Source organism: Chanodichthys erythropterus, chromosome 12 (assembly GCF_024489055.1).
Source record: "Chanodichthys erythropterus isolate Z2021 chromosome 12, ASM2448905v1, whole genome shotgun sequence".
NCBI lineage: Eukaryota > Metazoa > Chordata > Actinopteri > Cypriniformes > Xenocyprididae > Chanodichthys > Chanodichthys erythropterus.
This window is the reverse complement of record NC_090232.1, coordinates 52313346-52457524: the sequence shown is the minus strand read 5'-3', so window position 1 is coordinate 52457524 and position 144179 is coordinate 52313346. Positions and strand designations below refer to the sequence as shown.

General features: G+C 37.3%; 7 protein-coding genes and 1 long non-coding RNA gene across 12 annotated transcripts; 2 read left to right on the top strand and 6 right to left on the bottom strand.

The window, feature by feature from the left end:
* Positions 1-927: 927 nt before the first annotated feature.
* LOC137031778 (NLR family CARD domain-containing protein 3-like) lies at positions 928-11485 on the bottom strand. Of its 2 annotated transcripts, none has more exons than XM_067403045.1 (7): positions 11318-11485; positions 6970-7170; positions 4432-6294; positions 4124-4297; positions 3446-3619; positions 2122-2168; positions 928-2043 (listed from the first exon to the last, which is right to left on the bottom strand). In XM_067403045.1, the coding sequence occupies exons 2-7, from the start codon at positions 7110-7112 to the stop codon at positions 1514-1516; spliced, it is 2931 nt and encodes a 976-aa protein (XP_067259146.1). In that variant the 5' UTR covers positions 7113-7170; positions 11318-11485; the 3' UTR covers positions 928-1513. The 2 variants fall into 2 exon arrangements, with proteins under 2 accessions (XP_067259146.1, XP_067259147.1); XM_067403046.1 differs by having other exon boundaries at positions 4432-6252.
* A 4005-nt stretch (positions 11486-15490) lies between these two features.
* LOC137031775 (NLR family CARD domain-containing protein 3-like) lies at positions 15491-25765 on the bottom strand. Its single transcript, XM_067403039.1, has 8 exons — positions 25688-25765; positions 23609-23808; positions 22932-23054; positions 20988-22814; positions 20600-20785; positions 18446-18619; positions 16716-16762; positions 15491-16552 (listed from the first exon to the last, which is right to left on the bottom strand). The coding sequence occupies exons 2-8, from the start codon at positions 23758-23760 to the stop codon at positions 15984-15986; spliced, it is 3078 nt and encodes a 1025-aa protein (XP_067259140.1). The 5' UTR covers positions 23761-23808; positions 25688-25765; the 3' UTR covers positions 15491-15983.
* Positions 25766-27862: 2097 nt separating this feature from the next.
* On the bottom strand, positions 27863-31153 carry LOC137031788 (guanylate-binding protein 4-like). Of its 2 annotated transcripts, none has more exons than XM_067403059.1 (2): positions 31041-31153; positions 27863-28786 (listed from the first exon to the last, which is right to left on the bottom strand). In XM_067403059.1, the coding sequence occupies exon 2, from the start codon at positions 28761-28763 to the stop codon at positions 28206-28208; it is 558 nt and encodes a 185-aa protein (XP_067259160.1). In that variant the 5' UTR covers positions 28764-28786; positions 31041-31153; the 3' UTR covers positions 27863-28205. The 2 variants fall into 2 exon arrangements, with proteins under 2 accessions (XP_067259160.1, XP_067259161.1); XM_067403060.1 differs by having other exon boundaries at positions 27863-28781.
* Positions 31154-31851: 698 nt separating this feature from the next.
* trim35-1 (tripartite motif containing 35-1) lies at positions 31852-36371 on the bottom strand. The gene is made up of 6 exons (XM_067403052.1): positions 35846-36371; positions 34871-34966; positions 34031-34252; positions 33905-33927; positions 33697-33815; positions 31852-33148 (listed from the first exon to the last, which is right to left on the bottom strand). Exons 1-6 carry the CDS (start codon positions 36227-36229, stop codon positions 32451-32453), a joined length of 1542 nt encoding a protein of 513 aa, XP_067259153.1. The 5' UTR covers positions 36230-36371; the 3' UTR covers positions 31852-32450.
* An 887-nt stretch (positions 36372-37258) lies between these two features.
* LOC137031772 (NLR family CARD domain-containing protein 3-like) lies at positions 37259-62069 on the bottom strand. Of its 2 annotated transcripts, none has more exons than XM_067403033.1 (10): positions 61954-62069; positions 59996-60118; positions 59627-59743; positions 54383-54499; positions 54014-54130; positions 49820-51694; positions 43802-43975; positions 43534-43707; positions 39379-39425; positions 37259-39196 (listed from the first exon to the last, which is right to left on the bottom strand). In XM_067403033.1, exons 2-10 carry the CDS (start codon positions 60043-60045, stop codon positions 38667-38669), a joined length of 3201 nt encoding a protein of 1066 aa, XP_067259134.1. In that variant the 5' UTR covers positions 60046-60118; positions 61954-62069; the 3' UTR covers positions 37259-38666. The 2 variants fall into 2 exon arrangements, with proteins under 2 accessions (XP_067259134.1, XP_067259135.1); XM_067403034.1 differs by lacking the exon at positions 61954-62069 and adding an exon at positions 60312-60315.
* Positions 62070-66503: 4434 nt separating this feature from the next.
* Positions 66504-77760, bottom strand: LOC137031774 (NLR family CARD domain-containing protein 3-like). The gene is made up of 9 exons (XM_067403038.1): positions 77642-77760; positions 77223-77345; positions 76857-76973; positions 75206-75322; positions 72939-74813; positions 72591-72764; positions 72325-72498; positions 68186-68226; positions 66504-67998 (listed from the first exon to the last, which is right to left on the bottom strand). Exons 2-9 carry the CDS (start codon positions 77270-77272, stop codon positions 67469-67471), a joined length of 3078 nt encoding a protein of 1025 aa, XP_067259139.1. The 5' UTR covers positions 77273-77345; positions 77642-77760; the 3' UTR covers positions 66504-67468.
* A 13818-nt stretch (positions 77761-91578) lies between these two features.
* Positions 91579-114540, top strand: LOC137031771 (NLR family CARD domain-containing protein 3-like). 2 transcript variants are annotated; one of them, XM_067403031.1, is made up of 11 exons: positions 91579-91678; positions 98116-98293; positions 99977-100093; positions 100265-100387; positions 100637-100753; positions 100997-102859; positions 103079-103252; positions 103345-103518; positions 106319-106408; positions 111254-111300; positions 111537-114540. In XM_067403031.1, exons 2-11 carry the CDS (start codon positions 98142-98144, stop codon positions 112064-112066), a joined length of 3387 nt encoding a protein of 1128 aa, XP_067259132.1. In that variant the 5' UTR covers positions 91579-91678; positions 98116-98141; the 3' UTR covers positions 112067-114540. The 2 variants fall into 2 exon arrangements, with proteins under 2 accessions (XP_067259132.1, XP_067259133.1); XM_067403032.1 differs by lacking the exon at positions 106319-106408 and having other exon boundaries at positions 111537-114537.
* A 7657-nt stretch (positions 114541-122197) lies between these two features.
* Positions 122198-132582, top strand: LOC137031791 (uncharacterized). Its single transcript, XR_010896611.1, has 3 exons — positions 122198-122473; positions 131883-131916; positions 132101-132582. It is a non-coding gene; the product is annotated as an uncharacterized lncRNA (long non-coding RNA).
* The last annotated feature ends 11597 nt before the right edge of the window (positions 132583-144179 follow it).

Below are 144179 nucleotides of genomic sequence, written 5' to 3'. Positions count from 1 at the left end.
GGTAACAGCAAACACAAGTAACATATAACAGTACCGGACACTAGACTGAAGACAGGGAGGAACTTAAATACACAATACTAATGACGAACAGCTGTGAGTGTAATCAGTGTCTATGGTGAATGATAGCTCCCCCCTCCGGGGCTCTGGAGGTGGACGGAGTGAAGGTGATGGAGCGATGAAGGGAGGACGACGATCCCCTGGCGGCAAAGATGGTGGAAAACCGCTGCCAGACCCAGAGCTCCCCAGATCCGACAGTCCACAGCCGAGTAGATGAAGGGCAGAGTCCAGATGATGCAGATTGGACTGATGGCATCTGGGGGACGACCGATGGAGACTCGGCAGGTGGATTCCGGGGCGCAGATGGAGAGCTGGCGAACTCCCGCGACGTCACTGGCCTGGGAGAATGCTGCGGTGTACCAGCGATGACCGGCGGAGGTGGAGGCAAAGCCACCGGAACCTCTGGCCTTAATGCTGCTGGTGGGAGTGTGACCTGCAGCTCGACGTCACAGGGGTTCCCCGGAGACGGCGCAGGGAAGATGACATCCAGCAGCGATACAGGAGGACTGGCTAAACGAGGTGTTGACAGCATTGGTGGATGGTCTGTAAAGATAAAACAGTCCATATAAATGTCCTTGACAAATGACGATGATGAACATGATGGGTGGGATTGGGTGGGAATCGACTCATTGCAGAAGTCAATCATCCAGACCTCACTCTCCGTAGACGTTTCCCCTCTTCAGCAGATGTCGTGGGCTCACACCCCTGGTCAAACGTCAGGTGGAGTTCCAATTCCAGGGCGCGGGTCACCTCTGTCCTCGGGGTCTTGGGATCTGGCTGACCGGTAGCTGCCGGTGGTAACTCTCCGTCTGCATCTGCAATAGTCCCCCAATGACCAACACCGGGCAGGCGTGTTTTAGTGTGCTTGTAATGGCTGGTCTGATAGAATACACACAAGGAAAGATTAGGAATGTTTGTAAGACACAGCAGTTGTAGAAATCCTCTGGTATAGTCCCTGAGGGATTGCTGCTCCTGCTCCAGGCAGAGCAGCTGGAGGACTGGTAAATCCAATTAATTATTTTTTAGGTGTGTTCTTAAACATGGGGTGGTTGTAGAAATGACCACACAACATTGGAGATTCAAAGAAACAATCTTTAATAATACATTCACAAAGGTAACTCAAGGAATGATATAATACACCACCATGTAAACTGAAATGAGAACAGAGGAAACTAAATGCGAAATTAATTAAGAACTGTGGGAACTAATAAGCTAAGGGAGCACAGGCAAACCACAACCAAAACACACAAACTAAACAGAAAAAAAAAAACATACACCTGACAATTGCAATTGTTTTGAGGTCATTTTCAAAGAAAAAAACAAATAAATAACACACAGCAAATTACAATTGAATTATTCATTTGTACTTCTTTTGGAGATGCTTTTGTTTTCTAATAAACATATTATAAAAAAAAATTATAGCTGGCTATTTTTAATACTTATAAAGTTTGAATTGTTAAATCTGACACAGAGACACTGAAGAATCTGGGTAAACACCAAATCCAGCATAGAGGGGTTCAGTGAATGTGGTGTTGAATGTGTATATGTGTGTGAGTGTGTGTATGTCAGAGACACTGTAGAAGGACAAAGTGCCGGCCAACACGTCCGCATACACTCCTACTCTATTAGAGCGGGCTGAAGGGCCAGATAAATCAGTGCTCTTATTATTGTACCAGACAGTGTAATTCTCATCAGAACAGTTCAGACTCCAGGACTTTTCATTGAATCCATACGAAGAGTCAATCCCACTTTTCCTGTTGATGCCTTTATATGCCACTGCTACATTACCTGAGCCATTGCATTTAACCTCCCAGTAACAGCGTCCAGTCAGACTCTCTCGACACAGAACCTGCTCTCGATCATTAAATCTCTCTGGATGATCAGGATAGGGCTGATGCTCTTTCACAAATGTTGTTTGTCTGTTGTCCTCAGACAGGATGAGTTGAGTGTGTGCTGTGTTTGGATCCAGTGTGAGATCACAGGCATCTGAACACAGAAAGAAAGATCAGAACAACTTTGAAATCATGGAGAGGTGTGTGTTTGTGTGTGTCTGTGAGGACTTACATTTTCTCAGTCCTGGTGTGATTCTGAAATGTCCTCCATGGTCCAAACTATACATTGACAAAAACATGCACACAAACAAAAATGATTTGGTTTGAGAAGATTGTTAAAATTGCAAATAAAATGAAATCAAAATAATAGGTCTTTTGGCTTTTAGTATGAGTATGTTAAAAGAATAGTTCAACCAACAATTACAATTGTGGCATAATTTCTCCTCCCTCCCCTTACAAAAAAAAATAAATAAATAATAAATAAAAAAGTTTATTCAAGTGTGGTATTAGTATACATATTTTAAACTAAAAACTACTTTCAGTCTACTTTTTATGTACTTCTCAGAAATATAATTATCAGTGGACTATTTATGAAAATGTGCATATTTTACACTGGTAGTGTACATAGAAACTTACTTCAAATCTACTTAAATTACAGTTAAATGTATATATTAAGTATACAAATAATACCTAAATAGGAGCATATTAGTATATTTAAAGTACATTTAATATGTAATACTGAGAGTATACTTCAAAGTGTACCGTCATAAACTAAAAACGTGCTACAATAATTTAACTAGTAAACTATCAGTATACCTATAATTTCACTTGTAGTAGTTGCAGTACAAATGAAAAATGTAGTTGTAAAATAGTTGTGTACTCAAAGTTTACTACTGTTACACTTTATACACTAAAAATTGGGCCACTTTAGTCCCAAGTAATATTGAAATACTACACTTGTAAGTATACTACTAGTGCATTGATAGTATACTTACTACATAAAGTATACTTGAACTTAATACACTTGATGAACTTGTCATATCTTTATACAAATAAAGATATTTTTAATGAAACCTGAAAGATTTCTGTCCCTGCTTTGAAATTCCACGCAGCCAAATATTTCAAGATCCATAAAGGACATAAAGGCATCGTAAAAGTCATATGAATCAAGCGGTTTAAACCAAGTCTTCTGAAAAGATGCAATCAATTCATATGATGAACATATTTAATTTAAGCTTTTATTCAAATGTTATTTTATAAATCCACACCTGAAGAGTGCATCAAATTTATTAAACACAAAAGCTTTAACATGCTTGTGCCAGGATACACAGACTCAAGAGCAAGATGGTAAGTAGAATGCAATAACTGAGGCTTTATTGAACAAAACTGCAGAAACTGGTGAAAAAGAAGATGATCAAAATAAATGGAATAGATGAATGATAATGACAGTCTCTTATGGCTTGTTTCAACGGTTCAGTTCAGAACAGAAACAGAAATCTCTAAGATGACCTCAATGACATACAGACACATATATGAGTCATAACTGCCTGACATACTTGAGTATCTGCAGATTGTTGTTTGGATCATTCAGTTTGTCGTTGAGCAGCTTGACTCCTGATTCTCCTGGGTGATTGTAGCTCAGATCCAGCTCTCTCAGGTGTGAGGGGTTTGAACTCAGAGCCGAAAACAGATAACCACAGCCTTCCTTTGTAACCATACAGCCTGACAGCCTACAGACACACAATACAGTCTGATAAGTATAGAAAAATACCCATGTCCATTATTAATATGTCTCTAAATCTACAAAGACGGCCTGATTACAATGTTTCAGAGTTGTATAGTTTTGTTTATAGTGAAAGTGTACTTAGATTGAAAGTTATAAAAGTATTATCTACACAATACTTCATTAACTGATTAAATTCAAAGTAATACAGACATGAATATTTGTAACATTCTTTCTAAAACCTATTAAATTGAAAAAAATATGGAGATGAGCTGTAGTTTGTGTAATAGGCATGTTTTAAATAGAATATCTAGTCAGTCAAAATTTGTGCATCAAGGCCATTTGGTTTGTGAAGTTTAAAGTGTAAAATTAAGTGAAACTGTTGAAATAGCTTCAAACAATTTGCTAAAATTCCAAATGTATATGCTTGAATCCCTAACACTCACTATTAGTGCTAAACAATGTACACAGTATTAAGCATCCAACATATTAAATATCAAATCTTGCACACCTCAGTATCTCCAGCTGACAGTTTGAATTCTGCAGTCCATCAGAGAGCAGCTTCACTCCTGAATCCTGCAGATCATTGTTACTCAGGTCTAGCTCCCTCAGGACACAGTTTGAGGATTGTAGAGCTGATGACAAACTCTTACAGCAATGAGCAGTGAAATTACAGCCAGCAAGACTGAAATACAGTAAAACACATGAGAACTGTATTACCTCATTCTTCAACTGTATTTCAATAATATCATCTACATTCTTGTACAAGACATTCAAATAAAAGGATGAAAACATGATTAAAGACATTAAAAAACTCACAGAGCTTTTGTGCAGTTGATCACAGCTGGTATCAGTCTTCTTCTTCCCTCATCTGATGTGTTGTATTTCTTGAGGTCCAGCTCATCCAGCACCTCCTCTGACATCTGAAGCATGTAGGCGATTGTTGAGCAGTGAGCAGGAGAGAGTTTCTTCTCTGAGTGTTTGTCTGACTTCACAAACTCCTGAATCTCTCTAGACAGAGTCTGATCTTTCACTTCCAGCAGACAGAGGAACAGATTGATGGATCTTTCAGTGGAGAGTCCATGTCCATCTTTGATTTTCTCTTTAATGTACTGTGTGGTTCTCCTGATGCTGTCTGAGCTGCTCTGTGTGTGTGTCAGTAGATCCTGTAAGAGTCTCTGATTGGACTCCAATGAGATGCCCAGCAGGAACCGCAGAAACAGATCCAGGTGTCCATTTTCACTCTTAAGAGCTTTATCTACAGCATCCCTATGCAGATTATGTATCACATCACAAAACTGCAGTGTTTCAACATTTTTGATAACATAATGATAAAATGAATAGAAAGCAGCAAGAAACTCCTGAATGCTCAGATGAATAAAGCTGTAGACTTTTCTCTGGTGAACCACAGAGTCCTCCTTAAAGATCTCAGTGCAAATCCCAGAATACACTGAGGCGTCTGTGACATCTATGCCGCTCTCTTTCAGGTCCTCCTCATAGAACATCACATTGCCCTTCATCAGCTGTTTGAAAGCTACTTCAGCAAGTTTCACAATCACTTCTCTGTTGGACTTCAGGAGTTTCTTTGGATTTCTCTCTTCATACTTCTGATTCCTCATGTTGATCTGAATCAGCAGGAAGTGGATGTACATTTCAGTCAGAGTTTGAGGGATGTCTGCACTCAGATCTTCTTTCAGGAGCTTCTGAAGCACAGTGGATGAGATCCAGCAGAAGACAGGTATGTGGCACATGATGTGGAGGCTTCTTGCTCTTCTGATGTGTGAGATGATTCTGCTGGCTTGATGCTCATCACTGATTCTCTTCCTGAAATATCCCTCCTTCTGAGGCTCATTGAATCCCTGAATCTCTGTCAGACGGTTGATGTATTCAGGTGGGACCTGATTGGCTGCTGCTGGTCTGGAGGTAATCCAAATAAGAGCAGAGGGAAGCAGTTCTCCTTTAATGAGGTTTGACATCAACAAACCCACTGATGAAGTCTCAGTCACATCAGAAACTTTCTGAGCATCTGAAAACATCAGTGTGATTCTGCTCTCATCCAGACCATCAAAGATGAACACAACTTTACACTCCTCATAAATCTTTGAGTCCAGATCTTGAAGTTCAGGATAAAAGTCCAGCAGAAGACTGTGAAGACTGTACTGATGATCTCGGATCAAGTTCAGCTCTCGAAATGGAAGCACAAACATGAAATCTACATCCTGATTGGCTTTTTCCTCGGCCCAGTCCAGAATGAACTTCTGCACAGAGACGGTTTTTCCGATTCCAGCGATGCCTTTAGTAAGAACAGTCTTGATCTGGTCTTTCTCCTCACATCCTGGTTCAGGTGAGGCTTGAAAGATGTCATTGCAGTTGATTGGAGTGTCTTGTGAGTGTTGTGTTCTGGCTGTTTTCTCCATCTGCAAAACCTCATGTTCTTCATTCACTCCTTCACCCTCTCCCTCTATAATGTAGAGCTGTGTGTAGATCCTGTTCAGGAGGGTTTGATTCCCTTTGCATTTGATTCCCTCAAATAATCTCTCATACTTGTTCTTCATGCTGGTTTTGTGCTGGTCTTTGACTCTTTGCAGGTCTACAGTCTCCAGTGTGTGTGTCTGCAGGACTGCTTCAGTTTTTTTCTGCCTGATATGGATGTGATAACAGGATGAAGTGGATGGCACAGATCTGATCAAAACATACAAAATACACAACATCAACTAAATTTATGCATGAAAAAGTTCACACAGCATTATAATCTAAATATATTAAATGTACTTTCCACATAAATTTAAAAATTAATAGAGACTGGAATGGGCTAATATGCATCGGTAGCTAATTCCACAAATTTGGACCCACTTAATTTTTGCTTTTCTGATCTCAAAGGGAGATCAGATTGTCCAATTATTCAAAGCTTTGCAGTTGATTCTAAAACAAAGAGAGGATGTCAGAGGAGCTGTGTGAGCTGGACTTAAAAAAAAAAAAAAAAACATTAGGAAAAAAAAAACACATTAGAATGTAATGACAGTTCTTTTGTTTTTTTTTTGTTTTTTGTTTTTTTTTAATGTTGCTTAAAAAAGCTAAAAATAAATCCCAAATATGTGTGTTATAATGCCTTAATGGGAATTGCAATTGTTTTTCATTGGCATAGCAGTGGAAAGAAACCCCATACTCTTAAAGATGTTGCTTATCAGGGTATAAAGAAACAAGAATAGGGGCAAATATGGGGCTTTGTGGAACCCCCTAAGAAAGAAGTCTCTTATCAGAGTGGAATTTATGGAATTTCCAATGCTAACTGAAAAAAATATCTGTAAATTGCTTTGATGGCATCTGCCAAATGCATACATGAGCATCTTACTGTACCTGGGGTCAGAGGTCATGGCTCCATCACTGAAAGCAATGGGGTTTTGCATGGACTGATCACTCTTCATTGACACACAGCTGGATCCTGCACCATACTCTTCTTTCTCCATCCTGTCCTCCTCTATCTCCTCACAGTGATGCATTTTCGATGTGTGTTCCCCAACTCTGTCTCCAGATTTAAGGCACTAATCTGCTAATTACCTTCAAAAGGACAATAAAAACAAATGTACAGTAATTTTACTGGCAAATTTACTGGCAAAAATCATGTTTCATCTCTCAGATTCATGGAGTAAAACAGTACTTTTTAAGCTCCATTGCTCTTCAAAATCTGTAACACCCAGACTTACACTACTAGTTTCTGAGGTCAGAAACCTAACCTGCAAATTAAACTAATAGGCTATCTGATTATCACTGTAAACATTGGATGTTTGCATTATATTTTTTTTTCCTTCTGCACTTGCACTTCAGTGTGTTTCTCAATCAGAAGACAACATTCAGGTAAGGCCATCTCAGTCTGAAGGATCCTTGGAAGAAAGCTTTTGTTTTGTGTCCATCATTCAGCCAGTTAAATCCTTCGCATCACCCACAATCCTCTGCACATACTCCAATTCACAAAAAAAGAATTAGCGGAAAATTGATTGGCACTTTGTTTAATGCTAAACTTAGATTATACAAACAACTGAAAGACCACAGGATATTTATTCACTGCACTGTATTAACAAAAAGACTGATAGGCTAATATTAAGATTTTTATTATAAATTATTTCTCCAAAACTAATTTTAAATAGTATTTCTGCACCCACCCTGAGGTGCAGAAACATCTATTATTTCGCAATGCACACTCACTAAACCATCTCATTCTAGCCTTCATGCTGTCTTCATGTATTACCCTAAATATTCTACTTCCTACTTCTAAAACCTTACAGTAATTATGAGTAAGTCATGTTCAAGTGTTGCCCCACACATGAAAGCCAGGTTTATTGTAGCATATTTCAAAATCAAATAACATGCAATTATCCAGGTGTAAAAAAGTACAATATGTGCACAATCATTCACTAAGTGACATGAAGTTACTGGCACAAGCTGCTATGCTTAGTTACTGACATGTCACCATATGTTGTGGCTCCTCCAGTAGTGAATGACAGATGAGTTGAGCAGCTAGATACAGACGTAATTGTGACAAAAAAATCCTAAATATATAGCCTAATTTTATGATTTTAAAAAATAATTAAACATATTTACAAATTGGTAATATATTTTTAAACATGTTGTCAGTTTGTGAGTGGCGTGTGCCACTGAATGTTGTGTAATTCCAGTGCTACTGTATGTTATTGTTGATCACACAACTGCCCATTCAGAAACACAGAATACATCTATCATAGGCCACTACTAATACCACATTAGCAGTTGCATCCGTTACTGTAAACCTTCATTAATAGCATTAATTTCTTGCTCTGGGATGTGTTGTTTTTTAAATCAAGCTGAGTTTTCGATGATGCTGTTATCAGTGGCGAAAGGCTATATATTCTTCACACAGACAAGCACTTCAAACCAAACCTGTTGCATACTGTTCATCTGGCACAGTAGTTCTACCACCAGACAATTAGGAGACAAGCATTAAGCGTGTATCTATGTATTTGTTCACTGACGTCAAGAATATTACCCTACAAACAGAGGACATCCCCTAGATGTTGCGAACATCCTCTTAGGTCAGCAGTTGGTCGGCTTTGTAACATTCACTGGAAGACATTCCGAGGACATTTATCCTGGACAGTTTGCAAATGTCCTTATTCCGTCCCTCATCTGACATTTCCATAACAACACTTGAAAATCCAGTCACCCATGTATTTATTATCAGACATGACACCTTGCAACTCAGACAAAGGAATTTAATTGAATATAGGCTACAATTCATTACTTGTTCCACATGCATAAAGAAAATAGGGTTGAATCCCAGGTGCTCTTAAAGGATTAGTTCACTTTCAAATTAAATTTACCCCAAGAAGCGATTCGTTTGTGTAAAAAAAATATATCCATATTTAATAAGTTATGAAGTGAAATATTTAGCTTCAGCCAGATGGCCTTCTGTATTCAATGTTTGCAGAAAGTGTAAAACTATTGCAGTTCACAAAGCTTACGCTACGTCCTATGCCTTCCCTATTAAACTTACGGAAAAAGTGTAACTGACGCAATGCCAGTTCAATTTTTCTGGCAGAAGCTAGATATTTACTTCATAACATGTTAAATATGGATATATATATATATATACAAATGCACCGCTTCGCCTCAGAAGGTCTCGTTTCTGATGGATGGATGTGGATGGAGACACTTTCTTCAGCTCATACTCATTGGTCCCACTCACTGCCATTATAGCTCGGATGTGTAAGGATGTTTATTAATATTTTCTACGATTGTGTTCATAAGAAGTAAGAAAGTCATATACACTTAGGATGGCTTGAGGGTGAGTAAAACTTGGGCTAATTTTCATTTGAAAGTGAACTAATCCTTTAATAATTTTAACTTAGAATTTACGTCAACTGATGAATGCAGCTAAGGAATGGAAAAAGCACAAAAATGCTGGAAAATAAAGTGGAAAATAACACAGACAAGACAAATAAAAGTATCCCAGCCATTTACCTGTCAAACTGTTGGTCAGGTGACAAGGTGTTTTTTATTATAAAAGTTATTTAAAAAAAAAACATTATTTAGGTTATTACACTTAAGACACATGCTGCTCAAATAACAAAACAAACAAAACAAAAAGAGTGTAATATGGCCACACTGGGAGATACAACCAAGTGATGATCAAATGCACCTGATTGTTTGGCGCAATTTGTTAAGATATACAACATGTATCCATGGAAACGTTCAGCTGTGGCAGTTAACGGTCCTGCCGCTGATTTTCTCAGACGTGAACGTACTCGGTTACGTACGTAACCTTGGTTCCCTGAGATACGGGAACGAGTACTGCGTATGGGGAAAAGCTCCTTTTTCCTCCTTGCTGAAGCCTTTTACAACAGTACGCAGTACTCGTTCCCGTATCTCAGGGAACCAAGGTTACGTACGTAACCGAGTACGTTCCCTTTCGATACTCTCACTCATACTGCGTATGGGGAACGAATACAATCATGCCGTGCCGCGACAGGGAATGACAAAACATAACTTGAGCAGAGGGGCCCAGAGGATATGTGAAGGGCTGAAAGCCGTCGAACCCTGGACACAGGGGCCGGTAGGCCCTTGAGAGCGTGTGATGACGGAGCTCAGGGAGGTCGTCTTTTCACACTGAGAGGACCCGAGTATGTAAGGTCGGGATGTCCAAGTTATAAAATCTGACAAAAGTGGACGGCGAGGACCAGCCGGCCGCCTCACAGATGTCCTTGAGAGAAATCTTCAAAAAGATTCAGTTATATGACAGTGGTGGTGTAGAAAACATCAATTTATCCTAAGTTGAGGCAAAAAGTAGAGAGTATTTTCATACTTAAAGGAAATAATGCAGTGGTCATTAAATGGAAATTGAAGTGTTTGAACAGAGACACAAAAGATGGCAGCCAACAATGTCAATATTCTTAGCAGTGATGGTTTATTTTGAAATGTTTGGCTTTTGGAATTGTACTTTCTACGTCTTTCTAAACTCTGTGGTCTGTTATTTCAAGGTACCTGCAGTAAGGTGCACAAACACCACATGCAGTGTGGAGGAAATTGATTGATTGACCCTTAAAAAATAATCAGGTGAGGTATTACGATATGAGTATCACAAAATAGTTATTTTTGATAGAGAAAAAGTTGTTATTGTTACAATTTCAACAACTTCAATATTATAGGAAAATAATATAAATCTAATTCTTCTCCATGACACACACACATGTCTGGTTCACTATCCTTGTAGGGACTCTCCATAGACATAATGGTTTTTATACTGTACAAACTGTATATTCTGTCCCCCTACACTAACCCTGACCCTACCCATCACTGTAAACTTTCTGCATTTTTACATTTAAAAAAAATATATATATATCCATGTCATCCACCTCAGGTTTTACTATCCTTATCAAAATATAAACTTGTACACGCATGCGCAGACATGCACGCACGCAGTAAGAGTAGTTGTTTATGAAATTAAGTATTTTGTTGACGAACTTTTTTTTTTCTTTTTTTTTTTTTTTTCTGGATAGTATAGCTACTTGTAGTATGAAACTATCATAAGAACATTAAAGTTCTGTCGATAAATTAAACTAAAACTCCTGTCTCGCACTTTTAAAACAAAGCTTAGCAAACATCTTCTGTTTGAAATCCCTGCAGCGTATTTCTATTATCACCTGCACTAACAAAGAATAACTTCTGAACTTACCACAGCATAACGAAGTTATATAGACTGCATCTCCGGACTGGCGTCTCTTCCGTGTCTGCTTTTACTTTTGTTTTCTGGTCACATAAGGTGACTTTGGGTGTGTTCCATTCGACCCTCAGTGCTCTTCAAAGTGAACTTCAAAGGGTATTCCGCCATCTTAAGTGAGATTCTAATCCGAACGGAGCGTAAGTGTTCAGTTCGAACTCACATCGATATATCTCTTAAACGGAAGTGGAGAGGGAAATTTAACCACTGTTATTGCGCAGTAAGTTTGAGTAAAGCAAACGTGGGCACTGGAAGTGAGCGAGACGTGACAGTTGCAAAGCAATTATCACGATTGTGATAAAAAGACACATTGTAAAATAAACTGCCTTCATTTTAATATTTAACATGGCAACAGACATCACTTATTAAGCATTAAGTAGGCTATGACAATTTATATTAACTAAATAATACATTTTATTTAAATTGACTTTTTGATCTATCAAAACAGTGAACACAGTGTATGAGTTTAAAAGTCTTTTGAAAATCTATTGTGCTTTTAACATCTTGTGAATGTCTATTTTAATTTTGGTGATAAACATTTTGTACAGCACTTTGGTCAACCAAGGTTGTTTTACATGTGCTTTATAAATAAATTAAACTTATTTAAATACATATAGGCATATGGATGTATTATATATCCTGTATATATTATATGAACGCATGGTAAAATATATTACATTTATTTACTTAAGTAGGCCTATGTCATACCTTAAACTCCTATCAAGTGTATTTAATTACGTCACATGTAAAGTGGACTAAAATAGTACTGCTACTATATTGAGAATTATATTGATAATATATATATATATATATATATATATATATATATATATATATATATATATATATATATTTTTTTTTTTTTTTTTTTTTTTTTTGGCAGATTTCAAATGCAAGTGATAGCAATAGATAAGCTGCACAAAAAATGGACAAACTACAATACTACAGATAAAAGATGCAGCATTTTTAGGAGCTGTGGGATATCGTAATGCAGGATGTCTGAAACAATGTTATAAATAACTTTCTGCACATTGCCTGCTCAAGTTTTATTGGCACCCATAAAGCATCCCAGCAAACAAGTCTGGATCTGTCACTGGATCTGAAAACGGTTTTACTTTTGCTGGCTCAAGCAGCATGATCACAAGAACAGCGCTCAGTATCCAGCAGGAGAGCCGTAATTCCTGCGGTCGGATTCAGCACAGATTTTGTCCCACTGTCATATGACCACCTGGACCACTGATAATGTTTCTGAAGTATAACATTTGTTTTGAATTATATTCAAGTCATCAATTACACTCTGCACACATAAATACAACACAGAGAGAAAATTAGTATATCCATCCATAATAAAAAAATAATAAAGATCTTATGAAGCAAACCAATGGGTTTTGTAACAAAAATATCAATATTTAAAACTGTATAAAGTAAAATAACTAGCTTCTGGCTATATGGAAAAGTAACCTCTGACTCGACACATGCGCAATGATGAACGCGGACGCGCAGAGGAGAGAGCAAAACAAAACACCGGTCATGAATTAAAAGTCTAAAACGAAAAATTTTAAAGGTAAAATGTCGGTGGATTTCAATATAAGAGAAGAGGAGCTTGAGTTTGTTGCACAAGCCCTATTTGTTTAAACAGCATCTACGCTTACACTCCTCCTACATCCTGTGTCATACATCGCTTCAGGGGTTACTCTTTTGGCGCAAGTTCACTTGCACAGTATGCATATGGTCGTCTGGCAGAAACTAGTTAGATTATAAAGTTTTATATTTTTCTTACAAAAACCCATTGAGAAGGCCTTTATTAACCTGCCTGGAGTCTACAAATCTACTGATTTGCCTTGCTCGGTCAGAGGACATTGATAGGCTTAACGACTGCCTTTGACTTTCTTGCTTGTTGAAAAAATAAGAACAGGAGCATGAACTTAGAAGTATAGAACTCACAAAACATTCAACTGTAGTTCATGCAGTAATCTCACCATATGAAGGTGCATGAGTTATTTGTTTCCTCTGGGCTATGAAGTCTTAAATAATAGCAAACATGTTAAAAGTTGCCCGAAAGGCAATGTTTCTGCTCACTCTCTGACAACTTTCAACATGTCTGATATTATTAGAGTTGGTTGGTAGGGAATTCAGTCCTTTCAGTGCTCAGTAACTAAAACTGGATGTGTTAGATTGGACCATGATTATTTGAATTTTGAGATGTGAGTTATGCATTAATTAAGCATGGAACAGATTGATTGTGATATGAATTCAGCTACATGAAGTTAATTTGATTAACTGATCCACATATTTATAATTGATTATAACGAGTTATGACTAATTATTCATATTTTCCCTTTGATCGAATTTGCTACAGTATTAATATTTAACTTTCAAAGACACAAATCTTTTTTGTACGTTTGGATAGGTACTGAAATGTATATTGGCAGCAGGTAACAGTCAATGCGCGTTGATTTCAGCGCCATAAATTATGAGAAGCATAAATTAACGCTTCTCAAAGGCGCAACTTTCAAATTTGAATCATAACAGGCTTTGAGTGTGACAGTCAATGCTGAAAATGAAGATGAAGATCGCTGGATAAAGGGCTGAATTTGGATCTGTTCTTTGCAAACATATGGATTCTAAAGATTTACAGCGAACAAGTAAAATTGATGTGATTTGTGAATTTATGTTTCATTTTATATAAAGTTTATTTACGCTTGAAATACAGGCTAATGATTAGTGTTTTAAATCCCATGTAAAGAAGAGCACAAACAGCAGCTCATTTTTATGTCACTGCATAGTTACATGAAGAATAAGTTCTGAATTTACCACAAAATGTGCGTCTGTTTAAACAGCCATACAGTAGTTAACAGGTTTAAAGCCTTGAAATGGCGTCTCTTCTTCCTGCCCTTTTACTTTCGTTTGTACTTGGTTTAGGTGTGTCTTATTTTCTTATAACTCCACTATGAATAGTAAACTCCCTCTAGTGGCGTAGGGCATCATCACAGGTCGAGCGGGTCTGTAGTCAGATGTGTGTGTGTTGCTTTTCTTGTTTACCCGTTTACAACAGTGCTGAACAGGATATCAGTGTGTCAGTAGTTTCTCTCACATGCTTTAAACACACACTGAATCAATGCATCATCTCAGTGTGTAGTGTCTGAATCTCTCAGTCTTAATCTGAACTTTACAGATGTAACATGACAGACAGTCAATGTGATTCACCATGAGTAAAGATTTATTGAACAAAACCAATAACCCAGTGTTACACTGTGCAGATGCAACAGTAAAGAGACAATTTCACCCTAAAGTTACTTTTGCTAATACAACCTAATGAAGTCAGCTTATTTCAGTCATGTACATTTATATTTTGCCATTAATTGTAACTTAAATTTAGCTTACCTGGCAAAATATTTAGACAAATACAAAATAAAGAAATATAAAATATAAGAAATATAAAAGATATAAACAGAAAAAAAAAAATATATATATATATATATATATATATATATATATATATATATATATATATATATATATATAGTGTGGCGATGACACTGTTTATTCTTTGTTATAAATGTGTTTTACTTTATTCACCTGCTGTTGGGAGGAGGTGTTCAGGGGGGAAAAAAGAGTTAGGAGGGAGGGGCTAACACAGCGCGCGGGGAGAAAAAGAAGGGGGGAGGGAACGCTAGTCAAGCGGGGACAAAAAAACGTTAGTCAAGCTCTCCTTCTGCGTTTTATTATTTTTGGGGAAGTAATACACCTCCTGATACCCGCGTTTTAGTTTGTAAATGTTCAGGAAATAAACCGCAGGCCATTGGATGCTTTCAAACTGGAATCTCGTCTCCTTTCTGTTTATTCTGGGACAGTGCAAAACGTCACTATATATATATATATATATATATATATATATATATATGTAACATTACATGTCAAGGTGGCAACAAAACAAAATTAAACATATGGATTGCTCAGAACTGTAGTTTTATCTAACAACAGAGAGAGCCAAAAATTACTTTACAACAAATCAGTCTTGATTGGATAAATGTTCATTTTTATATTAGTGCATTATCATAACTCATTAAAGTTATGATTACAGAAATAATTAAGAGGCAATTCTATCTTCATAATATACTGATAAGAGAGAAACACACTGACCAAACAGTAATAGTTTGTGACAATCCAGCAGGACAAAAGTGAGTCTGTGGATCCTCTGAAACAGTGAGGACATCTACAGTAGCTTTTATAAGATCTCACCAAATGAAGAACCAGAGTGTTCCAGTGTTCATGGTGACATGCAGTGGGACAGAAAGCTCTTCTGTGATCACAAAGGGACAGATGTTCCTCCAAAAGCACTCTAATAAATTCTGGAATAAAATAATCACTTCTGACATCTAAAACATCAAAAATCATCCTCCAGCATTTCTTCTCCCATGAGTCCTGAAAAAAAAGTCAAATTCATGAATATACTCAAGCTTTACTCTAACTCTAGCATTAATTTATGGTCGACATCCCAATAGTCATTTTCATCAAAACAGAGAATACACACACACACACACACACACCTTTATTTTTAAATGCATCTTGTGTTAACAAATTTTGTCAACATTTAGACGTACACTAGCAAGTAGATGCTCTAAAAGCTTGTGTGTCTCAGTTGTTTCTCACAGCAGGTTTTGTAATCTGACAGAGACAGTGAGGAATCAAACACCCCAAATCCAGCATAGAGGGGTTCAGTGAATGTGGTGTTGAATGTGTGTAAGTGTGTGAGTGTGTGTGTGTCAGAGACGCTGAAGAAGGACAGAGTGCCGGCCGACACGTCCACATACACTCCTACTCTGTTAGAAAAGGGTGATGGGACAGGTACGGATTTGTTCACATTATCGTGCCAGGAAGTGAATCCCTCGGTGGAACAGTAAAGACTCCATGATTTGTCACCGCATCCAAACCAAGTGTCATTCCCTCCTTTCCTGCTGATTTCTTTATATGTCACTGCTATATCTGCCTTGAATCCAGTCCATTCAACCTCCCAGTAACAGCGTCCAGTCAGTCTCTCTCGACACAGAACCTGCTCAAAGCCATGAAATCTCTCTGGATGATCGGGATACGGCTGCTTCTCCTTAACATATGTTGCTTTTCTGTTGTCCTCAGACAGGATGAGTTTAGTGTGTGCTGTGTTTGGATCCAGTGTGAGATCACAGGCATCTGAACACAAGAAAGAGAAAAAAGAGGAGGTGTGTAAATACAACTGAAGTGTTTATTTAGATAGCTAAGTAAATGTGTGTGTGTGTGTGTGTGTGTGTGTGTGTGTGTGTGTGTGTGTGTGTGTGTGTGTGTGTGTGTGTGTGTGTGTGAGAGAGAGACCTACACTTTCTCAGTCCTGGTCTGATTCTAAAAGGGTCTCCATGGTCCAAACTAGAAAGAGACAAATAAAACCACAAATGATAAATGCTTCATTAAAAGTGTGCAAGAAAATGCAAAAATATCAGTGAGCACATTCAAATTAATGAATAATGATTTCTTCAAACAAGTCACTCAAATAGGGAAAACGGAAGCCAGATACAGAAAGAAACATTAATAATAATAAAGTTTAGCATCTACAGAGCTCCAAAGACAGATCAGCTCAAAAACCAACAGCATCCATAAGAGAGTGAAAATAAAGAACAAATCGTTAGCCACATAGCATAATTGCCCACATCATATTTCAAAGGCAGATATCACAGTCTGGCCAAAAAATGACTTAGGCAATTATGCTATGAGGCTAATGAAATGACTAAACACACAACTAAGGCCCTGTTTCCACCTGGCATTAAGATGCATTTTGGTCGATCGGATCACAAATGGACGAGGGAGACACATACCCATTTCCACCTGTTATTTTAATCCATCTCATTTGTCCACTTTCAACCACTTCAGTCCTTATTTGTTTGAGGGGAGGGTCTATGGGCGGGTAAATGTATGTTGTTTTTTTTTTCTTTTTTTCAGATGTGCTTTAATGTTTACGCGTTTGGTCAGTCGGCAGTGAGTATGTGGTTTTTAGTGGCTGTTTGAACACATTCGACCACACGAGCATCTATACTATGAAAGCGATCTGTTGTGATGCGTTTTCAACTACCTCTGGAAGTGGTCAATAGCGGACAAGCTCAAAACCTTTTACACCGCATTTGCACCTGTATTCAATGTCGTCCACTTGTGATCTGATCGACCAAAACGCATCTGTTTGGGTTGCATTTGTTTGGGTTGATTTCAAATATCAACCGTTTAAAATTCGCTTACTGCACTTTTATTCTAAAATGCCAAAATGCAATTAACCTGCCTTAAAATTCCCTATGTGTGCAAAACGCGCATAACTTCTAGGTCTACCATCTCTCCTTCACTTGCTCTTTCAGTGGTCCTTCGGTTGTCAGGTGTTCATATCAAGGATTAACATACATTGGTAAAAGAATGTTGTTGTTTTTTGTTTTTTTTTTATTTGTCTACAGATAAGGTTTTTTGTTGGCCACGGTACATTTTATACACATATAATATAACTTTGTATTTTTCCTGCAACTGCTTTTTCCAGATAGCCCAATTGTGCGTAAAACCACAACCCTGGCAACACTGTCTGAAGGCTTATTCTCATTCTACAGTAGTCAGCACTCTTTCTCTCTGCTGCCACCAACTGTAAGCCTGAGGAAGATGCCACAATGACTGAAATTAAAAGATTCACATTACTGTTTTTTATCAATATATACATTTCAGAATATCAATTTTAGATTTCAAAATATTCCTTTTGCAAATACAGCAATACTCTAGCATGAAAACGAAGCCCAACAATAGATGTATGATCCACACAGATATATGATCTCACTGTCATTAATTTTGGATTGCACATAAAGAAAGAAGAAAACAGACTATAGCCAAAATCTATAAGAACTGTGGCAATGTAAAGATGCTGAAACAGCCAAGCTACAAATTTCCTGAAGAACTGTGCACACAAGTTTTGGTACTGTTTTTAAGACAAAGTGGTCAAACCAAAATTTGATTAAATTCAACTTATTTCACCCAACTGATGTTAACAGTATTAGTAATCTTGCGTGAAACTCCTTTGATACATACTCAAGTTTCTCCAGGGAGCAGTTTGGATCATTGAGTTTGTCATTGAGCAGTTTGACTCCTGATTCTCCTGGGTGATTGTAGCTCAGATCCAGCTCTCTCAGGTGTGAGGGGTTTAAACTCAGAGCTGAAGACACATAACCACAGCCTTCATCTGTCACCATACAGCCAGACAGCCTATAAAGACACATACAAAGTGAGATACTATAAAACACACATTGGCAGTCAGACAACCTACAAAGATAAATTAGATCTATCTATCTATCTATATAGAGAAATAAAAGATATTCAAATATAAATATGGAGAGGATCTGATGAAAGACATAATAGGTGCTGAAATAATCAATTAATTAATTTTATTTCTAGGCCATTCAATTTAACACTCACTGGGCAGTAAAGTCGTCGACGCCTTTGCTTGCTTTTTTTTCTTATCAGTGCAAAAGAGACTCGAAATACTCCATGGTCATACAAACAAGAGTTATACATTATTAAAAACTGTGAAATGTATTCTTTTATTTGTGTACACTCACAGTAAAAACAAAATGTTGTGCTTTTTGCAAAATAAAGAAAACTAAGTTGATGCGCGAGCCGCAGTCTCTTTCTCAATTAAGTCCATTCTGATAGTCCTCAGAAAATTAACTGTAACTTAGTGAATACTAATCACACAAACATGAGACATATAGCTAAAGAAACTTTGAAATGTCAGGTTTTGAATAATGTAAGTCAAATCGAAAACAAATAGTCTCTGTTTGTGTACTCTGCTTGAAATGAGAGAGATGTCAGACGTTTGTGAGTCAGCTCATTATCCGCTAATGTGGCCACGCCCACGGAGTGCACACTCTATTCAAACACAAATTCTGAGGCGATCCAGGCATGCAACAGAGTGAACGCCTGCATCAGCTCGAAAAAATGTATCAAGCTTAATCGGATTCATGAACATCGTTTTGAGACACAGTGAGGAATAATTCTGGAATAATTTATTTAAGAGGAAGAGCACGACTTTCATTTTGAAGATCAACTAGATCAAGCCGATGATTGTGAACGCTGTTTTTTTTTTTATTCTTAAGTTCTTTATTCTAATTGCAATATATTGTCTGTGAATATTAAACTGTAAAAAGATTGTTTAAATATGAATCCTGCAAGGTTTGTGTATCACAGTGTGAATTAATGGGGTAGATCGATGCACAGTTTTGTTTACTACACATAATTTACATTAGTAAATCGCCATATTGGCTATTCCCAAACTATATTGCAATATTTAAATCAACTGAAATATGTAATGAATACTGAAATAAAATGTGTTAGCAATGTATTAAACTGCACATTAACATTTAGGCTCAATATTGTAACAAATATAATATATATAATATGTTGCATCACAGAAATACATCACATTTTAAAGAATATTAAAATAGAAAACAATTATTTTAAATTGTAATAATATTTCACAGTATTGCTGTTTTTTTCTGTATTTTTGATCAAATAAATGCAGACTTGATAAGCATGAGCCTTCTTTCAAAAACATTAAAAAATAATACGTGTCCAATCTTTTGATCAGTACTGTAATTTAAAATCTAAAAGGCTATGCAAAATTTTCTTCACATGATGTGCAAAAATATGTGCATGCATGACATCACAAAAATCATGTTTTCTGTAAAGAGTGAACATTATATTAATTTTAATACAATAGTTGATATGATCCTATTATCAGCATGCTCACATAGGGCTTTTTTCTTTTATCTCACAGATTTGATAATCATAGTAACCATATATTATCCCACATTGGTCTGCATGCATATGATACTGAGATCACTAACTGGAAGGAAAGTGACAGCAGGAAAGTGTTTTTTTATTTTTTTTTCCCTTTTTTTTCTCCAATGCAGAAACACCAAATGCCAGGTATGTGATCTTCACATATATCTTTGAACATGATTAATTTCCAGGTATAACTGTGTACTCAAAATATGCAAAAAAGTACATATTTCTTTAGCCAATGCATTCTTTGTAAGTTCACTCAGTCACATTCTTAATGAATGGCTCAATATGCAGCTCATTAGGGGCAGGGTCTTAATCTCCTCAGGTGTGAATCACAGCATTATTCATGAAGATTCACAAGATTCTGGGCATCCAAAATATCAAAGATCAAATCTTACACACCTCAGTATCTCCAACTGACAGTTTGGAGTCTCAGATGGACTCTTCAGTCCATCTGAGAGCAGCTTCACTCCTGAATCCTGTAGGTCATTGTTACTCAGTTCCAGCTCTCTCAGGACAGAGTTTGAGGATTTAAGAGCTGATGTTATAATTTCACAATCTTGAGCAGTGAGATTACAGCCAGCAAAACTGAATGAAAGAAGAACAGATCCAAATTAAATTCTTAACCTCAACCTACAACTGGTATTTAAATAATATTGACTTCATTCTTGTAAAAGAGCTTATAAAAATGAGCAAATAACACTCAAGATGCATTAGTCTGCACAACAAATAGAAATAGTAATTCCATGTAGAAAGGACTGTTCATTGTAACACATGAATAAACACTCACAGAGCTTTCCTGCAGTTGATCACAGCTGGTACCAGTCTTCTTCTCCCCTCATCTGATGTGTTGTATTTCTTGAGGTCCAGCTCATTCAGCACCTCCTCTGACATCTGAAGCATGTAGGCTATTGCTGAGCAGTGAGCAGGAGAGAGTTTCTTCTCTGAGTGTTTGTCTGATTTCACAAACTCCTGAATCTCTCTGGACAAAGTCTGATCTTTGACTTCCAGCAGACAGAGGAACAGATTGATGGATCTTTCAGTGGAGAGTCCATGTCCATCTTTGATCTTCGCTTTAATGTACTGTGTGGTTTCTCTGACGCTTTCTAAGCTGTTCTCTGTGCGTGACAGTAGATCCTGTAAGAGTCTCTGATTGGACTCCAGTGAGATGCCCAGCAGGAACCGCAGGAACAAATCCAGCTGTCCATTCTCAGTCTTAACGGCTTTATCTACTGCTCCTTTAAGCAGATTTTCTAATGAAGCAAAATTATTCAGTTCCTCCATAGTTGTATTCACATGGTAGTAAAACACATAGAAAGCAGCAAGAAACTCCTGAACACTCAAATGAATGAAGCTGTAGACTTTCCTCTGATGAATCACAGATTCTTCCCTAAAGATCTCAGTGCAAATCCCAGAATACACTGAGGCGTCAGTGACGTCTATGCCGCTCTCTCTCAGGTCCTCCTCATAGAACATCACATTGCCCTTCATCAGCTGTTTGAAAGCCACTTCAGCAAGTTTCACAATCACTTCTCTGTTGGACTGCAGGAGTTTCTCTGGATCTCTTTCTTCATACTTCTGATTCCCCATGTTGATCTGAATCAGCAGGAAGTGGATGTACATTTCAGTCAGAGTTTGAGGGATTTCTGCACTCAGATCTTCTTTCAGAAGCTTTTGAAGCACAGTGGATGAGATCCAGCAGAAGACGGGTATGTGGCACATGATGTGGAGGCTTCTTGCTCTTCTGATGTGTGAGATGATTCTGCTGGCTTGATGCTCATCTCTGACTCTCTTCCTGAAATATTCCTCCTTCTGAGGCTCATTGAATCCCTGAATCTCTGTCAGCCGGTTGACATATTTGGAGGGGATCTGATTGGCTGCTGCTGGTCTGGAGGTGATCCAGATGAGAGCAGAGGGAAGTAGCTCTCCTCTAATAAGGTTTGACATCAACACACCCACAGATGAAGTGTCAGTCACATCAGCAACTTTCTGAGTTTCTGAAAACATCAATGGTATTCTGCTTTCATCCAGACCATCAAAGATGAACACAACTTTACTCTCCTCATAAATCTTTGAGTCCAGATCTTGAAGTTCAGGATGAAAGTCCAGCAGAAGTCTGTGAAGACTGTACTGATGATCTCGGATCAAGTTCAGCTCTCGAAATGGAAGCACAAACATGAAATCTACATCCTGACTGGCTTTTCCCTCAGCCCAGTCCAGAATGAACTTCTGCACAGAGACGGTTTTTCCGATTCCAGCGATGCCTTTAGTAAGAACAGTCTTGATTTGGTCTTTCTCCTCACATCCTGGTTCAGGTGAAGCTTTAAAGATGTCATTGCAGTAGATTGGAGTGTCTTGTGAGTGTTGTGTTCTGGCTGTTTTCTCCATCTGTAAAACCTCATGTTCTTCATTCACTCCTCTCTCTCCCTCTATGATGTAGAGCTGTGTGTAGATCCGGTTCAGGAGGGTTTCATTCCCTTGCTGTTTGATTCCCTCATATAATCTCTCATAAGTGTTCTTCATGCTGGTTTTGTGTTGGTCTTTGACTCTCTGCAGGTCTCCAGTCTTCAGTAAGTGTGACTGCAGGACTGTTGAAAAATCTCCTTCCATCTCCTTACTGTTGAAAAATAATCACATGTTGCATATTTTGGATTATACTTAGTGTTAGTTGATAAGATTTGTTAAATCAATATTACACTGATATTCACTACAGTAAATTAATGTTTATACTAACGAAGGGTCAAAGGTCACTGGTCCATCACTGAAGTTATGGGATTGCATCATGAATCTATTACTCTTCGCAAACACAATACCGTGTTGTAGAGAATTTGCCCTCTGTCTCTTCATCCTGGTGTCTCTGACAAAAGACAAATAAAACAGTATTTCAAACCTCTCCATTTTTAAAAGTCTGCTGTTTGTCTTTCAGTCTCTTGTCTGAAGCACAGGCTACTGTCTATAACTTAAACCCACCTTTGATTACATTTGCATTTATATATTTATCAGAACCTTCTATCTAAAGCAATTTAGAAATAAGAACACAACAAAGTGTTTCATCCTAAAGTGGCAGTAACATGAGAAAATTGATCAGAGAAGTGAAGGTTAGAAATTAAATTAATAAATAGTTAAAGTAAAAAGTATTTGTTTTAAATAAAATAGTGAGAGACAGATTAACAGGATTCACTCGAAAGCTCATGGAAATCTTATTAATAGATTACAAGGGAATCAGCAGTTTGAGTAGGCTTGGGAAGATCATCCCAACAGTGACAATGAACGTCCAGGAAAGGGATTTTTTTGTCTCTGTGTGATGATGGCACCATGATACATGCTCACTCATCAACCATGCTTCTGGAATGCATTGTACATTATTTGAATAAAAGCATCTGTCAATTAAGAAAATGGCCAGTGTATTACCTGGAGTCAGAAGACACTGTTGCATCACTGAAACCAGAGGGTAGATTCATCATGGATTGATCACTCTGCATAGACACGCAGCTCAATTCAGGAGATGAATAACTCATTTTAGAGACAGTGCCCTTCTTCTTTTCCTTTTTATGGAAACTCATTTTAGTATCCTACTCGTGTTTCTCAAAAAAGTGTTGCACTTGGCAGACCTTTAATATAGAAAGAAAGTTTTAAAAAGATAGTTTAAAAAATTAAATAGACAGACAAACATAAAATGACGTTGTTCCATAAGAGCGAGTAAAAGATGACAGTTTTCATTTTCGGGTGAAATATCCCTTCTGGTAGAACAGGGACAGCTTGCACCATTGTTTTTTTTGTACGAGAAGACATGGCAGAATGCAGTGACAGTGCACAGGAGATTGTCAGCCTCCTAAAAGGACCAAATCTGAAGGTCTGGTCATATTCTGGCTTTTACAAAAGTCCTGAGGGAAACTTAATCAAGAATGGTCATGCTGTCTGCAGAACATGCAAAAAGAGACTCGCTGCAAAGGGAGGACACATTTCAAATCATCTTCGTGACCACCCACTGTTGTATTGTGAACCAAGGTAAATTAACTTTTACCTCAATACCAACACTAAGTTGGGGAAATAAATAATTGGACACAAAATATTGTTTTCATTTGAAAAATTTTCTTATCTCACTTGTAATTACTGTGAAGTTTCCCCTAAGAAAAGTTTGAAGCAAGTGGCTTTGAGCCAAGATGAGCAAACAAGTTCAATTCATATTCATATGCATTCCGTGTTCTCGCTCAGGCCTGGTTTCAGAATCACTGAGAATGCTTTGGAGATAAGAGAGGGAGCTCCACTGAAGTACAGATGTAGTCTATAAGCAATGGCTCTATAACTACAATAACACATAGAAATGCACTGATTTTTTTTTCTTAATCAATTTTATAAGATTAAGTCTAAAAGTCATTACATTTGTAAATACTTATCCAACACCATTAAAAAATATATATTACGAAGGCATTAAAATGTTGCTGAATACCTATAACAAATGAACTATTTTCCTATTTTATTTAACCATTTGAAAATGTTTTAAAATAAATAAGTAATACTAATATTTATTTTTTAATGCTAATAATTATGAATCTTAATATTAATATTCATGCATGTAGCCTTAAAATATATATTTTTTAAATTAATATGTTCATCTGCATTTACACTGCAAATACAGAAACTAAATGCAAATACAAAACAAATCTGATTGGCCATTGCGTTGCTCAACTCTGCAAAAACACATGGTTATTATTCAGCACAGTTGTACAGTGTACTGTGCTGAATGCACATAACTTATATTCAAATTCAGCACATACATAGCTTCCGCTGTTACCTACTTGGGTAAAGTTGGTTTTATATTCGCACATTCGGACATCCGTATTCAATAGCCTTGTTAATCACACTACATTGGACATTCAGTGGACATTCCCAAGAAAATATGCCATTTGCCTATTTTGATCGACTGTGAAAAATGTTGTAAGTTGACAATCGTTGGTTGTCAATATCATGTCGCTGCTTAAAATTCGCAAACATTAATTTATTGCACATTTATTGCAAAGTCTGAATTTATCAGAAGTCTGAATGTGCGAATAAAAACCAACTTTACCCAAGTCTTTTACCTGTAATGCATATGTAAATATTGATATAACAACCATTGCGTGTCTTCTTTTTTTACTTGTTTGTGCAGATGAAACAATAATCATGTGATCACTGATGTTGCGTCTGATTACAGTAGTAAAATAACTACTTCTGTGCATTAAAAAGTGTCCTAATAGAGAAATATCTTTATCTTTTCACACGCGATCTACACATGTGTATGTATATAAGGATATTAACCAGTATTTTTTTAAATATGGTGTAAGCTATTGATCTAAGCGAAGTAAATCTGAATGCATATCAGAATTCACCTAAACGATCCATGTTTCCGAAAAAGCGACTGGACTATTTGGGTTTGAAATTTAATGTAAAAACGACAAAACACAAATAGCAGCTCATTTTTATAACTACGTGAAAAAGTTCTGAACTTACCACAAAATATGTGGCTGTTTAAGTATCCAATGTTAACAGGTTTGAAGCCTCAAAGTTGCGTCTCTTCTCTTCACCCTCTTTTAATTTCGATTCTAGTTACCTGGTAACCACACCAGTAAACTCCACCCTAAAGAAAAACAATCGCGCTCCCTCTAGTGGCGCAGAGTGTCATCACAATCTCCGTGAGTCTCGAGCAGGTGTGATTTAAAGCTGCTTTAGGCGACTGATCTCACAAAGTATGAATAAAAATTAAACACAATATGGAAAATAGACATCGATTTTATGTGGTTTAGTACGGTAAATAATGGGACTTTGTATATAAAATAATATATTGCATTAATATATTGTTATATATTACAATATATTGACTAATAAGGAATTGCCACTTTTCATATATTGAAAAATATATTTACAATATATTTACACTAAAATATAATTAGTTAATTGTACTTAGAAAATGTGGAAAACAATTGCCTTACATTTCTCAAATAAAAAAAAACACATAAACAAGTGTTGGGACAATGACAGACTGTGCATTTATTTCTGTTTAAACTGCAAATACTTTGTGCATGACTGAAACTTCACTGAATATTTTTTTAAAAAATCACTGCAATAGTTTTTTCTGTCAGACGTCTATAGATGTTCTAAGTTAGCAACAAATAATGGTGCGCTTGTTCATTTGCATTGAAGCAATAGCGAGAAAAAAAAAACATAATTTGGTTAACAGAAAAGACATTGTTATTTTACAACATCCTACAAGCCCTGGCTTATCCTGAGACCACAGGTTTGTTTGTTTTTGTTTGTTTGTTTGTTTCTGTGTGGTGTTTGGTGTTCTTTGTAGTGGGAGAGCAGGAGCGAAAGTTTCAGGTGAACGTCATTTTTATGTTTTAGACAGATATATTTTTCCTGTAGTCAGTAACTGACAAGTGTGGTCTATCAATATCAGGTGTTATTTTGTACAAATGTAGAACGACTTCAGTATAATTTCACTTTCAACATAAGTTGCACATTGTTACTTTCGACCCCGTTAGCTGGGATGAAAGTAACACTACAATAACAGGTAGATTTTTTGTGTGTTACTCTTGTTTTTAATAAATACCTGACTATGACCTTGTTAATATGCAACTGCAAATATATTTTGTCCTTCATCTTTGCAAAAAAAAAAAAAAAAAAGACATTTTACATTTTATGTTATTGATCTGGCCACCTCAAATTCATTTTTGGTGAAAGGGATGAGGATGAAAGAGGAAGAAAGGAGATGGCTGGATGACAGGATTTTGTTTGAATGAGAAATTAATATATGAAATACAACATATATACATAAAATACATAAACTGTGGCATAATTAATCTTATTTATTTAGGCTAGTAGAAGTTCTGAATGGCTGGTAACTTAAAAATTTAGTAGCCAAATTGGCCAGTGAGTAAAAAAAATGCATTTTTAAGGCCTGGTTGCGAGAGTTTATTGCTGCAGTATAAATATTTCCATTCCACTGTGTCTGCATTTCTAAAAGCAGTGTCACTTTCATTTACATGCATACTTTACTATTTTAAAGCACTGCACTGGTCCCAGTTCAAAACACTTGAAGCACGACCCTCTCCACAAGCACCAGTAATATAAAGAACATGTTCGTTATGCACAAAGCCTCCATAAGCCTTGCCCATACAGTACAATCTTTGAGTAATGTACATTTTTCCCATGCACTTCGCCATCACTACTATTAACCGATCCAAATGTTTAGTTAATTATAACAAATCAATGAATTATTCATATCTCCCTTTTGAGTGAATTTGCTGAACAGAACAAACAACAAAATAATCGCGAGAACGAGCAAAGAACTGAACAAAACACGGGATTTAAATCATCTTAATGACTAACAGGTGACTGGCGCACATGAAGAAACTAGATCAAAAATATAAAAACAGAATATATATGCGTTACATAAAGGGCAAAATGCAGAATAAATAATGCTGTGGTGTTTTGCTGCACAAAATGTAATTATTTAATTATTGATTTATTTGTATGCATTTTCCCATACTTTACTGCATATTACTCAAAATGTACCATTCAGAATATCTCCATGCAGTAATGTCCTTTTTATTTTCAAATGTTAAATTATTGAACAAAAGAAAGTTTACAAAAAAGATCCTTTATTGGACTTGAGCTGAGGGGAAACGGAGATCAACTATAATGACACAAATCATTATTCTTAAAATTTTTATGGGAATGATGATTTAAACAAAATTACAGTAAAAAAATACAGGTTTTGACAAAACACAGAGTTTTATTAAACAATAAACTTTAGTTTTCAGATATTAAACCAGGAAAATTTGAAGAGTATATATAATTTTTCAAATGCACATTCGATTTACACATTTTACCTTTTATTTTGACATGAGAAAAAACACTTTATGAGATTTGCTCATTGCTGGCCAAGTATATTTGTGAAATTTTGGATAAATCGATATTTTCTTCTGTTTGGTTTTAAACACATGCACTTCGAGCTCGAGGTGTCGAATCAAGACAGATCTTCTAGAAGGTATCGGTCCACTTCCTGAAGAATTGAGATGAATTTGGCTTTCACAGTGTCACTGCGCTTACGTATAATGTCACAGATCTTTCTCATGCTGTCTGCACTGGTTAAATGGTCATGCGTGATTTCTGAATATTGTTCCTCATGAATTATTTGCTGCACAAGCAGTTTATCTGCAATGATCTTAACATTTTTAACTCTCTGAATGAGATCCGGCCAGTGCTTATTAAACAACTGTGCTTTATTTTCCTCACTATTCAGATGCGGCTCATCTTTCTTTGGATTTGTCGCAGTCCAGTTCTCCAACTGTTTAGCCAAGTGGTTCTCGTTCATCTTCCCCAGGATATCAAGTGTGATCTTCACAGCTCCATCTGGTCCAAATCGCCCCACCATTACATCCACTGTGTCAGTGGCGGTATCTGCTTTCTCCAGAGCAGAAGTGGAAACGGAGCCATTATTCTTCAAGTACCACTTAAACTTCTTTAGTTTGTCTCTGGTCAGATCCTCCAGAGCTTTCAGGAGCTGCTCCTCAACCATCGCCATCTCCTGTCACTGGTGTTTCTGTGCTGGAAAACAATAAATATACTTATTACACGGCTCTGTGGAATACTTGATTCTGATTGGAATCGCACCATCCAGCACTATGTTATTCCCCGATAACAACCACTGAAAACAGATAACACAGGCTCATCTGTTATTGAAGTCTGCAGCACTATACGCTTGCTAGGAACATTTTTTCCCTTGTGAAAGTTTTGCGTTTGGTGAGATAAAATATTTAAGTCAGTCAAATCAAAATTTTGCGTACATTATATCATCCGGTATCGCAGACTCACTCTCTCATGTTTAATACAAGTGCAGCTGCTGCCATTTTGCGACTATTGTTTTGTACACTGTTACTGTAATGGATTATAAGATAACAGGTACGATTTTAAATCAGTTTCATCTCATATCAATATATCTGATCCCCATAATTATTTATGTGACAAAATGCCAAATGTCACCAAATTCCATTTGCACATCAATGGTCTCCTACTGGTCATACTACAACACTTGATAAAATGTGTTTTTGCATAATCTTTATGATATTATTATTATTATTATTATTAAAGATAACAAATTATACATCATTTAAAAGTTCTAAGGGTTTATTTTCAAGCTTATGTGTCTGTTTTACGTAATATATGCTCCAGATTATTGTAATTTGTGTCGGGTGTGCAAATGACAACATGCAAAATCAAAACGGGACTTTATACCTTTGTAATGAGTCTGCGTCCAAAGTATATTTTTTCAAAATAGTGCAGCAGTTTTAGTAATAATATCCAAGCAGTGACGTCGGATTTTTGGTGTCTTGAGAGGCATATTCTCCAGACATTGTCATTGTATTAAATCTGACGGACAAGCCAATGCTAAGACGATGCCATGACGGCTCACAGACAGTGGACAAATGGCTAGTAGAGGCAGCAGCAGCAATCCACCTGTCACTCAAGTGGCCACGCCCTTAATTATGCAGAACTTTAAGGCTTAATATAATTTCAACCGATGAGTTACAGAAAAATTCACCTCCCTCACAGTTGTCATGAAGGGCAAAATTAGCTATAGACCAAACCACTACCAGGATGTAAATGTTTTTTTTTTTTTTTTTTTTACTGCTGTAAAGTTTTGGAGCCTCTTTTTTTGGATAATGTCTCTAGCGGCCAGTCGATGAATTGGAGTTTAAGTCACTTCCGTGTTGGTTGTAAGAGAGAGAATGGAAGGTTGCCTCTTAGTTGTAAGTATCTGTTAGCTGGGTACCAACATCATTTTTGTGAATATATGCCTACTTATATATTTTTTATTATTTATTTATTATTATGTGCTGATACTAGCTAAACTAAGTGTTGTAGTATAACCAGCAAGTGAGCACTGATGTGTGACTGAATTTAGTGACAGTACAGTGTGTTACAGTGAAGTTATTGAATATTTTTCATTATAAAAAAAATCATAAAAATATGAAAAAGCACATTTTATCAAACTAAGTGTTGTAGTACTGTGACCAGTAGGAGACAGTTAATATGCATAGTGAATTTTGTGACACTGTGTGTAACATGAAGCTAATAATTATTTTTGTAGTAATGTTTTTCAGGTATTGCACTTTTCAGACGGTCCCTTCGGACTTGTCTCTCAGCCTCCTCATAGAGATCAATTAATATTAATGAGGCTCGTTTTGAGAAAAAATTGGTTGTAGCTCGTTGTCTATGATTGGAAATAGGTGTCATTTGTGTTTTAACAACGTTTAGCTCACGAGTCATTTATCCGGGAAGGTCGAATATATTGCCAACATTACTGAACTCCTTGACTTAAGCACTGATCTTATCTTTATACTCAAGTCCAAATTCAAAATAAAACTTTATGAACCGCTCCATTGTTAACATACGGAGCAGTTTGAAACACTGCATTAAACAGTAAGTGTTTGTCCGACTCACTCGGTTTTGCGAGGGAACGTGTTCTCGGGAACGCAAAGTTTTGAGTATCCATATTTGTGCAACAGAAACACCAATCATACGATCATGTTCCGTCTGAATACAGTAGGCTAGAAAATAACACCACTTCTGTGCATTAAAAAGTGTCCTGGTAAAGAAATCTACACATATAAACCACTAATTATTATTATTATTATTATTACTATTAAGTATAGGCCATTGAGCTAAGTACATCTGAATGCATATTCTATATTCTGAAAGAGCTATTTTGGGTTTAAAATTGTATGTAAAGAAGGCAAAACACAAACATTCACTAATTTTTATAACTACATGGTTAAATATGAAAAACTTATTAACTTACCACAAAATATATGGCTGTTTAAGTTTCTAATTTTATCAAGTTCAATGCCTCAAAATCGCGTCTCTGTTCTTTAGTTTCGATTGTAGTTTCCTGGCTGGTAACCAGACCCGAACTCCGCCCATAAGAAAAACAATCGCGCTCCCTCTACTGGCGCAGAGTGTCATCACAATTTCATTGAGTCTGTGGGGTTCACCAATAGACTGTAAAAAAAAAATATGGACGTAGTGTCCGTGACGTCACCCGTAGATTTCTGAAGAACATTTTGGAAGCGAAAAAGCGGCCGTCGCCATCTTGGCAGTGCGTCATCTCGCGTCACTCCCGGATAACTGAAATGATCCAAGAAGCGGGACATGGTTGAAACTGAAGGTAAGGATTTTTATTTCCCGTCGCTGTGCAGGATCTTTTATTGTATATGACAGAAACAGCTCAATAACCCTTTTATTTAAAGGCTTAAAGTACACATGAAATCAAAATTGACCTTATCTACTTTGTTAGTGCATATTACTGGTCTTGTGGTAAACAATTAATCTGTACCAGTTAAAACACAGAAAAAAATTGTTTGTCGCAGTAATCTTTAATCAAAATCTGAAAAGTTACATCTGGTCTGGAATGGCGTTCCTTCTCTGATGACGTCAGTTTGACGGCTTGGGTTGAAAATGCGTAAACCACTCCTCTGCAACCGTTAGTCTGCTATGAGCGAGAGATTGAGAGGAGGAGCACTGAAGTAAAACTCTGCCCTCTATTTAATATTCCGTTTTACTTGGAAATACGTCACAACACTGGAGAAAAGTCGTTTGCAACTTCCGGTTCAAGCAGACTTTAATCTGTGTCCTGTTGACCAGCATGTTGCTTTACGACTGCAAGCAATGTCAAACATGTGATAAAAGTCAAATGCCCCAGTGTGCAAACCAGTTACTGTTCAAACTAGTGTTCTCATCTATACGCTTGTTGTACTTCATGGAGTTTTTGAAAGCAACAACAAGTCACAAACAGTTCTGTAATGGTGGCGACACTATACATCACAAAGATACACAGCACCAGCGTTTAACATTATGATTGTTATATCTGCTACAGCTGTGGGATATGGATCAAGGATTAATCCTAATCTGGCGATAATGTTATGTTAATTCTAAGAATGGTTCATTTACATTCATGTGAGCAACTGAAGTGCACACTTGGATAGATTTTGATTGGTTCTCAATGTTCTTTAATGTTCATGAGCTGAAACTACTTTTTACCGTTATGACAATATTAATCTGGTGTCCTTGTCATGCCAGGCAACTGTGAAGGAAGAACAATGTTCAAACAGGTGGAGTCCAGCGCTTTGAGTAAACAGACAGCCCATAATCTTTTGTTTGCTAATGTCTCGGGCATTGCAGCAGACCATTGTGTCAGTAAATAGACCGCTTGTCAAATGCTTTCCTTGTCATGCTCTTTGTCGTCGATATTAAATGACAGAATCACCAATATCACCATAATGACACAAAAACAGATGACGATCAAGACTCGATGTCTCGTCGTAAAGGATAGCTTTGGTTCAACCGGTTCAAATGGTTCAACAGTCAGAGTAATTTTAGCTGGGATGACACGCAGCGGGACAGAAGGCTCCTCTGGGATCACAAATGGAAAGAGTTCCTTCCCAGCAGGCACTCCAGTAATGCTGGCAAAAGGGCAATCAATAGAAGCGTCATAAAATCTCACATTCCTCCACCATCCTCCCTTCAAATCAAAACCATCCTCTAGCCTCACTCGCACTACTAAGGGATTTGTCTCCAGCTTAAAGATTAATGGTGTGTTCAGGAAATGGTACAAGTATCCATCACGTCTGATGCCCCAGAAGCCGTTTTCAGGAGTCAGAGGTTGCGTAATAGATTTTCTCTCTGATCCAAAACACACTCCTAGTGTCCAGTGCCGACTGTTTCCCACCTCAATTTCCCACGTGTGAACACCATCACCATATCCCACACTCCCCAGCACCATACGTTTCCTGTGCAGAGGAAGAGCTTTGGGCTTGTCCTGCCGATGGAGACGTGGTGAGGTCACAGAGGTCAGATCATCTGACACAGACACGTCCGGTGGAGCTGCATTTGGGTTCAGGATCACAGGATCTGTGGAGAGATTAGAAGAAGAGATCATCCATTGTTTTTTCATGCACTGGTCAAAATTGGGATTTTGGGCTGTTTTGCTTCCATAACTTGTCTTCTTTCAGACTAGTGTGGAAAGAAAATATCCAAAATACACATTTAAATAGTTATGCCACTTTATCTATTAGATACACCCAATTTTACAGTTTTATTTTATTCCTTAAAACATGGTGAAAATGTATTTTTGTCCATTGATCCAAAATCCCCTCTGTAACAACCTTGAATAAAAACCTTGAAAAACTTGAATACATCAAGAAAATGAACATGAATTTTGAATCTGGCGTTATCCAATGTCCAGATTTCCTTTCTGGAAATGTATGTAAACTAGTGTATTTAATTAAATGAAACTGCCTCATTTACAAACTAAATTGTTTTGTATTACAATTCTGTAATATTATATTTGTCTCATGTACAGTGATTAATCATTTGAGGAAGAACGGTATTAGTTTAATTGTTATTCTTATTCATTTGTAGCTCTTAAAGACTTGTTAACAAAGACGTCTAGTACTCACAGTAAGAGCAGATGTCCTTCATCTTCTCCCACACTTGATACTTCAAGTTACCCAGATGTTTGGAAACATCAATATGAAGCTCTGAATTCATTTCTGCATCTGGAAGTGTGTATTTAGCTCTAAACACACACACACACACACACCTCTCAGAGTAACAACTGGAGACAACTAAACTCTATTATATTTTTATTTAGAAACCAATAAATACCTGCTCATAATTTCGTTATAATTCTGTGGGAATGCACATTGAGACAGATCAGCGACTGCTGTTAAATAACAAAGCAAACGTAACCAACACTGAACTTGTGAGTATATGAAATTTATTCCGTCCCACCTGAAGGAAAGTGACGTCATCATCCTTCATTCCCTCCTCCACCTCTCGGAGTCTGTCTGAGAGTGAACGTATTTTGCCCTTTGTTTTCTTCTCCATCTTTCCTCTCTTTTCTTTCTCTTCTTCATTTAGAGCTGCTATCCTGCTCTCCTCCTCCTTTTTGAGGAACCGGTGGATTTTCTTAAACTCCTCCCTGATTCTTCTCTCTGTCTGCTGAACCTGAGACTGGGGGGTTAAAATATTAATTTTAAATGTAACATTTGATAAACATGACCACCACCCTCATGAGACTACATTAGTTTCACAGACTGGACTTAGGCTAAGCCAGGATTAGGCCTTAGATCAATTAGGATATTTAAGCAGCTTTTATAAACGTACCCTAGAAAAAAAAAACAACAAAAAAAACCCATTACTGGTGTGTAACAATAACACTAATACACACATCATTTTAGACTTATTTTATTTATTTGTTTTATATTTGTCGCGGCATAAAAGCCAACCAAAGCTGCAGGAGCTGAGTGCGGAATAATGTGACTCGTCAATCATTCGTTACCTTTGCCTCTTGAGGTTTATTTTGAGCCACAAAATTCTTACAGTGAAAGATTTCTTGAAGCATTTGAAGATCATTTTGAGTCTATGAAATACGGTCAACAACAACAACAAAAAACTTCCTTCCTTACAACAGGGCTCCTATAATATTTGTGGACAAACTTTTCCAATTGAATTAAGCTCTCCCCAGTTTTTTTCTTCTTTTTTTTTTTCTTCTTCCCACTGTAATTAATTAAGTCCTCTATTGGAATCTGGCAAGTTTACTGACAAACAAATATATATGGAATTTGTCACCTGATTGTAATTAGAGATTTTTGCATCTTGTGCTGCACCATTTTGCAATGACCACAAGCTCTTCTCAGCTGGACGAAGAGCTGCTTTCAGCTTCTCCTTAAAAGATAACAAAACAAAGAATTAACATGCAGCCACCATTTTTTTTTTTCAAAACCTAATTTACTACAGGGTCTGTCTGTGAAAATCGACAGCATGCAATGTCACACCCAAGAGAGCCTCATCAAAAGCGTATGTATGCGCCAAATACCTCTGAATCTCTGAATTCCTGAAAATTTACATGTTTTCACTGTAAAATATAGCTGCAAGCAGCGATGATGGGCCCAAGCCCTGGTGCCACCTGGGGCAACTGTGCATGACAGGCAATATGCATTTAAACCGGGTGAATGTAAAAGTAAAATGTCAAAGTTATTTGAATACGCCACATTTACTGCAGTCAGCTGGTGAACCTATGACTGTGAACCACAACGTGTCACGTAAACTATATGTAAACCATATCCATGAGTTTAGATTAATATATTGTCATTGAATGTCATAAGTCTCTTTCAAATTAATGCAAAGTTATATTTTGATGCTCAAAAGTTTGTATTTCCATTATTTATCAAGTTTTTTTGTTTGTTTGTTTGTTTTTTAATAAACCTAATTATTAACCTACCCAGTTAACCTAATCATAAAACTATATTGTCAGTGCCCTACAAATGAACTGGTTCTTTTGTCATTCAAATTTGTATAGAAAAAGTCGAGGCCTAAGGGATTTCTTATCCTTTAATGCAGGCAAAAGCACACAGCAATGAAAGGGTTAACCAACTCTAACTATCAAAAGTGAAAGTGACACACACACACACACACACACATTTATAGAATACTTCCAAAAAACAAACAAGCAAAAAAAAAAAAAACAGTTGTTCATTTAATAACGCTATGAAATGCTTTTATTTTTTAATTTATTTTATTTTAATTTATTCACCATTCTCTCACCTTTCGTTGTCGAACAGCTTGTTGTAGCGACAGTGTTTTATGCCATTTGTGTTCGTGTTTCTTACATGTTGCACATATAGCCTGTTCATCTGTTTGACAGAACAGCTCTATTTTCTCTCCATGTATCTGACACTCTTGTCCTCCATCCCTCTCTTTCCTCGTGTTTTGCTCTCTCAGGTAAGACTCGCAGGTGTTCCTCAGGCTCAGATTGGACACCGGTTGCTGCTGAGACACCTGTCGACAGACGGGACAGTTTCTGGATCTGCTCGAGGTCCAGTGATCATTGATGCACTGACGGCAGAAACTGTGTCCACAGCTCAATAACACAGGATCACTGAAGAGTTCAGTACACACAGGACACGACAGCTCATCCTCAAGCGCCATTTAATGAGAAAAAATACCAAACGATGAAGAAAATTAAAAACATAAACCAAGATTTCACGCAGACTAAATCTGACTGACTCGATCAGCGAAAAACTAAAAACTAAACAAACAAAACACTCCCTGATATCACATGAATGACACGTCAAACTTTCATTGGTAGAAAAGGTTGACAAGAATCACGGGTTCAAAAGTTTTTTGTTGTTGTTGTTGTTGTTGTTTTTCTTTAACACAATAGGGGGCGCCGGGCGCTTATGATCCTCTCAGAATCAGATTCAAGTATCTTATTACCAAAAGCATTAAAAAGTATTAGTGACATTATATAATACACATGAATGCAAAAATTACGTAAAATACACATCTTAAAAACAGTTCAAATGTCAACCAGTCTGAGGTTTAGGAGTGAAGCTAGTTCTTTAGTATTATAAACTTCGATATAGGGCCGAACACCTACTTTGGAACTGTAAAAAAAAAATATTTTAAATATATATTTTTAAATACATTAAAAATATAGTAAATCTATTTAAATTGATTGAAATTGTAATAATAAACATCAGGTGGAAACATTAATTTGGTGTGAAAATTAAGGGGCGTCATCATGGCAATATCACATGTGCACACCCATTATTGCATAATAATAAATTAATAATTATATTAATAAAAGTATGAAAAATGTATGTGTAAATATGAAAAGACATATAAATGGGTCTGCAAATCATTGTGTGTGTTTAATAGATTACACTTAAATGAAAGGAACACTATTAGTATTGTGTAATTGGTCTTAACTCAAAAACCCCACAGTTGCTAAAATACACCCTTATAACAGAGTGACTTTCTCAAACATGATGTTTTATTACTTTTTTAAATACAGCAGCTGCAACAATTCTAATGATGTAGGTGATGATAATGCACTATGCAAACAATTTGTCTAAATAAATTACTTTACAAAACTAATAAATAAACAAAGCCACATGACAATCTTGTTTATAGTCTATTTATCATTTCATCCCCTTATAATTACAAAGTTTTATCTGCATTCTGAGTAGATTTGAGATATTGAGCTTCAAAGTATTTGCATTCCATTCGACTGTGTAGATAGAACCTCATTGTTTTGTAAATAAAAATCCCAAAATGTACACAACATTGAAAATAAAACATGATGTAAATAAGTTGTTTATATACAGTTTAATATATTTGAGTCAACAAGCAACAAACTGATGAATGACATGCTCTACTCACACACACACACACACGCAAATGCCTTTTATTGAATAGAGTAGACTTAAAGGTGCTAAAGAGGATGTTTTGTTTTATACATTTTTGCAATATTACTTGAAACTGTCTTTACTAACTGATAAAAGACTATTTATATACTTCACAATCAGACTTACAGAAATACCTCACAATGTGACACACTGATGACTAACAAGGAATGCCTGTAATCAAACAATAAACCAAGGAAGTCACATGACAAGAAACCAGGATTCACGACTATCAGAAAAAAAAAAAACCCAAACCAATGTGAATACAGCAGTACTGAGTAGTGGTGGATTATATTCAACAATGATAACAGGGCTTCAAACATTAAGTATACGTGTAATTAGATTATATTATGTTTTAAAACATTCATGTAATGTTTCTCATTGGCTGGACTGGATTGCACATTAAATCTAAAAAAAAAAAAACTATTTTTTTTGTACGGGCCGTATCCAAACTTTACATATGCTTGTTTTCAACATTGAATATCTAATCAGTTTAATTATTATTTGAATTATCACACAGTGCATGTATTGCCATGTCTTTGGGAGGCTTTTGTATTTTAAAGACATTGAAATACAGAAATTCAGTTTCATATTTGCAATGTAATCATCACATACTTGCCAAATTTATTGCAATAGTGTGGCAAACCTTGTTTCAGTTGCTTCATTTGCGATAAATTTTTAGGCCGTTTATGTGACTTGATTCAGAAATATAACTGATCTGCTCAGTTACCACATACCCTTGATGTTGTTTGTAATGCTAAAATCACATGTCCTTAGAAATTTATATAGAAATTATATTATCCATAATGCAAACATATTTTAGTCTGTGACTGATGGAGGGCTTAGACCTTTATCAGCATCACTTAGGAAAACATAAACTGATTTCATGTTTGTTAATGGTTGTTCATGTATTGAAGGGATTCCCAAACTATTTTGCAAGCTGAACTCCTTTGACCTAAAACATTTTATCAAAGAATCTCTGAGATTTTAAGTGAATATTTTATTAACAACACCTTTGCTTGTGTTGGTCATGACAGGCAGGTTAATAAATCTTTCCTTTTAATATTTAATTTTGATTCACATTTTGATATTGTATAGAGTTAAATCAAAAGTTTGTTGTTGCTCTGATGTGGAAATGTGTTTCCATGTGTGTCTCTAAGGTTCATCACAGCAGGTTGTTAAATCTGACACAGACACCCTGAAGAATCAGGATAAACCACAATGCCAGCATAGAGGGGTTCAGTGAATGTGGTGTTGAATGTGTATATGTGTGTGAGTGTGTGTGTGTCAGAGACGCTGTAGTAGGACAGAGTGCCGGCCGGCACATCCACATACACTCCTACTCTCTTAGATGAAGAAAAAGGAAGAGGAGCATTTGTCTTCTTATTGTTGTGCCAAACAGAGTAAATCTCATCAGAACAGTTCAGACCCCAGGACTTTTCATTGAGTCCAAACCGACATTCGCTCCCAATTTTCCTGCTGATTCCTTTATACGTCACTGCTACATGACCCCATCCAGTCCATTCAGCCTCCCAGTAACAGCGTCCAGTCAGACTCTCTCGACACAGAACCTGCTCATAGAGCTCAAATCTCTCTGGATGATCAGGATACGGCTGATGCTCCTTCACACATGTTGCTTTTCTGTTCTCTTCAGACAGGATGAGTCGAGTGTGTGCTGTGTTTGGATCCAGTGTGAGATCACAGGCATCTGAACACAAAGAGAGATGAGAACTACATGAAGGAGGTGTGTAAATAAAGGTGTGTCTAGGCAATGTACCCATTTACATAGCTAAAGTAAGTGTTTGTGTGTGTGTGTGTGTGGTCCAGATCAGAACATCTCTGACCTCATTAAATATGGACAGATTTGTGTTTGTGTCTGTGAGGACTTACATTTTCGCAGACCCGGTGTGATTCTGAAATGCCCTCCATGGTCCAAACTAAGACATAAACATATACAAGAACAAAACTGTTTAATGGATTCAAATGGATTTATTATTCTGTAAAATTGATAAAGTAGTACCATGGTGAGAGGAAATGTGATTAAATTCTATATTTTAACCTGATTGACCAGAGCAAAGTGTTAACGAGTAAATTTTTAACCTTCCTGCATTAAGCTATGTCCCAAATGGATGTCTCTGCAGCGCTTCACTAAAACCCGCCCATAACACACTTCTCTGTAACAATGTCACTGTCGTTACACAAACCCATCATTGCACCAACAAATAAAAGAAATCACTGGAAACTAGCAAGATGAATATGATAAAAACAGCCGTTTGTTGGGATTTTTGTAGTTTATGTTTTTGCAGTTAGGATTTAAAACCTAAACCACAGTTTTACAATAATAAGTGATACATTGATCATAATGAATTAATTTGTGTCAAGATTGCACATTAGTCACACAGAAACAAAGTGGTATTTATTGCTATTTCCACTGTTTCTGTTTATTTGCAATCACAGGACAGTATGTTTACATCACATTTAGAAAAATGATCATTTATACAAATTTTCCATCAAATTTACAACCTGAGGAGTTTTAGCACTTTCTCAAGTGACAGTCACTATACAGTTATATTGTAAGTCAGAGAGACCAGAGTTGCTTTTTTGATATACGCGGAGCTAAATATGGATATCAGACAGTCCGGTATAAAGCGACAAGATGTACTGACAGATAAAATAAATACATGTTTGTGATAGCCTATACACTGAAAAAAAAAATGTGTTGGATTAACATAACAAAAAAGTACATTGGTTGCACATATTTATCTATGTTCTGGCTGCCTAATTTATGTTTGTCAAATGAATATGATTTTTATATGTTGTATTTATGCTTTTTGTCACATGACTTCATGTTAATTAACATGACTTTTGTCTAAATGAAAACAATGGTGAAGTTGCAATGCATGCTGGGAGCCATGGATGAAGTTTTTACTAAGTTAGTACCCAGCATGAATCGCAGCATTAAGCCTTAAAAAAAAAAAAAGAACTGTCACCATTGTTGTGATTCATACGTTGATTCTTGATGTCTGAGTCAGCACGATGCAGAACAATTCATATTATCTGATTGCCACAACACTGCTGGATCTCATGTTGTAAAATCACAATTCTAAAATAATGCATCAACCATTTCATCAGAGATTAAATTCTGAATATGATCAATGAATCAAGTCAATAAATGATGCCTATCATCACTTAACCATACATTCTCTTGACTTCTGTGCCATAACAAATATTTCATAAACACTCAGTTACAGCAGTCAGAAAACAATTAATACAATAAAGTCAAGAGCCCAATGACAGCCAACACTGACCTTAAAGATGGTTACTTCAAATGAATCTCAATAAATCATCAACATCTAAACCTCTGTTAATTGTTATAAGAAATTCTGTAGATGTATGACAAAAATAAAGTCAGTCTAGTTATTAATGAGTGAAGCTGGTAATGTTTTGTAGAGTTTGTGGAGTTGTTTAATCAGATCTTGAGAGATTAAATGTCTTTTTAATCGAAGGATGTAGGCATTGTAACGCGGTGGTTACGAAGCAAAAAGGGATAGCTCACTTGAATTTAGACAGACTTCACAGAGACGATTGGCAATTAAACAACCGGCGCTTTATTCCCCATGGAACTTATGTGACTGTCTGTCACAAATGTTGTGCCGTCCACAGCATTACTTGAGAAATAAAATAAATAAAGGAGCAACAGAAAAAGACTGAAAAATAACCCGCATACATGCGGTGCTCGGATCACACATACAATGCAGATCAACAACAGTTTAACGGGAGTGCGCAGTTCTTAAAGGGGCCACACCATATTTCTACTTGTTACAGCATGTTCGAGATGATCACGTCCACGGCGACAGACAAAATGCTGATTTGCGGCAGTTGGGCTTTGCTTTGCTAAGCACGTAAAGGGGGCGGAGTTTCCAGAGAAAACATAACTACTTTATTTAGCTTTAACATGACTAATTTTAAATGATTGAACATCCTAAAAAAATAAAATAAATTGTACAAGATTCAATTACTTTTTAAATGAGAAACATAACTTAATCATATAGGAAATACAAAATGCGTATTTAAAAATTCAACAACCTCCACACATACTACATTTTTTCGGTGTATGATTTGTCTGATTTCTTCAAGCGGTCATATTTACCATGCTTACTATGTTAATGGTTAGTGCGCATAGTCTTTTGCATCACATATAAATATTTCTGCCTTATACGGTGATCAGAATCCACATTGAATCACAAACAAAAGTTATTTCAAACAAATAGCTGGTATATAAAATCATCTGCAGTGCTGCTGTCTCTAGACTTTGTTTGTAACCACTCCCTCAAGCCCATGATGGCCTGCTTTGGACCACAGTATTCAGTGAGCCAAAAAAGGCCCAACAGTGGAAACGTGGCTAATTTTATTTTTTAAGGAATATTCTGACTTCAATACAAGTTAAGCTCAATTGACAGCATTTGTGCCATGATGTTGATAACCACAAAAATTAATTTTAAGTTCAAACATAGATGTTACTGTGAGGTGAATGGGCCAAAATACAATTTTATAAAATTACTTGCATTATTTATGTTAAACTTATATGTTATTTATGAATTGTCATTTTTATGGTTGGATTATTGCCTTAGCGATGCGATTATTGCAATGCGTTTGTGTAAAAAAACAACAACAAAAAAACATATTTAACAAGTTGTGAAATAAAATATCTAGGTTCCGCCAGACCGCCTTTCGTATTTTACTTATGTAAGTAAGTGTAAAACTCTTGCAGTTCAAAAAGCTTACACTACATCCTATGCCTTCCCTATTCAACTTACGGAAAAAGCTTAACTGACGTTATGCCAATTCTGTTTATTTTCATAATTTGAATACGGAAGGTGCACTCCAGGGCAAAACGCACAACTTATATAAATGTGTCGCATCTCTATGCATGGGGTGACTGGCCCACCCCATCATTGTTTTTGCATGGACAGGTCCAGTAAATCGATTGCATCTCATGAGAGACATGTTTTTAGCCAAGTATGCTACATCACTCCTTGAGGAATATTTTATGATTTACGCAATGGATTATGTTGATTTTGGACTCATTTCAACATCCACTGTAAGTAATGATGTTTTCTACCATCTATCATGTTTTCTATCATGTTTCACAAAGTTACAAGTGAAAACGGCACGTGACAGTTACCTTATTTTTTTAATTAGCTATATGTGCATCTGTGGGGTTTAATGTGTGTTATAGCTTTCCTGTAGCTCAGTGGTTAGTGCATGGCACTAACAATGCCAAGGTCATGGGTTCAATCCCAGGAATTGCACATACATAATTGCACAAATGTATAGTATAATGCAATGTAAGTTGGTTTGGATAAAAGCGTCTGCCAAATGCATAAATTATTCATTATTAAATTATTAAATTAAGTTATTATAACTCCATGAAGAGTATCTTTGGATCTAAGTGACAGATTGTGGTAAGTTTGGGCTCCTTTTAATTATGAAATTCTGCTGTAAATAATGATGTGCATTTTCCACGATCTACGCATGTTTAATGAAGTTACGTATGAAAACGTGACATAAATGCCGCATCCGTATATTATACCTATGGGTCTGGGGGGCTTCACATTCAAAAACTCGCTCAAGTTTATTCAAACCCGAAAACAATTATGCTTGTTGCATTTTACTCTGTGAAAAATGACATATGTTACATGACTATCTGATCTGCATGTTTCTGAAATATTACAGTAAGTGTATTACCTATTACAGTACATAAAAACACTTGGCTACATGTATTGTAAAGATTGGACTCTAAGCTTTCAAATTAAAACCTATTTTGTGTTGATCAAAGCAGTAGCTTTGAGAAAAAAAATATTTTTTGTAAGAATCAACATTATGCCACAGATTAGTGAATTCTACTCTATTCAGTCATATAAAAATAACTGGAGGACAGCATTTTCACAGAGAAACAGATTTTCAAAAATATTTCTTAAATGATTCCTCTAAGGTGACACCAATCGCATACAGACATGTATGAGTCATCATTGTCCCACATACTTGAGTTTCTCCAGTTTGTAGTTTGGATCATTCAGTTTTTCAGTAAGCAGCTTTACTCCTGAATCTCCTGGGTGATTGTAGCTCAGATCCAGCTCTCTCAGGTGTGAGGGGTTTGAACTCAGAGCTGAAGACACATAACCACAGCCTTCCTCTGTCACCATACAGCCTGATAACCTACAAAGACACACAAGACAGTACAGTGGAGGAAATTTTTATGTATGGAACACTAACTATTTAATAATCATTAATCAACATATTTAACCCAAACCTCAGTATCTCCAGCTGACAGTTTGGACTCTTCAGTCCATCAGAAATAATCTTCACTCCTGAATCTTGCAGGTCACTGTTACTCAGGTCCAGCTCTTTCAGGACAGAGTTTGAAGATTTTAGAGCTGATGACACAATTTCACAATCCAAGGCAGTGAGATTGCAGCCAGAAAGTCTGAAAGAGAGCAGAACATATGAATATCGGGTCACGTGATGACGCCGAGCAAGATGGCTGCTTAGGTTGAGGGTGGCGGCACCACCATAGTTTACATTTTGTGTGAATATGTAGGCATTCCCAATTTATTACACTGTTTTTTTTCCCACAAGTTTGCCCATAATAAGCGTCAACCACTACCGATATGCCTAATCCCCGGAAAAACGATAGTGCTTCTATACAGCAGCAAAGCACCAGGGCTACCGCTTGCTCAAAAGCTGCCCACGCCTCTCCGGCATCGCCAGCACATGAAGATGCGGATGAGTCCATCTCCACTGCTAAAATACACGAGTTACTCCAGAAACTTTCAGATGACCAAGCCAAACACTTCGCAGATATCTGCAAGGACGTTTCAGAAACGAGAAGAGCTGTCGAGGCGATTGAGGGTAAGCTAGCCGATATGCTAACTCGGATAACTAGCGCGGAGGCTCGTCTCGATATGCTAGAAGAGGTAGTGCTGTGTCTCCCCCCCCGGCTTCTGCTTCAGAGGTTGAAAAACTGAACGCCAAACTAACTGAGTACGAGGATCGGGAAAGGCGAGTGAATCTATGCATTTATGGGTTCCCGGAACGCGTTGAGGATAAAGATGCCATATCGTTTCTGAGAGTCACTCTCCCTGAAATTCTTCATACTGACTTTCAAGGGGGCTTGGATTTGGAGCGTGCTCATCGGTCGCTACTACCAGCTAAACCCGGAGCCCCTCCAAGGCCTTTTATCATGCGGTTTTTGAGGTTTCAACAGAAGGAGCGAGTGAGACAACTTGCTAGAGAAATCGGGGATGTCCGTTGGCAGAATCATAAGATTAGCTTCTATCAAGACTTCTCCAAGGCCACGCAGGAGCGACGACACTCCTTTCTGGAATGTAAACGATTGCTTCACGCAGCGAAGATCCCGTTTGGTATCGGCTATCCTGCAGTGCTTTCATTCACAACGCCAGGCGGGATAAAGCATCGCTTTGAAGATCCTAAGAAGGGCTTGATATGCATAAGAGACCTTTGAGTGTCCCCGTTTTTTTTTGTTTTGTTTTTTTTTTCCGTGGTAGTGTAAGTTATATGCATTTTGCATTTTTGCATTTTGCAGAATGACTCAGGTAAGATAATCTAATTTATGTTCCGATCTCCATCTCTACCTCTGACATATTTGTAAAGGAACTTTTCTGGTTTATAACACTAGAGGTTGGAGATGCCACTTTATTTTCATTATTATTAATTAATTATTATTATTTTTTATTCTCTTTGCATTGTTTTTGGCATCGATACCTCATAGACCTACCACCTATTTTCATTTTATTGTCTTTATTGCTATTTTTATATGTACATTCTTTTATACGTACATTGCTGTGGGCATTATTATTATCAGGTATGCCTTTTCATTTCTGCCTGGGTTGTACCTCATGCGTCTGTTGGATGGGGGGCATATCCGTGCATTTCGCGCCCTGTTAAGGGTATACATACCACTTTGTTAAAAGACAGACGTTTTGTCTAAATTGTTGAAGTAAATATTCACACTGTTGCTATTAGACTTTTTGATAATCGGTGGTGCTGCTACCACACTTGAGTGGCCAGCATCTCTTAGTTTCTTGAGTAAGTTATCCAGTTGTGGATTTATCAGGAAGGTTTGACAGGATTTTTTTTTTTTCACCTTCCTTTTCCTTTTTTGGGTGTTTTGGATGTTTTTTGCCTTTTCCTGTTCTTGGGGTGTTTTTCTTCTATGGATCCAGACTTCTCTCTTAGTGTTGTGGGGACAACTTAATTTTATTTGTATAAATTTTCCTAGCATATGACAGCTCTTAATCTCATTTCAGTCAACGCCAGAGGTCTTAACATTCCACACAAAAGGACCACTGTACTAGAATTTCTCCGTAAGACAAATATAGATTTTGCTATGATTCAGGAGACACACTTATTGCGCAAAGATGTGGGTCGATTAGCCAATAAGTTTTACCACCCTATTGCTACTTCTTCTGCTACTACAAAATGTAAAGGGGTAATGGTTTTGTGTAAACGCAAACTGAAATTTGATTTGATTGACTCTTGGGCGGATGATGCAGGTCGCATAGCCATTGCAAAGATTTGCATGGATGGGAAAAACATTGCACTTATTTCTGCTTATGCCCCTAACACATTTGAGCGCACTTTTTTTCAACTATTAACTAAATCCTTGCTTGATCTCACAGGGTTTTATTTAGTTCTCAGGGCGGATTTCAATGCGGTGTGGGACAACGGCATGGACAGAACAGGTGGCAGCGAGACTAGGGACCAACATCTTGCATCTGAGGTGTTGCAGCACTGGGCATCCGAAACAGGCATGGTTGATGTATGGCGTTTGTTAAACCCTTCTTTAAAAGATTTTTCATTTTACTCAGGGAGACATAAATCCTTCTCGAGATTAGATTTTATTTTTACCTCAAAAGATTTATTTCAAAATATTCAAAATGCGCATTACATTCCGGTTACCTGGTCTGATCACAAACCCATATTCTTGTTCGGTCACTGTCCGCCCATCCTCCACTAAAGTGACCCATAAAAAGTAAACGATTCTTTCGCCTCCTTTTATCAGGAATTATATAATTCGGAAGGTAATTTTGACAAACATGTTTGCAATATTTTCCTGAATGGCGTCAAACTATCCCGCCTTAGTACTGATGAATCTATAAAATTAGATCGCCCTGTCACATTGCAGGAGTGTGAGGCAGCTGCTAGGGATATGCGTAAAGGTAGATCACCAGGGCCGGATGGAATTCCACCTGAATTTTACCTCACCTTTTGGCCCCTGATCGGTCCGCTGTTATTGGATATGATTCATTACTCAATCAGAGTGGGGTCATTTTCTAGGGATGTTAATTCTGCACTAATTTCTCTCCTTCTTAAAAAAGGGAAGGATCCCGTTGAGTGTTCCAGCTACAGGCCTCTCTCGCTTTTAAATGCAGATTTAAAGATTTACGCAAAAGTATTGGCCCGACGACGCCAGGGTCATATGACAGAATTGGTTCATAGCGACCAGACAGGGTTTATAAAGTCTAGACTTGCTGCAGATAATGTTAGAAGATTATTGCACATTATAGATGGTGCTCAAGGCTTTAGTTCTCCGGCCGCTGTCCTTTCACTAGATGCAATGAAGGCCTTTGACCGCCTGGAATGACCTTTTCTATGGTCAGTACTGGAGTTCATGGGGATCGGTCTGCCATTTATTAAAATGATTAAGGTGCTGTATACAAATCCAACAGCTGTAGTACTGACGAGCAAAATCCGTTCTTCTCCCTTTGCTGTCTCGAGAGGGTCAAGACAAGGCTGCCCTCTTAGCCCTCTGTTATTCACACTTTCTCTTGAACCACTGGCGCAAGCCATCCGCAACTCACCTACAATCTCTCCAATTTCTGTTAAGGGTACAAAGCATCATATCTCGCTGTATGCTGATGATGTTTTATTGTATATAAACAACCCAGCGCAATGTATTCCACATGTTTTGTCAACCTTTGATCTTTATGGCAAGCTCTCTGGTTTCAAAATAAACTGGCAGAAATCAGCCTTGCTACCCCTAAATCAGGCAATGTGTAATGCTCCCATTCATGCATCTATTCCAGTTACTAAAAACTTTACTTATCTGGGGATAGACATCTCTTCCTCTATACAGACAATTATCAAAAACAATTTTTGTAAAACACTTAACAAGGTTGTGGCAGATCTGGACAGGTGGTCTAACCTGCCAAATTCGCCTTATGGTAGGGTAGCCATAATTAAAATGAATATTCTCCCCAGAGTCAATTTTATCAGCTCAATGCTCCCTCTTCCTCTGCCCCCTAAATACTGGAGCACATTACAATCAGCAATAACTAAATTTCTGTGGCATGGTAAATGACCTCGCATCAAGCTCACCACTTTGCAATGAGAAAGGCAGGCTGGTGGTCTGTCTCTCCCAAATTTTAACCCTTTAACTGCCCACTCAACCAAATGGTTAAGCACATTTTGAGTCACTATATTTTGAATCAAAATATAGTGACTCAAAATGTGCTCAACCATTTGGTTGAGCGGGCAGTTAAAGGGTTAAGCTCTATGAGTGGGCCTTTATTCTTAGACCTCATCTATCCTGGTTTCAGTCTGATGCTCAAGTGTCTTGGCGAACTCTGGAGGAACAGATAATAGCTCCATACTCTTTTACTAACATTCTGCAATCTAAGATCTCACCCAATCACTGCCGTATGAGATTTGGACCCATGATTTCATATTTGTTATGGGTATGGAGGAGGGTGGAAAAATGTACTGGTTGCTCTTCTATTTGGGATACATATTCTCCAATATTTAATAATGAGCGATTATTGATTGGCGGTCGTCCTATTCGATTTCCTGATTGGAAAAAAAAGAATGTTCATACACTTGGTGATATTTATGGGAAGGAGGGGTTACTCACTTTTCAGAACATATGTATTAAGCATGGTATACCACGCACCTCCTTTTTCTTTATTTGCAACTGAGATCGACCTTAAAAAGCAATGGTGCCCCTTTACAGGCCCCTCTCACACCACATCCACTTCGTAAATTGTTTCACTCTGCTGGGAGTACAAAGGGCTTTGTGTCGACACTTTATGGGTTCTTGCTGCGGTATGCTTATAGACCTCTGGCGTTGGACACTGTGTGGAGGAAAGATGTTCCAGATTTGGAGCCATCATTTGATTGGGAAAAAGTATGGATCAATATAGGTTTGTCATCCAGAAACCCAGATCACCAGCAAATACATTATAATTATGTACACAGGGTATATTTAACTCCCAGGAAGCTTCATTTAATGAAGGTTATCGACAATCCTATGTGTACTTTCTGTTCCTCCAAAGCGATTGGTAGTTACTTTCACATGTTTTGGGAATGTACCCCAGTGGCTGACTTCTGGAAGATGATTGCCTTTAACCTCTCTAGGTTGTTTAAGATTAGATTGCCCTGTACGCCTGCTACACTCATTTTGAATGATTTGTCAAGGTTGGGTTTGACACTGGATAAGAGAAGAGCTTTGCTGGCTGGACTAACGGCTGCAAAAAACCTAATTGCCACACGCTGGAAACCTCCACATTTACTCTCTCTTCGAGCTTGGGTTTTAACGTATTTGGATATTGTTTACTTGGAGTTGTCGATAGCTAGAGTCCACGGTGCAAAAGAATCAGCGGTGGAAGCTTGGCTTTCACTGCTGACTACCCTCCATGGGTTTCAGATGTAATTTGTAACTGAGATTTGGAGATCTGGATCCAGAGGGTGGGTGGGTATTACATAGGGTGGGTTTTTTCTTTTTTTTTTTTTTTTTAGTTTATTTTTTTTTTTTTAAATAAAAATATATATATATATATAAATATATATATTTTTTTTTTTTTTTTTTCTCTTTGTTAATCATACGCATTATTATTTATGCTTATATGTAGGTATATATGCGAATGTATACGTAGATGTGTATGTGTATCTGTATGTATGTGTATATGTACACATGTGTATGTGTGTGTACATGTATATATTATATACTGTTATTTATTTATTCATTTATTTATTTATTTATTTTTTTGGCGTGTATATACCTTCATGTATTGTTCTCTTTAAAATGTATAAAAATAAAAAAAGATTTGATCACAAAAAAACATATGAATATCAAATTTGTAACTTTTCCACACTGATAATATAATATCAGATTCACTCTTGTAAAATAAGTTAGAAGTTTCTAGAATAAAATAAGCAAAATAAATATTTTAAAATAATTACTCTGCAGCACAACAACAACAGAAAATGTAAGTAGATTTAGAAATTAGTAAAGAGATGATTAAACACTCACAGTGCTTTTCTGCAGTTGATCACAGCTGGTATCAGTCTTCTTCTCCCCTCATCTGATGTGTTGTATTTCTTGAGATCCACCTCATCCAGCACCTCCTCTGACATCTGAAGAAAGTAGGTGATTGTTGAGCAGTGAGCAGGAGAGAGTTTCTTCTCTGAGTGTTTGTCTAATTTCACAAACTCCTGAATCTCTCTGGACAGAGACTGATCTTTTACTTCCAGCAGACAGAAGAACAGATTGATGGATCTTTCAGTGGAGAGTCCATGTTCAACATTGATCTTCTCTTTAATGTACTGTGTGGTTCTCCTGATGCTCTCTGAGCTGTTCTCTGTGCGTGTCAGTATATCCTGTAAGAGTCTCTGATTGGACTCCAGTGAGACTCCCAGCAGGAACCGCAGAAACAGATCCAGGTGTCCATTCTCACTCCTGAGGGCTTCATCTACAGCTCCTTTAAGCAGATTTTCTAATGAAGCAAAATTCTTCAGTCCCACCATAGTTGTACTTACATGAAAGTAAAACACATAGAAAGCAGCGAGAAACTCCTGAACACTGAGATGAATGAAGCTGTAGACTTTCCTCTGATGAATCACAGATTCCTCCTTAAAGATCTCAGTGCAAATCCCAGAATACACTGAGGCGTCAGTGACATTTATGCCGCTCTCTCTCAGGTCCTCCTCATAGAACATCACATTGCCCTTCATCAGCTGTTTGAAAGCCACTTCAGCAAGTTTTACAATCACTTCCTTGTTGGAGTGGAGGAGTTTCTCTGGATCTCTCTCTTCATACTTCTTATTCCTCATGTTGATCTGAATCAGCAGGAAGTGGATGTACATTTCAGTCAGAGTTTGAGGGATTTCTGCATTCAGATCTTCTTTCAGAAGCTTTTGAAGCACAGTGGATGAAATCCAGCAGAAGACGGGTATGTGGCACATGATGTGGAGGCTTCTTGCTCTTCTGATGTGTGAGATGATTCTGCTGGCTTGATGTTCAACACTGATTCTCTTCCTGAAATATTCCTCCTTCTGAGGCTCATTGAATCCCTGAATTTCTGTCAGACGGTTGATGTATTTGGAGGGGATCTGATTGGCTGCTGCTGGTCTGGAGGTGATCCAGATGAGAGCAGAGGGAAGCAGCTCTCCTTTCATGAGGTTTGACATCAACACACCCACTGATGAAGTCTCAGTCACATCAGAAACTTTCTGAGCATCTGAAAACATCAGTGTCATTCTGCTTTCATCCAGACCATCAAAGATGAACACAACTTTACTCTCCTCATAAATCTTTGAGTCCAGATCTTGAAGTTCAGGATGAAAATCCAGGAGAAGTCTGTGAAGACTGTATTGATGATCTCGGATCAAGTTCATCTCTCGAAATGGAAGCACAAACATGAAATCTACATCCTGATTGGCTTTTCCCTCGGCCCAGTCCAGAATGAACTTCTGCACAGAGACGGTTTTTCCGATTCCAGCGATGCCTTTAGTAAGAACAGTTTTGATTTGGTCTTTCTCCTCACATCCTGGTTCAGGTGAGGCTTTAAAGATGTCATTGCAGTAGATTGGAGTGTCTGGTGAGTGTTGTGTTCTGGCTGTTTTCTCAATCTGTAAAACCTCATGTTCTTCATTCACTCCTTCACTCTCTCCCTCTATGATGTAGAGCCGTGTGTAGATGCTGTTCAGGAGTGTTCTATTGTCTTGGAGTTTGATTGCCTCAAATAATCTCTCATACTTGCTCTTCATTCTGGTTTTGTGCTGGTCTATTACTCTCTGCAGGTCTCTGGTCTCCAGTACATGGTTCTGCAGGACTGCTTCAGCTTTGTACTGATAGAGGGAAGTAGAATATGGCACAGATCTGATCAGCCCTTGTTTCTCCACCATGCTGTAATTAAAAAGAAAGGAGCAACAATTGCAGTCATTAGAATGACCATTAAATACCATCAGAAATATATTGGTTACTAGAAGGGGTGTGACGAGATTAAAATGTGATGAGGTGAAAAGCTGTCTCGTGAGTGATATTGCCATGGCAGAGTGTGAGGGTGAAATTAGGATTGAATATGCCACCGCTACATTTGCATTACGCCTACACTGTTGCTTTGGTTTTTATAGAAATAAAAACCATTTAATTCAGCTGGATAACGGTCACCACTGATCCTTATACAGAGTTACACGCAATCGCGAAATATTAAAGTGATAATAACGCTCAATTAAAGTGAAAGTACATTTTTGATGGACAAAATAAATATGATTTCACACAAAAAGTGCTCAAAATGCACAGAATAAGCATATCTAGTGTGTTTTAACAATAAAATTAATATTAAAAAAATATTTATAGAAGATTTGCTCATTTAAACTATTTTTTATTGATTCAGTTTGGGTTAAAGTATCGTATATTATAGAAAACTAAACTAAACTAGCCAGAAAATATGATATATAAACATTATTTTAGTTATTACACAGACAGCAATATAGGCTCTTGCATACCTTAAAAAAACAAACCGAGTTTGCTGTCTTTTTCGCCGAGTTTGTTGTCTTGTAAACATGTTCATGCGTCAGATGATGTAAAACACAAAGCTTACCTCATTTGTGTGCAGCAATGGATGACACAAGGCTTTTATTTATTTATTTTTATTTATTTTACGTTTATATGTGAGTGTTGTACACCTTGCATGTTAACAAACTTTCAAGACTATCAAGTTTAACAATGGCCAACTTATAAAAACAAATTTATAGTTAACAGAATTTTAGATGTTGATGTTTTATTGAAAATGTTTGGTCATTTTGGTGGTCAGTGGTTCCTTTAGTTGGGCAGTTTGACTCTTGAGTTTTTGTGCGAGTTTGTGCTCTTTGTAACAGTGTTAGCCAAAACACATCATTTGTTGCAAAGAAACCAGAAACACAATGATCAAGTGATATAGTTTTCATCATCATAAAACAAAATCATTTACTAATTATGCTCCTGACCAAAAGTGTATATTTGTTTTTAATAGATTAAGTTCACTAATAGTTTTTTGCTACCGATCAGATATTCTGAATCTTGACTTTTAAAGTGCAATTTTAGACACACAGACATCAAGAATCAGCATATGAATCTCAACAATGGTGACATGCTTCATGCAGCAATGCATGCTGGGAGTCATGGTGGCTCCCAGCATGCACTGCGGCATGAAGGATGTCACCATTGTTGAGATTCATATGCTGATTCTTGATGTCTGTGTGTGTCAAAAAAAAAAAAAAAAAAAAAATCAGAATATGATTTGTGGCACAAAGTATTATTGGTGAATATACTATTTTAATAATGACTAACCACTTTTGGTCAAGAACAAGGTTAGTAAACTATTCTGCTTTGTGAAGCACAAAAATTATATCACTTGATCATTTTGTTTCTGGTTTCTTTGCAACAAATGGTGTGTTTTGGCTAACACTGTTACATAGAGCACAAACTCACACAAAATGCCAAGAGTCAAACTGCCCAACTAAAGGAAACACTGACCACCAAAATGATGACCAAACATTTTCAATAAAACATCAACATCTAAACTTCTGTTAACTCTCAAAAATAACTTCTGCTGAGATTTTGAGAGATTTAATGTCTTCTTTTATCTTCAGTTGATTTCAGGCTGTGTGGCTTTAAGTCAGTTGTAGTTGTGTTTCATTTTCTGAGAGTGCAAACACTGATTCACTACCTTTGATTTTTTAATGGAATGTCAACATTTTTTCAACATTAATTGAGGGTGCAAAAGTGATATTGATTCAATGATGTTGATACATTAACACTGATTCAACATTATTTTGATCATTGCTTGCTGTCTGGGATATGATAATTCATACTAAGAAAGTAGAACTGAAATGACATTCATTACAAGATGATTAGTTAAAACATTTCAAATGCACCTGCAGACTATTTTTAGTCATGTATTTCCTCATTGAGGATTTCTCAAAAATATTGGTAAAAATCTTGTCTCGTTCTCGTGAACTCAATCTTGTGTCTTGTCTCGTCTCGTGAGCTACCTGTCTCATCACACCCCTAGTTACTAGATATGATTTTTGCACTCCTCTTCATGTGTTGCATACTCCATTTTTGGATATTATTTAGTGGTATTTCATTTTTGTTGCTGAGGTTTTTGTTTGTATTCTCACTGAGTTTTTCCATTAAAATAATTTTTCATCTGAGATGCACTACAACAATATTAATACTAACGGAGGGTCAGAGGTCACTAGTCCATCACTGAATCTATAGGGTTCCATCATAGATGCGTTGCTCTTCAGAGACACACTGCTGGGATCTGGAGACTCTGATCTCTGTCTGTTCCTCCTGCTGAAGTTGACAAAAGACACACAAAACTGAATTTTAGAGCACTAGCTGAACTATATAACTTGAATGCACCATACATTTGTACTTATTTATTAATTTAGCAGACACTTTTCATCTAAAGCCATTAACAAATAAGCAATACAAAGAGTTCATCCAACTGAGACAGTAACAACTCACCCACTGCAGCTTCTGGAATGCACTATAAAACACTTTGAATAAAAGCATCTGTCAATGCTAAAATGGCCAGTGTCTTACCTGGGGTCAGAGGTCACTTGTCCATCACTGAATCTATAGGGTTCCATCATAGATGCGTTGCTCTTCAGAGACACACTGCTGGGATCTGGAGACTCTGATCTCTGTCTGTTCCTCCTGCTGAAGTTGACAAAAGACACACAAAACTGAATTTTAGAGCACTAGCTGAACTGTATAACTTGAATGCACCATACATTTGTACTTATTTATTAATTTAGCAGACACTTTTCATCTAAAGCCATTAACAAATAAGCAATGCAAACAGTTCATCCAACTGACAGTAACATGAGAACTGCTATAATACAAAGTTCCAAAATTGTACAGAGGATATGCTTGAAAAGATGAAGGTAAGAAATGGTGAAAAAAAATAGACGTATGACATCAAAGTACTGTGAGAATGATTCAAAAGCAAAAGGAGAAAAAAAGGAAGAAGACAAAATGAAAGATTAAAATGTGATTTCTCATTGAGGTGAAAAGCTGCCTCGTGATTGATATTGCCATGGCAGAGTGTGAGGGTGAAGGATTGAATATTAGGATTGAATATGCCACCGCTACATTTGCATTACGCCTACACTGTTGCTTTGGTTTTTATAGAAATAAAATCCATTTAATTCAGCTGGATAACGGTCGCCACTGATCCTTATACAGAGTTACACGCAATCGTGGAATATTCTGCATTTTGAAAGCTACTTGATGCATGAAAATATTTTCCAATATGAAAGCTATCTTAGGCTGTGTAGTTGTAACCATCTCTCAACTCTGTATCATGCTTGAAGAAAACTCTGGTCTCTGTTTGCACTTTGAATATTGTGAGAGGACTTTAATTAGGGGCCAAGCCCAGAAGGGGCTGTAGCCCCTATTGTAATTGTACGTTTTCTCTTTTATTATTATTCTTCCTCCCAAATGGGAGTCTATGGCAGCCCTATCAAGGGAACATGAGAAAATGATGAAATTTGGCACAGTTGTAGAGATGCTCATGAATAGTTATTGGACCAAATTTGGAGTCTCTAGATCCAACTCTATAGCGCCACCACCAGTTCAAAAATTCAACATTCTAAAGGTTATAACATTTGAACCATTTGCTCTAGAAAAATGTAATTTAGTACTTCTGATTTGTCTCTTCATGCTGATGCTATTCAACATCTTACATTAAGTCTCCGCCCATTACAGTAGCAGCAATTTTGAAAAGTACAGTATTACGTTTTTTCGCTACTCCTCCTTCAAATTGTGTCCAATTTTGTCCAAACTTTGATCAGATGATCTTTGGACTGAGCTGCACAGAAATGACTGAACAGAATTTTTTGACCTACTGGTAAAAAAAACGTTATGATATCATGAAGTTAACGAGGTTGACCCGAAATTGCTATAGAGGCTGTATCTCGGCCAAACTTTGAGCAATCGAAACAAAAATTGGTACACTTGATCATGACCATGATCTAAGGTTCCATGCCAAATTTGGGAACAGCGCCACCTACAGGTCATGAGATCTGAAAAATGGCTATTTTGGCCAACAACTTTTGAACACTTTGATAGAAAATCAAGATCTTGGTGTTTATGGATTCCTTGGGCCATGCCGAATCCGGAGATATCGAATTTGTCAACATCGGATGAACCATGTGTCCGCCATTTTGAATTTTGTCATAAATTGCAATATCTTTTAAACAATTTGACATATCTTTACAAAAATTGGTACGTATGACCTTTGGAAGGTCCTGAAGGTATCTGAGAAGTTTCAACACAGCGCCACCTACTGTTCCACAGATATAATGTTTTTTGCAAAAACGATTATAACTTTTGAAAACATTTTCCAAAATGTGTATGCTTTATGTCATTTTATTCCCTGGCTAATGCCAATTCCAACGATATGTGATTTGCCATTTTCCTTAAATGTACCTGTCCGCCATATTGAAATAAATGAAAAACAGTTTTTTCACTACTCCTCCCACAAATGTTGTCCAATTTTGTTCAAAATCAGCTCAGATGATCTTTGGACCGAGCCGCATAGAAATGACTGAACGGATTTTTGATATTCTTTACTGTTCCCGAGATATTAGTCTCTGAATGTGACCTTGCTTGTGTTCGTTGTCTTATGCTAGTTAGCTTAGCATGCTAATTGCTTAGCATGCTAACCAGTTGTCATTCTTTTTAATGTGGCTCTTCAGCTATCAAGTTAACCATGAGCTTCATTAGCATTAAGTTAGCTTAGCATGCTAATATGGTTAGCATGCTAAGTAATGCTTTTTTTGTGAATTCTTTGTTACACTAAAAGTTCTCTTCCACAGCCTGTTGAATGTGCATCCTCAAGTAGCTCAATGTGTAAAGCCAGTTACCTGAAGAGCCCTGTACACAACGATAGTGGGTTCGAATCCCAGGTGGAGTGGTTTTATGAAATAGTGTGTTTTGATTCCTTTACTGCCTCTTGGATTAGAAATAAATGCTTTTTGTTTCATGCTGTGTTCATTTTCATCTAAGCTTGTGTACATTCTGAGTTCATTCTCGCCCGTAATTCTGAACCAGCTGTTTCATGTTTGTTCATTTTCTGCTGTTTTTCCTCTTCCTGCTCTGTATTGCGCTACAGCATGATGAGCTGCAGAATGATCTAAAGTAGTTATTAAATATAACATTCAGTGCAGTTTTATAAAAATTCTTCATTTTGAGTTCATTTTCACATGAACTAATGAACTTCGGCAGGTGTGCCAACATTCACCTGCACAGTGGTGCAATGAGATGAGAAATGGACATTGGACCTGGAGGTTGTGGGTTCGAATCCTGTGTGGGGTGCCTATATACAATTGTGTGTAATGAGTCATTTTGATACCTTTTTTATCCAAATAAGCATTGTACTAACCTTTATTCCTCTTGAATGAGATACAAGTGTTTTTAGTTCATTCCGTGTTCATTCTCTGAACTTCTATTGATTTTCATTTCATTTCCACCTGTCCTTCTGAACCAGCTGTTTTGCATGTACATTCAATTTCTGCTATTTTTGCTCTTCCTGCTCCGTATTGCGCTACTGCAACTTATGGGGCTTGGCCCCGAATTGCTGCTTGCAGCTATATTTATGGTTGCACTTAATATGAATAAGAGAAAACTGTTATTAATTTTTATGGTAACACTTCAAATAATGTTTCATTAGTTAACAATAGTTTACTACTTTAGTTATAAACTAAGAAAGAACAATACTTCAAGCATTTATTAATCTTAATGTTGCTTTCAACATTTAGTAATACTTATTAAAATCAAGATTTGTATTTGCAAACTGTGGACTAACATGAACTAACAATGAATGACTATTTTTATTAACTAACATTAACAAAGATTAATAAATAATGTACAGTAAGGTCTGAAGAGACTCATGAAATCATACAGAAGAGAAGTCAGTCAGTTGAGTTAGTGGCAAAACCTTTTACAGTGCTTGAGTATTGTTGTCTTTTACTGCATAGCAAGCAATAATAGAAATAATGTTGAATCAATTGATTTTTTGAATCAATATCACATTTGCATCCGCGATTAATGTTGAAAAAAATGTTGACATTCCAAAAAAAAAAAAAAACAATGGTAGTGAATCAGTGTTTGTACTCTCAGAAAATGAAACACAACTACAACTGACTTAAAGCCACACAGCCTGAAATCAACTGAAGATAAAAGAAGACAATAAATCTCTCAAGATCTCAGCAGAAGTTCTTTTTGAGAGTTAACAGAAGTTTAGATGTTGATGTTTTATTGAAAATGTTTGGTCATCATTTTGGTGGTCAGTGGTTCCTTTAGTTGGGCAGTTTGACTCTTGAGTTTTTGTGCGAGTTTGTGCTCTTTGTAACAGTGTTAGCCAAAACACATCATTTGTTGCAAAGAAACCAGAAACACAATGATCAAGTGATATAGTTTTCATCATCATAAAGCAAAATCATTTACTAATTGAGCTCCTGACCAAGTGTATATTTGTTTTTAATAGGTTACGTTCACTAATACTTTTTTGCTACAGATCAGATATTCTGAATCTTGACTTTTAAAGTGCAATTTTTTTTTATTTTTTTTTTAGACACACAGACATCAAGAATCAGCATATGAATCTCAACAATGGTGACATGCTTCATGCAGCAATGCATGCTGGGAGACATGAGTTGTATACTATGGTGGCTCCCAGCATGCACTGCGGCATGAAGGATGTCAGCATTGTTGAGATTCATATGCTGATTCTTGATGTCTGTGTGTGTCAGAAAAAAAAAAAAAAATTCAGAATATGATCTGTGGCAAGAAAATATTACTGGTGAATATACTATTTTAATAATGACTAACCACTTTTGGTCAAGAACAAGGTTAGTAAACTAGTCTGCTTTGTGAAGCACAAAAACTATATGACTTGATCATTTTGTTTCTGGTTTCTTTGCAACAAATGATGTGTTTTGGCTAACACTGTTACAAAGAGCACAAACTCACACAAAAAGCTAAGAGTCAAACTGCCAAACTAAAGGACACACTGATCACCAACATGGTGACCAAACATTTTCAATAAAACATCAACATCTAAACCTGTTAATTCTCAAAAAGAACTTCTGCTGAGATCTTGAGAGATTTATTGTCTTCTTTTATCTTCAGTTGATTTCAGGCTGTGTGGCTTTAAGTCAGTTGTAGTTGTGTTTCATTTTCTGAGAGTGCAAACACTGATTCAATACCATTGATTTTTTATTGGAATGTCAACATTTTTTCAACATTAATCGCAGGTGCAAAAGTGTTAGTAAGTTTTTGTTTGTGTTCTCACTGAGTTTTTCCATTAAAATAATTTTTCATCTGATTCAATGATGTTAACGTTGACGCATTAACATTGATTCAACATTATTTCGATCATTGCTTGCTATCTGGGATATGATAATTCATACTAAGAAAGTAGAACTGAAATGACATTCATTACAAGATGATTAGTTAAAACATTTCAAATGCACCTGCAGACTATTTTCAGTCATGTATTTCGTCATTGAGGATTTCTCAAAAATATTGGTAAAAATCTTGTCTCGTTCTCGTGAACTCAATCTCGTGTCTCGTCTCGTCTCGTGAGCTACCTGTCTCATCACACCCCTAGTTACTAGATATGATTTTTGCACTCCTCTTCATGTGTTGCATACTCCATTTTTGGATATTATTTAGTGGTATTTCATTTTTGTTGCTGAGGTTTTTGTTTGTATTCTCACTGAGTTTTTCCATTAAAATAATTTTTCATCTGAGATGCACTACAACAATATTAATACTAACGGAGGGTCAGAGGTCACTAGTCCATCACTGAATCTATAGGGTTCCATCATAGATGCGTTGCTCTTCAGAGACACACCGCTGGGATCTGGAGACTCTGATCTCTGTCTGTTCCTCCTGCTGAAGTTGACAAAAGACACACAAAACTGAATTTTAGAGCACTAGCTGAACTGTATAACTTGAATGCACCATACATTTGTACTTATTTATTAATTTAGTAGACACTTTTCATCTAAAGCCATTAACAAATAAGCAATACAAAGAGTTCATCCAACTGAGACAGTAACAACTCACCCACTGCAGCTTCTGGAATGCACTATAAAACACTTTGAATAAAAGCATCTGTCAATGCTAAAATGGCCAGTGTCTTACCTGGGGTCAGAGGTCACTTGTCCATCACTGAATCTATGGGGTTCGTTCATGGATGCATTGCTCTTTACAGACACACCGCTGGGATCTGGAGATTCTGATCTCTGTCTCTCCTTCCTGCTAATGCTGAGAAAAAAAAATAAAAAAATTAGAGCACAAGCTGAACTATAGAACTTGAATGTGCCATATATTTACACTTATTTATTAATTTAGCAGACACTTTTCATCTAAAACCATTTAAAAATAAGCAATGCAAACAGTTCATCCAACTGAGACAGTAACATGAGAAGTGCTATAATACAAAGTTCCAAAATTGTACAGAGGATATGCTTGAAAAGAGATGAAGGTAAGAAAATAGACGTATGACACCAAAGTACTGTGAGAACGATTCAAAAGCAAAAGGGAAAAAAAAAAGGAAGAGAAAAAAAAATAGCAAAAGGAGTCGCATGCTCTTCAAACGCGCTTGTGGTACTGATGTCATACGCCGATCAATCTGTGCAGCGCTGTTTTAACCAGAAATGATCATCTTGAACTAGCTCTCTTCTTCTTCTCCTCTATTTAAATTCCAGCAGTGTAGACACTGCTAAGTTTAGAGGAGAAGAAGAAGAGAGCTAGTTCAAGATGATCATTTCTGGTTAAAACTTCACTAGATAAAGACCCTTATTTCTCATCTGGGATTGTGTAGAACAATTTGAAGCTGCAGTGAAACTAATTATGACCTTCAACTGTTTGGTGCCCATTGAAGTCTAATATAAGGAGAATAATCCTGGAATGTTTTCATCAAAAACTTTAATTTCTTTTTGACTGAAGAAAGAAAGACATGGACATCTTGGATGACATGGAGGTGAGTAAATTATCAGGAAAAGTTTATTTAAAAGTGGACTAATCCTTTAAATTGTCCAAATTCCACCAGCAAGTGCTTTTAGCCAGGAAATGTTGTAACTCACACAATTTCTCTCCTCACAACAATATATATGGTTGCCAATAAATCTTTATTTATCTTTATTACTGTCTACTTGTTGTTATCTTTGTTATTTCAGACCACATCTATACAAATGTCCACTTTTGAAGACTTTGAACAAGACATGCCTTCTGGTCCTACTGTGCTGTCAATTCTTAATCATTTCATTAAATTCTGGAAACTGAATCTTGTCTCAGGTGTCCTTACACCGACACACCAGTGCGAATACACACCCACCTGAAATAGACCAATTTCACACTTCCGGATTTTTGGCTTCCAGAATGATCCACGCTGTGTAAAAGTTTTTCCGGTTACAGTGACAGATAGCCTCGATCAGAACCAGCTCGGGAATCAAAGTCGTTTTACGAATTTAATGTCATGAAAATGTTTGAACGTTCTTGGTGAATTATTGGTGAGACTACAGAGCTCTCATTAAGAGCTAAATTGAATAAATAATTTGAAGTGATGGCGGTTAAACTGGTTATATTCTTCGTGTCTGTTTGGCGCGGCTGTGCATTATCGCACTCTATGTGCTGTAAAGACAGTGCCTGCATCTCAATGTGTACATACTATCATCCTAAATAGTAGTCTATGTGACATTAGTAATATTCAGTACTATTTAGTAGGACTGACCGATATATCGCATGCGATTGTCACGCGCATTTCGTCAGTAAAGCCGGTTCCCAGATTGCTGCTAAATCACCATCACCTGCTTTCAAATGGAGCGGCATTTAATAGACAGAGCCGTAGTTCACTAACATATGGACAAATGTAACTCTACAAACGTGCTTTACAAACACAAAGTTGGAGTAGCCAGAGAATAATTAATAATAAAAGGTAAAGAGTCAAGAGCCCAACTAAAGCAAACGCTGACCTCTTTCATGGTGACTTGAAATGAAACATTCATAAAACCTTAATTAACACCCTTTTTCTCTCTTTCCTTCAGTGATTCTGCTTTATATGACTGATAGTTTACATGATGAATAAATTATGAACTTACCACAAAATATGCAGCCGTTTAAATAAAATGATGTTTAAAGTAAATGGCTTCCGATTGGCGTTGTTTCTTTTTTTTTTTTTTTTACTTTCGTTTTAACTCCACCAATCCCAAGTACAGGTCTCTGCAGGACAGAGATAAGAGTTTCCAGATCAGAGGGCGAGGCCATAAACAGAGGGGCGTTTTTGAGAGCGTTATCGGCATGGGCGCAACTGCACATTTGCTCAGGGGTTTGCTAGATAATGGTTGGCACCCCCCCCCCCATACCAACCATGATGAGGAATATAATGCAGGGCAACAACTCACTATGCGATGGAGCTTATAGAATGCAGTTGGAATGTCCATAAAATTCAAGATATTGGAGCAAAAAAGCCCGATTGAGATTTGTCTCATATTTATTAGGGCTGGGTATTGACACAATTTGCATGATTCGATTCAATTTCTATTCACATGCTTGCGATTTGATTCGATTACGATTTCGAATCAATATCGATTATTTTGGATGTAGTATTTCAGTTACAGTACATGTACAGTAATGCTGTAAACTACATATGGGCAGAGGTGGAAAGTCCAGGGGTCAAAAAGTAAAAGTCCTGCCATATTTTTATTCCACCCACTGAAGCATTAATGAGATAAATAAGTGTTTAATTGAGTGATGATTGAGCATTATTGAAGACACCTGATGATAACAAGCAGAATCACCAAAGGAGAAAATCACAATTTTTAAGTTACCATCATCGAGGTCAGGGTTTGTTTTAGTTGAGCTCTTGACCCTTGATATTTTAATATTAGATTTTGTTTGGGCTGTTGTAACAGTTAGTCAAGCAAAGAGAAAAGATTATCAGGTGCTGTTGATTGTTTTCACATAATCATTATTTGATCTGAATCACTGAACTCATTTAGAGCCCAATCTCTGAGTTAGATTTACATTATTGATTACAGCAGCACTGTGATTCAGCACAAGATCAGCTTTTACAATACAATCTGAAGGATTTATCAAAAGTTGTTCTAAAGCAAAAACGGCTGACATTTAGACACACAAACATCAAGAATCAGCCTGTGAATCTCAACAGTGGTGACCGTCAAAAAGAATGTTGCAATGCTTTCTGGGAGCCACCAATCAAAATTCATCCATGGCTCCCATCATGCATTGCTGCATGAATAAATTACGAGCTGAATTGTCTTAGTAATTTTCTTTATTCTCACTATTTTATTTTTTTGCTGTTTTTCTGTGACTTTTTAGTAGCTTGTTTTCTAATGTTCAGAGTTGATCTGTTGATCAGAATATGTTGCTTGTCACCGTCGTTGAGATTCACAGGCTGATTCCTGATGTCTCTTGAAGAGAAAGAGTTTTTTCTTTTGATCAGAACAACTTTTAAGTAATCCTTCAGATTGTATTGATTAAGCAGATCTTCTGCTGTAGAATCACAGTTCTGCTGTAATCAATAATGTAAACCTAACTCAGAGATTGGGCTCTAAATGAGTTCAGTGATTCAGGTCAAATAATGATTATGTGAAAACATAACCAACACCTGATCATCTTTGAACTTTGCTTGTCTGGTTGGTTTTAATGCAGCTAAGACTGCCCCAACAAAATCTAGTATTAAAAAGTCAAGGGTCAAGAGCTCAACTAAAACAAACCCTGACCTCGATGATGGTAACTTAAAAATTGTGATTTTCTCCTTTGGTGATTCTGCTTGTTATCATCAGGTGTCTTCAATAATGGTCAATCATCACTCAATTAAACACTTATTTATCTCATTAATGCTTCAGTGGGTGGAATAAAAATATGGCAGGACTTTTACTTTCTGACCCCTGGACTTTCCACCTCTGCATATGGGAGTCAGTTTATACTACTTTACTATAATATTGAAGGTTAAAATTAACTTATTTATATACAAACACTTAAATTACACTCAATTCTGTTTCTTTTTATAATAAATGAAGTTTACAATTTCATAATCATATGAGTTAAGCAATATCACAAAAGTAACGGAGTGCAATATTACATGAGTGCTGTTTTTGTCCCAAATATAAAGAGTGCAAAGTGCAAAATGCAAATGCAATACTGATTTTATACAAGAGTTCAGTAAGTTTATATTGTGTTATTTTAGACAACATATTTTGTTCAATTTTGCCAATGAGACTATAAAGACAAAGCAGAACTGTTCGTCTCCAAGCAATTCACAGCAGTGTTTCATTTCTGAATCTGTATTGAACAAACCGAGTAAAATCAATGATTCAGCGGACCATTCTTCAAAGACAATTGCTGTTATCCACTTGGACATTGATGTCCTCATTTTAAGACACTTTTTCACGTTTTCTGTTCTGCGCCCCATACCGCTTCCCTCCTCTGTCCATTTTGGACATGTGACTGTAACAGAGCAACGGCTCTTGTATGTCGAAATGGTGAGCAGTTGATTTCACTTGATATAATAAAATATATGTTTTACTCATTTAAAATGCTAAACAAACATTATTTTTCAACAAACATAATTTTAAAATTCATTTTAAATTTTATTCAAAAAGATTTTCAAAGAATTGTTTTGGCACAATGGCGCCCCCCTACGTGCGGCGCCCTTATGCACTGCATATACTGCATACCCCATTTTTGCGCCACTGGACTTATCTAATTTGTCCACATCAGAGTGTAAAAAAGTAAAAAGTAAAATCGCGCTCCCTCTAGTGGCGCAGAGCATCAAATTACCATAGCAGTTGTGCTGACTGAACACACACAGACAGTATGAATGAAAATGAAACAAAAGGAACAAAACACAAGGAAAAAAATCATGTGGTTTAATAAGTTAAATAATAGCTAAAGCATGATCTTGATTAAAAATCATTATTTTTATCAAGCCAACATTAAAATTTGGCTTAAGATATTTTTTTTCCCCACATCCCTTTTCTTGATCAGCATGTGTTCTGATGTTCTCAATTACTGTACAGTATCATCACGACACATACAGAGAATCCATTTAATATCATCAGAGCTTTCAGAAATGGATCAGTTATCATCATTCAAAATGTTTTTTTCCCCTCCCCATTTGTCTGGGGTAAAACATGGCAAAAGAAGAATTAAATTAGTTTGAGCTGATACACAGACTCACAGAGACCCCCGTCCAGCAGCAGAGACTCCAACAACACATCCATTCAGGACATGAGAGAGGAACCAGTGAAGATGAAGAATGAAAACAGACTGAGAAATCAGAAAGACACATGAAATGGAGAAGAACAGACAATGTGAGAGTGTGACGTCTGTCCACAGACACATGCTTTATACACACACTGAAACACTGCATCATCTCAGTGTTTAGTGTCTGAATCTCTCAGTCTCAAGCTGAACTTCACAGATGTAACGTGACAGTCAAAGTGATTCACCATGAGTAAAGATTTATTGAAGAAAACCAGTAACCCAGTGTTACACTGTGCAGATGTTACAGTAAAGAGACATTTTCACCTGTTACTTTCACTACTGCAATCTACTGAAGTTAGATTGATTCAGTCATGTTATCAGTTGTTTAGTAGAATAAAACCTGGAGGTTCATTTAGTTCATTTAGCTCTTCCCACATGAAGCACATTTTTATTCATTTTATTCATCGTCAAGTTTCCCAGATCCTTCTCAAGGCCTCGCAGGTGCAAGCTGTCTGGCTTTTGTGTCCTTGAACTCCAGTAAACTCAGCCAAGATGGCTGATGTCCTTATAAGGTTGTAGGAGAACCACAGTTATCTGTGTCCTTGAGCACGCACACATAGAACCACACACATTTCTGTGTGCTGCAATCCAGTTCTGCTCCTCCTTTTCGTGGACAGGCACAAACAATACCCCACTGAGCAAATTACGTCCAGAAGACGTCTTTTTCAGGTCTTGTCTCAGGTTGAAAAGACGTCCACTGAGGGGCCAGAATGAAAGTTTTTATGACGTCTTTTTTGGACGTCTTCTGGACATCCGATATAGACGAACACGCACAATCACCAAAGGAGAAAAATCACAATTTTTAAGCCACCATCGTGGAGATGAGTGTTTGCTTTAGTTGGGCTCTTGTCCCTTGCCTTATTAATATTAGAGTTTGTTTGGGCTGTTGACTGAGTCATAACAGCCAGACAAGCAAAGAGAAATGATCAGGTGTTGGTTATGTTTTCACATAATCATTATTAGACCTGAACTCATTTAGAGCCCAATCTCTGAGTTAGATTTACATTATTGATTACAGCAGCACTGTGATTCTACAGCACAAGATCAGCACAAACAGTTGTTCTGAGCAAAAAAAAAAAAGGAATTCTCTTAGGCACACATAGACATCAAGAATCAGCCTGTGAATCTGAATGACGGTGACAAGCAACATATTCTGATCAACAGATCAACTCTGAACATTAGAAAACAAGCTACTAAAGTCACATAAACAGAACAAAATAAAATATGAGAATAAAGGAAATTACTAAAACAATTAAGCTCATAATTTATTCATGCAGCAATGCATGATGGGAGCCATGGATGAATTTTGATTGGTTGCTCCCAGAATGCACTGCAACATGCTTTTTGATGGTCACCACTGTTGAGATTCACAGGCTGATTCTTGATGTCTGTGTGTGCCTAAATTAGAAGCTTTTTTTTTGTTCAACACAACTTTGCTGAAATCATGTGAATCGCATTGATAAAGCTGATCTTGTGCTGTAGAATCACAGTGCTGCTGTAACTCATAGATTGGGCTCTAGATGAGTTCAGTGATTCAGGTCAAATAATGATTATGTGAAACCATAACCATAACCTGATCATTTCTCTTTGCTTGTCTGGCTGTTATGACTCAGTTAACTGCCCAAACAAACTCTAATATTAATAAGGCAAGGGTCAAGAGCCCAACTAAAGCAAACACTCATCTCCACGATGGTGGCTTAAAAATTGTGATTTTTCTCCTTTGGTGAATGTGCGTGTTCGTCTATATCGGATGTCCAGAAGACGTCCAAAAAAGACGTCATAAAAACAATTTCATTCTCATTTCATTCTGGCCCCTCAGTGGACGTCTTTTCAACCTGAGACAAGACCTGAAAAAGACGTCTTCTGGACGTAATTTGCTCAGTGGGAACTGTACATCTCTGGCCATGCAGTATAACATTTCTTAGAAACAAACACATATAAATAACAATAATATTGTAAGCAATGCCTAAAATTGAATACATTGGCTAAATGTGTAGCAACAGACATCCAAAATCTAAACAAAGAGGCAGGGTAATTGCATTTTCTTGATATAATACAACAAAGGGATTCCCAAACTATTTTGCAAGCTGAACTCCTTTGACCTAAAACATTTTATCAAAGAATCTCTGAGATTTTAAGTGAATATTTTATTAACAACACCTTTGCACATGTTGGTCACGACAGGCAGGTTAATAAATCTTTCCTTTTAATATTTAATTTTGATTTGCATTTTGATATTGTACAGAGTTAAATCAAAAGTTTTTTGTTGCTCTGATGTTGAAATGTGTTTCCATGTGTGTCTCTTAGGTTCATCACAGCAGGTTGTTAAATCTGACACAGAGACACTGAAGAATCAGGATAAACCACAATGCCAGCATAGAGGGGTTCAGTGAATGTGGTGTTGAATGTGTATATGTGTGTGAGTGTGTGTGTGTCAGAGACCCTGTAGTAGGACAGAGTGCCGGCCGGCACGTCCACATACACTCCTACTCTCTTAGATGAAGAAAAAGGAAGAGGAGCATTTGTCTTCTTATTGTTGTGCCAAACAGAGTAAATCTCATCAGAACAGTTCAGACTCCAGGACTTTTCATTGAGTCCAAACCGACATTCGCTCCCAATTTTCCTGCTGATTCCTTTATATGTCACTGCTACATGACCCCATCCAGTCCATTCAGCCTCCCAGTAACAGCGTCCAGTCAGACTCTCTCGACACAGAACCTGCTCATAGAGCTCAAATCTCTCTGGATGATCAGGATACGGCTGATGCTCCTTCACACATGTTGTTTTTTTGTTCTCTTCAGACAGGATGAGTCGAGTGTGTGCTGTGTTTGGATCCAGTGTGAGATCACAGGCATCTGAACACAAAGAGAGATGAGAACTACATGAAGGAGATGTGTAAATACAACTAAAGTCTAGGCAATGTGCCCATTTAGATAGCTAAAGTAAGTGTGTGTGTGTGTGTGTGTGTGTGGGGTCCAGATCAGAACATCTCTGACCTCATTAAATATGGACAGATTTGTGTTTGTGTCTGTGAGGACTTACATTTTCGCAGACCCGGTGTGAAATGCCCTCCATGGTCCAAACTAAGACATAAACATATACAAGAACAAAACTGTTTAATGGATTCAAATGGATTTATTATTCTGTAAAATTGATAAAGTAGTACCATGGTGTGAGGAAATGTGATTAAATTATATATTTTAACCTGATTGACCAGAGCAAAGTGTTAAAGAGTACATTTTTAACCTTCCCGCATTAAGCTATGTCCCAAATGGATGTCTCTGCAGCGCTTCACTAAAACCCGCCCATAACACTCTTCTCTGTAACAATGTCACTGTCGTTACACAAACCCATCATTGCACCAACAAATAAAAGAAATCACTGGAAACTAGCAAGATGAACATGATAAAAACAGCCGTTTGTTGGCATTTTTGTAGTTTATGTTTTTGCAGTTAGGATTTAAAACCTAAACCACAGTTTTACAATAATATGTGATACATTGATCATAATGAATTAATTTGTGTCAAGATTGCACATTAGTCACACAGAAACAAAGTGGTATTTATCGCTATTTCCACTGTTTCTGTTTATTTGTAATCACAGGACAGTATGTTTACATCACATTTAGAAAAATGATCATTTATACAAATTTTCCACCAAATTTACAACCTGAGGAGTTTTAGCACTTTTTCCAGTGACAGTCACGATACAGTTATATTTTCAGTCAGAGAAACCAGAGATGCCTTTATGATATATGTGGTGCTAAATATGGATATCAGACAGTCCGGTATAAAGCGTCGAGACGTACTGACAGATAAAATAAATACATGATTGTGATAGCCTATACACTGAAAAAGAAAATGTGTTGGATTAACATAACAAAAAATGTACACCGGTTGCACATATTTATCTACGTTCTGGCTGCCTAATTTATGTATGTCAAATGCACATTATTTTTATATGTTGTATTTATGCATTTTGTCACATGACTTCATGTTAATTAACATGACTTTTGTCTAAATAAAAATGATGGTGACATTGCAATGCATGCTGGGAGCCATGGATGAAGTTTTTGCTAAGTTAGTACCCTGCATGCATCACAGCATTAAGCTTTAAAAAAAATAACTGTCACCATTGTTGTGATTCATACGTTGATTCTTGATGTCTGAGTCAGCACGACGCAGAACAATTCATATTATCTGATTGCTGGATCTCATATTGTAGAATCACAGTTCTAAAATAATGCATCAACCATTTCATCAGAGATTAAACTCTGAATATGATCAATGAATCAAGTCACTAAATGATGCCTAACATCACTTTGACCAATACAATAAAGTCAAGAGCCCAACGACAGCCAACACTGACCTCAAAGATGGTTACTTCAAATGAATCTCAATAAATCATCAACATCTAAACCTCTGTTAATTGTTATAAGAAATTCTGTAGATGTATGACAAAAATAAAGTCAGTCTAGTTATTAATGAGTGAAGCTGGTAATGTTTTGTAGAATTTGTGGAGTTGTTTAATCAGATCTTGAGAGATTAAATGTGTTTCATCGAAGGATGTAGGCATGTTCGAGATGATCACGTCCACGGCGACAGTCAAAATGGTGATTTGCGGCAGCTGGACTTTGCTTCACAAAGCACGTAAAGGGGGCGGAGTTTCCAGAGAAAACATAACTACTTTATTTAGCTTTAACATGACTAATTTTAAATGATTGAACATCCTAAAACAATAAATAAATTGTACAAGATTCAATTATTTTTAAATAATAACTTAATTTTAAAAATAAAAACATAACTTAATCATATAGGAAATACGAAATGCATATTTAAAAATTCAACAACCTCCACACTGCCATTTTTTCGGTGTATGATTTGTCTGATTTCTTCAAGCGGTCATATTTACCATGCTTACTATGTTAATGGTTAGTGCACATAGTCTTTTGCATCACATATAAATATTTCTGCCTTATACGGTGATCAGAATCCACATCAAATCACAAACAAAAGTTATTTCAAACACTCACTGCTGTCTGAAAGTGAGTTTTGAGCTAAAAATTTTTTTAAGTCTTTAATGCTGATGTTAGCTGGTATATGAAATCATCCGTGGTGCTGCTGTCTCTAGACTCAGATAAAACTTTGTTTGTAACCACTCCCTCAAGCCCGAGCTGGCCTGCTTTGGACCAAATTATTCAGCGAGCCAAAAAAGGCCCGACAGTGGAAACATGGCTAATCTTATTTTTTAAGGAATATTCTGGCTTCAATACAAGTTAAGCTCAACTGACAGCATTTGTGCCATAATGTTGATAACCACAAAAATGAATTTCAAGTTCAAACATTATTTCTTTTAAACTTGTATGTTATTTATGAACTGTCTTTTTTATGGTTGGATTATTGCCTTAGCAATGCGATTATTGCGATGTGTTTGTGTAAAACAAAATCCATATTTAACAAGTGGTGAAATAAAATATCTAGGTTCCGCCAGACCACCTTTCGTAAGAATGTGTTAAACTCTTGCAGTTCAAAAAGCTTACGCTACATCCTATGCCTTCCCTTTTCAACTTACAGAAAAAGCTTAACTGATGCTACGCCAGTTCTGTTTTTTTCGTAATTTGAATACGGAAGTTGGTCTGGCGGAAACTAGATATTTTACTTCATGACTTGATAAATATGGATTTAACTGCTTCGCTTCAGAAGGCCTTTATTAACCCCCCCAGAGCTGTGTGGAATATGTTTATGATGGATCGATGTGGATGGAGAAACTTTCAACAGCTTATACGTTGATCCTCTTTTAGAAAATAAATTTGTATTACATTTGGACATTCTCATGCTGAGAAACAGCTGATAAAAGACAAAAATAAGTGTGTTCACAGGAATTTTTAGATATCTTTCTTATTTGACATGCAATAACTAGTAGCAGGATAATTCTTAGAATTTTTCGTCAATAATAATTATTTAATAATTTATTGTGAAGTTCCTCTACATGTGAGCTGCACCTGGATAAGATTTTGTGGTGATAGCATAAAGTAATCAAAAGTTACAGCATTTGGAACCAAGATAGCCTTGCGCTCTGGGGCAAAACGCACAACTTATATAAATGTGTCGCGTCTCTATGCACGGGGTGATTAGCCCACCCCATCATTGTTTTTTTTCTCAACTCCAATGTCCATGGAGTTTCTCAACTTTTTGAAGATCAAAGTGCAATTCATCTGCGCACACCACCCGATTGGTTCGTCGCATTGCCCAAATATAGAGGTAGGTCTGGCATTGCTAGACCTGACTCTAATATAAAATTGGTAGAGCTTCCAAAATATTTGCAACGATGTTGGAAAACAAGCATGGACAGGTCCAGTAACACGATTGCATCTCAGAAAGATGAGAGACATGTTTTTAGCCAAATATGCTACCTCACTTCGTGAGGAATATTTGTGATTGACACAATGGATTATGTTGATTTTGGACTCATTTCAACATCCACTGTAATTAATGATGTTTTCTACCATCTATCATGTTTTCTATCATGTTTCACAAAGTTACAAGTGAAAACGCCGCGTGACAGTTACCTTATTTTTTTAATTAGCTATATGTGCATCTGTGGGGTTTTATTTAGATCTAAGTGACGGATTGTGGTAAGTTTGTGCTCCTTTTAATTATGAAAATCTGCTGTAAATAATGATGTGCATTTTCCACGATCTACGCATGTTTAATGAAGTTACGTGCGAAAACGTGACATAAATGCTGCATCCGTATATTATACCTATGGGTCTGGGGGGCTTCACATTCAAAAACTCGCTCAAGTTTACTCAAACCCGAAAACAATTATGCTTGTTGCATTCTACTCTGTAATTTGATTAAGATTTTTTTCGCAAGGGGGAGGGGGGATGCACTGCTGGCAGTACACTTCGGGTTTAAGGGGTTAACATTTACAGATCAGCCCCATTCACTTTTAATGTAAGTGCCTCACTGTAACCTTCAAAATAAGAACAATTTTTAAAAATTATTTTTTGTAAGAATCAACATTATGCCACAAATTAGTGAATTCTGCTGTATTGTAAAAATAACTGGAGGACAGCATTTTCACAGAGAAACAGATTTTCAAAAACATTTGTTAAATGATTCCTCTTAGGTGACACCAATCGCATACAGACATGTATGAGTCATCATTGTCCCACATACCTGAGTTTCTCCAGTTTGTTGTTTGGATCCTTCAGTTTGTCGTTGAGCAGCTTGACTCCTGATTGTCCTGGGTGATTGTAGCTCAGATCCAGCTCTCTCAGGTGTGAGGGGTTTGAACTCAGAGCTGAAGACAGATAACCACAGCCTTCCTCTGTCACCATACAGCCAGACAATCTGCAGACACACAAGACAGTAAAGTGGAGGAAATTTTAAAGTATGGAACACTAACTATTTAATAATCATTAATCAACATATTGAACCCAAACCTCAGTATCTCCAGCTGACAGTTTGGACTCTTCAGTCCATCAGAAATAATCTTCACTCCTGAATCCTGCAGGTCATTGTTACTCAAGTCCAGGTCTCTCAGGACAGATTTTGAAGATTGTAGAGCTGATGACACAATCTCACAATCCAGGGCAGTGAGATTGCAGCCAGAAAGTCTGAAAGAGAGCAGCATATGAATATCAAATTTGTAACTTTTCCACACTGATAATATAATATCAGATTCACTCTCGTAAAATAATCTGCAGCACAACAACAACAACAACAACAACAACAACAACAAAAAATGTAAGTAGATTTAGAAATTAGTAAAGAGATGATTAAACACTCACAGGGCTTTTGTGCAGTTGATCACAGCTGGTATCAGTCTTCTTCTTCCCTCATCAGATGTGTTGTATTTCTTGAGGTCCAGCTCATCCAGCACCTCCTCTGACATCTGAAGCATGTAGGCGATTGTTGAGCAGTGAGCAGGAGAGAGTTTCTTCTCTGAGTGTTTGTCTGATTTCACAAACTCCTGAATCTCTCTGGACAGAGTCTGATCTTTCACTTCCAGCAGACAGAGGAACAGATTGATGGATCTTTCAGGGGAGAGTCCATGTTCAACATTGATCTTCTCTTTAACGTACTGTGTGGTTCTCCTGATGCTCTCTGAGCTGTTCTCTGTGCGTGTCAGTAGATCCTGTAAGAGTCTCTGATTGGACTCCAGTGAGATGCCCAGCAGGAACCGCAGGAACAGATCCAGATGTCCATTCTCACTCTCAAGGGCTTTATCTACTGCTTCCCTATGAAGACTATGAATTACATCCAAAAACTGCAATGAGTCAACATTTTTCATTACATAATGATAAAATGAATAGAAAGCAGCGAGAAACTCCTGAACACTCAGATGAATGAAGCTGTAGACTTTCCTCTGATGAATCACAGATTCCTCCATAAAGATCTCAGTGCAAATCCCAGAACGCACTGAGGCGTCAGTGACATCTATGCCGCTCTCTCTCAGGTCCTCCTCATAGAACATCACATTGCTCTTCATCAGCTGTTTGAAAGCCACTTCAGCAAGTTTCACAATCACTTCTCTGTTGGACTGCAGGAGTTTCTCTGGATCTCTCTCTTCATACTTCTGATTCCTCATGTTGATCTGAATCCGCAGAAAGTGGATGTACATTTCAGTCAGAGTTTGAGGGATTTCTGCAATCAGATCTTCTTTCAGGAGCTTCTGAAGCACAGTGGATGAGATCCAGCAGAAGACAGGTATGTGGCACATGATGTGGAGGCTTCTTGCTCTTCTGATGTGTGAGATGATTCTGCTGGCTTGATGCTCGTCACTGACTCTCTTCCTGAAAAATTCCTCCTTCTGAGGCTCATTGAATCCCTGAATCTCTGTCAGACGGTTGACGTATTTGGAGGGGATCTGATTGGCTGCTGCTGGTCTGGAGGTGATCCAGATAAGAGCAGAGGGAAGCAGCTCTCCTTTCATGAGGTTTGACATCAACACACCAACAGATGAAGTCTCAGTCACATCAGAAACTTTCTGAGCATCTGAAAACATCACTGTCATTCTGCTTTCATCCAGACCATCAAAGATGAACACAACTTTACACTCCTCATAAATCTTTGAGTCCAGATCTTGAAGTTCAGGATGAAAGTCCAGCAGAAGTCTGTGAAGACTGTACTGATGATCTCGGATCAAGTTCAGCTCTCGAAATGGAAGCACAAACATGAAATCTACATCCTGATTGGCTTTTCCCTCAACCCAATCCAGAATGAACTTCTGCACAGAGACGGTTTTTCCGATTCCAGCAATACCTTTAGTAAGAACAGTCTTGATTTGGTCTTTCTCCTCACATCCTGGTTCAGGTGAGGCTTTGAAGATGTCATTGCAGTAGATTTTAGTGTCTTGTGAATGTTGTGTTCTTGCTGATTTCTCCATCTGTAAAACCTCATGTTCTTCATTCACTCCTTCTCTCTCTCCCTCTATGATGTAGAGCTGTGTGTAGATCCTGTTCAGGAGGGTTTCATTCTCTTGGAGTTTGTTTCCCTCAAATAATCTCTTGTATTTGTTCTTCATGCTGGTTTTGTGCTGGTCTATTACTCTCTGCAAGTCTCTGGTCTCCAGTACATGGTTCTGCAGGACTGCTTCAGTTTTGTCCTGATAGAGGGAAGTAGAATACGGCACAGATCTGATCAGCCCTTGTTTCTCCACCATGCTGTAAATAAAAAGAAAGGAGCAGTCATTATTGCAGTCATTAGAATGACCATTAAATACCATCAGAAATATATTGGTTACTAGTAGGGGTGTGACGAGGGGTGTGAGATTAAAATGTGACGAGATTTCTCGTCGAGGTGAAAAGCTGTCTCGTGAGTGATATTGCCATGGCAGAGTATGAGGGTGAAATTAGGATTGAATATGCCACTGCCACATTTGCATTACGCCTACTATGATTTTTGCACTCCTCTTCATGTGTTGCATACTTCATTTTTGGATATTATTTAGTGGTATTTCGTTTTTGTTGCTGAGGTTTCTGTTTGTATTCTCACTGAGTTTTTCCATTAAAATAATTCTTCATCTGAGATGCACTACAACAATATTAATACTAACGGAGGGTCAGAGGTCACTGGTCCATCACTGAATGTATGGGGTTCTATCATAGATGCGTTGCTCTTCAGAGACACACCGCTGGGATCTGGAGACTCTGATCTCTGTCTGTTCCTCCTGCTGAAGTTGACAAAAGACACACAAAACTGAATTTAAGAGCACAAGCTGAACTGTATAACTTGAATGCACCATACATTTGTACTTATTTATTATTCTAGCAGACACTTTTCATCTAAAGCCATTAACAAATAATCAATGCAAACAGTTCATCCAACTGAGACAGTAACATGAGAACTGCTATAATACAAAGTTCCAAAATTGTGCTTTTGTTCCACATCAAAGGATGTGCTTGAAAAGAGATGAAGGTAAGAAATGGTGAAAAAAATAGACGTATGACATCAAATACTGTGAGAATGATTCAAAAGCAAAAGGAGAAAAAAAAGGAAGAAGACAAAAAGAAAGATTAAAATGTGATTTCTCGTTGAGGTGAAAAGCTGTCTCGTGAGTGATATTGCCATGGCAGAGTGTGAGGGTGAAATTAGGATTGAATATGCCACCGCTACATTTGCATTACGCCTACACTGTTGCTTTGGTTTTTATAGAAATAAAAAGCATTTAATTCAGCCGGATAACGGTCACCACTGATCCTTATACAGAGTTACACGCAATCGCGAAATCGAAAGTAAACACAAGCGCGCATTCAATTATGATGATTTCAATACCCTGCATTTTAAAAGCGACTCCTTGATGCATGCAAATATTTCCCAATATGAAAGCTATCTTAGGCTGGGCTGTGTAGTTGTAACCATCTCTCAGCTCTGTATCATGCTTGAAGAAAACTCTCGTCTCTATTTGCACTTTGAATATTGTGAGAGGACTTTGATTATGGTTGCACTTAATATGACTAAGAGAAAACTGTTATTAATTTTTATGGTAACACTTCAAAATAATGTTTCATTAGTTAACAATAGTTTACTACTTTAGTTATAAACTAAGAAAGAACAATACTTCAAGCATTTATTAATCTTAATGTTGCTTTCAGCATTTAGTAATACATTATTAAAATCAAGATTTGTATTTGCAAACTGTGGACTAACATGAACTAACAATGAATGACTATTTTTATTAACTAACATTAACAAAGATTAATAAATAATGTACAGTAAGGTCTGAAGAGACTGAATATGAAATCATACAGAAGAGAAGTCAGTCAGTTGAGTTTGTAGCAAAACCTTTTACAGTACTTGAGTATTGTGGTCTTTTACTGCATATGATAATTCATACTAAGAAAGTAGAACTGAAATGACATTCATTACAAGATGATTAGTTCAAACATTTCAAATTAACCTGCAGAATATTTTTAGTCATGTATTTCCTCATTGAGGATTTCGCAAAAATGTTGCTAAAAATCTTGTCTCGTTCTCATGAACTCAATCTCGTGTCTCGTCTCGTCTCGTGAGCTACCTGTCTCGTCACACCCCTAGTTACTAGATATGATTTTTGCACTCCTCTTCATGTGTTGCATACTCCATTTTTGGATATTATTTAGTGGTATTTCATTTTTGTTGCTGAGATTTTTGTTTGTATTCTCACTGAGTTTTTCCATTAAAATAATTATTCATCTGAGATGCACTACAACAATATTAATACTAACGGAGGGTCAGAGGTCACTGGTCCATCACTGAATGTATGGGGTTCCATCATAGATGCGTTGCTCTTCAGAGACACACCGCTGGGATCTGGAGACTCTGATCTCTGTCTGTTCCTCCTGCTGAAGTTGACAAAAGACACACAAAACTGAATTTTCAGTAGCTATACTGTTTAACTTGAATGCACCAAACATTTGTACTTATTTATTATTCTAGCAGACACTTTTCATCTAAAGCCATTAACAAATAAGCAATACAAAGAGTTCATCCAATAGAGACAGTAACAACTCAGCCACTGCAGGCTTCTGGAATGCACTATAAAACACTTTGAATAAAAGCATCTGTCAATGCTAAAATGCCCAGTGTCTTACCTGGGGTCAGAGGTCACTGGTCCATCACTGAATCTATGGGGTTCGTTCATAGATGCGTTGCTCTTCACAGACACACCGCTGGGATCTGGAGATTCTGATCTCTGTCTCTCCTTCCTGTTGATGCTGAGAGAAAAAATAAATAAATAATTAGAGCACAAGCTGTAGAACTTGAATGTGCCATATATTTACACTTATTTATTAATTTAGCAGACACTTTTCATCTATATAGGCTAAATCGCAAGCTATCAAAAGTAATTTATGCATGTTGTCAACGTTTCCGCCAATTTGGTTGGAATCTAATGGCGAAATATAATGATTTGTGTTTTAAAACCCATGTAAAGAAGAACATAAACCTAAAGAGCAGCTAATTTCATATTACTACATAGCTACGTTAAGTATAGCCTAAGATCTGAACTTACCACTAAATATGCGACAGTTTAAATATCCACACAGTAAAAACAGTTGTAAAGCCTCGGAATGGCGTCTCTTCTTGTTCTACACTTTTACTTTCGTTTCTACCAGGTGACGTCATGTTTTCTTATAACTGCACTAATATAACACAAACTTACTCCCTCTAGTGGCGCAGAGCGTCATCACAATCTCAGTGAGTCTGTGGTTCAAACATGAAACTGTAAAAAAATATGGATAGTGTCGGTGACGTCACCCGTAGATTTCTGAGGAACATTTTTTTATTTTTTATTGAAACAACAGTAGGGGAATACAAAGATATTTATATATAAAACAATTAAATCAACATTCTGTATCTTATATCATGTTTCTATTTCATTAAGTATCCTTTTCAACAGCTTAGATGTCTTAACAGCTTTTCGATTGTTCTGTATTGATGTTAGAGAGTCATAAAAAATTTTAAAATCAGTGGAAAATAGTCTACCATTTGGTACAGTCGATATACATTTTGCTTTATGTATATGATATTTCCCTAATAGAACACGTTTAATTATATTATCCATTTTCACTAAACCAGTATCACAATCCATAAACAAGACCATTACATCAGTTATAGTAACAAACTTGTAAAACAAGTCAAAAAAATTTAAAAATAGAAATTTGGGACCAAAATACTTTAATTATAACTGAAGAATAAGTGTACCATTTTTTTCGGTTTCTTTACAAAAACTACATAATGGCGAAAAAAATATGTGTGTGTGTATGAAGGTGTAGAGAAGCCTTTTGCCAGGTTTTATGAAGTTTTTTTTTATTTTGCATGTTAAGAAATTCAGTTTCTGTTTTTGTTGCCTCAGGGCAAAGTTGTGCGATAAGGGGTAATTTTCGAGGATGTTTTGGGCAATACCTCTCATTGGCCACAATGTATTATAAGAAGGGAAGATGCAGGGTTCCTGGATGTGCAGGAACACCCAAAGTGATGTGCAAAAACTGTAACATACACCACTATTTCACAGCAGAGAAGAAGTGCTTTTTGAAGTTTCGTACGGAGTGAAATCTTATTACATGAAGTACATTATACGGCATAGCACACTACATGATACTGTAACGAATCATCACTGTGGCAGGGATCCATTTGCATGCTTTTATTAAGAACAGCGGTAGTCGTACAGGCAAGGTCAAACAGGAGCAGACAGGAATAACAGGGACAGGCAGAATCGTGGTCAGATATCAGGCAGTTGGTCAAGACAGGCAGACATCACTCACTAGTCAATGTATCAGGCAAGGGTCAGAGGCAGGCAGCAAAGGGTCGATAACGGGTGACAAACTGGATCAGCAGCAGACAGTCAGACAGACAGACAGACAGACAGACAGAATAGTAACGCTCAGAAATGTTCACCGGGGCAAAACAAGACTTCATGATGTGCTGGTGTGTGAGAGTGTCTCTTATAGTCCGGGTAATGGGTATCAGCTTTTGCAGCAATCAGTCCAAGGCATGGGCTTATGGGAAATGTAGTGTGTGGTGCGTGTGTGTTAGTATTCGGGAGAGGGCTCCCTCTGATGGTCAGAGGAGGGAATCACGGAGTTCGTCTCTGTGACAGATACAGACCTACACAGCAAAATCCCCAGTGTTAAATGAACACCCAAAGTGTATATATGACTCCATCTTGCCGGGTGTTAAAAAGTAACACTGAAGCAGTGTTAAAGTTAATGAGATAATTGATTGATGATTGAGTGATGATTGACAATTAGTGGAGACACCTGATGTTAATAAGCAGAATCACTGAAGGAAAGAGAGAAAAAAGGTGTTAATTAATGTTTTATGAATGTTTCATTTCAAGTCACTATGAAAGAGGTCAGCGTTTGCTTTAGTTGGGCTCTTGACTCTTTACCTTTTATTGTTAACTTTTCTCTGGCTGCTCCAACTTTGTGTTTGTAAAGCACATTTGTTATAGTCAGAGAAAATATGATACAGTCACGACAAAATGATCATGTGATGGCCTGATGTCGTTTAGAGTCTAATTATCTGACTGGGTGCTTGAAGTGTAGCTTTAGTATTAATGGTTGTAGTCCTGTGATTTTACAGCTTGAGATCCATCAATAGTATGACTTTATTTTTTCCTTTTTTTAAGAATACATTATGCACTGAAGCTTCAGTGTTTAAACACACACAGACATCAAGAATCAGCATCTGATTCTCAAGAACGGTGACGATAAATAAATACAAAATACTGACAAACAGATCAACTCTGAACATCACAAAACAAGCTACTGTCACAACAAAACAACAGAAAAATAAAAGCAAACATGAACAATCTACAAAAATTACAGGACAATTCAGCTGCATAATTTATTCATGCAGCAATGCATGATGGGAGCCATGGATGAGTTTTGATTGGTGGCTCCCATCATGCACTGCAACATGAAGCACTTTGTTTGATTGTCACCATTGTTGAGGGTCATATGCTGATTCTTGATGTCTGTGTGTGTTTCAAAAAACCCTTCAGATTATAAAAGCTCTGCTGGATCTCAAGCGCTAACAGAGATTTACTATAAAGAAATAATATAACATCTATATCACCAGTTAATACTGGATGTCACCAATGAATCTGGCCATTTCACAATGAGAAAATAACCATTATGACTGTGCTTTCCAAAGCATTGTAAACCTAAATTGATCAACTTTGGCTCACAGCACTTTTGGGAAACACAGCTCAGATCAGAGTTTCTCTGGCCATAACAAATGTGCTCTACAAACACAAAGTTGGAGCAGCCAGAGATAAATTAATGTTAATAAATAGAGTCAAGAGTCCAACTAAAGGAAATGCTTTTCACCATCATGGTGACTTCAAACTAAATTTCATTAAAACATTAACATCTAAACATCTGTTCATTCTCAGTAAGAACTTTTGTTGATGTATGACAGAAATCAAATCAAACTGGTTAATAATAAGTGTAATAATGTTTAATGGCTGGAAGTCAGTTGTAGTTGTTGTGTCTCTCTCTTTTTCTCTTGTTGTTTCTTCCGTGATTCTGCTTATTATCATCAGGTGTCTCCACTAATTGTCAATCATCACTCAATCATCAATCAATTATCTCATTAACTTTAACACTGCTTCAGTGTTACTTTTTAACACCCGGTAAGATGGAGTCATATGTACACTTTGGGTGTTCATTTAACACTGGGGATTTTGCTGTGTGGTTTAAGTGAACTGTTTAAGGAGCACAGTCACTTTATGATGATCTCAGATCAGTCAAGACTGTTTTTTCCTTTTTCTCCTATAGTGACAGAAAATGGACACAACTAAAAAGTTGATGATTGACACACTTGAGAATTTTGTGGATAAAGATCTCAAAGTATTCATCTGGCACCTGTGGAATGGTGTAGGATCAGAGATTGAACTTATTTCTCGAAGTAAGATTGAGAACGCTGATCGTTAGGAAGTCGTGGATAAGATGGTGCAGCAGTACAGTGATAATGCTGGGACTATTGCAGTAAAAGTGCTGCAAAACATGAAACAAAAGGATCATGCACAAAACCTTGAGTTTAGACTTGCAGAAGGTAAAAATAACTTTATTAGTGAAGCATTCATGTAGTAGTCTTATAGTAGTCATATATATATATACGAAATGGTACAGTTTTAAGATTCTTTGTGTATATATTTGAAATATGAATATATTATATATATTTTAATTTGTCTGTTTTGTTTTTTATTACATGTTTTCATGGATTTAGTTGAGCAGCCTGAGCAGGAGGAGCCCTCCAGTCCGATTGGATCAGACCACAGAGCATTGTTCTCTGCAAACAAGTGTTTAACCCCTTAACTGTCACAGTCCCACTGGTCGGACGCCTCCCAACCAGCACACCCTTGTTTAGCACATGGTTTAGCCCAGATGAAATGAACACTACTCAGTGTGAACACTACAGGCTATTAAATGTAACACTGAATTGGTCTTGGAGTTAATGAGATAATTAGGTGATAACGAGCAGAATCACTGAAGAACTATGACTTCAGCCACAGCCTTCGATGAAATCAACTGAAGATAAAAGACATTAAATCTCTGAAGATCTGATCAAACATCTCCACAAACAGCATTACCAGCTTCACTTATTACTAACCAGGGGTGCGTTTCCCAAAGCAAACTATGGTCGCAAGTTCCGTCGTTACCAATAGAGTTCAATGGGACTTACGACCATAGTTGGCTAACGATGCTTTCGGGAAACTCACCTCAGACTGACTTTATCTCTGACATTCATCTACAGAAGCTCTTATTGAGAACTAACAGAGGTTTTAGATGTTGATGATTTGTTGAAAATAATAGTTTTGTTTGATGTCACCATGATCGAGGTCAGTCGTTGCTTTAGTTAGGCAGTTTTACTCTTGACTTTTTTTAGTGTTAGTTTTACTGTGGCTGTTGTAGCTTTTGTTATGGCAACAATGACAAGAGAAAATATGATCAGCTGCTTTATGATAAGAATATAACTGTCATGTAGTGGCTTATTTCACTGATCTAATGACTGAGCTTTATATGAATAAAATGTTAAGTTTGTGTTGACTCTTCTAGAAATACAATGATAAAACCGTTTTAGTCAGAAAAGCTGAATGAATTTTAAAACACATTGTACACTAAACACTTTCAAACTCCAACAAAACTTCCTCACACACAGAGATCTACCATCAGCGTATGAATCTCAACAGTGGTGACATGCTTCATGCCACAATGCATTCTGGGTGCATCATGCAAAACTCATCCATGGACCCCAGAATGCATTGCAGCATTAAGATCAAAGTGTTTAGTATACAATCTGTTTTAAAACTCATTCAGATTTTCTGATTAAATCTGTGCTGGATCTTTACATGAATCACAATAAAACACAGTAAGATATTGCTCATATTAAACTCAGTCATAAGATCAGTGAATCAAGCCACTGTGCAGTGATTATATTCTTATCATGAAGCAGACACAGCATCAGATTGAGTTTTCTCTTGTTTTTCTTGCCATAACTAATTCAGTTACAGCAGCCAGAGAAACCCTGACATTATAAAAACAAGTCAAACTACTCAACTAAAGTAAACTCTGATCACCATGATGGTAACATAAAAAAAAAATTCAATAAAACATCAACAACAGTCTCTTAATTCTCAATAAGAGCTTCTGTATATGGAGTTGTTTAATCCTCCTCTGCTGAGATCTGGAGAGATTTAATGTCTTCTTTTATCTTCAGTTGATTTCATCTAAGGCTGCGGCTTAAGTCAGTTCTAGTTCTAGTGTTTCGATTTTTTCTGTTCTTGTTGTTTCTCTTTCTTTCATTCATTCTTCTTGTTAACAGCAGCTATCTTCATTAATTCTCAATCATCACTCAATTAATTACTTAATTATCTCATTAAATCCAACACTGATTCAGTGTTACATTTAACAGCCTGTAGTGTGCACTCTGAACAATGTTCATTTCATCTGGGCTAAACCATGTGGGCCCTACATGGGTGTGCTGGCTGAGAGGCGTCCCACCAGTGGGATCGTGACAGTTAAGAGGTTAAGGACAAAATTCTGAAACATAAGAGAAATGAGGCAAAGTATCTCTGTTTTAATGAACTATTTCTGTTTCAGTTAAGCCTCCAGAAGCATATTAATATTAATTTGATTTCTAATGTAAACTTTCTGGCTTGTTGAGCTTGACTAAAGGGTCAAGAGTTCAACTAAAGCAAACCTTGATCTCAAGAACTTCAAAATTGGCAGTGTATATGCAGGGCTGCACAATTATTAATCGCGATAAATACACACATACATATATATTTAAGGAATATATGCATGTATAAATATATATATAATTATAAATAAATATAAATATTATATATATAAAACATTTTCTTAAATATACACGTGTGTATTCATATATACATAATTATTATACTGTTAACACACATATATTACGTAAACAGACTTTTATTTTGCACGATTAATCGCGATTAATAATTGCGCAGCCCTATGTATATGTTACAGTGCGTGTAGATCAAAGGCACAGTGACGACAGAAAGGGTAAGGAGTAGAGTTTTAATCACAGAAACACGGGATACACATCTTACATAAACGAGAACGGACAAAGAATGGAGGAAGACACAGGGTATATATACACAACTCAAACAAAGGAACTAATGAGGATGATGATTAACACAGGTGGAAACTAATTACATAATTAACTGACAGACAGAAAACTAGGTCCCAGGGGAAACAGAAACACGAGACATGTGACAGTATATTTATATCTGTTTTTTTTATTTAGTTTGAAAAATGTTTTTCTGGAGCCTTTTTTTTTCTTTCCAGATTTTGATCCAGCAACAGTTTTAATGGCTTCCGTCATTGCATTTTCATATGATGTTATATATTTTTATTCATTCATCTATTGCTTCTTGCAGTATTGTTTTGTCTTATAATATCAACAAACAAGACAGTAAATCAACTGATCTAAAATATGCACTGCTGGGGTATCTTTAAATCTAATTGTACTATGCATTTCATACATGCATTTCTTAAAAAAAAAAAAAAAAATTCACAGGAAATATATGCTGCAGTCAGAAACTTTGCTGCACGTTCTGACCATAAAGACTCGGACAGCACCTTCGTGGTTCTGATGTCTCACGGGGGAAGAAGCGGTAATAAAGATGTCATTTTAGGTGCCAGTGACTCCAGTGATTACTTCTTTGTTGACGACATTTTCATCCATCTGAACTCAGTGAATTGTCCTGCTCTGATTGACAAACCAAAGATTATTCTGATCCAAGCCAGCAGAGAAGGTGCGACATGACTGATAAAACTCAGTGGTTGTTTTGTTATTTTTCATTTCTCTTTGTACTCAATAACAATGTCTCTGTTCAGAGTGCTCAGATGTGTATATTCAAGACAGGCCGCCTGAATCAGACAGCACTGTGTACAAGAAAGACATGGTCTGTTTTATGTCCTGCCTCCCTAGTAAGTGCTCAAAAACACTGATTGCTGATATGAGACTGATGTGTAGCTCACACCTGTTTATTTTGGTCATATTCAAAGATTCTGTAGAAATGGTTAAAGCAACTGAACTGTTTCCATTTTGTTAAAAAAGAAGATACTTTAATGTTCATCCACACTTTGTGCCAGGAACTTTAATATGTATAACTTTAATAATGACAGATGTTTTTTTTTCTATAATTTTAATTTAATTTTAATTTCTATAATTAATTCTGAAGATAAAATACATTACATCTCTCAAGATCTGATTAAACAACTCCACAAACAACATTAGCTTCACTTATTACTAACCAGACTGACTTTATTTCTGTCAGACATCTACAGAAGTTCGTATTAAGAATTAAGAAGAGGCTTAGATGTTGATTACTTATTTGAAAGTAATAGTTTGATTTGATGTTACCATTGTGGCGATCAGTGTGTGCTTTAGTCAGGCTCTTGACTTTTTAACAGTAGTTTTTCTCTTGACAGCTGTGTCTGTTTGTTATGGTGAGAACAGCAAGAGAAAATATAATCAGATGCTGTAAGCTGATTGATGATAAGAATATAATCATCATATATAACTCATTGATATTATGTGGGAGGTTTATACGGGTACTATGTTATTAATTCTGTTTTATTGTTATGATTCTACAGCAAGAGAATAATAGAATTTAATCAGAACATCAAATGATTTATAACACACCATTTACATATTTTGGGCTCCTGTGAGTTTTACTCGCACACAGACATCAAGAATCAGCATATGAATCTCAACAATGGTGACATGCTTCATGGTGCAATGCATTCTGAGTGCATCATACAAAACTCATCCATGGCTCCCAGAATGCATTGCAGCATGAAGCATGTCACTATTGTTGAGATTCATACGCTGATTCTTGATGTCTGTGTAAGTGAATCTTGCAGGAGGTTTGAAGTGTTTAGTGAACAATGTGTTTTTCAAATTTTCTGATTAAAACAATTTTATTGTTGTAATTCAAGGAAAGATCCAGCACAAAGTTAATCACATTTTGCTCATATAAAGTTCAGTCATTAGATCAATGAATTAAGCCTCTAAATGATGACTATATTTTTATCATTTAGCAGCCGACCACATTGTCTCTTGTTTTTCTTGCCATAACAAACAGCCAGAGAAAAAATTAAAAGTTATAGTTAAGAGTCAAACTGCCTAACTGAAGTAAGTGCTGACCTCGATCACGGTGACATCAAACCAAACGTATTTTCAACAAATCATCAACATCTAAACCTCTGGTAATTCTCAATAACAACTTTTGCAGATGAATGTCAGAAATAAAGTCAGTCTGGTTAGTGATAAGTGAAGCTGGTAAAGCTGTTTGTGGAGATGTTTAATCAGATCTTCAGAGATTTAATGTCTTTTATCTTCAGTTGATTTCATCGAAGGCTGTGGCTGAAGTCGTAGTTCTTGTTGTTTCTCTGTCCTTCAGTGATTCTGCTCATTATCACCTAATTATCTCATTAACTCCAGCATGTTTCTGTGTTTCATTTAACAGCCTGTAGTGTGCACACTGAGCAGTGTTCAGTTCATCTGGGCTAACCCATGTGGGGCCTCCATGGAAACTGGGTGCAAAACTGGCTGGGTCCCAGTTAGATAGCCCAGGTCAAACCCATTTGGGCCCCACATGGCTCTGCTGGCTGGGTTGCTCAGATAAAATGAATGTGTTTACTTCTTGTTAAATTCAAATGTTTTTTTGTTTTTTTTGTTTTACAGGTCATCTCACGCATGGAAAAACACGATTTAGCGAACAGGAACGTGCACATGCTGCCATGTATTGAAAGGAATACCCTTAGAAGGAAATTCTACCTGTTCCCTGGGCTCTAATTATGTGCATTTTAAACCAAGTGCATGCAAATACCATTTATATACATTCATTTTGACATTTTACACTGACAGCAACATAGTGTTGGCCCAGATCCGGCCCATATCTGGTCTACGTGTTATTGCATGTAACAGATGTGGGCCGGATCTGGGCCACACTATGTTGCTGTCAGGGTACTTAATCTCTCAAATCTCATTTAATGACGTTGATTCTGTACATATACTGTTGTCATATTACTATTAACCAGTTAACTGCATGTACAATCTATCTAAAATAGTGACAATGTGCATTAATTTCTCCATCAGCTAGCTTGCTATAAGAACATTTGCTAATCTTGTTCGATTGATAACTTTGATAAAAGTGCAAATTAATTAATAAAGCTTTTCTAACATGCATTTGTCTTTTGTTTCCTGCATTGTTTCCATGTTTGTAGAAGATTTCACATATTTGACTCAAATTTCACATATTTGACACTGAATTTCAAGAGCCTGTTTGTGCCAGTGCAAACTCTCTTTTGATGTCAGTGTCAGTGTTTCTGAAGTTTATGCGCATCCGTCAGTGATAGAACCTGTAGATTATTACCATGTATTTATGGTTACAACACCTTGCAGAGAACATGTGTATGTTATAGTGCTGAAACAGCGGCGGTGCTTTACAACAGGTTACTTAGGCTTCTCATAGAAATAATTTTAGACAACCTGTCTGAGATTATTGCATGCTATAGTATGGTTGTAATTTTTTTTTTCTCTCTTTACCATTCTGATTGTTGTTTATGCATCAATCTAGGTCTTTAATAAAACAACATGTAGTCCATCTGGATGCTGACAAGTTTTGTTTTAATAATAATAATTTCTATTCCCAAAACTAACTCTGATGTTTAAACCCCTCTTTCACACACTCTAGAAAAAAGAAGAAAAAAATTGTTGCCATCAGAAGATGATACACTGTGGTCATGAAGGACATGATCAGCTCTGAATGCATTTTCAAATCCACATCTTAATTATGAGTGTACATGCAATTAAAAAAAATATTTAAATGCATTATTTTGCTGCAATTTTTGCTTGAACATGTTAAACATGTTCATTTAATAATAATAATAATCATTTATTAATTTATAATCATGTCTGTAATACAGTTTAATTTGAATTTTGCAGCTATAAAACTTTAATATATGTTTAAATTATATGTTAATGTCAGGGGTTGGTTCTGTGAAACACATGTAGATGAAGGAGCTTCAATATAAAGGTCTTTAATGACAAAATTCAGGAGATCTGTTACAAACAGAAGGGGACGGAGACACTGGTGGAATATAAGGATCGTTTATTGAACAGTTCAGAATGAGGTGGCCCCCGACGTCGTGGTGTTCAGCCTCTGCCATGCGGAGCTGGTCTATCGGGATGACTGGCATGGAACTCTTCTAGTAGACTTGGATCGAGTATATCATTTCTGGGAACCCATGACCGTTCTTCGGGACCGTACCCCTCTCAGTCCACCAGGTACTCCAGGTGACCACCACGGTGCCGGGAGTCCAAAATGTCTCGAACCAGGTAGGCTGCTCCGTCGTCCACGATGAGTGGAAGGGGGGGTTCTTCGGATTCGCCAGGCTCTGTGGGGAGAGGAACAGAGGGATGGTGAGGTTTTAGCAAGGAAACATGGAACATAGGGTGAATCTTGTACTCAGGAGGAAGTTGTAGTTGATAGGTGACGGGATTGATCTGACTGAAGGGGCCAATGAATCTGGGACTCAGCTTCCTACAGGGCAGGCGCATCCTGATGTCCCTGGTCGACAGCCAAACCTTCTGTCCTGGCTGGTAGTTGGATGCTTTGGAACGTCGAAGGTCAGCCTCTAGTTGGAGATGATCTGAGTCCCAAACCCTCTCGCTCTCTTGGAACCATTAATCCCCTGCAGGGACATCAGACGGTTCCCCGGTCCAGGGGAACAGTGGGGGTTAATAGCCGAGTATGCACTGGAAGGGAGTAAGACCAGTGGTAGACTGACGGAGGGAGTTCTGGGCGTACTCGGCCCAAACCAGAAACTGGTTCCAGGAGTCCTGGTGACTGTGACAGAAGGTACGTAGGAAAGGTAGGATCTTCTTCTCCGTTTGCCCGTTCGTTTGGGGATGGTAGCCGGAGGAAAGGCTTACGGTCACACCTAGAAGCTTGAAGAATGATTTCCAGACTCGGGAGGTAAACTGTGGTCCGCGATCAGATACAACATCTTCGGGAAGTCCATAGTATCTGAAAACACAGTTAAACATTATCTCTGCAGTTTCCATAGCTGTGGGAAGTCCTCGTAGGGGAATCAGACGACATGACTTTGAGAATCGATCAACCACCACCATAACACAGGTGCATCCGTCGGAGACTGGAAGGTCCGTGATGAAATCCACTCCTAGGTGTGACCATGGGCGATTTGGAATGGGCAGAGGTTGTAGTTTTCCGGAGGGAAGGTGGCGTGGACTTTTTGAGATGGCACATTCCCTGCACCCTTGCACGTACCTCTTGACATCAGCTGCCATGTTCAGCCACCAGAAGCGTTGTTTTAACAACGAGAGGGTTTCATTGACCCCTGGGTGGCCAGTGACCAGTGACGTGTGTGACACTGTGAAAGCCAAATTCATCTCAATTCTTCAGGAAGTGGACCAATACCTTTTAGAAGATCTGTTTTGATTCAACACCTTGAGCTCAAGGTGCATGTGTTTAAAACTGAACAAAAATTTCCAAAATATACTTGGCCAGCAATAAGCAAATCTCATAAAGTGTTTTTTCCCATGTCAAAGTATAGGGTAAAATGACTTCAATGTCAAAGCACATTTATAGCAGAATATATATTTGTCTAACTACATTTTTCATACTTGCTGGTGAATTATCAGTATATAAAAGAGTGTAAATATTTTGGATAAAGGTTACATAAACGTATTGCCTTTCAGCCAAATTCACCGTTCTGACACTGAAATATGCCAAATATCTTAAAAAAAAGTGGGATTTTTTTTTTTTTTTTTTTTTTTTTTTACATTTTGGATGTATTATATGATGAATTATGCTTTTAAGACAGATTCATTAAGCACATTTCTGTTTAGACCAATGTGTAAATATAATGTGCATTTGAAAAATTATATACTCTTCAATTCTTCCTGGTTTAATGTCTGAAAACTAAAGTTTATTGTTTAATAAAACTCTTTGTTGAGTTTGTTTAAATCATCATTCCAATAAAAAATAAAAATTTAAAGAATAACCCTGCATGGTTCTCTTCCTGCTCTGACTGTTGAGGGCCTTTCCATTAGGGATAACAAATTTAATAATATGCATATTAGAAGAATATTAACCAAAGAAAAAAAAGTTTCACCTAAGGCACTGTTGAAGTGGAAACAGGATTACCACTCCCTTGTTTTTCAGAATTTGTGGTCAAATTTGTAATTCCTAATAAAGTCAGATAAACTCACTTTAAAGGTGCCCAAGAATGCTTTTTCACAAGATGTAATATAAGTCTAAGGTGTCCCCTGAATGTGTTTGTGAAGTTTCAGCTCAAAATACCCCATAGATTTTTTTTAATTAATTTTTTTAACTGCCTATTTTGGGGCATCATTAACTATACACTGATTTTGGCAGCGCCGCCCCTTTAAATGGCGTGCTCCCTGCCACACGAGCTCTCGACTATATTACAGTGCATTTACAAAGTTCACACAGCTAATATAACCCTCAAATGGATCTTTACAAGATGTTCGTCATGCATGCTGTATGCATGCTTCGAATTATGTGAGTAAAGTATTTATTTGGATGTTTACGTTTGATTCTGTATGAGTTTGAGGCTATGCTCTGTGGCTAAAGCTAACATTACACACTGTTGGAGAGATTTATAAAGAATGAAGTTGTGTTTATGCATTATACAGACTGCACATGTTTAAAAATGAAAATAGCAATGGCTCTCTTGTCTCCGTGAACACAGTAAGAAACAATGGTAACTTTAACCACATTTAACAGTACATTAGCAACATGCTAACGAAACATTTAGAAAGACAATTTACAAATATCACTAAAAATATCATGCTATAATGGATCATGTCAGTTATTATTGCTCTATCTGCCATTTTTCGCTGTTGTTCTTGCTTGCTTACCTTGTCTGTGTACAGATCCAGACGTTAATACTGCCTTTCCTTGTCTAATGCCTTGAACATGAGCTGCCATATGCAAATATTGGGGGCGTACATATTAATGATCCCGACTGTTACGTAAAAGTTGGTGTTATGTTGAGATCCGCGTGTTTTCCAGAAGTCTTTTAAACAAATGAGATTGATATAAGAAGGAGGAAGCAATGGGGTTTGAGACTCACTGTATGTCATTTCCATGTACTGAACTCTTGTTATTTAACTATGCCAATATAAATTCAATTTTTGATTCTAGGGCACCTTTAAAATAATAAACAGATACTATCCATGTAACAATTTTATTAATGAATTTAAAGAAGGGTTTTTGCCATTATATAGTTTTTGTAAAGAAACAGAAACAGTTGTACACTTATTCTTCAGTTGTAATTAAATTATTTTAGTCTCAAGTTTCTATGTTTCTTTTTGACTTGTTTTACAAGTTTGTTACTATAACTGATGTAATGGTCTTGTTTGTGGATTGTGATACTGGTTTATTGGAAATGGATAATATAATTAAACTTATTCTATTAGGGAAATATCATATACATAAAGGAAAATGTATATCGTCTGTACCAAATGGTAGACTATTTTCCACTGATTTGAAGATTTTTTATGACTCTAACATCAATACAGTATACAACCGAAAAGCTGTTAAGACATCTAAGCTGTTGAAAAGGATAATTAATGTAATAGAAATATGATTGATTTTTGATATAAGATACAGAATTTTGATTTAATTGTTTTATATATTTAAATGTCTTTGTATTCCCCTACTGTTGTTTCAAAAAATAAAAAAAAATGTTCTTCAGAAATCTACGGGTGACGTCACCGACACTACGTCCATATTTTTTACAGTCTATTGGTGAACCCCACAGACTCACTGAGATTGTGATGACGCTCTGCGCCACTAGAGGGAGTAAGTTTGTGTTATATTAGTGCAGTTATAAGAAAACATGACGTCACCTGGTAGAAACGAAAGTAAAAGAGTAGGACAAGAAGAGACGCCATTCCGAGGCTTTACAACTGTTTTCACTGTGTGGATACTTAAACTGTCGCATATTTTGTGGTAAGTTCAGATCTTAGGCTATACTTAACGTAGCTATGTAGTGATATAAAATTAGCTGCTCTTTAGGTTTATGTTCTTCTTTACATGGGTTTTAAAACACAAATCATTATATTTCGACATTAGATTCCAACCAAAATGGCGGAAACGTTGACAACATGTTACTTTTGATATATAAAATAATAGGTATAGATTTATGTAATAATAATAGTTTGTTTTATATATTATTATTATTATTTATTTATTTATTTTAAAAAACATGTTCTGTATGAATATTTTTTACGGAAGCCCTGAACCGCATGGTGAAAAAAAAAAAAAAAAAAAACTTGGTAGGGAGGAAAAAAAAAATCGAAAAGTTATCTCGTTATTTCAACATAATAAGTCGTTATAACGACATAATATCGCGTTATTTCAAGATATTAAGTCGTTATAACGACATAATATCTCGTTATTTCAACATAATAAGTCGTTATAACGACATAATATCTCGTTATTTCAACATAATAAGTCGTTATAACGACATAATATCTCGTTATTTCAAGATATTAAGTCGTTATAACGACATAATATCTCGTTATTTCAACATAATAAGTCGTTATAACGACATAATATCTCGTTATTTCAACATAATAAGTCGTTATAACGACATAATATCTCGTTATTTCAAGATATTAAGTCGTTATAACGACATAATATCTCGTTATAACGACATAATATCTCGTTATTTCAACATAATAAGTCTATTTCAACAGTATTTTTGTACAGGATGCAATAATATCATATAGAGTGATTATATTTATTAAAATTATTAAATGGATGCTGCATTATTGGGAGAATAAAACCCCTCCACTTTCCACCAACCCTACTCAATGAACACTTTTAATATTATTAAACACTTGTTCACATTTTATTTCCACTTTTTGAACATTATTTTCATTTTATTGAAAATGTATATGATGAGAAAATAGGAGTGAGCTCTTTTATTGGGTGAGCTCTGCAAAATGCTGATTCGACCCTGCAGCGATCGCTGTAAAAGCCAAAATCTGAAACCCTTCATGCTATTGTTACGCCACTGAATACATCGAATTACAACTGTCCCTTTTTAAACTTCAGTGGCCCAACCAGACATTGGAGCTATACTGTAAAGAGTGTTTGTCAACAAGGGATGCTATTTGCACTTACTGTAAATAGACACTCCGTGTCCTATTATTTCAATATATTAGCACCTATTTTGATTTTTATATCTTTAGAAAATATTACAAAGCAGTTTGTTTGCAAACCCAGAATAATAATAAAAAAAACCCGCTTAAAAACGTTTTTGGCCCCTGGACTAGTGCATCTCTATGTTTTATTATAGTTCAAATCAGATTGGACACCGGGCTGTAAGTTTGACACCCCTGACATTTGCACTGTAAATTGTTTTATTTATGGTCTAATAAATTTAACCTCAATAAAGGTTAGCCTGGGATGAACGCAAATTCTCATGATAAACCTCTGGGATTTTGGAGCACCAACTTGTAACAGTAGTTCAACATAACTATTGCATTCTTTAATTGATTCCCTGTCTTATTCTGCCCTCTAGTGGGTAATATCGAACATGCTGCTAACCCTGCCCAATAAATACTTTTAACGTTATTAAACACTCGTTAGGCAGGTTATTTGCACTTTTATAACATTGTTTTAATTTTTATTGAAAATAAATGCCTTTTTTGATATGTGATGTGAAACTAGAGAAGAACGAGCTCGGCAAAAGGTGGATTCGAAACCGCGGCGATCGCAGTAAAAGCTAGACTGGCGGTTCAATACTTTAGCGTTGCGCCACTGGGGACGTTGATAGGCGAACCTCCTTTATCATACTTGATAGATAATGAAGAGTTATTATGTTGAAATAACGACTTATTATGTTGAAATAACGAGATATTATGTCGTTATAACGACTTATTATGTTGAAATAACGAGATATTATGTCGTTATAACGACTTAATATCTTGAAATAACGAGATATTATGTCGTTATAACGACTTATTATGTTGAAATAACGAGATATTATGTCGTTATAACGACTTAATATCTTGAAATAACGAGATATTATGTCGTTATAACGACTTATTATGTTGAAATAACGAGATATGTCGTTATAACGAGATATTATGTCGTTATAACGACTTAATATCTTGAAATAACGAGATATTATGTCGTTATAACGACTTATTATGTTGAAATAACGAGATATTATGTCGTTATAACGACTTATTATGTTGAAATAACGAGATATTATGTCGTTATAACGACTTATTATGTTGAAATAACGAGATATTATGTCGTTATAACGACTTATTATGTCGTTATAACGACTTATTATGTTGAAATAACGACTTAATATCTTGAAATAACGAGATATTATGTCGTTATAACGACTTATTATGTTGAAATAACGAGATATGTCGTTATAACGACTTATTATGTTGAAATAACGACTTATTATGTTGAAATAACAAGATATTATGTTGAAATAACGACTTAATATCTTGATATAACGACATAATATCTCGTTATTTCAACATAATAAGTCGTTATAACGACATAATAAGTCGTTATTTCAACATAATAACTCTTCATTATCTATCAAGTATGATAAAGGAGGTTCGCCTATCAACGTCCCCAGTGGCGCAACGCTAAAGTATTGAACCACCAGTCTAGCTTTTAGCTGCGATCGCCGCGGTTTCGAATCCGCCTTTTGCCGAGTTCGTTCTTCTCTAGTTTCACATCACATATCAAAAAGGCATTTATTTTCAATAAAAATTAAAACAATGTTATAAAAGTGCAAATAACCTGCCTAACGAGTGTTTAATAACGTTAAAAGTATTTATTGGGCAGGGTTAGCAGCATGTTCGATATTACCCACTAGAGGGCAGAATAAGACAGGGAATCAATTAAAGAATGCAATAGTTATGTTGAACTACTGTTACAATTTGGTGCTCCAAAATCCCAGAGGTTTATCATGGGAATTTGCGTTCATCCCAGGCTAACCTTCATTGATGTTAAATTTATTAGACCATAAATAAAACAATTTACAGTGCAAATGTCAGGGGTGTCAAACTTACAGCCCGGTGTCCAATCTGATTTGAACTATAATAAAACATAGAGATGCACTAGTCCAGGGGCCAAAAACGTTTTTAAGCGGGTTTTTTTATTATTATTCTGGGTTTGCAAACAAACTGCTTTGTAATATTTTCTAAAGATATAAAAATCAAAATAGGTGCTAATATATTGAAATAATAGGACACGGAGTGTCTATTTACAGTAAGTGCAAATAGCATCCCTTGTTGACAAACACTCTTTACAGTATAGCTCCAGTGTCTGGTTGGGCCACTGAAGTTTAAAAAGGGACAGTTGTAATTCGATGTATTCAGTGGCGTAACAATAGCATGAAGGGTTTCAGATTTTGGCTTTTACAGCGATCGCTGCAGGGTCGAATCAGCATTTTGCAGAGCTCACCCAATAAAAGAGCTCACTCCTATTTTCTCATCATATACATTTTCAATAAAATGAAAATAATGTTCAAAAAGTGGAAATAAAATGTGAACAAGTGTTTAATAATATTAAAAGTGTTCATTGAGTAGGGTTGGTGGAAAGTGGAGGGGTTTTATTCTCCCAATAATGCAGCATCCATTTAATAATTTTAATAAATATAATCACTCTATATGATATTATTGCATCCTGTACAAAAATACTGAGGTACAAATAGTATCTGCCAATACCAGCCTACAGCATCTAAATACTATTTACACTTCTTGCAAAGAACTGATAAGCTACTTTTACATGGTGTCAATAGAATATATCGCTATTTTCACCTAGTATAAATAGCATATCGTGAAAATGCTGCTATTGTCATTTAGTATAAATAGGATGTCTAATAAATTTATGGTCTAATAAATTTAACATCAATGAAGGTTAGCCTGGGATGAACGCAAATTCCCATGATAAACCTCTGGGATTTTGGAGCACCAAATTGTAACAGTAGTTCAACATAACTATTGCGCTGTTTAATTGATTCCCTGTCTTATTCTGCCCTCTAGTGGGTAATATCGAACATGCTGCTAATCCTGCCCAATAAATACTTTGAATTTTATTAAACACTCGTTAGGCAGATTATTTGCACTTTTATAACATTGCTTTAATTTCTATTGAAAATAAATGCCTTTTTTGATATGTGAAGTGAAACTAGAGAAGAACGAACTCGGCAAAAGGCGGATTCGAAACCGCGGCGATCGCAGTAAAAGCTATAGACCTTATGTAGCCCCGCCCCTTTTCAGCGTTGCGCTCGTTGTCTTTTGACTTCCGGTTTGTATTTCCACAGCGATATTACATTTATGAATGAACTGCTCGTTTTAAAATCTTCCCGACCTACTGACATTTGTTAAGACATCTGCTTTAAACATAACAATGCTCATGATAACTTTCATTAACTCTACAACAAGTAAATCCACTAAATCAACTAATTATTCTTTGACAGCGATGCCATAGAAATGTACAGAGCTACCGCAAAACGGAAGTTCAAAGACAATTTTATAAAGATGGCGGCGCGCTTGTTTCTCTGGTAAATAAGGTCTATACTGGCGGTCCAATACTATAGCATTGCGCCACTGGGGACGTTATCACAGGAACGTCCTTTATCATACTTGATAGATAATAAAGAGTTATTATGTTGAAATAACGACTTATTATGTCGTTATAACGACTTATTATGTTGAAATAACGAGATATTATGTCGTTATAACGAGATATTATGTCGTTATAACGACTTAATATCTTGAAATAACGAGATATTATGTCGTTATAACGACTTATTATGTTGAAATAACGAGATATTATGTCGTTATAACGAGATATTATGTCGTTATAACGACTTATTATGTTGAAATAACGAGATATTATGTCGTTATAACGACTTAATATCTTGAAATAACGAGATATTATGTCGTTATAACGACTTATTATGTTGAAATAACGAGATATTATGTCGTTATAACGACTTATTATGTTGAAATAACGAGATAACTTTTCGATTTTTTTTTTTTCCTCCCTACCAAGTTTTTTTTTTTTTTTTCACCATGCGGTTCAGGGCTTCCGTAATTTTTAGATCATGTGACAGCAAAATAAACATTTTGAATTTGAAGATATTTCTCCATCATACACAACGGCATTATTGTACGAGTGATGATCACATTAGAAGCAATATTAATATTGTATATGATCACATGTAATGAACCTGTGGAAAAGGATTAGTTAGAACTGCACTAGTTCAGGTGGTGTGTGTGTTCGGTGTAAGGACACCTGAGACAAGATTCAGTTTCCAGAATTTAATGAAATGATTAAGAATTGACAGCACAGTAGGACTAGAGGGCATGTCTTGTTCAAAATCTCCAAAAGTGGATATTTGTATAGATGTGGTCTGAAATAAGAAAGATAACAACGAGTAGACAGTAATAAAGATAAATAAAGATTTATTGGCAACCGTATATGTTGTTGTAAGGAGAGAAATTGTGTGAGTAGCAACATTTCCTGTCTAAAAGCACTTTCTGGTGGAATTTGGACAATTTAAGAGGGAGTTTAGAAATATTAAAGTCACAAGTTAACAGAAATTCTAATCCACCTATTTTGGATGTAATTCCAAAGGGAGTTACAACAAATCAAACATTTTTAAGCCAAAAACAAGCTAATAAGTTGGCACATAGAGAAGCTAGGTTAGATTGTGTGTCACGTTGAAAAGAATGAGGAGGATATCTATTCTCCAAATCGTCCAAGTATTCATTAAAATTGCCTGAAAATATTACATATGAAGCTTGGAATGCATCAAATTTACACTGAATAGTATCAGAAACCTTAGCAAATAAGGACTTGTTCAATGCACTGGAATTATGACCATGAATATTACAAAGTATAAATGTAGTGTTTTCCAATTTTACAGTCAGAATAACCCATCTTCCATTTTCACACACATTTTTTCGCATATGGGCCCAGGGCTGACTTGCTGATTCTAGGGTTTTACATTTCAAATATTCTGACAGCAAGCTGGATACATAAATGATAAATGATAATTGAAATTATAAATTATTAAATTATATGACGTCACTTTAATGTCAAGTAGCCAAATACGGTGTCCCATACTCGGAATTTGTGCTCTGCTTTGAACATGTTCTGTGTTGTGTTCTGCAATGAACATGTCTATAAAACAAAAGGCTTTTACAAAAAGAGGTAGCCACCATCTTTTAAACATACAGGGCAATTGGTAGGAAAAGCAGTTACAAATATGCAAGCAGAAAAATATGTAATCATGTATTGTACTACAGAAAACTGTTAAAGAATTAACTGCTTCCAAACAAAAGGTCTGAAATCAGTCTCTCAGTGTTTTTGTTTTGTTTTGTTTTGTTTTTCAGAGAAATGAGAGAAGGAGAACACTAAAATGAGTCTCCATGTCAGGAGAGAAGATGAGGACATTGCCTCTGAAATGAGTTCTCCATCTCCTGGATCAAGCTTTGTGTCTAAGAAGAGTGATCAATCCATGAAGAAACTACCCTCTGGATCCAATGATGGACCAGTGATCTCTGAGCCCAGGTAAGACACTGGCCATTTTAGCATTGACACATGCTTTAAAGTCTTTTACAGTGCAGTCTAGAAGCCTGTAGAGGGTGAGTGGTGAAACCATCACAGATAATCACAAAATCTCTTTCCTGAACTTTCACTCTTACTGTTCCTAACTGGTCGGCCCTAGCGAGGGAATTCTGGGCCCCCACTGCCCTCCACTCATATCATATACGGAAATGGTAGGCATACAAGATATGGGCATGGAGGCCCACATCTGGTGCAATGCACCTAATAATTCTTCGGGTGGTGCGTGCCCACCGGTATGAGGTGGGCGGCAGCTCTTATTAGGTGTCCTATTCCCGCAAAAGTAAATCAGACAGTGAAATCATCAGGGCACGCCATTGCATTGATTCCCTACAGTGCACTAACCTGTCTTGATAAAGAAGGTTTTGATATACTGATTAAGCAGTTCTCCTGGCCTCCCTCTCCTTTTCATGATGTTACTGGTGCCCAGATTTTCCAGGCAGTTTCACTTACAATGTAACTTTTTCTAACTTCAGCTGTTCTCGGAGCATCCTCAAATGTGGTTCTATTGACTTGCTGGGGTGGAACTTGTTTGTCACTGACTAAGCTGAAATAATTAGGCTTGTTCAAGATGCATCAGCGTTGCACAGATTGATCGGCGTATGACATCATTACCACGAGCGCGTTTGAAGCATAGACAGTAAAAGAAATGGACACAGCGACCCCATTGGAACTCAATTGAGACAAGTGAAGCCCATTTTTAGCGATTTTTAGCACTTCCGTTTCTGACGCGCAGACTCAAACTAAGCTTGATGACGTCAGCAACCTGTCTGACAGATGTAAATCTTCTAGTAGCTGTGCGTGCAAACTGCCATCGTTAATCTTGCAGAGACGGCGAGCTTGAGCGGGGAGTTCTTTTGCGTGAGTGAGCAGGAGTAAGTATTCTGATTAATTATTTTGTATAGTATTTTAAAATGTAACGCCAGTACGCCATATTAAGTTAATGCATACTATTGCCTGCGAGCTTCTCCTCCTGTCTGTACGGTAATTTCTTTACTGTGCGACAGAGAGTCGAGTGGTTATGACGCAATCGTTAGCCTATTTTTACAAAAACTGTTTCTACGGGGCCATAATGTAACATAGAAGGTAATGGAGCCCTTTATACATTGTCGTGTATCTTTGGAAATAAATAATGGACAAATGGAGTCTTTAAATGCCTCAGATGTAAAGTTATTCACTGTCAAAGTGACGCCAAAATGAATGGGAGTCAATGGGGATGCTAACGCAAGTGAAGTTCTGCTACAAGATGGCGGCACCTGGCCGACTTCAACTTCCGGTCGACTTCCTTGGGCACTGGTTTGAAGAGCATGCGACTCCTTTTGCTTTTTTTTTTTCCTTTTGCTTTTGAATCGTTCTCAAAGTACTTCGATGTCATACGTCTATTTTCTTTCACCATTTCACACCTTCATTTCTTTTCAAGCATATCCTCTGTACAATTTGGAACTTTGTATTATAGCAGTTCTCATGTTACTGTCTCAGTTGGATGAAATGTTTGCATTGCTTATTTGTAAATGGCTTTAGATGAAAAGTGTCTGCTAAATTAATAAATAAGTGTAAATATATGGCACATTCAAGTTATACAGTTCAGCTAGTGCTCTAATCTTATTATTATTATTTTTTTTTTGTCAGCATCAACAGGAAGGAGAGACAGAGATCAGAATCTCCAGATCCCAGCGGTGTGTCTGTGAAGAGCAACGCATCTATGAACGAACCCCATAGATTCAGTGATGGACAAGTGACCAGTGGGTGAGTTGTTACTGTCTCTATTGGATGAACTCTTTGTATTGCTTATTTGTTAATGGCTTTAGATGAAAAGTGTCAGCTAAAATAATAAATAAGTGTAAATATATGGCACATTCAAGTTCTACAGTTCAGCTAGTGCTCTAATCTTATTATTTATTTATTTTTTTTTGTCAGCATCAACAGGAAGGAGAGACAGAGATCAGAATCTCCAGATCCCAGCGGTGTGTCTCTGAAGAGCAACGCATCTATGAACGAACCCCATAGATTCAGTGATGGACAAGTGACCTCTGACCCCAGGTAAGACACTGGGCATTTTAGCATTGACAGATGCTTTTATTCAAAGTGTTTTATAGTGCATTCCAGAAGCCTGCAGTGGCTGAGTTGTTACTGTCTCTATTGGATTAACTCTTTGCATTGCTTATTTGTTAATGGCTTTAGATGAAAAGTGTCTGCTAGAATAATAAATAAGTACAAATGTTTGGTGCATTCAAGTTAAACAGTATAGCTACTGAAAATTCAGTTTTGTGTGTCTTTTGTCAACTTCAGCAGGAGGAACAGACAGAGATCAGAGTCTCCAGATCCCAGCGGTGTGTCTCTGAAGAGCAACGCATCTATGATGGAACCCCATACATTCAGTGATGGACCAGTGACCTCTGACCCTCCGTTAGTATCAATATTGATGTAGTGCATCTCAGATGAAAAATTATTTTAATGTAAAAACTCAGTGAGAATACAAACAAAAACCTCAGAAGCAAAAACGAAATACCACTAAATAATATCCAAAAATGGAGTATGCAACACATGAAGAGTAGTGCAAAAATCATATCTAGTAACCAATATATTTCTGATGGTATTTAATGGTCATTCTAATGACTAGAATTGCTGCTCCTTTCTTTTTAATTACAGCATGGTGGAGAAACAACAGCTGATCAGATCTGTGCCGTATTCTACTTCCCTCTATCAGGACAAAACTGAAGCAGTCCTGCAGACACACACACTGGAGACCAGAGACCTGCAGAGAGTAATAGACCAGCACAAAACCAGCATGAAGGACAAATATGAGAGATTATTTGAGGGAAACAAACTCCAAGAGAATGAAACCCTCCTGAACAGGATCTACACACAGCTCTACATCATAGAGGGAGAGAGAGAAGGAGTGAATGAAGAACATGAGGTTTTACAGATGGAGAAAACAGCCAGAACACAACACTCACAAGACACTCCAATCTATTGCAATGACATCTTTAAAGCATCACCTGAACCAGGATGTGAGGAGAAAGACCAAATTAAGACTGTTCTTACTAAAGGCATCGCTGGAATCGGAAAAACCGTCTCTGTGCAGAAGTTCATTCTGGACTGGGCAGAGGGAAAAGACAATCATGATGTAGATTTCATGTTTGTGCTTTCATTTCGAGAGCTGAACTTGATCCGAGATCATCAGTACAGTCTTCACAGACTTCTGCTGAACTTTCATCCTGAACTTCAAGATCTGGATATAAAGATTTATGAGGAGTGTAAAGTTGTGTTCATCTTTGATGGTCTGGATGAAAGCAGAATGACACTGATGTTTTCAGACACTCAGAAAGTTTCTGATGTGACTGAGACTTCATCTGTGGGTGGGTTGATGTCAAACCTCATGAAAGGAGAGCTGCTGCCCTCTGCTCTCATCTGGATCACCTCCAGACCAGCAGCAGCCAATCAGATCCCCTCCAAATACATAAACCGTCTGACAGAAATTCAGGGATTCAGTGAGCCTCAGAAGGAAGAATATTTCAGGAAGAGAATCAGTGATGAGCATCAAGCCAGCAGAATCATCTCACACATCAGAAGAGCAAGAAGCCTCCACATCATGTGCCACATACCTGTCTTCTGCTGGATCTCATCTACTGTGCTTCAAAAGCTCCTGGTAGATGATCTGAGTGCAGAAATCCCTCAAACTCTGACTGAAATGTACATCCACTTCCTGCTGATTCAGATCAACATGAGGAATCAGAAGTATGAAGAGAGAGATCCAGAGAAACTCCTGCAGTCCAACAGAGAAGTGATTGTGAAACTTGCTGAAGTGGCTTTCAAACAGCTGATGAAGGGCAATGTGATGTTCTATGAGGAGGACCTGAGAGAGAGCGGCATAGACGTCACTGATGCCTCAGTGTATTCTGGGATTTGCACTGAGATCTTTAGGGAGGAATCTGTGATTCATCAGAAGAAAGTCTACAGCTTCATTCATCTGAGCGTTCAGGAGTTTCTCGCTGCTTTCTATTCATTTTATCATTATGTAATGAAAAATGTTGACTCATTGCAGTTTTTGGATGTAATTCATAGTCTTCATAGGGAAGCAGTAGATAAAGCCCTTGAGAGTGAGAATGGACACCTGGATCTGTTCCTGCGGTTCCTGCTGGGCGTCTCACTGGAGTCCAATCAGAGACTCTTACAGGATCTACTGACACACACAGATAGCAGCTCAGAGAGCATCAGGAGAACCACACAGTACATTAAAGCGAAGATCAAAGATGGACATAAACTCTCCACTGAAAGATCCATCAATCTGTTCCTCTGTCTGCTGGAAGTGAAAGATCAGACTCTCTCCAGAGAGATTCAGGAGTTTGTGAAATCAGAGGAGAAACTCTCTCCTGCTCACTGCTCAACAATCGCCTACATGCTTCAGATGTCAGAGGAGGTGCTGGATGAGCTGGACCTCAAGAAATACAACACATCTGATGAGGGTAGAAGAAGACTGATACCAGCTGTGATCAACTGCAGAAAAGCCCTGTCAGTGTTTAATCATCTCTTTACTAATTTCTAAATCTACTTACATTTTTTGTTGTTGTTGTTGTTGCTGTTGTGCTGCAGAGTAATTATTTTAAAATATTTATTTTGCTTATTTTATTCTAGAAACTTCTGACTTATTTTACAAGAGTGAATCTGATATTATATTATCAGTGTGGAAAAGTTACAAATTTGATATTCATATGTTCTGCTCTCTTTCAGATTTTCTGGCTGCAATCTCACTGCCCTGGATTGTGAAATTGTGTCATCAGCCCTACAATCCTCACACTCTGTCCTGAGAGAGCTGGACTTGAGTAACAATGACCTGCAGGATTCAGGAGTGAAGATTATTTCTGATGGACTGAAGAGTCCAAACTGTCAGCTGGTGATACTGAGGTTTGGGTTCTATATGTTGATTAATGATTATTAAATAGTTAGTGTTCCATACTTTAAAATTTCCTCCACTTTACTGTCTTGTGTGTCTGCAGATTGTCTGGCTGTATGGTGACAGAGGAAGGCTGTGGTTATCTGTCTTCAGCTCTGAGTTCAAACCCCTCACACCTGAGAGAGCTGGATCTGAGCTACAATCACCCAGGACAATCAGGAGTCCAGCTGCTCAACGACAAACTGAAGGATCCAAACAACAAACTGGAGAAACTCAGGTATGTGGGACAATGATGACTCATACATGTCTGTATGCGATTGGTGTCACCTAAGAGGAATCATTTAAGAAATGTTTTTGAAAATCTGTTTCTCTGTGAAAATGCTGTCCTCCAGTTATTTTTACAATACAGCAGAATTCACTAATTTGTGGCATAATGTTGATTCTTACAAAAAATAATTTTTAAAAAATTGTTCTTATTTTGAAGGTTACAGTGAGGCACTTACATTAAAAGTGAATGGGGCTGATCTGTAAATGTTAACCCCTTAAACCCGAAGTGTACTGCCAGCAGTGCATCCCCCCTCCCCCTTGCGGAAAAAATCTTAATCAAATTACAGAGTAGAATGCAACAAGCATAATTGTTTTCGGGTTTGAATAAACTTGAGCGAGATTTTGAATGTGAAGCCCCCCAGACCCATAGGTATAATATACGGATGCGGCATTTATGTCACGTTTTCGCACGTAACTTCATTAAACATGCGTAGATTGTGGAAAATGCACATCATTATTTACAGCAGATTTTCATAATTAAAATGAGCACAAACTTACCACAATCCGTCACTTAGATCTAAAGATACTCTTCATGGAGTTATAACACACATAAAACCCCACAGATGCACATATAGCTAATTAAAAAAATAAGGTAACTGTCACGTGGCGTTTTCACTTGTAACTTTGTGAAACATGATAGAAAACATGATAGATGGTAGAAAACATCATTACTTACAGTGGATGTTGAAATGAGTCCAAAATCAACATAATCCATTGTGTCAATCACAAATATTGCTCAAAGCATATTTGGCTAAAAACATGTCTCTCATCTTTCTGAGATGCAATCGTGTTACTGGACCTGTCCATGCTTGTTTTCCAACATCGTTGCAAATATTTTGGAAGCTCTACCAATTTTATATTAGAGTCAGGTCTAGCAATGCCAGACCTACCTCTATATTTGGGCAATGCGACGAACCAATCGGGTGGTGTGCGCAGATGAACTGCACTTTGATCTTGAAAAAGTTGAGAAGCTCTATGGACGTTGGAGTTGAGAAAAAAAACAATGATGGGGTGGGCTAATCACCCCGTGCATAGAGATGCAACACATTTATATAAGTTGTGCGTTTTGCCCCAGAGCGCAAGGCTATCTTGGTTCCAAATGCTGTAACTTTTGATTACTTTATGCTATCACCACAAAATCTGATCCAGGTGCAGCTCACATGTAGAGGAACTTCACAATAAATTATTAAAGAATTATTATTGACGAAAAATTCTAAGAATTATCCTGCTACTAGTTATTGCATGTCAAATAAAAAAGATATATAAAAATTCCTGTGAACACACTTATTTTTGTCTTTTATCAGCTGTTTCTCAGCATGAGAATGTCCAAATGTAATACAAATTTATTTTCTAAAAGAGGATCAACGTATAAGCTGTTGAAAGTTTCTCCATCCACATCGATCCATCATAAACATATTCCACACAGCTCTGGGGGGTTAATAAAGGCCTTCTGAAGCGAAGCAGTTAAATCCATATTTAACAAGTCATGAAGTAAAATATCTAGTTTCCGCCAGACCACCTTCCGTATTCAAATTACGAAAAAAACGGAACTGGCGTAGCGTCAGTTAAGCTTTTTCTGTAAGTTGAAAAGGGAAGGCATAGGATGTAGCGTAAGCTTTTTGAACTGCAAGAGTTTAACACATTCTTCGTAAGTAAAATACGAAAGGTGGTCTGGCGGAACCTAGATATTTTATTTCACCACTTGTTAAATATGGATTTTTTTTTTTACACAAACACATCGCAATAATCGCATTGCTAAGGCAATAATCCAACCATAAAAATGACAGTTCATAAATAACATACAAGTTTAAAAGAAATAATGTTTGAACTTGAAATTCATTTTTGTGGTTATCAACATCATGGCACAAATGCTGTCAATTGAGCTTAACTTGTATTGAAGCCAGAATATTCCTTAAAAAATAAGATTAGCCATGTTTCCACTGTCTGGCCGTTTTTGGCTCGCCGAATAATTTGGTCCAAAGCAGGCCAGCTCGGGCTTGAGGGAGTGGTTACAAACAAAGTTTTATCTGAGTCTAGAGACAGCAGCACCACGGATGATTTCATATACCAGCTAACATCAGCATTAAAGACTTAAAAAAACATTTTAGCTCAAAACTCACTTTCAGACAGCAGTGAGTGTTTGAAATAACTTTTGTTTGTGATTCGATTTGGATTCTGATCACCGTATAAGGCAGAAATATTTATATGTGATGCAAAAGACTATGTGCACTAACCATTAACATAGTAAGCATGGTAAATATGACTGCTTGAAGAAATCAGACAAATCATACACCGAAAAAATGGCAGTGTGGAGGTTGTTGAATTTTTAAATATGTATTTCGTCTTTCCTATATGATTAAGTTATGTTTTTATTTTTAAAATTAAGTTATTATTTAAAAATAATTGAATCTTGTACAATTTATTTATTGTTTTATTCTTTCTTTCTTTATTCTTTCTTTCTTTATTTCACACACTTCATCATTTTAAAGACACAATTAACAATAATTAAGAAAAGTTAATGTGTGTAAAAAGGGGGAAACCCCAAAGAAGCTATTGAAAGCTTTTAAAAGGGGGCCCAATACCCAATCACACCATACAACATATAACATACAAGAACAAAAGCTCAATCCATAAACACAAATAAATATAAATACATCAAGACAAGACTACAGCAAACAGACGATCCAAGCACAAATATAACACTTTCAAAATGATCAAGAAGTATATTTTGAAAGCAGTTTTTCCTTCAGATTTTTCTTGAAAACGGAGACAGAATGCAACGATTTAAGGTTTTCCTCAAGCTCGTTCCAAATCTGTGGACCTCTACAGACTACACTCAGGCTCGTACATTTCAATCGTCTTATTTTACCAGTAATTAAAAGTTTTCCCCTTGTGTGATATGTATGCTGGGGTCGGCTAATTGGGACAAGTTCACACAACCTGTAATTTAACTTATGAACAACCTGGAATATCATACAGGCATTATGAAAAGTATTATATTCAGTAAGTCTTAATAGACCAAGGCGATGAAACAATGGACGCGAAGGGGTATTTGGCTCAGACCACGTTAATACCCGTATAATTTTTTTCTGTAAAGACTGTATTTTTTTCAGGTAGCTAGTAAAAGTGTTACACCATATGACATTACAATAATTTATATGGGACTCAAACAAGGTTTTATATAAGATGACAAGTGCTGACTTTGGTAAAAAATTTCTTATTTTGAAAAATAATCCAACGTATTTTGATAATTTTTTTATTAACTGCTCAATATGACATTTAAATTGTAGACATTCATCAATAACGATTCCAAGAAATTTAGTGGTGTTTACTCTTTCAATAATTTGTTCATTTATTTTAAGACAAAAATGCTTATTTGCCAATTGATTTTGTTTGGAATGAAATACGATGTAGTTTGTCTTGTTTATATTAAGAGATAATTTATTGCACCGAAACCAGACAGCAACATTTCTTAGCTCTCTATTTATTATTTCTTCCATTTCATTTGGACTCTTATGTGACATAAATAAGTTTGTATCATCAGCAAATAAAACCTTGTGTAAAGCCATTGTGGAATTTTCAAAATCATTTATATATATATTAAAAAAAGAAGAGGGCCCAAAATGGATCCCTGAGGGACTCCACATTTAATGGGTTTACTTACTGAAATTTGTTCATTGATACTTACATACTGCTGTCTACCAAACAAATAACTTCTGAACCAGCTAAGGGCTAATCCTCTAACTCCATAATGGTGTAATTTATTCAATAGGATGTCAAAATCAATAGTATCAAACACCTTAGGTAAATCTAAAAAAATACCAATACCGCTATCGCCTTTATCAATGGCATCATTGATCTTTTCAATCAGATCAAGTACCGCCATGCATGTGGTTCTTTTTTTCCTAAAACCATATTGAGAAGAAGCAATAATATTTAATTTATCAAGATAGCCATATAGCCTATTGTACACTACTCTCTCTAAAACTTTAGAAATTGTAGGCAAGATTGATATCGGACGATAATTGCACATATCATTTTTATCCCCAGATTTGAACACTGGTATAATTCTGGCAATTTTTGTCCTTTTTGGTACAATTCCAACAAGCAGAGAGAGATTAATACAATAAGTCAATGGCTCCATGATATTGAATGCTATGGCTTTCAGAATTTTACCACAAATTTCATCCTCCCCAGCAGTGTACGAACTTCGTAAATTTGTAATTATTTTATAGACTTCATCACAATTAGTTGGTTTCATAAAAAAAGAATGTACATAAGAGCCCCGTAAATAATGGTCGAAAGTGATACCCTGAGGTTGAACTATTTTGTTAGAGAGTTTTTCCCCAATTGAGTTAAAGTAATTATTAAAATTATTTGCTAAATTAACATCATGCGTATATTTATTATCCAAATTTGAGGGTAAGCCCACAGCATTAGGAAACACAGCGTTGTTTTTGCTTTTATTAAGGACTTCATTTAGCACTTTCCAGGACTTCTTAGAGTCACCCTGTGATGCTTTTATGAGATATGTATAGTGGTTATTTTTACTTTTCCTTATTATATTAGTAAGTTTATTCCTGTAACTAGTATATATATCCTTGTTCATATCACTTGGGCATTTTAAGAAACGTTTATAAAGCTTATTTTTATGGGTGATAGATTTTAAAATACCCTTTGTGAGCCAGGGGTTGAGACCAGTTTATCAAGTTGTCATAAGCAGTATCAGGATTGTTGCAGTCATAGACTGCTTTCCATGTTTTAGCCTGTAAATTTTCACCCAGTAGTTTCAGGGTTCTCTCATTTAGTACTTTAATTTTTGTTTTTCGCCGTGGTAATTCATTCTTATTTGCAAGATCTAGAAACAATACAATCGGAAAATGGTCAGTAATGTCAGATAACACGACTCCAGATTCTAATGTAGTATTACGAATGTTTGTGATGATATTGTCAATAACTGTCCTAGTGGAAGACGTTACTCTGGTAAATTGATTTATGGTACAAAAAAAAGAAAATGAATGCAAAGTATTTACAAAGTCTCTTTTTACAACGTCATCTTTGGAGACATCAATATTGAAGTCCCCAAGTATGACACAATCTTTGTTTTTTTTGTTTATGGAGAATAATATGTTCTCCAGTTTACCCTCGAAAACATCAAGGTCAGAGTCAGGGGGGCGATAAATCACTCCTACTATGATTTTTTTTGCATTTGTGAGATTTATTTCCACAAAAAGTGAATCAGAATGATTGTCATCTAAGACAATGTCATCACAAACATTAATTTGATATCTGGAATGAACATATAAACAAACACCACCACCGGTACGGCCAAGCCTATTTTTAATAATGAGCTTATATCCATCTAAATTAAGAATATCAGTAAAGGTCCTATCATTAAGCCAGGTTTCACTGCAGCCTATAACATCAAAGCTACAGTCAAGATTAGAAAGTAAAGTGGCTAATTCTTCATGGTGTTTAAACAAGCTTCTAATGTTAAGGTGCATAAATGAGCAACTATTTGTACTATTTAAGCTTTGTAATTGTTCAGGAGTATAATATCTGCAATTTAAATGATTGTCTATATCAATACAATGTTTTACATCCTCTCCATCATAAGTCAACTCATCAAAGGCCATATGAAAAGATAGAATCGTATTTAAATTGATTGGTCAGAAAGTTTGCTGGGATCATATAAAAATAAAAATAACATATGCACACAAAACCCATACATACATACACATACATGTTTACACAGATAACGTTAATCTTCTGCTATAATGAACTAAACTAGCTCTCTCCCCACAACATTATGTTGAGAACTTATAGGAAAATAAATGAGGGCCAGCAGTAATATAACAATCTGAGAAAATACAACCTTAGACGCTATACTTAAGAAGAACACAAAATTGCTCTCCCCTTTTTGAGATGCATAAATTGAGATAACAGAACACATGATAGGGGAAGAATGTGTCACCTCTGGAGAACATATCTCAGTAGTAAAGTCTTTGAACATCATAAATCAAAACTCAAGCCCATAGTCATCAATACTTTGCTCAACAGTCTGGTGAAACATTTTAGGATGTTCAATCATTTAAAATTAGTCATGTTAAAGCTAAATAAAGCCCCTTTTAAGTGCTTTGTGAAGCAAAGCCCAGCTGCCGCAAATCACCATTTTGACTTTCATACATCTACAGAATTTCTTATAACAATTAACAGAGGTTTAGATGTTGATGATTTATTGAGATTCATTTGAAGCATCTTTGAGGTCAGTGTTGGCTGTCGTTGGGCTCTTGGCTTTATTGTTTTGGTCAAAGTGATGTTAGGCATCATTTAGTGACTTGATTCATTGATCATATTCAGAGTTTAATCTCTGATGAAATGGTTGATGCATTATTTTAGAACTGTGATTCTACAACATGAGATCCAGCAATCAGATAATATGAATTGTTCTGCATCATGCTGACTCATATAGACATCAAGAATCAACGTATGAATCACAACAATGGTGACAGTTCTTTTTTTAAGGCTTAATTCTGCGATGCATGCTGGGTACTAACTTAGTAAAAACTTCATCCATGGCTCCCAGCATGCATTGCAATGTCACCATTGTTTTCATTTAGTCAAAAGTCATGTTAATTAACATGAAGTCATGTGACAAAATGCATAAATACAACATATAAAAATCATGTTCATTTGACATACATGAATTAGGCAGCCAGAACGTAGATAAATATGTGCAACCGGTGTACATTTTTTGTTATGTTAATCCAACACATTTTTTTTCAGTGTATAGGCTATCACAATCATGTATTTATTTTATCTGTCAGTACGTCTCGTCGCTTTATACCGGACTGTCTGATATCCATATTTAGCACCACATATATCATAAAAGCAACTCTGGTTTCTCTGACTGAAAATATAACTGTATTGTGTCACTGGAGAAAGTGCTAAAACTCCTCAGGTTGTAAATTTGGTGGAAAATTTGTATAAATGATCATTTTTCTAAATGTGATGTAAACATACTGTCCTGTGATTACAAATGAATATAATGATGGTAACTTAAACATTGTGATTTTCTCCTTTGGTGATTCTGCTTGTTATCATCAGGTGTCTTCAATAATGGTCAATCATCACTCAATTAATCACTTATTTATCTCATTAATGCTTCAGTGGGTGGAATAAAAATATGGCAGGACTTTTATTCTCTGACCCCTGGATTACCCACCTCTGAAAATGAATTCATTATGATCAATGTATCACTTATTATTGTAAAACTGTGGTTTAGGTTTTAAATCCTAACTGCAAAAACATAAACTACAAAAATGCCAACAAACGGCCGTTTTTATCATGTTCATCTCGCAAGTTTCCAGTGATTTCTTTAAAACTTTTATTTGTTGGTGCAATGATGGGTTTGTGTGATGACAGTGACATTGTTACAGAGAAGTGTGTTATGGGTTGGTTTAGTGAAGCGCTGCAGAGACATCCATTTGGATTTCTTCTGGACTGCTTAATGCAGGAAGGATAAAAATTTATTCTTTAACACTTTGCTCTGGTCAATCAGGTTAAAATATATAATTTAATCACATTTCCTCACACCATGGTACTACTTTATCAATTTTACAGAATAATAAATCCATTTGAATCCATTTAAGATTGTTTTGTTCGTGTATATGTTTATGTCTTAGTTTGGACCATGGAGGGCATTTCAGGATCACTCCGGGTCTGCGAAAATGTAAGTCCTCAGACACAAACACAAATCTGTCCATATTCAATGAGGTCAGAGATGTTCTGATCTGGACCACACACACACACACACACACACACACACACACACACACACACACACACACACACACACACACACACACACACACACACTTACTTTAGCTATGTAAATGGGTACATTGCCTAGACACACCTTTATTTACACACCTCCTTCATGTAGTTCTCATCTCTCTTTGTGTTCAGATGCCTGTGATCTCACACTGGATCCAAACACAGCACACACTCGACTCATCCTGTCTGAAGGGAACAAAAAAACAACATGTGTGAAGGAGCATCAGCCGTATCCTGATCATCCAGACAGATTTGAGCTCTATGAGCAGGTCTTGTGTCGAGAGAGTCTGACTAGACGCTGTTACTGGGAGGCTGAATGGACTGGATGGGGTCATGTAGCAGTGACATATGAAGGAATCAGCAGGAAAGGAGGCAGTGAATGTCGGTTTGGACTCAATGAAAAGTCCTGGAGTCTGAACTGTTCTGATGAGATTTACTCTGTTTGGCACAATAAGAAGAAGACAAATGTTCCTCTTCCTTTTTCTTCTTCTAAGAGAGTAGGAGTGTATCTGGACGTGTCGGCCGGCACTCTGTCCTTCTACAGGGTCTCTGACACACACACACTCACACACATTTACACATTCAACACCACATTCACTGAACCCCTCTATGCTGGCATTGTGGTTTATCCTGATTCTTCAGTGTCTCTGTGTCAGATTTAACAACTTGCTGTGATGAACCTTAGAGACAAACACATTTCCACATCAGAGCACCAAAAAACTTTTGATGTAACTCTGTACAATATCAAAATGCAAATCAAAATTAAATATTAAAAGGAAAGATTTATTAACCTGCCTGTCATGACCAACACAAGCAAAGGTGTTGTTAATAAAATATTCTTAAAATCTCAGAGATTCTTCGAGAAAAAGTTTTAGGTCAAAGGAGTTCAGCTTGCAAAATAGTTTGGGAATCGCTTCAATACATGAACAACCATTAATAAACATGAAATCAGTTTATGTTTTCCAAAGTGATGCTGATAAAGGTCTAAGCCCTCCATCAGTCACAGACTAAAATATGTTTGCATTATGAGAAAATTTCTATAATTAAGGACAGTCGATTTTAGCATTACAAACAACATCAAGGGTATGTGGTAACTGAGCAGATCAGTTATATTTCTGAATCAAGTCACATAAATGGCCTAAAAAGTTATCGGAAATGAAGCAACTGAAACAAGGTTTGCCACACTATTGCAATAAATTTGGCAAGTATGTGATGATTACATTGCAAATATGAAACTGTGATGTTTGTCTTATGAGGCAAGCAAATACATCAACATAGAGCAATGTGCATAATAAATAAAGATTATAAATATAATAAATCCAGTATGTTTATGCTTGTATGTTTATGTTCAGTTATTTCACTTTAATGGCAACGGAAAGGACCTATTATTTGCCATTAAAGTGAAATTACCGAACCTAAACATACAAGCTTGATAAAAATGCTCATTTTAGAAGAAAATTTCAGATGGCACTTAGAGGCTTTTGCATCTGAAGCCTTCAAATAGTTTTTCTTTACCTTGCTGAAGTTTCAAATTAAGTTTTTTTGCGAGATCATGTTGGTTGATGTTGCACAGCACTTGTACTGCGACAGTCCCAGCATTAGTAGTGTATCTCTGGACCATAATATCCACCAGATCCTGACGATCCACGTTTTTAAATCCGCTCTCACAATCTCATCAAGAGTGTCCATAATCAGTTTTTTAGTGGCGTCCATTTTTTGTCACTGGGAGAAAAAGGACAAAACAGTTTTGATTTTGGAACCACTGTTCACTAATTGTGTCCTTAAAGTAGTTCACTTAAACAAAACTATTCATAATAGTTTCTGGTGCAGTTACACGCCACCAGGGAATTCAAGATAAAGGTATGTAATGTAATGGATGTAAATTAAATTAGTGAAAAGATCTTTAGGGAGTATCATGTCACAGACTGACCTCTTGGATCAGTACATGTTACACCTTTACTATCAGTTGTTTGCTGAACGTTAAAGGTCAAAGTCACAGTATCTGTATACAAAATTGTCACCAAAGGTACAAAACTGGTCTCTTAAGGTACAAATCACAAGGGTACAAATTTGTACCTTTGAGGGTACAGCCCCAGTGACAAGCCATTGTTCCCCTAAAGGTACAATTATGTACTTTATTTTCTGAGAGTGTATTAAAGAGGACGAATATTTAAAATATCGAGACAGGACAATACGAGAGACTTAATTTACAGACAAAGAGTTACAGCTTGCAATACTTCCAATGCGCTACAGGACCTTTTAACGCGTTCAGAACAAACAATGCCATCTTATATTCTCCTAACAACATTCACTTTTAGAAAAAAAGGTACAAAAGCTGACACTATAGGTCACAATAATATCCAGCTGCAGAACGGAAGTGAGGGGCAGGGCTTAACAGTCATATTTGCGCTACCCATACATGTCATTTTCTTTTGTTAGATATAACTTGTTTTTACATGGATTTTGATCAGATCTATGTCTACAATATTTAACCCTCTGGAGTCTGAGGCTGATTTGGGGCCTGGAGAACTTTTGACATGCCCTGACATTTGTGCTTTTTTCAGTTGTTCATAAACATATTAATGGAAAAAGTGTCATTACACTGTATTCAGCACAAACTAGGCTACAATAATATGTGAGGAACATGTATGTACATGTTTGTGTTTTTGAAGGAATAACATTTATGCGTGGTTGTTGAAAAAACAAAAAACTTAAGTCACTGAAATAAGGCCAAAAAAAGTATAATAAATCTGTGTTCATAAGACTTTAGGGTATTGGAGGTTGTAGACTAGAGTTTTTGCTTCAAAATTATGTAAAAATTATGCTGCCTACTCCTTCATATTTAACAATATATTGATTTAGTTTTTGTAAGACACTTTTTGCCAAGAAACACAGTATGCAAGGAGGCGTGAATCACCACTGAAAATGGGCCATTCTCACCTGAGAAGACAACAGAATTGGATAGTAATGAGCTGAAATGACTTGCATATTAATGAGGCATTTCAGTCAGGTAGGCTGTGAAAAAAAACCTTCTGTGATGTCTCAAGCTCATTATGATATATGAAACATACAGAAAAATATTATTACAATATAAAGTAATGGTTTTATATTATACTTTAAAATATAATGTATTTCTGTGATGCAAAGAGTCTGAATATAGGCTTTTAGTTTAAAAGCATGCACATTTGGAGAAATATTGGATTCTCATATGCTTATGTCAATTTTCTATACAGAGGAGTTATTTTTATTTAATATTCACTGTCATTACTATGAGCGCTGGTGTTTTCAATTCATCCTTGAAGTCGGAGGGCGCTCTGTGCATTTTAGTCCACAAATTCATCTAAAAGAAGAAGAGGCTATTCCATGAATGGAGTTTCCAATACATACAGCAGCAGGAGGGCGCTAAAGAAACAAAAACTCATCTAAACTTCATCTGTAGAAGACAAGTAAACAGGAAGTAACTGCATGTCTTCTAGAGATCGCTAACCATGACTTTTACATCCAGATAAACACTTTTCAAGACAATAAATACACGATTGAGATAATAAATGCATGTATTGACTGAATTAGCGTCTGAATAGCGCTGGCTCCGTGGGCGTGGCCGCATTAGCAGATAATGAGCTGAATCACGGATTTCTGACATGGCTCTCTTTTCATACAGATTACATAAACAAAGAAGGTTTGTTTTCGATTTGACTTACATGATTTAAAACCTGACATCTTAACGTTTTTTTAGACATAAGTGTAATTTTTTTGTCATTAGTATTCACTAAGTTACAGTTCATTTTCTGAGAACTATCAGATTGGAGTTCGTTCAGAGGGAGAGGAGAAATCACGCATCATGTTAGTTTTCTTTATTTTACAAAAAGCACAAAATTCTGTTTTTACTCTGAGTGTACACAAATGAAAGAAGATATTCCACAGATTAAAATGGTGTATAACTCTTAATTGTATGTGCAACATTGACGGAGTATTTTGAGTCTCTTTCACACTGATAAGAAAAAACCACGGTGGTATCGCCGGCGATACCGTCAGACCTCAGAGTGTTAAATAAAGTCCCTTTTCTGTTCATATATTATGCTTAAGATATCATGATGTACAATCCCAGCCAACATTGATATGTGGGCCCCATATGGGTTATAGCTGGGCAGCATGGGTTCTATGTGGGCATGGGATGAAGATGGGCAATTTATGTGGGTCCCATGTGTGTTTCACAATGTGGGTCCCATTTAGGTTTTACCATATGGGACCTTCATGGGATCTATGTGGGCATGGGCTGCAAATGGTCAATTTATGTGGGTCCCATGTGTGTTTCACAATGTGGGTCCCATTTAGGTTTGAACATATGGGACCTTCATGGGATCTATGTGGGCATGGGCTGAAGATGGGCAGTTTATGTGGGTCCCATGTGTGTTTCACAATGTGGGTCCCATATAGATATGAGACCTTTGTGGGATCTGTGGGCAAAATAATTTCACACTTAAATACATCTTTACACCTTTAAACTTTATTGGTTAAAAGCCACTTTTTAGCAATAAATATTGAAGATTGGCAATGGGATGAAGCACAAGAACAAGTTCAATCTTCTTCCATGTGTATAAAACCTACATCGACGCCACCTGTCTAAACTAAAGCTCTCTAATATATTTTCCTCTGTAGACCCACTATGTGATAGGTGTGGTCAAACACCCGCATCACTAGGACATATGTTTTGGTGTTTTCCTAAGATTGGTAATTATTGGATTTCAGTTTTTCAGTTGCTGTCAGAAGTGTTGGAAAAGCAGTTGGATCCAGACCCAATTTTAGCTGTTTTTGGTGTCAGTGATAAAATGGAGCAAAAAAATAAATAAATAAATAAAAAATAAATAAATATGCAGCATGCAAGCCTTTTATCAATTATTTTAATAAGAAAGCAGTAGTTGAATTCTAATACAAGCACCCCCCTACACACACACTTATTTTCTTTTTCCATTTCTTTTCTTTTCTTTTTCATTTTTCTTTTTCCATATTATTACGATATTAAAATCTTGTGTAAAAGTGTAAAAAAATTGTATTGGAATGTTTTTATTTTTGTTTTTGTGCCAATGTAAAAAAACGTATAAAGAGAATGTTTTAAAAAAATGATTTTAAAACATTTTAAATGAAAATGTGTGGATTATCTATATTACAATGTACCCTGCCTATGCAAAAATGCATTTTTCTTTTAATGCACACATGTTAGCAGGGACAACCCTTTTTAATGTTTTTGTTTTTTAAACTAGAGTCTAGAGTAGACTTATATCGGTCTCACATGGGACCTACTGTACACTCTCAAATGTTCTGACAACCTTCCGCTTGACAAAGTAGTCCTGTTGTATTCAAATTTTAGTTAGATTTTTTCACATAATATTATATCATATAATATCATATGTCAATGATCTTTGCTGAAAATAAGTGTACATTTAAATTTATAACTAAATATTTTAAATATTCGAACAAAAGGAATTCCCGCGCTGGCGCGCGGATACAGTCTCTTCTAAGCTCAGTGGTGCGGCAGCACGGCGAGAGTTACTACTTTTAACAGTCAGCAGCAGTGGTCGAGACGGATCGGAAATAAGCAGGTAAAATGCATATTTTCTAGAAATGGTTTAATTATCCACGGTTTCAAGTATAGGGGACATTGTTTTGAACGTTTAATTACCTTCAACATAATGTAGCCTTTAAAATTGTGATGTTGTATTTTTTTTTTCTGGCATGTCGTCATCGATAAAAATGTCTGTAAAGGCTTAAAGCTTGTCGTTTTTGTTGACTGTAAGGTGTAGTTTTGTTCTTGCCTGCCATTAATGAAGTAGGATTCGGTTGTTGTTCATTTTATGCTTCACTTATGCATTTTGTGACCGTCTTGCCGCCATTTTTTTCACCTGAGTGGAAACTGAATTTCCAAACAATGTAATAACCGCGTTTGAATGGCAAAATACTTAGTTTTAAAGACATTTTACATAACTTGCTCCTAAAAGCGGCAGGTGGGGTGGATTTTAAACAGTTTTGAGACCACCATTCTTTAGGCTTTTCTGTGCGCGCAGGCCGTAGGTCATCAGTTTCGTAACGTTAAAGTACCTCGATACATGTTCACAAACACAGTTTGTCCTCTGAATGACTACTTTGCTGTCGAACTCCTCATGTGAATGTCTGTATGACACGTATAATTTGGTTTAATTTACAAGAATGACATGAAAGTGATCTCTGTGAGACGCTGGAGGATCGATCATCTCTTGAAAGGGTTGTGAGGGCGCTGGCGCAGCCTCCGTGTTGCCAGATCCAGGTATTATATGCGTTTTTAGACTTGTCTTTGCCACTTAATTTGGCACTTTAGAAAGTTAATAAAGTGGGAAGTTGCAGTTTAGGTTAAGCAATATCTTTTATCATCTTAATTCCAAAAGATTGGACACAATTTTTGTTTATTTTTATTTATATTTCGGGTTTGGTTAGTTTAAAAACCTGGCAACACTGTATCTTAAACTGACAGTAATCAAAAAAGCCTACAGTCAGGTTATTATTGTTTACCATATACACTATTGAAATTATTCCTAATTTTGTTTTTAGATAATGGAGTACTACGGTGCAAGTTCCCGTACTACACGGCGACGAATCAAAACAAAAGTGCCAGAACATTTAATGAGCTTTGCTGTGGATGCTCTGGAAGTTCTTGATGAAACTGTTGAGCAAGGTGTAAATGATGAGCAGTTTTTTGAAACTGACAGATCAGATCAACTGAATTTGACACTGGATAGTGATGAAGCAAATGAATCATTTCAAGATTCTGATGAAGAGGAAATGGAGCCTCAGCATGACATGAAGACAAAATTGGCTGAATGGGCAGCTAGTCGGAATATTTCTCAGTCTGCTTTGTCAGAATTATTGCACATACTTATAAATGAAGGTCTTAACTTACCAAAAGATCCAAGAACACTTATGTCCACTTTAAAAGACTGTGAAGTCAAAAAAATGGGGAGTGGAAGTTACTATCATTTTGGCATTTGTAATGCAATATGTGCAGAGCTGAACAGTGCAGAAGATGAACTCACAGACACATTAACTCTAAGACTAAATGTTGATGGAATACCGCTTTTCCGAAGTTCCAATGCACAGTTATGGCCCATCCTTGGTAAAATTAAGGAGCTGCCTAGCTTGAAAGTGTTTATGATAAGTCTGTATGCTGGCCCATCTAAACCACCATCAGTTCATGAGTACATGAAATATGTTGTTGAGGAATTTAAAAGACTATCAAAGGAAGGCTTGTACTTCAATGAGAAACATTACAGTGTTCCCTTGCCTGATGCATTTATATGTGATGCTCCTGCGTGATCTTTTCTCAAATGTATAAAAGGTGTAGCGTATGCACACGTATCAGGATAATCAATAAACTTGGGAATGTTCAGAACGCTTTTAGCATGCTGGACTGGGTTGTAAAACCATTTCGGCTCCGCATAGTCTGCCATAAGATGAGCCCACTTGACACTTTTGTGGACAAGCGATGGTAAACAGTAAAGTCCAACTTCCTCTCTTTGGTGACTTCAAAAGGAGCACCCCCCCCCCAGAGACTGACCAGATCCACATTCCAACACCCCACACGCACAGGGACACACAAAAACACACACACAGACACACACAGAAACACACAATCATACATTTTGAACTGTATTTGTAAACTACCACTATGCTGAAATATATATTTCATATATTTTAGGGCCTATGCATGTTTCCTAGTGTTTAAATGAGTGTATTTGTGCTAGTGTGCATTTTAATAGTGGAATTCTGTCTGTAAACCATAACTTCTTGTCTATGCCTTTATGATCTGTCGAGTTTGGTCTCTCCGTAAAGCTCCGGACACGAGCTATTTACTGAGATATGTCACACCGCTGACAAATGCATTTTTCTATGTTTAATGATACTGTGAAGAACACACTCCATTTGGAGATCTGAACTGATAGTCATAAATCATGCAGATTAAGTCGTGAGGCCAAGCAAAGGAAAAGCTTTCCCGCCAACTTTGCACCCATGTTATTGGCTACCCCACCTCAAGGAGGTGTGTCGGCTTATCTGTCATAAAAGCAAAGACGCACAATTCCGGCTCTCTCTCCCGGCTCTCCCCGATTGTCTCACGAGCCTCTCGTGCACGTTTTTCCCGGACATCTCCGGTGACCACGCGCTGCCATCGCGCTCAGCTTCGGGACCGCCATCTTCCAGCGAAACTCACTCTCAAGTCCTCAGTTCAAACCTTCCCGCGGAACGGAGGAAGCCAACGAACTGCACCAGCGCTAACCTGAAATTCGAAACACGCAACCAATGCAAGTATACTGCCGTTTCTCAATCTTAGATGATGAAACTGATTTCCGTGCTGGCTTAGGACTGGTTGTGAGTTTGCTACTTGCCTTCTCTCTTTCCTTCTCTACTTCCACTCTTGTACATAGGTGTGTATTCTTGTATATATATTTAGATGTATAACCTCTGTATTCGTAGTTTGCATATATTAAAACGTTATTCACGCTCGATTGTTCTGTTTGTTCTTTCAGCTGAAAACCAAGTCACTTTAATGTTTTTCGATCGCTTTATGCTTTGATGCTATAAGTTATTTTCATGGCCAGAGAATAACTCTGTTTATAATATTCTGTGAGGGACTTAGTTTGCTGGACAAACGAAAAGTTTCTCTAAATAATTATTAAACCAGAACTAATCATATATGTTATTGATTATAATTCGTTGTAATTGATTCACAATATGTTTAATTCCCCGTTGGGTCGATATATGAATCATAATTTATTCATAACCTTATGAATTATTATATTCATATTTCATCCATAAATTGATTAATAACTGTACGAACCGCTACATTCGTTACATATATTATTTGGTGGAGGATTCGCGAGCAACGTTTTAAACTTGGTTTTCGGTAAAAGAGCAATGTAGAATAGTTTTGTATGACTTAATGTGCATGCGCGCTTTATTCAGTGAGAAGACGCACGGGTCCTCACTACGCACCGTTAACAAGCTGCTGTTTGTGTCTAAAAACACTGCAGGCCTAGCCTTGGTTGACCGTGAAATACACTGCAGTCCATTGATATTTCAAGCTCGTATCTGTGAAGGACGACAATCTTTGCAGTAAGTTACAGTTTGAATATTAATTTCCGCTTGAATTAACGAATTGAATCGTATTCAACGCGTTTTGAAACGAGGTTGTGGGACGAGTTTCTCCCATAAATCTCTTAAAAGGCCTACATTTTACCGCTATCTGAATTATTTGTGTCGTCCAAAAAAAAAAATTCACCATAGCCGGTTTGCTCCTGGGTGACGTCATTTTGGCCTAGCTACCCAAACCACGTGATCCCCCTTACAAATCTAATCGGAGGGCAGTTCATCTGCTTTAACGATTGATGTGTGAGAATTTGGAGCTATATCAGCATCCTGATCCAATGTTGATTAGTAACAGCGGCGAAGCAATCCCGCAAAAGTTACATATTCGCGTGCATTAAAGTTGCACCAAAGGGACTGATTCCCAGAGTTGTGTACCCGTGAGTAAAACGGTACATATATATTTATTAGTTGTAATCGTGATCGTGCAGTTAAAACAGCGTAAGGGCCAGAACCCCCACAAGCGCGTTGGTTTTTATATCACGAATTAAAGAAAGGGGATGCAGTAACTCTGACCAGACGCCAGAGGGCAGTCTGCTCAGGTGTGCCACCCCTCCCTACTTATTGGTTGTGTGGACTCAGTGACGCCACCGCGTGGACGTTCTGAGTTAAAGCCGCTCCATACTTTGAACTGAAATTATCTCCAAGTTATCTTTTGCTTCTCTATACTGCGAGGAGTTGTAAAAGTAATTTGCTTTTGGTGGTTATGCTTTCCAATCATTGTGGGAATGTGGTTTACTGATTTAAATTTAATTTGAACACGTTTAAATTTTTAATTTAAATTAAGTTTCCCTTCCAACAAGGGAATTCACTTTCTGAGAGTGCGCCCCCTGGTGGACACTACCAGATAAGTCAATTCTCTTTTCCTTGAATTCTTTCCCTGTGTTCACCGATCTACTCTTATTTTATTCTACTTTATTTTATTCTACTTTATTTTATTTCATCTATTCCCTTTTTTGTCTGTTCTCTCTCTTCCTCTCAAGTTATTTCTTTATTTTTACTTTGGAAATTCATTCCCTTTTATTACTTAATGTTTTATTTTATTCACTCTTAGCCCTGTGTCCTGTTTGTTATTGCCTAAGTAATAACATTCACGCACACCCAAGCCTCCCTTATTTCATACACTTATTTTAAATTTAATTAAATAACATTTAATTGAATTTTAAAATTAAGTAGTGTCAATCAGTTGGCATTTTGCTCATAAAAGAAGCAATTCTCTTCAAGGAAACTTACAAATAGGGAAGGCTTTCTCCTTTCTTTTTCCCGTTCTGTTATTCTATGCACTCATTTAGATTTGACTGAAAAAGATTTCATTCAAATTTGAATCAAATGCATCTGAATTATCCTCGTTGCTTTCTCTTTTCCCATTCTGCTATTCGGCGCACTCGTTTAATGCAAATTTGAATCAAGTGCATCTGAACTATTTTGGTTGTTTTGTTTTACCCCCTCTGCTCATTTCAGTTCTAGTTTAACTAGTTCATTCTGACTGTCATTGTAGGCTCATTTTCTTTTGTCATACACACTTAATTATTTAAATTTGGTTTAAACAAGAGTTAAACTGAGATTGAAATTTACAATTAAGCTGTGTTTGTGTGACCACTTGTGTATTTGCAGATAAGGCCCTTGGCCGCCTGGTGGTGAGTTGACGGTCGCCCCAGTGAGTTCCAGTGAGTGGAACTGCCTAGCCTAGCGTGTCTTACACGCACGTCATGATTTTGCCAAGTGGTTGTTTTCCTGAGACCAATATTTTTAATGATGACCCAGAGACAACAACAGTGTCATCCAATCAACGTTTATGACGTCATCACCGTGTGCCCCCCTGCAGAGCCCGCCAAGGTGAAAAAAAAAAAAAAAAAAAAAAAAAACCTGTAAAACACGCTTCTGAGTGCTCAATTTACAAGGTAAGACTATATGCTTTTTACTTTCTCTTATTAATTTACAGCAGTTAGTTAGGTGATGATAATAGTGAAAATAAAATGATGAACTAAAACAATCTGAAAGAACAGTTTAGGGTTTTTATTTTAATTTATTATTATAATTTTTTATTATTATTATTATTTAGCGCGCTTAAGTTACCTATTAAAACGGCTAACGTTACGGACTGCATCTAAGCATTTTGCGAGCTCATTTCATGCCGGCCAGTTAAATATGTTTAATTGGCATGTGCGGTGTCACTGCCAGTTTCTGTTGCATCCACATCAAACCGCAAAAAATGCGGAACAAAACAGCGCTAGTTTGCACTCCGCGCAGACAATTCAGCTCGTAATTATTCATTCTGTTATGATGATGTCTTCAGTCCGTCACATGAATATGATGACCTCAAGTCATCACTGATTTATTGTTACACGATGATGTCTTCAGACCGTCACATGAATATGATGACCTCAAGTCATCACTGATTTATTCTGTTACACGATGATGTCTTCAGTCCGTCACATGAATATGATGACCTCAAGTCATCACTGATTTATTCTGTTACACGATGATGACTTCAGTCCGTCATATGAATATGATGACCTCAAGTCATCACTGATTTATTGTTACATGATGATGACTTCAGTCCGTCATATGAATATGATGACCTCAAGTCATCACTGATTTATTGTTACACGATGATGTCTTCAGTCCGTCATATGAATATGATGACCTCAAGTCATCACTGATTTATTGTTACACGATGATGTCTTCAGTCCGTCATATGAATATGATGACCTCAAGTCATCACTGATTTATTCTGTTACAGGATGATGACTTCAGTCCGTCATATGAATATGATGACCTCAAGTCATCACTGATTTATTCTGTTACACGATGATGACTTCAGTCCGTCATATGAATATGATGACCTCAAGTCATCACTGATTTATTGTTACACGATGATGACTTCAGTCCGTCACATGAATATGATGACCTCAAGTCATCACTGATTTATTCTGTTACACGATGATGACTTCAGTCCGTCACATGAATATGATGACCTCAAGTCATCACTGATTTATTGTTACACGATGATGTCTTCAGTCCGTCACATGAATATGATGACCTCAAGTCATCACTGATTTATTGTTACACGATGATGACTTCAGTCCGTCATATGAATATGATGACCTCAAGTCATCACTGATTTATTGTTACATGATGATGACTTCAGTCCGTCATATGAATATGATGACCTCAAGTCATCACTGATTTATTGTTACACGATGATGTCTTCAGTCCGTCATATGAATATGATGACCTCAAGTCATCACTGATTTATTGTTACACGATGATGTCTTCAGTCCGTCATATGAATATGATGACCTCAAGTCATCACTGATTTATTGTTACACGATGATGTCTTCAGTCCGTCATATGAATATGATGACCTCAAGTCATCACTGATTTATTCTGTTACACGATGATGACTTCAGTCCGTCATATGAATATGATGACCTCAAGTCATCACTGATTTATTCTGTTACAGGATGATGACTTCAGTCCGTCATATGAATATGATGACCTCAAGTCATCACTGATTTATTCTGTTACACGATGATGACTTCAGTCCGTCACATGAATATGATGACCTCAAGTCATCACTGATTTATTGTTACACGATGATGACTTCAGTCCGTCACATGAATATGATGACCTCAAGTCATCACTGATTTATTCTGTTACACGATGATGACTTCAGTCCGTCACATGAATATGATGACCTCAAGTCATCACTGATTTATTGTTACACGATGATGACTTCAGTCCGTCACATGAATATGATGACCTCAAGTCATCACTGATTTATTCTGTTACACGATGATGACTTCAGTCCGTCACATGAATATGATGACCTCAAGTCATCACTGATTTATTCTGTTACACGATGATGACTTCAGTCCGTCATATGAATATGATGACCTCAAGTCATCACTGATTTATTGTTACACGATGATGACTTCAGTCCGTCACATGAATATGATGACCTCAAGTCATCACTGATTTATTGTTACACGATGATGACTTCAGTCCGTCATATGAATATGATGACCTCAAGTCATCACTGATTTATTGTTACACGATGATGTCTTCAGTCCGTCATATGAATATGATGACCTCAAGTCATCACTGATTTATTCTGTTACACGATGATGACTTCAGTCCGTCACATGAATATGATGACCTCAAGTCATCACTGATTTATTCTGTTACACGATGATGTCTTCAGTCCGTCATATGAATATGATGACCTCAAGTCATCACTGATTTATTCTGTTACACGATGATGTCTTCAGTCCGTCATATGAATATGATGACCTCAAGTCATCACTGATTTATTCTGTTACACGATGATGACTTCAGTCCGTCATATGAATATGATGACCTCAAGTCATCACTGATTTATTCTGTTACACGATGATGACTTCAGTCCGTCATATGAATATGATGACCTCAAGTCATCACTGATTTATTGTTACACGATGATGACTTCAGTCCGTCACATGAATATGATGACCTCAAGTCATCACTGATTTATTGTTACACGATGATGACTTCAGTCCGTCATATGAATATGATGACCTCAAGTCATCACTGATTTATTGTTACATGATGATGACTTCAGTCCGTCATATGAATATGATGACCTCAAGTCATCACTGATTTATTGTTACACGATGATGTCTTCAGTCCGTCATATGAATATGATGACCTCAAGTCATCACTGATTTATTGTTACACGATGATGTCTTCAGTCCGTCATATGAATATGATGACCTCAAGTCATCACTGATTTATTCTGTTACACGATGATGTCTTCAGTCCGTCACATGAATATGATGACCTCAAGTCATCACTGATTTATTCTGTTACACGATGATGTCTTCAGTCCGTCATATGAATATGATGACCTCAAGTCATCACTGATTTATTCTGTTACAGGATGATGACTTCAGTCCGTCATATGAATATGATGACCTCAAGTCATCACTGATTTATTGTTACACGATGATGTCTTCAGTCCGTCATATGAATATGATGACCTCAAGTCATCACTGATTTATTGTTACACGATGATGTCTTCAGTCCGTCATATGAATATGATGACCTCAAGTCATCACTGATTTATTCTGTTACACGATGATGTCTTCAGTCCGTCACATGAATATGATGACCTCAAGTCATCACTGATTTATTCTGTTACACGATGATGACTTCAGTCCGTCATATGAATATGATGACCTCAAGTCATCACTGATTTATTCTGTTACACGATGATGACTTCAGTCCGTCACATGAATATGATGACCTCAAGTCATCACTGATTTATTGTTACACGATGATGACTTCAGTCCGTCACATGAATATGATGACCTCAAGTCATCACTGATTTATTCTGTTACACGATGATGTCTTCAGTCCGTCACATGAATATGATGACCTCAAGTCATCACTGATTTATTCTGTTACACGATGATGACTTCAGTCCGTCATATGAATATGATGACCTCAAGTCATCACTGATTTATTCTGTTACACGATGATGACTTCAGTCCGTCATATGAATATGATGACCTCAAGTCATCACTGATTTATTCTGTTACAGGATGATGACTTCAGTCCGTCATATGAATATGATGACCTCAAGTCATCACTGATTTATTCTGTTACACGATGATGACTTCAGTCCGTCACATGAATATGATGACCTCAAGTCATCACTGATTTATTGTTACACGATGATGACTTCAGTCCGTCACATGAATATGATGACCTCAAGTCATCACTGATTTATTCTGTTACACGATGATGACTTCAGTCCGTCACATGAATATGATGACCTCAAGTCATCACTGATTTATTGTTACACGATGATGTCTTCAGTCCGTCATATGAATATGATGACCTCAAGTCATCACTGATTTATTGTTACACGATGATGACTTCAGTCCGTCACATGAATATGATGACCTCAAGTCATCATTGATTTATTGTTACACGATGATGACTTCAGTCCGTCATATGAATATGATGACCTCAAGTCATCACTGATTTATTCTGTTACACGATGATGACTTCAGTCCGTCACATGAATATGATGACCTCAAGTCATCACTGATTTATTGTTACACGATGATGACTTCAGTCCGTCATATGAATATGATGACCTCAAGTCATCACTGATTTATTCTGTTACACGATGATGACTTCAGTCCGTCATATGAATATGATGACCTCAAGTCATCACTGATTTATTGTTACACGATGATGACTTCAGTCCGTCATATGAAAATGATGACCTCAAGTCATCACTGATTTATTGTTACACGATGATGTCTTCAGTCCGTCATATGAATATGATGACCTCAAGTCATCACTGATTTATTCTGTTACACGATGATGACTTCAGTCCGTCACATGAATATGATGACCTCAAGTCATCACTGATTTATTCTGTTACACGATGATGACTTCAGTCCGTCACATGAATATGATGACCTCAAGTCATCACTGATTTATTGTTACACGATGATGACTTCAGTCCGTCATATGAATATGATGACCTCAAGTCATCACTGATTTATTGTTACACGATGATGACTTCAGTCCGTCATATGAATATGATGACCTCAAGTCATCACTGATTTATTGTTACACGATGATGACTTCAGTCCGTCATATGAATATGATGACCTCAAGTCATCACTGATTTATTGTTACACGATGATGTCTTCAGTCCGTCACATGAATATGATGACCTCAAGTCATCATTGATTTATTGTTACACGATGATGACTTCAGTCCGTCATATGAATATGATGACCTCAAGTCATCACTGATTTATTGTTACACGATGATGACTTCAGTCCGTCATATGAATATGATGACCTCAAGTCATCACTGATTTATTGTTACACGATGATGTCTTCAGTCCGTCACATGAATATGATGACCTCAAGTCATCATTGATTTATTGTTACACGATGATGACTTCAGTCCGTCATATGAATATGATGACCTCAAGTCATCACTGATTTATTCTGTTACACGATGATGACTTCAGTCCGTCACATGAATATGATGACCTCAAGTCATCACTGATTTATTCTGTTACACGATGATGACTTCAGTCCGTCACATGAATATGATGACCTCAAGTCATCACTGATTTATTGTTACACGATGATGACTTCAGTCCGTCATATGAATATGATGACCTCAAGTCATCACTGATTTATTCTGTTACACGATGATGACTTCAGTCCGTCATATGAATATGATGACCTCAAGTCATCACTGATTTATTCTGTTACACGATGATGACTTCAGTCCGTCATATGAATATGATGACCTCAAGTCATCACTGATTTATTGTTACACGATGATGTCTTCAGTCCGTCACATGAATATGATGACCTCAAGTCATCATTGATTTATTGTTACACGATGATGACTTCAGTCCGTCATATGAATATGATGACCTCAAGTCATCACTGATTTATTGTTACACGATGATGTCTTCAGACCGTCATATGAAAATGATGACCTCAAGTCATCACTGATTTATTGTTACACGATGATGTCTTCAGTCCGTCATATGAATATGATGACCTCAAGTCATCACTGATTTATTCTGTTACACGATGATGACTTCAGTCCGTCACATGAATATGATGACCTCAAGTCATCACTGATTTATTCTGTTACACGATGATGACTTCAGTCCGTCACATGAATATGATGACCTCAAGTCATCACTGATTTATTGTTACACGATGATGACTTCAGTCCGTCATATGAATATGATGACCTCAAGTCATCACTGATTTACTGTTACACGATGATGACTTCAGTCCGTCATATGAATATGATGACCTCAAGTCATCACTGATTTATTGTTACACGATGATGACTTCAGTCCGTCATATGAATATGATGACCTCAAGTCATCACTGATTTATTGTTACACGATGATGACTTCAGTCCGTCATATGAATATGATGACCTCAAGTCATCACTGATTTATTGTTACACGATGATGTCTTCAGTCCGTCATATGAATATGATGACCTCAAGTCATCACTGATTTATTCTGTTACACGATGATGACTTCAGTCCGTCACATGAATATGATGACCTCAAGTCATCATTGATTTATTCTGTTACACGATGATGTCTTCAGTCCGTCATATGAATATGATGACCTCAAGTCATCATTGATTTATTCTGTTACACGATGATGTCTTCAGTCCGTCATATGAATATGATGACCTCAAGTCATCATTGATTTATTGTTACACGATGATGACTTCAGTCCGTCATATGAATATGATGACCTCAAGTCATCACTGATTTATTCTGTTACACGATGATGACTTCAGTCCGTCACATGAATATGATGACCTCAAGTCATCATTGATTTATTCTGTTACACGATGATGTCTTCAGTCCGTCATATGAATATGATGACCTCAAGTCATCATTGATTTATTGTTACACGATGATGACTTCAGTCCGTCATATGAATATGATGACCTCAAGTCATCACTGATTTATTGTTACACGATGATGTCTTCAGTCCGTCACATGAATATGATGACCTCAAGTCATCACTGATTTATTCTGTTACACGATGATGACTTCAGTCCGTCATATGAATATGATGACCTCAAGTCATCACTGATTTATTCTGTTACACGATGATGTCTTCAGTCCGTCATATGAATATGATGACCTCAAGTCATCACTGATTTATTGTTACACGATGATGACTTCAGTCCGTCATATGAATATGATGACCTCAAGTCATCACTGATTTATTCTGTTACACGATGATGTCTTCAGTCCGTCACATGAATATGATGACCTCAAGTCATCACTGATTTATTCTGTTACACGATGATGACTTCAGTCCGTCATATGAATATGATGACCTCAAGTCATCACTGATTTATTCTGTTACACGATGATGACTTCAGTCCGTCACATGAATATGATGACCTCAAGTCATCACTGATTTATTGTTACACGATGATGTCTTCAGTCCGTCATATGAATATGATGACCTCAAGTCATCACTGATTTATTCTGTTACACGATGATGACTTCAGTCCGTCACATGAATATGATGACCTCAAGTCATCACTGATTTATTCTGTTACACGATGATGACTTCAGTCCGTCATATGAATATGATGACCTCAAGTCATCACTGATTTATTCTGTTACACGATGATGACTTCAGTCCGTCATATGAATATGATGACCTCAAGTCATCACTGATTTATTCTGTTACACGATGATGACTTCAGTCCGTCACATGAATATGATGACCTCAAGTCATCACTGATTTATTGTTACACGATGATGACTTCAGTCCGTCACATGAATATGATGACCTCAAGTCATCACTGATTTATTGTTACACGATGATGACTTCAGTCCGTCACATGAATATGATGACCTCAAGTCATCACTGATTTATTCTGTTACACGATGATGACTTCAGTCCGTCATATGAATATGATGACCTCAAGTCATCACTGATTTATTCTGTTACAGGATGATGACTTCAGTCCGTCATATGAATATGATGACCTCAAGTCATCACTGATTTATTCTGTTACACGATGATGTCTTCAGTCCGTCACATGAATATGATGACCTCAAGTCATCACTGATTTATTGTTACACGATGATGACTTCAGTCCGTCATATGAATATGATGACCTCAAGTCATCACTGATTTATTGTTACACGATGATGACTTCAGTCCGTCACATGAATATGATGACCTCAAGTCATCACTGATTTATTGTTACACGATGATGACTTCAGTCCGTCACATGAATATGATGACCTCAAGTCATCACTGATTTATTGTTACACGATGATGTCTTCAGTCCGTCACATGAATATGATGACCTCAAGTCATCACTGATTTATTGTTACACGATGATGACTTCAGTCCGTCGCATGAATATGATGACCTCAAGTCATCACTGATTTATTCTGTTACACGATGATGACTTCAGTCTGTCATATGAATATGATGACCTCAAGTCATCACTGATTTATTGTTACACGATGATGACTTCAGTCCGTCATATGAATATGATGACCTCAAGTCATCACTGATTTATTCTGTTACACGATGATGTCTTCAGTCCGTCATATGAATATGATGACCTCAAGTCATCATTGATTTATTGTTACACGATGATGTCTTCAGTCCGTCACATGAATATGATGACCTCAAGTCATCACTGATTTATTGTTACACGATGATGTCTTCAGTCCGTCACATGAATATGATGACCTCAAGTCATCACTGATTTATTGTTACACGATGATGTCTTCAGTCCGTCATATGAATATGATGACCTCAAGTCATCACTGATTTATTGTTACACGATGATGTCTTCAGTCCGTCACATGAATATGATGACCTCAAGTCATCACTGATTTATTGTTACACGATGATGTCTTCAGTCCGTCATATGAATATGATGACCTCAAGTCATCATTGATTTATTGTTACACGATGATGTCTTCAGTCCGTCACATGAATATGATGACCTCAAGTCATCACTGATTTATTCTGTTACACGATGATGACTTCAGTCCGTCATATGAATATGATGACCTCAAGTCATCACTGATTTATTGTTACACGATGATGACTTCAGTCCGTCACATGAATATGATGACCTCAAGTCATCACTGATTTATTGTTACACGATGATGTCTTCAGTCCGTCACATGAATATGATGACCTCAAGTCATCACTGATTTATTCTGTTACACGATGATGTCTTCAGTCCGTCATATGAATATGATGACCTCAAGTCATCACTGATTTATTCTGTTACACGATGATGTCTTCAGTCTGTCATATGAATATGATGACCTCAAGTCATCACTGATTTATTGTTACACGATGATGTCTTCAGTCCGTCATATGAATATGATGACCTCAAGTCATCACTGATTTATTCTGTCACATAGTGTATGTTTAACCAATTAACAGAAAAATATAGCAATTTCATTATGATCAACATCATGGCAAGTCTGGTGTAATAAGACACCAGACTTGCCATGATGTTGATCACAATGAAATTGCTATATTTTTCTGTTAATTGGTTAAACACAGTTCAGTTTCATAACATGAATGACAATAATCTGGAACACTTCAGTGTTTATTTAACATATTAGAATCAAGATTTCCAGATGAATAAAACTCAGTGCAATGTTTTTAAGATATTTATTTTTTATTTTCCTGATGGCTATTTAATAGTGTTAACTGTCTAACTGTTGCTTCTGTATTTAAAGGACACCAAGTGGCAATAAGAGCGCACAATGGAAGGTATGACTTGATTTAATGTAATCTACCTTTTTTTTTTTTTTTTTTTTGGAATTGTCATAAACAGACCTTTGCAATGTTATCAGGGCATTTTTTTAAACATTTTTTTTTATTAATTATTATTTTTAATGAAAACCCAATGTGCTTTCAAAATGTGTAATTTATGACTTTTTATTCATCTTTGTAGATGTTAAGGTATTAAGGTGTCTCCAAAATAAGAGGCCAACGTTCACTGTAGGAAGTGTGGGGCCATATAAAATCCAAGTGGAAAGTTTTAGCACTTTAATGAATGACAGCGAGGTTTCTGATGAGGTAAATTATCATCCTTATATTACAGTTTTTTCCAATTGCTAACACACAATTTTTCAAACTAGTCTGGTTTTATCAAAACACTTAACACAATTCACAAAACCACACACCCAAACTGCAAAATACCTCATATATCCTGCAAAATGAAGCACTGCAACCGAAACTACACAGAGCATTATCAAAATCAAACTTTTGCATGAAATGGCACACACTTCATTCATATTACCAGATTTTTGCCTAACCACCTACACACTGTTGGGCATAATGAAAAGCACCCCCATCTTTAGTATGCTTTGCCATAATACTAAAATATGTATCAGATTGTTCACATGCACAGAAATATTTGCAGATACACACACATGCTGTTGCAAAATTATTTTTATTCCTTCACTACAGTAAACAAGTCAGTACAACATAAGCACAGCAGATATATTTACATGGGACTGAACAAAAATATTCTTACAAAAAAAGTAAACTGAAAAAGAAAATTTCTGAAAAAAATATATTACAGTAAAAAAAACAAACAAAAAAAAAAGGCAAGAAAAATAATTAGGCAGCATCTTGCCGCACAGCCGGGTCTGGCCACAACGCCTCGTCAACATCACAGGCAATATCTTCCCTTGCCAGACATCGAGGGAAGAAGCGCCTTGAGTGCCTTATCCATCCCTGAATTGCACCCACATCAATCTCATCACATGCCTCTTCCATGGCCTGCACAAGAGGCATGCGCACAAAGGGCTGCCGGTCGTATACCTTCCACCGCCATGCCGAAAAGAATTCTTCTATGGGGTTCAGAAATGGTGAGTATGGTGGGAGGTATTGCACGAGAAATGTTGGGTGGTCAGCAAACCAGTTTTGGACTGGGGCTGCACGATGAAAGCTCACGTTGTCCCATACTACAACGTACCGGTTTCTTTGATGGTCTGCATCATTCATACGCTCTGGTGGTATGAGAATGTTGTGAAGTCTGTCCAGAAATGTGAGAATATGGGCTGTGTTGTATGGTCCAAGTTTGGCATGACGGTGGAGGACACCATGCATATTGGAGATGGCAGCGCACATTGTGATGTTCCCACCACGTTGGCCAGGAACATCTATAATGGCTCTGTGGCCAATGAGGTTTCTCCCTCTTCTTCTGGTCTTTGCTAGGTTGAACCCAGCCTCATCTATAAAGATGAACTCATGTGGGATTGCATGAGCATCCATTTCCAGTACTCCCTGAAAACAAAGAACAAAAATCACTCAATATGGTGTTATCCAGTACACTGGGAAACAATGTTGTGTGTAGTGTACTGCAGTCAATATAGTACTTACATCCACATATGCTCGTCTGAACTCTTTGTTTCTTTGAGAGTTTCTCTCAAACGGCACCTTATAAAGTTGTTTCATTCTGATTTGGTTTCGCTTGAGAATGCGAGCCAATGTGGACAGACTAACTCGTTGAATGTTGTTGAATAAGGTGTTGTCTTGGATGATGTGGCTTTGAATTTCTCGTAATCTGATTTCATTATTTTCCAAAACCAAGTTTACAATGGCAGCTTCCTGTACCCCGGTGAACATTTGGCCCCTTCCTCCACCATGGTGTCGTCTCTCAGTCCTTTAGAAAAAATAAAATAAAAATATATATAGGGCTTGGACAATGCAGCCTAAATATTTTCCCCCACAGTAGAGTACATTGTACAGGAAACTTGTACAGTTCATGAATGGCTGATGTCATACACTAAGTAAACAGGTGTCACCCAACTGATACACTATGACATGGGGTATACTACATGTGTACTACATGAAATTTTGGTTACATACCTGTTCTCCAGTCTAAAGGTCCGGATGACAGAGGCGACAGTAAAACGGCTCAAGTTTGGCTGCACTCTCTGTCCAGCCTCACGCATTGTCAACCCATGGTTGATGACATGATCTACTAAGGTTGCTCTGATTTCATTTGAAAGTGTTTGTCTTCTTTGGCCATGAACTCCTCTACCTGCTCTACCCCTACCTCTCACTCTTCCTCCCCTCTTATTCTCAACCTCCCTCTTCCTCTTCCTCTTCCTCTTCCTCTCTCTGCAATGTCTTCCATTGTTGTTGTAAAAAAAAAGGTTCTCACCTGTGGTCTTTTCATAGTGCTTACATCCTGATTGAAGTGTTAACAATTAACCACTGAGGTGTTTGGCCAGGTGGCACATGTAATTGGCCAATTAGCTCATGTAGTGTCATTTTGAATGGCAGTGTTTTGAAATGGCAAACATGTGACTTTATGTCAGATTGTTGTGTCTTATGCAGAGAACTGTATTTAGTGAATTTAAAAAGTGCTATTTTGAAATGCAAAATGTGTGTAAAACAGAAAAGGTGTTTAGACTTTTGGAGACTTGAGAAGAAGTTTTGCTCTCTGTGTGTCAGTTTAAATAATTGTGCTGTGCATGTCATTTTAGTGTGTTAGCAATTGGAAAAAACTGTAAGCTTTTATTACACTTTATTACTCACTTTTTTGTAGATTTCAGTTACAATACAAATCTCAAAAAAGTTTTGAACCTTTCTTCATCCAAAGTTCAGATTTCTGGTCTCGAAAGGATAATGCCAATTTAGAATAGGCTTTATTTGCAGTCTTACCATAAACCTGTGGTTTCTTGCCTTAAATGATTTTAAACCGCACATCCTCAGAGTCCAGGAAACAGGTAGAGTTTCTTTGGAAGGGTCATTCTGTCAACACACGGCATTAGTTTACCAGGGATTGATAATTGTGTGTCATTCTCCATGCATGAGGTGACCTATAGAAAGAAAGATCATGTTTTAATGTGACAAGCAAACCCCTGTATTAATTTTAGCTGAGCAGTACACCGAGGGTGAGAAACAACTGGAAGAGATTGTTCAGGCTTTGGGCTGAAATAAAGCAAACCAGCTTAAATGGGGTTTTCAACATTTACCTTCCTGAACAACTCCGTAATTTCATCAATATGAGCCCAATCACAGAACACCTCCAGTATGTAACAGATAAAATAACTTCCGTTGACAGAATTCCTGTACGCGACGATATCTGTGGAGAAAAAAACATTGGTAGACTGAAGTTCACCATTGGCACTGTGAATCCACATTAAAGTAACTTTGTTAAATAGAGCAAAACAGTTGCTTTTTTACAGGAGTAAAATTTTATCTGTCATGTCGCACCTCCTCTGCAGGCTTGGATCAGAATAACCTTTGGTTTGTCAATCAGAGCAGGACAATTCACTGAGTTCAGATGGGTGAAGATGTCATCAACAAAGAAGTAATCATCGGGGTTTAGATCTTTATGATAGTTGACACCTAAAATGGCATCTTTATTTTATGTTATGTTATATATTATGTATGTATATTATGTTCCCGTGAGACATTATAACCACAAAGGTGCTGTCCAAGTCTCGATGGTCAGGAAGTGCAGAGAAGTTCTTGACTGTAGCAGCTATTTTCTGTGAATAAAATGCACTTTATGAAATAGATAAAGAATAGAAAACACCATAATTAAACCAAAATATTTGTTTACATTTCTATATCCACACTAGAGGTCTACTAGCTCTAAATGGACAATGTTGCTTTCATCAGGCTGAACTTTTGTCTTACGCACTTTTCCAGAGAGATTTCTGTGTTTCTCAACATTGTAACCCAAAGCTGTCAGCAGCCACTCCATGTTCTCCTCGTCTCTCTCTGCTCCATCCCTGTCATCTAAGTACTAGAATTGTATGTTAGTGATCAGCAGGGCTAAACGTTTCCTCTGCATCAGCTTTCCTCCAAAACATCAGCATTATGCAGAATTAGGTCACAAGCTGTTGGTGCTGAAGCTGATATGATATAGATGATTAACCAACTATAAATTTCATAATAATATAAAAGAAAACATAATTGTCCATAATATAATAAAACACATGTTCCAACACTAAATTAAACAATAGATATTAAAGACAAGATAAATGTATCTCTGAGGCATCAAACCCTGCTTCTGGAGGGCCGCAGTCCGTCAGCGTTCAGCTCCAGCACACCTGTTTGAATCCTTCAGGTCATCCTGAACACTTGGATGGAGTTAAAATCTGCAGGACGACGGCCCAACAAAAGAAGGACTGTCAGTCCCTGAAAAGATAATTGAAACCAAGATACTTGCATCATCTCTCTTTTCTTTAAGAGTTTTGTTCTTAAACTCTTGGGTGCAGAGAATAATCCTGTCTGGTCTCTTCCTGTTGGACTGGATGGGCTGCAGTTGACGCACAGGAATGGGAGCATTTCTCCCGTCCACCTGCTCAGGCTGCTGAACTGGAAAGACAGGAAAACACACATCTAAATATATGTAGAACAAAGAACATTCTATACATCTAAAGGTTTGACTGCAATTACATTCATTTACAAATTAAAGTCTACAGCTTAAGAGTCTCCAGTGTCCTTGTGTTCAGGTCATAAATAGTTCTTTTTGATCTAATATTTGATGTTTTTTAAAATGTTGTAGATTTATGTAAATGAGAACCGCTAAAATTAATGTCTATATTTTGAGACAAAGGTCTTGTTAAAGCATTGGTTCACTTTCAGATAAAAAATTAGCCCAAGATTTATGCCAGACCAGTATTTTATACCATTTGTACCACTTTATACCATCTGTATTCAACGTATGAAGAAAAGGAAAAACTCTCACAGTTCAAAAAGCTTACACTATGTCCTACACCTTCCCTATTTAACTTACGGAAAAAAATTAACTGACGTGACGCCAATTTACACTTTCTTTGTAACTTGCAGAAGGTATTCACTTGTTAAATATGGAGTATGTTTATGATGGATGGGTGTGGATGGAGAAAAAGACAAAGAAAAAAAGTCTTGTTTAAATAATAATAATGAAAATAATAATAATAATAATAATAATAAAAAGACTGTTCCCAGACTGTTCTAATGTATTTCCCAAAAAATACCTAAATGGGAACTTTAGGGGAAAGTTCTGTGTTAGCAGGTTATTTGCAATGTTTTCCGGTGCAGTGAAAGTGAGAGCAGGGCCGTACGCAGGGTTTTATATTTCCCAAGGTCACAAAATGTGTTTTGCGAGGGGGGTTCGGGGGCATGCCCCCCCCAGAAAATGTTGATTTCCTTGATGTACATATATGCATTTTAAGACGTTTTAAGGCCAACAAATTGGATAACAATAGCTTTAAAACCATGTCAACAAATACATACATGCATGCACAGTTTTGAGGCAGCTTAATCGCATGTTTGGTAATTCCATGACTTCATTTACCTCAGAATAATGATGGTGCATGCCCGTAGCTTCTTTAGCGCTTTAGTTAAACTATAATGCAGTAATATGCAGTACGCGCCGCGCATTTGCGCGAGCAATTCTTGAGTTCACGCTTCGAGCACAGTAGGCTATAGCCTAACAGCTGATTGGAGTTTTACTGAAATAGCCTGACAACATCTCATCTGACCACAGTTCACTGTTGTTCAAATGAAGCTACATTTTCCGCGCTCGTTTGACTTGCGCCTGGCACTGAGCCGAAGGTGGAATGCGCGTCTGAAATTGTCCCATTTGTTGTGGTCGTAAAGAGACATTTCTTTATAAACGCAGCATTTTACTTGGCGATGTTTTAAAAAATATTTTTATTTTTGGTATTTTTTATGCTCTGTTGGTGGTTTGTGGAGTAGCAACACCTGGGGGGGATTAGAGACGGTAAAAGTGAGTGGGTCCAATATCATTGGTCTTAAAAAGTGGGTGGGTCTTGTCCCACCCACATACAATGGTTCCGACGCCCATGGAAAATACAGACGACATATGGATTCGGACACGGACCAAAAAATACAGAGGACATGACCTCGGTGTCCTCAATGGTAGATACGGCCATGAGTGAGAGAGCAACTTTTAGGGAAAGTTGTGCAATGTCACTGTGGTTATGGATGAGAGAGTCAGTCTATTTAACACCTTTTTAATTATTATTCATTTACTCTGAAACGAAAAACAGAGTTGCTGCCAGAAAAGAAATGTCCTGACAAGTGATTTCCAGTGAATGTCTTCAATACCCCCCCACACACACTCTCGCTCTCACGCACACACACACACACACACACACACACACACACACACACACACACACACACACACACACACATTCTTTCTTTCTTTCTTTCTTTCTTTCTTTCTTTCTTTCTTTCTTTCTTTCTTTCTCTCTCTCTCTCTCACACACACGTACACGCACACGCACACATTACTTTTTTTTCTTGTTTTTTTGGTCATATAAAGCTACATATTTCTTTGGGACCTTTTGAGTCACAAATAAAAAATACCTGGGTTAGCAATTTTACAACTTTTTACAAGGTTTTGAAACTTTACAGCAGAATTTGAATATGTTACCATTGTGAAACAATCTATATTGTATAAAGCGCTTTAGAAATAAAGTTGACTTTCTGACTTGGCTTGCATATTCAGTGTAAATAGTCTAGTCTATATGTCAGTATATTTTACACCTCTGTTTTTTTTTATGATTATTATTTTACTCTGAAGTGAAAAACAGAGTTCATGTGTGTGCCATAGGCTACATGATCAAAAGTCTCCATGCATGTGCAGAAACAGGCTACAGCCGCAAAATATTGTTACATTCAGTCTTTTGATTATTAAAGATGACGAATGTTTAAAATACAGAGAGTACCATAAATAGGATTTACAGTTAAAAGTAAGACTATTTGTTGCAGACTTGCAATATACTTTAAGTAGGCTAACTAACTATTGACTAACAAACTAACTTTAATGTTACAGTATTTCACAATTGCTAAAACACTAAAATCCATTTTCAAAACCAAAGTTGCAAGTGTACAAACCACTTTATTGATTGAATCACACAGTTTGCAGAACTTTAAACACTTATCATGTGGTTACACACAACAAGCAAATCGGAATCACTCTTTGTGCAAAACTGTAAACACATTGTCATTCACAAAGCACATGTAGCATTGTGGTGCACTTAACTCAGAATGGCACAACACAGCCTCCAAAAGTGAAACACGAGCAACACACTGTTGTCATCGGTAACACACAAGCACTCAAAATTGAACACACCTGTTTCAAATCAGTAATGTGTTGCACCTAATCAGTTATCAGGATATAAAACCATGTCAAATCCAAATGGCATGTGTGATTTTCACAATGGAGGGCAGGAGAGAAGGAGCAAGTGGAAGTGGAAGTGGAAATGGAAGTGGAAGTGGAAGTGGAAGAGGAAGAGGAAGAGGAGGAGGAGGAGGAGGAGGAAGAAGAGACAGAGGAGGAGGAGGAGGAAGAGACAGAGGAGGAGGAGGAGGAGGAAGAGACCGAGGAGGAGGAAGAGACCGAGGAGGAGGAAGAGACCGAGGAGGAGGAAGAGGCCGAGGAGGAGGAAGAGACCGAGGAGGAGGAAGAGACCGAGGAGGAGGAAGAGACCGAGGAGGAGGAGGAGGAGGAGGAGACCGAGGAGGAGGAGGAGGAGGAGGAGACCGAGGAGGAGGAAGAGACCGAGGAGGAGGAGGAGGAGGAGGAGACCGAGGAGGAAGAGACCGAGGAGGAGGAAGAGACCGAGGAGGAGGAGGAGGAAGAACAAGAGCCATCATTTCCAATGAAATTAGAGCAACAATCATACACCATGTTCTGGTTCATGGAATGAGTATGAGGGAAGCAGGACTGCGTGTTCAACCAAATATAAGCAGGTTCTCTGTGGCCTCCATTGTCAGGACATTCAGAGAAGAGAACAGGTAAGTGTACTATCATTTGTGGTCCCTCAAACTTACAGTACAGTATGTACAGTTGTGGAATGTCTCAGTAAATTACTGTAACATATCTCTACAAATTGGTCCTTTTCTTGCAGTGATATACTTATATAATAGTATTTTATGTATTGTACATATTTGGTGACATTTCAATGCATTAGGCCTGTCTGTACAATTCTAACAAGAGGTTTTATTTGATAGAACTGAAAGACTTCCACATGCCGGTGGAAGGAGAGGTATGTTCTCACAACAGCAGGAGACCATTATTGTCAATATGGTCCTTCAAAATAATCTCATTCGTCTGCGTGAAATACAACAGCGAGTTGAGGAAGACAACGTGAATTTTGAAGGAATCAACAGTGTGAGTCTCTCCACAATTGACCGTGTCCTGAAACGCAACCTGATAAGTCTCAAACAAGCCTACAGAGTACCATTTGAGAGAAATTCTGAAAGGGTAAAAGAGCTATGATATCAATATGTACAAGTAAGTAATCATGTCCAGCGATTATACAGCACTTTTGAGTTACTGTACATCTTTACTGTGTTGAATGTAATGTAGCACATGTATACAGAGGCATGAAGCCTGGAATGCTATGTCATTTACATTACTTCAAAAATTAATTTTCGTTAATTTCTATAGAGAATGTTTCAACTGGATTCCATGGAGAGGCCTCATGAGTGCATCTTCTTGGATGAAGCTGGCTTCAATCTCACCAAGAGGAGAAGGAGAGGCCGCAACATTATTGGTCAACGTGCCATTGTAGAGTTGCCAGGGCAGCGTGGTGGCAACGTGACCATATGTGCTGCCATCAGCAGCTACTGGGTTATTCACCGCCATGTGACATTAGGGCCTTATAACACTGCCCATCTTCTAACATTTCTGGATGCTCTACAGGAAGCACTACTGAGACGTGAACAGAGAGGTGATGAGCAGGCAGAGCATCCCATGTATGTGGTAATCTGGGACAATGTGAACTTTCACCGCGGTCCTAGAATTCATGAGTGGTTTGAAAATAACCCACGTTTTATAAATGTGTGCCTCCCACCATACTCGCCCTTCCTTAATCCAATTGAAGAATTTTTTTCTGCATGGAGGTGGAAGGTCTATGAACGAAATCCTTATGCACAGGAAAATCTCCTTCAGTCAATGGATGCAGCATGTGACAACATTGGAGTGGAAGCAATTCAAGGTTGGATTCGGCATGCTAAAGGATTCTTTCCCCGTTGTTTAGCAAGGGACAGGATTGCCTGTGACGTTGATGAGGTCCTGTGGCCTGACCATGCCCAGAGGCATGATGCTGAGGGACAATGATTTCAAGACATTGCTTACTATCGATCTGTTGGATATTTAATTTGTGACTACATTTTATGTGTGCAAGTACTTGATAATAAAAATAATTTTTCCCTGCTCTGCCCTGAGTGCAGTGTTTTGCATTTATCTCTGTAGTGTGTAATGACTGCTGTGTAGTGTTTATGCATTAGTTGGATGTGTGTGTTATTTGAAAACTGTATTTGGTTTTGGGTAAAGATAACATAGTTCTGAAGCAATTGTTTGATATAGTAAGACAAGTCAAAGATTTTGACAGTGTAGCTTAAGTTTGGTGATTTGTGTTTAAGGTTTTGAGAAAGCGAGAGAAACATTCAAAAAAAGTGTTTTAGCAATTCAGAAATACTGTAATAACATATGCATATTATTACTATGAACTTATTTCTTTAAAGTTAAAAAAAGCATAAAAAAAAAAAAGATTTTCATTGCATCAGCAACAACACAGTCACCATCTGTTAAATAAAACAACATGCAACATATCACCAACATCTCTTGATCTTCTCCTGGGACCCGTTTCAGAAAGGAGGTTAAGTGAAAACTCTGAGTATGTTAACCCTGAAATGAGGGAAACTCTGGGTTTTCTGTTTCAGAATGGGAGGTATGTCAACCCCGAGAAAGCAGGGTAAGTCAAGCCCGTTTCTGAAAGACAGGTAACTCTTACTCAGTCAGTTACCATGGCAACTTACTCTGTGAACCTAACCTGGTCAGGAGCAGGTTTTCTTCGGTAAACCTAGAGTTTCCTTCGGTCTCCTCCCCCTTTTTAAAGTGCAAGTGATGTTTAAAGGTGGTGAAAATCGAGTTCCCTTTCAGTCGGTCACGTTTGACGTACGTCAGTAGTGACCGACGAATTGGGATATCGCTTAGAGAGCCCTATCAGCTTTGTGTAAACTAAAACAAGCCAATGGAATTGGCGTGCGATATTTGCATAATGCGCACCGCCTCCGACAGGTGTATATAAATAGGAAGCAGATGCAATCGCACTCTGTCTTTCGCTTCGGAGCCATACAGTGGTGTCCTGTGTTCAGAAGACTAACCTTCTTCGTAAAAAACTAAACTGCATCAGAAGAGGATTCTACAGCAAGCTGTGTGCTGGCAGTTTCGGCGCTTCAGCGAGGTTGCGAGCTTCCGAGGAGCCGAGCTATAGCTCTCAACTGCTGTTTTCACAGCAACACGCCTAGAGTGAAAAAGAGTGTGTGTTGCGATTTGGGCCGGTTCCTCGGTGTGCCCAGGGAGTGGTGTACCTGGCACATCGCGTCACTCAATGTGTGCTTCAGCACGAGCGAGTTGACTGTTTCCCCTTCTAACAGAGCTTACAGACGAACCCTGACAGTATGTCATTTCGTCTGTGCGTTACTGGGTGCGGTCGTTCCCTGGTCCCTGCTGATGGGCACAATCGTTGCATCTCGTGTTTGGGCATTCAGCACGCTGAAGCAGCTTTTGTGGATGGTTCATGTTCCCATTGCGGGAACATGACTATCGCGGTGCTGAGGTCTAGACTCTCCTTCCTGAAGTCTCAGGAAGCGGGGGTCCCCTCCCCTATGCCCCGTTTGGGCCGGAATGACGGTTCGACGGCGTATAGGAAGGGTGACCTGAGGATCACGGTCAGGGCTTCCCCGCCGAGCGGAAACGCTCCGCGGCCCCTGCCGCCTCGTCAGAACTGCAACCCATCGTGCCACCGTTGGTCCCGGCCCATCTCAGTTGGATGATTGGTACTTGGGGGGGGGGTCGCGCTGGTCAGCCCCAGCGTCCCACCCCAATGCCTTTCTTCCCGGAAGTGCATGATGAGGTGACCAGGTCTTGGCAAACACCGTATAGTGTTCGTGCCAGGCCTGGTCCCGCGTCCGCCTTCACCTCCCTGGACGGCGGGGAAGCCAGGGGATACACGAGGATCCCGCCAGTCGAGCTGTCTGTTGCGATGCAGCTGTGTCCAACGGCCACTGGCTGGCGTGGTGAGCCGCGTCTCCCGTCCCGGGCCTGTAAATTCTCAGCCGGTCTGACTGAGAAAGCTTACAGTTCCTGTGGGCAGGCTGCCTCCGCCCTGCACGCGATGGCCCTTTTGCAGGTCTATCAGGCAAAAGCGCTGTCGGAGATGCCCCAGGAAAGTCCTGACCAACAGCTGCTGGGGGAGCTGCGCCCTGCCACCGACCTTGCCCTCCGAGCAACGAAGGTGACAGCACACGCTGTTGGTCATGCGATGTCTACCTTGGTAGTCCAGCAACGCCACCTCTGGCTGACCCTGGCGGACATGCGGGATACCGACAAGCAGCGGTTTCTAAATTCCCCCGTGTCCCCGGTCGGCCTATTTGGTGACGCAGTGGAGAGCTTCGCCCAACAGTTCTCCGCTGCACAGAAGCAGGCTGAGGCTATCAGTCACGTCATGCCACGGCGGTCCGCTGCTGCCTCCACCCAGCCGCCCGTGGCTCAGCCTCAGCCCGCTCGTCGACGAGGGCGCCCACCTGCGTCGTCCTCCGCCCCTGCTAAGTCGGCAAAGCAGCAGCCTACACCAGCCAGGCAGCAGGGTGCCGGTCGCGGGCGTGGTGCCCAGCCCGTCTCTGCTAAGCCCGGTGGTAAACGGAAAAGGAAAACACGGCACTGAGACGGGCAACCTGGAGGGGAAGGTTCTCGCTCTTCGGGAGAGAATACCATCGTCTCTCCCACCCCCGGAGGAGGGCCGGGGGGAATTTGTGATGTCTGTCTATCAACCGCCGCTGGCTCCCCGGAGTCCAGCGGTACCCACCTTTTCACAAAAAGAGCAGTTTCCTCAAACTCCAGGTCACAACAGGGTGTGTCTGCCAGTGTGCCAGGCCCCGCCTCGCCGCTGGCAGCCCCCTCCCAATTCGCCAGCAGGCGGCAGTGTGATGGCGCAGACCGCGTCCCGTGCGCCGTCTCCCATGCACACTCCTCG

Excerpts from the sequence above, each read along its gene's own strand:
- LOC137031778 (XM_067403045.1), bottom strand. The coding sequence starts at position 7,112 with ATGCATCACTGTGAGGAGATAGAGGAGGACAGGATGGAGAAAGAAGAG. Across the intron at positions 3,620-4,123 it reads TGTCAGCTGGAGATACTGAG|GCTGTCAGGCTGTATGGTTA; the intron begins GTGTGCAAGATT and ends GTGTGTCTGTAG. Across the intron at positions 2,169-3,445 it reads AACAATCTGCAGATACTCAA|TTTGGACCATGGAGGACATT; the intron begins GTATGTCAGGCA and ends GTCAATGTATAG.
- LOC137031775 (XM_067403039.1), bottom strand. The coding sequence starts at position 23,760 with ATGAGTTTCCATAAAAAGGAAAAGAAGAAGGGCACTGTCTCTAAAATG. Across the intron at positions 20,786-20,987 it reads ATCAACTGCAGGAAAGCTCT|TTTTGCTGGCTGTAATCTCA; the intron begins GTGAGTGTTTAT and ends TCTTTCATTCAG. Across the intron at positions 16,763-18,445 it reads TGCTCCCTGGAGAAACTTGA|TTTGGACCATGGAGACCCTT; the intron begins GTATGTATCAAA and ends GTCTCTTTCTAG.
- LOC137031788 (XM_067403059.1), bottom strand. The coding sequence starts at position 28,763 with ATGGCGATGGTTGAGGAGCAGCTCCTGAAAGCTCTGGAGGATCTGACC.
- trim35-1 (XM_067403052.1), bottom strand. The coding sequence starts at position 36,229 with ATGGCGCTTGAGGATGAGCTGTCGTGTCCTGTGTGTACTGAACTCTTC. Across the intron at positions 34,253-34,870 it reads AAATCTCTAATTACAATCAG|TCTCAGGTTCAGCAGACAGA; the intron begins GTGACAAATTCC and ends TTAACCCCCCAG. Across the intron at positions 33,149-33,696 it reads GAAGGACATCTGCTCTTACT|ATCCTGTGATCCTGAACCCA; the intron begins GTGAGTACTAGA and ends ATCTCTCCACAG.
- LOC137031772 (XM_067403033.1), bottom strand. The coding sequence starts at position 60,045 with ATGAACGAACCCCATAGATTCAGTGATGGACAAGTGACCTCTGACCCC. Across the intron at positions 51,695-54,013 it reads CTAGTGACCTCTGACCCTCC|CATGGTGGAGAAACAAGGGC; the intron begins GTTAGTATTAAT and ends TTTTAATTACAG. Across the intron at positions 43,708-43,801 it reads TGTCAGCTGGAGATACTGAG|GTTATCAGGCTGTATGGTGA; the intron begins GTTTGGGTTAAA and ends GTGTCTTTGTAG.
- LOC137031774 (XM_067403038.1), bottom strand. The coding sequence starts at position 77,272 with ATGAACGAACCCCATAGATTCAGTGATGGACCAGTGACCTCTGACCCC. Across the intron at positions 75,323-76,856 it reads CCAGTGACCTCTGACCCTCC|CAGGAGGAACAGACAGAGAT; the intron begins GTTAGTATTAAT and ends TGTCAACTTCAG. Across the intron at positions 68,227-72,324 it reads AACAAACTGGAGAAACTCAG|TTTGGACCATGGAGGGCATT; the intron begins GTATGTGGGACA and ends TTTATGTCTTAG.
- LOC137031771 (XM_067403031.1), top strand. The coding sequence starts at position 98,142 with ATGAGTCTCCATGTCAGGAGAGAAGATGAGGACATTGCCTCTGAAATG. Across the intron at positions 98,294-99,976 it reads CCAGTGATCTCTGAGCCCAG|CATCAACAGGAAGGAGAGAC; the intron begins GTAAGACACTGG and ends TTTTTTTGTCAG. Across the intron at positions 100,094-100,264 it reads GATGGACAAGTGACCAGTGG|CATCAACAGGAAGGAGAGAC; the intron begins GTGAGTTGTTAC and ends TTTTTTTGTCAG.